This window comes from Salvelinus alpinus, chromosome 10 (assembly GCF_045679555.1).
Source record: "Salvelinus alpinus chromosome 10, SLU_Salpinus.1, whole genome shotgun sequence".
NCBI lineage: Eukaryota > Metazoa > Chordata > Actinopteri > Salmoniformes > Salmonidae > Salvelinus > Salvelinus alpinus.
In genome coordinates, this window is record NC_092095.1 from 52460692 (window position 1) to 52604870 (window position 144179).

The following is a 144179-nucleotide window of genomic DNA, read 5'->3' on the forward strand; positions in this document are numbered from 1 at the left end:
GTAATGACTGGATCAGAATGAGTATCAAAGACATCAAGCACATGGTTTCCAGGTGTTTGATGGCATTCCATTTGCTCAATTCCAGCCATTATTATGAGCCGTTCTCCCCTCAGCAGCCTCCTGTGGACTCTACAGCGTCGTCTTTGGATCAGATACTCAAGAGCTTAAGACTCTTCGGAAGGATCCCCTTTTATAATCCTGGTGTTTTGAGTTTTTGAGAACTGAATGCTTGCCATTGCCTCCTTCTTCTTCGTCCCTCCCTTGCCCTCCAATCACCCTTTGCTTACTCCGTAGGGTCCCTATTGGGGGCAATGGGCACTGACCTCATCAACGTCGGTGTTCTCTTGTTTATAGGAAGATCGAACGCTTCAGATCAATACTCCTGATGATTAGGAGTCAGACGTGATCATAGTCAGTGAGTACTCAGCAGCCGTTTAGCTGTGAGAATTGTGTTAACTCATTATGGATCTGAGTGTAGAGATGGCACTGACAGTTGAGGACATTGAGCAGTGAGTTGTAGGGATTTTGGAGATATACTTAGATGTCTGCATCATTTACTACTTGTACAAGTTCTTGTTACAGTAAGTACTAACTGCAGGATCTCATGTCTTATATCATTTGTAAGTACAGATGTGTGATCTTAATTTGACCAGTTTCTCACAGCAGGAACATATTCCTACAGCAACAAATCCTACAGAAATGTGAATTATTGTGGGTTATAATTAATGGACATTTTCATAGGGGTTGATCAATTTTTTGTTTGGGCAAACCAACATTTTAAAGTGGAAAATACAACTTTAGAAGCCTTTAAAAACCTTGAATACACTACAAGTTTGCTTTTCCTGCTGTGCAGAAAATTCCCTGCCAAAACAGGGTGATCAAATTAAGATCCTACATCTGTATATACACAATTAATTTCTTGGACTTCAAATATTGCTGAAAGACACAAGGGATTTGTTTATAAACGTTATATAAATTGACATACACTACTGTTCAAAAGTTTGGAGTCACTTAGACACTTAGAAATGCCCTTGTTTTTTAAAGAAAAGCAAATTTTTCGTCCATTAAAATAACATTAAATTGATCAGAAATACAGTGTAGACATTGTTAATGTTTAAATGACTATTGTAGCTGGAAACGGCAGATTTTTTACGGAATATCTACATAGGCGTGCAGAGGCCCAATATCAGCAACCATCACTCCTGTGTTCCAATGGCACATTGTGTTAGCTAATCCGAGTTTATCATTTTAAAAGGCTAATTGATCATTAGAAAACCTTTTTGCAATTATGTTAGCACAGCTGAAAACTGTTGTGCTGATTAAATAAGCAATTAAACTGGCCTTCTTTAGACTAGTTGAGTATCTGGAGCATCAGCATTTGTGGGTTCGATTACAGGCTTAAAATGGCCAGAAACAAAGACTTTTCTTCTTACATTTACATTTTACATTTTAGTCATTTAGCAGACGCTCTTATCCAGAGCGACTTACAGTAGAGTGCATACATTTTATTACATTTTTACATACTGAGACAAGGATATCCCTACCGGCCAAACCCTCCCTACCGGCCAAACCCTCCCTAACCCGGACGACGCTATGCCAATTGTGCGTCGCCCCACGGATCTCCCGGTTGCGGCCGGCTGCGACAGAGCCTGGGCGCGAACCCAGCCCAGCCTGGGCGCGAACCCAGAGACTCTGGTGGCGCAGCTAGCACTGCGATGCAGTGCCCTAGACCACTGCGCCACCCGGGAGTTAGTAAACTCGTCAGTCTACTTTTGATCTGAGAAATTAAGGCTATTCCATGCGAGAAATTGCCAAGAAACTGAAGATCTCGTACAACGCTGTGTACTACTCACAGAACAGAACAGAGCAAACTGGGTCTACCCGGAATAGAAAGAGGAGTGGGAGGCCCCGGTGTAAAACTGAGCAAGAGGACAAATACATTAGAGTGTCTAGTTTGAGAACACAAGTCCTCAACTGGCAGCTTTATAAAATAGTACCCGCAAAACACCAGTCTCAACGTCAACAGTGAAGAGGCGACTCCGGGATGCTGGCCTTCTAGGCAGAGTTGCAAAGAAAAAGCCATATCTCAGAATGGCCAGTAAAAAGAAAAGATTAAGATGGGCAAAAGAACACAGACACTGGACAGAGGAACTCTGCCTAGAAGGCCAGCATCCCAGAGCAGCTTTCATTTCTTAGAACAAGAATAGACTGACGAGTTTAAGAAGAAAGTTCTTTGTTTCTGCCCATTTTAAGCCTGTAATTGAACCCACAAATGCTGATGCTCCAGATACTCAGCTAGTCTAAAGAAGGCCAGTTTAATTGCTTCTTTAATCAGAACAACAGTTTTCAGCTGTGCTAACATAATTGCAAAAGAGTTTTCTAATGATCAATTAGCCTTTTAAAATGATAAACTCAGATTAGCTAACACAATGTGCCATTGGAACACAGGAGTGAAGGTTGCTGATAATGGGCCTCTGTACGCCTATGTAGATAATCCGTAGAAAAAATCTTCTGTTTCCAGCTACAATAGTCATTTACAACATTAACAATGTCTACACTGTATTTCTGATCAATTTGATGTATATTAATGGTTAAAAAATGTTTGGGGTCACACATTTCTAAGTGACCCCAAACTTTTGAACGGTAGTGTATTCAATAACCTATTATTAGCTGTAGTCATTTACAGGATGATAATAATAATCTGTATCAACATCCAGTTTCAACTTTAAAAACTTTTTTAGGTGTCATTCTTCAAGTATATTCAGCTTTTTAGTTGTAGATCTTATGCAGTTCCATTATTAGTAACTGATTCACAAGTTCACATTAAGGACATTTCAATGCAGGGATGCATATTATACAATTTTCTGTACAGACATGAGATATGTGGCTGTCATTGCGGGAAGGTCAGATATAAGTATTGGTTATTGTAGCTACCAGCAGAAACTGCTTAGAGGAGCTTTTTAGTGTAGTTGCTCATCTGGAACTATTGATGATGTTAGTATAATGCTCATTTAGCAGCATACGTCCTTTGCAACACATTGACTCACGGAATGCTCGCCGCGTACGGTGTGTTGTGGAATGGATCACGTAGCTATAAGTGGAGAGGCATAGTTGATGGATACATTTACTCAACAATGCATCATGTACAAATATTGCTCATACTTTTATGTCTTACTGAAATCCTATTCTCTCTCTTTCTATTGATGTTTCCCATCTGATGGATTGTCACTTGAAAGTACCAGAGAGCGGACAAACACAACGACAATATTTTGGATTGTATAAAATGATCCACATGAACCATTGGAGTGAGTGACTGGTCGAAATGTTTATATTGACCCCTAAAACTGACGTCACTCACGTATTTCAGAGTGTATATGACTACTGAATGTTGAAGTGACAATGTGGAGTTAATTTGACAAAAGAGTACAGACAACAGTGCAGTAGGAAATACATGACGGGGTGTATATTTATGTTGGCTAGTGTTTCTTTCTTGGTTCTTGTGCCATGGGCTTTTGCCAGTCATAGTCAGTATTAGCTTAACAGTAGCTTTACAGTCATCTACTTTGTCTTTCTTTTCAGCTGATTCTATAGTCAATTGATGAATTATTTATTCTGCTGAAAAGGCAGCACAGAGACTAAAGGGAAGACCATTCTTTTTGAAATACAACATTTATGAAATGTAAATAGATTTCAGAAACATATATAATAACTTACTCTCATTATTCCAGTACAATTGTATTTTATTTATTCATTGGCCATTATAATTATTGAAAGGCTTTGTAAAGAGGATAATGTAAGAAGTATGTCATAATTAATCCTTCAAATTAAAAGATAGTGGTTAAATTAAACGACAATGACACAGCTTTTTTTCTCCTTCTGATTTGATGTTTATCTTGAACGTGTAAGGCATTGAACTAACAGGTAGACATGTTTAACAGAATTGGGGTATTATGGGTAATTTTTTTGATGGTCTCCCTTAATTGGTCTTCTGTGAAGAGTGATTGTATATTCTGCCCATGTGAAATGCAAATAAAGAGTTGTGACCAAAACATTGATTCTGAAACAGCAGACTCGATATTCTGTTTTCAATATGTAATAGACAAATACAATATTTATAATAACATTTTTGATTTGATTCTTTTTTTTTTTTCAAAAGGCAGTTTAAGTTGAATGACCTCGGGAGTCTTAAAATGCCAACCTCCTTTGTTGGGGAGTTAAGGCTTGTCTGTAAATGAGACATGGGCCTAGTTAGGTCAGCCTCACACTGGGAGAGAGAGATGGAGGAAGAGAGAGAGGGAGAGAGGGATGCCCGACACAGCCGTGCACCACGTTTAAATGAGAGACACAGGGAGACGGAGGCTGTGAAATATCCTGTCTCGGAGCCTAGCTTGAAATTTCAGTGACCTCCAGCGGCTAGGGCTTTTCTTATTATTCACCACCAGATACAGTACGTACTATGTGGACCTTGCTCAATTTATTGCACCGTCTGGAAAACGGATAACACAGGGAGATGTCCCTGCATTTCATATTTCTGTAACTTCCACACAGCTAGATGTAGGCTAGGGCAGAATGGAAAACATTGAAGTGGTTTCATCGATTAACGTTGACATCTACAGTTGAAGTCGGACGTTTACATGCACCTTAGCCAAATACATTTAAACTCAGTTTTTCACAATGCCTGACATTTAATCCTAGTAAAAATTCCCTGTTTTAGGTCAGTTAGGATCACCACTTTATTTTAAGAATGTGAAATGACAGAATAATAGTAGAGAGAATGATTTATTTCAGCTTTTATTTCTTTCATCACATTCCCACTGGGTCAGAAGTTTACATACACTCCATTAGTATTTGGTAGCATTGCCTTTAAATTGTTTAACTTGGGTCAAACGTTTCGGATAGCCTTCGACAAGCTTCCCTCAATAAGTTGGGTGAATTTTGGCCCATTCCTCCTGACAGCTGGTGTAACTGAGTTAGGTTTCTAGGCCTCCTTGCTCGCACACGCTTTTTCAGTTCTGCCCACAAATTTTCTATAGGATTGAGGTCAGGGCTTTGTGATGGCCACTCCAATACCTTGACTTTGTTGTCCTTAAGCCATTTTGCCACAACTTTGTAAGTATGCTTGGGGTCATTGTCCATTTGGAAGACCAATTTACGACCAAGCGTTAACTTCCTGACTGATGTCTTGAGATGTTGCTTCATAATATCTACATAATTTCCCCATGATGTCAAGCAAAGAGGCACTGAGTTTGAAGGTAGGCCTTCATACATCCACAGGTACACCTCCAATTGACTCAAATGATGTCAATTAGCCTATCAGAAGCTTCTAAAGTCATGACATCATTTTCTGGAAGCTGTTTAAAGGCACAGTCAACTTAGTGTATGTAAACTTCTGACCCACTGGAATTGTGATACAGTGAATTATAAGTGAAATAATCTGTCTGTAAACAATTGTTGGAAAAATTACTTGTGTCATGCACAAAGTAGATGTCCTAACCGACATGCCAAAACTATAGTTTGTTAACAAGAAATGTGTGGAGTGGTTGAAAAATGAGTTTTAATGACTCCAACCTAAGTGTATGTAAACTTCCGACTTCAACTGTAAGTGGACAAAGCACCCACCCACGCACCTGTTTCATTATAATTCTGCCGCTCCCAATTTGCAATGACCACCAACTGTTGTAATTCCATTACTACAGACAATACTAATGCAATAGACCTTCATTTGAGATTTTTTCTCTCAAAGATTACATTATTAGGTTTCTCTAATGACAACTATAACTACAACTTGTTTTGGAATATGACGACCCATTCGTGACCACTACTAACCAGGTCTTCAGAACATTGTCACTGTTTCGCCTTGTACAAACTAGTATTACCATTATAATGTCTTTCCATTTAATAATAATAATGATTCATTTAATTTGTAATGCACATTTCTCACACCCAAGATGCTACATTCTCCTCCACAGTAGGCGAGGGACTAAATTAATTGTACCGTATAATGCTACTTTCTACCGTCCACTTTGCGTACCACACTATCATACACGTTACATTGTCACCACCTTCAATTATCATGCTACGAAAAGCAATAAGGAGTTGGTGCAGAGGCCAATTATAACCAAGCTGCTTCTTGCCATTCATTCATGCATACACGTGGAAGTACACGTTTCACTGCAGTCAGTCATGAACAAGCAGGTGCTAACAAGCACAGCGATCATTTGCTTCAGGCAGGAAAGAAAGTAGAGGAGGGTGCAGTATGTGGGTTTCTCTATGGTATAAGAAACTATCGATTCGACCTTTGACGGTGATACAGCTCAAATCCGTGTGTTAGAGAGATCAGCTGTGTCAGGGTCGTCCCCTGTCTTCTTGGTGTGTGCGGTGACAAACAACCCAGTGCTGTCACAATGTAGGCAGTGGGCAAGTCTTACGCAATAGTCTTTCCTTTACATAGCACTGTTTTGCCATTTAGAGGCAACACAGACGGATGTGGCTCTAAGCAATAGAGTGATATTCTATCAGATGAATTCAAATATACCTTGATGGTGCATTTCAACACATTGCAAGTGCAGCATTTGTTTAAAAAAAATGGAGCCTTTAGCTTACTCCCACTACGCATCTGTCTGGGGAGAGAGGGCCAGACTGGCTCCTCATACAAAAGAGGAGAATGAAGTATAGTTGACATAAATGTTATAACAAGGCTGGTGGAAAATGTCAGCGAAATAAGTATTTTTGGTCAACAGTCAGCAGATAGTCTGACGTGTCCTCTGCGAGCATGATTGGGCTTCTCCTGGAGTTAGCAATACCTCTGTGTGCGCGTTTCTAATATCATAGACAAAAGCCCAGACTGCCCACTTTAGAGATAGTCACCGCTGGTTTTCATTCTGACCTGATAAAGGCTGGCAAAGAAAATAAGAGATCACACTTTAAAACTCATTAATAAAAACACCTAGAGAGCGGTATGAATACAAAGCGGCCATGATTGAAAACCTCCTTTCTAATGCTACTCTACACTGTTTCTCACAATGAATCTTGCTGCTTATTTCAGGGGTCTTGGAGGGGAATTACACTAGAACACATTGAAGATGCGATTGTTATGGCTTCTCAACAAATAAACTTTTCGGAAAATAGTTTTAGGCGTTAAACAAGATAACATGCACTTCAGAAGGGGCCGATTCTACGTGTCTCTCTAAGGCTGAATTTAGATTTTTGTTGTTGTTGTAATTGGCATATTGTCCAATCAGTCAGCTCTGAAAAATTAGTTAAATGAATGGGCTAATGTGACTGATCAAAATACCGATTAGTGGGAAAAAATATACAAATTGGACTGCCTGTGTAAATGCAGCCAAAATGCTGATATCACCAGGCCTAAAAGCCCCTTCAGTGAGACATAAAGCCCCATGGTTCATTTACAAGCTCTGGCAAGGGCAATGGTGCCCCAACGTATAGTCATTCCCACAGAGATATACAATCAATGCATGGAAGGCTCCAGGTGTATCAGCAAACACCTGGCACGTGTTCCCAACAAAAACCTAGCAACATATAGTCTTCGCTTCCTGCGAGGTGTACTGGGCCTTGAGGTCTCTGTTTCTACCCGGTACGTTCGACTAGCATTAATGCCTCATTAAACTCATGAGCTTTTAGATGATGTGCTTGGGAGGGGGGGGGGGGTGGATGAGGAGATGTCTTTCGCCGCCACCATTTTGTTGTTGTTATCTACTCTCCTTTAGGAATACGATGGTAACGACGAGCGTCCACTCTCACTCACATCAACGGTCATCCATGTCTGAAGTGAGGCTTACATGCTTTCCATTTGATTGCGCAATGATGGACCAACAGTACATTTACAGTGTTAATAAGTCCCAGTTGTAATATTTCTAGTAAACACACACAAAAATCATAGGAGGAAGGACGTGTGAGTCGGAAAGCAAGAATGTACTCTTCGTACAGTACATGAAGATTAAGCCTCAGCCGGTGGGATAAAAGCATGCAGTTAGATGCACAAGATCACAGAGAAACCACAGTGCTGAACACAGGCAAAGCGGACGCTCCTGTACCTTCTCGACAGGATCATTAAAGCAACGGCAACTGCACCCTGCAGCAGAAAAAGTGTTGGCGACAGACAGCGCTATTAAGCAGAGAGGCTGTGTGGAAAAGGAGAGAGCCAAAGGATTGAGATAGTATGATAAGAGGGGGTACTAACTGCAGACTACAGACCTCCTGGGTTTAAGAAACAGCAAAAAGACAGCAAAGAGAAGATTATTAGAAATAATAGGGCTACCTCTGCTTCGGCCCTAATGATGTTTGTGCAAACATAGTCATATTAGGGGGTGCTGGTTGAAACACTCTAGTTGATGAGGGACTTAAACTCATGTTTGATTTGTTTACTTTGTGTTAGCCAGGATGGCAAAAGTATTCATATTTTGGGAAGGATCGTGTACAAGGTAGTTATTATGTTTTTGGGGTGGGGTAGAGGAGGTGGGTCCAAAACCACAGGGACATCATAATCACCCGACTTCTAATACTGACTTGATAGGATTATTTTGGAGCCAGAGTTTCAATGTGATTGATCCGAGTTATCATTTCACGTGTGTTAATTGGCATGTTTAAACCATTCATACAGTACATATCAATACATGTTTTATGGGGGGGGGGGGGGGGGGGGTTTGGTACCAGGCTTCAGCAGCAGACTTAGAAAATAAAATGGCATCACAAATACATGCTGTTGCATACATGCACAGTCAGGGCAATGCACAGAACTTTTGGGGGGCAGGTGCTCAAACAAAAAGGACAACTAAAAAGAAAAATTCGTAACCGCGGTCACCAACTCGTTGAGGAGTTATGTCTTTGATGATTTAGTTACATAAAAGCAAAACATGACCACATCTTAATGGCTAATAAAATAACACATATTTATTGAACATTTAACGACGGCTTGCGGGCAGTGTGTTCAGAGCCACAACGACTAAGCTGTATATATATATTTTTTTTTTGCCAAAACAAAAGGACACTTTAGAGACTGGAACGGCAAAGAAAATGAGCATGTGCTCTACGCAGGTAGAGACCTATAGGAGCATGGGCCTGCATGTGGTGTACATTTACCACGGAAAAACAGGCATGCATTATACACGATAGTGTCTTTGCCTCGATTGCTTTGTGTCTCAGACATCCTGAGTTATGTCTAAACGTTCCAAGTTATGAGTGTCAACTATACAGCCAGGCTGATCAAAACCAGCTAATTGACGAAAGTAAATGTTCGTTTCGCTCCCACTCTAAAGTGATCTGATGGGAAATAAAAAGTGTCTCAACTTTTCTTTTTCTCAAGGGAGCTAATAAAGAAAACGAAACTTAATAACAAATCTGTTTTGATTGATTCCTCTGTGTTGTTAGGGATGGGAGCAAGAGAGGATCTATATCATTAGGCAATGGGAAAACATTAACAAGCTTTGGGGCCTACACTAAATACATCAAGCCACCAGAAGAAGCCAGAAGATAAAAGAGACTGTATTAATCACAATAATGTCGGTCGAGAGAACCCTTGGTGCAATGTCCTGTCGTTTTACACTGATTAAAATAGAAGCCGGCACTTGGAATCCAATAGTAATGCTTTATAGATGGAGACATGCAGTGATGGAAATGGATGTCTTGTAAAGTTAATCTAGTGTTCGTCCCAAATGGCACTATATTACCAATCTAGTGCAAAACTTTACACAAGAGCCCATAGAGAATAGGGTGTAATTTGTGGCTCGCATTAATCTAGTCCAGTCATTTATCTCCTAAAGTAAGATGCGATGTCTCAAAAGTTTTTTACAACTTTGGGATAATCATAAACAGATTCCCACTTTTTCAGAGTAAAACATTTAACTGTCCCAGGATTCAGAATTGATAGACCCCTGACTATAGACCGAAATAACACATTTGATTAGATAACAATAATAAAAAAAGACATTTTACTGATGTAATTTCTTGTTTTTCATTAGTGTAACATGTACAGTACTAGTCAAAATATATTTGAGATTCTTCAGAGTAGCTACCCTTTGCCTTGATGACAGCTTTGCACACTCTTGGCATTATCTCAACCAGCTTCACCTGGAATGCTTTTCCAACAGTCTTGAAGGACTTCCCACATATGCGGAGCACTTGTTGGCTGCTTTTCCTTCACTCTGCAGTCCAACTCATCCCAAACCATCTCAATTAGGTTGAGGTTGTGTTGATTGTGATGCACCACTCCAACACTCTCCTACTTAGTCAAATAGCCCTTGCACAGCCTGGAGGTGTGTTGGGTCATTGGGTCCTGTTGAAAAACAAATGATAGTCCCACTAAGCCCCAACCAGATGAGATGGCATATCGCTGCAGAATGCTGTGGTAGCCATGCTCGTTAAGTGTGCCTTGAATTCTAAATAAATCACAGTGTCACCAGCAAAGCCCCCCACACCTCCTCCTCCATGCTTCACGATGGTTGGAACCACACATGCAGAGATCATCCGTTCATCTACTCTGCATCTCACAAAGACACGGTGGTTGGAACCAAAAATCCCAAATTGGGACTCTGCAGCAGAGGTAACTTTGGGTCTTCCTTTCCTGTGGCAGTCATCATGAGAGCAAGTTTCATCATAGCGCTTGATGGTTTTTGCGGCTGCACTTGAAAAAACTTTAAAAGTTCTTGACATCTTCCGTATTGATTGACCTACATGACTTAAAGTAATGATGGACTGTCGTTTCTCATTGCTTATTTGAGCTGTTCTTGCCATAACATGGACTTGGTCTTTTACCAAATAGGGATATCTTCTGTATACCACCCCTACCTTGTCACAACACAACTGATTGGCTCAAACGCATTAAGAAGGAAAGAAGGCACACCTGTTCATTGAAATGCATTCTAGGTAACAAACCTCATGAAGTTGGTTGAGAGAATGCCAAGAGTGTGCAAAGCTGCCATCAAGGCAAAAGAAGGCTTCTTTGAAGAATCTCAAATATAAAATATATTTTGATTTGTTTAACACTTTTTTGGTTACTACATGATTCCATATGTGTTATTTCATAGTTTTGATGTCCTCACTATTATTATGCAATGTAGAAAATAGTAAAAAATAAAGAAAAACCCTTGAATGAGTAGGTGCGTCCAAACTTTTGACTGGTATTATATGTATTGTATTTGTGATGCTGTGGATATGAGCACTTTCAGTACATACAAAACATGCAATATCACACATATTCCATGTGGTATGGTGAGTATACAGTATTCCCTCAATATTCCATTGTTTAGTTATAACAACCTGCAATATAACCTCTCTTCCCACAAATTTTTAGTTTCAGGTTTATGACTTCCGTGTGCCTCTGTTGACCCATTGGAAGGTGATTCATCTTGACCAGGAGTTTGCTCTACAGGTGCTTCGCTCTGTCACTAGTAAGCATTTTCATGAGCGCCTCCAGATTGACTGTCACAGGTTAGTTTGTCACCCACAAATAATGGATGCTGTTGCAATTGATGCAGACAAAACGAGCCACCTAGGTATTGAGTGGTATTGCTATTGTCTTATGTGAATGTTGCTGTTTGGTTTACTTTAGGTATCTCATCCAACTTCCCACACCTGAAGTCCCCTTTGGGTAAAGTAAGTAATGATATTTAAATGGAATAAATAACTTTGTTGCATCTGATTCACAACAGTCACTTCAGATTGCATTATGTTATCATCATGGAGTAGTCCATAGTCCCAAAACCTCAAATAAACATAAATATTATAAATCAGGAAAAGATGCCTACAGCATTTTGATATTGTTCCCCTCAAGGACCACATATATTAACATTATTCATATGCATGTGTTTGTCCTTTGGCCTTGCTATCTTTAAAACAAAAGTGAAAGCAACGTTTGACATCTGTTTTGCAAAAGTGTAACGTAGACGCAGGGAGTCAGAAAAGTGCAGCGTGAGTTTAATAACAACGAAGAAAAAACAAGAGCCGTGTCGAACAAGGAAAGATAAACAATACTACCTGATGACTGATGGAACAGAGTGCTAGACAAATGGTAAGTAATCAAGGTAATAATGAAGTCCGGGTGTGACAGATGATGGGGCGCATTTGTGCGTAATAATGGTTGCCAGGTGACCAAGGTAAAGTTGTTTTTATATTCACACATTCGGACATTCAACAGATATTCGCCAAAAGCCATTTAAAAATGTAAAAATCATTAACTAATTCACCGTTTGTCAAAGAAACATCAAACTAGGTATGATTTAGTCTATAAATGTCTAGCATACTTTTACAACCTTTGTTTTGAGGAAAAACTTCCAGTTTTGATTTGATAGAGGGCATGTAGTCCATCTAGAGGGCGTGTGGTCAAAGTTCTCACGAGTCTGTTATACCCTACTAGAAGGGGCCTATCAGAAAATTCTGCATCTTTAGTCATATTAAAATAGATAACAGAAAAAAACTACGGGATGAAGGGGTCAGGCCTGACTAACAAAGAAGACAGGTGGATGGATCAAGAGGACCAAGATAACCAAGAGGATCAACATGGACATTCCACACTGGAGATGAGGAAAACTAAGAGTGAACCATAACATACGTATTATACTGTATATATATATCAGCATGGGTATTGGATGGGGCCACAGTGTCTCCCGACCACTCCTGTCTCAGCCTCCGGTATTTATGCTGCAGTAGATTATGTGTTGCGGGGCTTGGGCCAGTCTGTTATATCTGGAGTATTTCTCCTGTCTTATCCGGTGTCCTGTGTGAATTTAAGTATGCTCTTTCTTTCTTTCTTTCTTTCTTTCTTTCTTTCTTTCTTTCTTTCTTTCTTTCTTTCTTCTTTCTTTCTTTCTTTCTTTCTTTCTCTCTCTCTCTCTCTCTCTCTCTCGGAGGACCTGAGCCCTAGGACCATGCCTCAGGACTATCTGGCCTGATGACTCCTTGCTGTCCCCAGTCCAGCTGGCCGTGCTGCTGCTCCAGGTTCAACTGTTCTGCCTGCGGCTATGGAATCCTGACCTGTTCACCGGACGTGCTACCTGTCCCAGACCTGCTGTTTTCAACTCTCTAGAGACAGCAGGAGCGGTAGAGATACTCTGAATGATCGGCTATGAAAAGCCAACTGACATTTACTCCTGAGGTGCTGACCTGTTGCACCCTCGACATCCACTGTGATTATTATTATTTGACCCTGCTGGTCACCTATGAACATTTGAACATCTTGGCCATGTTCTGTTATAATCTCCACCCGGCACAGCCAGAAGAGGACTGGCCACCCCTCATAGCCTGGTTCTTCTCTAGGTTTCTTCCTAGGTTCTGGCCTTTCTAGGGAGTTTTTCCTAGCCACCGTGCATCTACACCTGCATTGCTTGCTGTTTGGGGTTTTAGGCTGGGTTTCTGTACAGCACTGAGATATCATCTGATGTAAGAAGGGCTTTATAAATACATTTGATTTAGTATTGAAAGATACTAGAAGGTGGATAACAAAAAAAAGCACTAATATAAGAAGTAGATGGTACATGCTTGGTTTTTGGGCTAAATGTATACATTATTATTTGTCTCTGAACTGTATGTGAACCCCTCTGCAATCTACTGGCACTAACCATTAAAAACTAGGACTTCAATTCCCATTCCTTACAGAAAGAACTATTTGCAAACATTTTAAAACATACAGAAAGACTGGTCTTAGAAGGGTATTTATACTTTAAAATACATTTTATGTGAATGGATGTGGATGAAAGAACTCTGCCAGTGTTATAATGTCCTAGTTTCATATTGTTTTCTTTACCCCCAACTCTATATATCCAAGTGAGCCTATGATGACCTTGGGGATCAGATTGACCATTATACCCATTGATCAAACGTATAACAGACAGACACTGCTCAAACGGAGTTGTTTGTGATATCTAAAATGTATTCCTTTAATACTATATGATTCATATTGCCTGAATACTCAACGATGATTAACACCTCAGTTATGTGTGCTTCTGTCAGGGTTGTGAGCAAATGCATGTCATTTAAAGTCAATTTAGCAATTGAGCAAAAAATCCAATTAAATTGAAAATGTTCCTAATTGCAAAAGCATGTAACAGAATTTGGGTATTCCAGAACTGTAATTTACATGTAAATAAACATAACCCTGTTTTATGTTTTTAATACTGCAGATAGAATGCTCTGTGTGCCAGAGATGGTACCATTCAGCTTGTCTGGGGATGACAAAGAAGGACTTCAACAAAGCCAAAATAGAAAATGATTGGAAGGGGCCTCTTTGCTGTTAGATTAGAGACGTATAAATAAATGACTGTTGCGCCTTGTAACATCTTTAAAATGTGGAACTGTTGCACTAAAAATGCAAACATTGATTTGGCATATAATTTAAGATTGTAAACATTGTACAACTTTATGTAAACATGGTCTAACTTCATATAGAACAAATTGCACTTAAAATGAACATTTCTTTAAAGTTATTGCAAATAAATGCATATTTTCACTTTTTTTCTGCGACAATCACTGAATGGGTTATTGATTTCTTCATCTTTAAATGCAATATTTGAGATTTTATGTATTTCTATCAAGTCAAAACTGGAATTTCTACTCAAAGCAAAGGTTGTAAAAGTATACTAGACATTTATAGAATAAATCATACCTAGTTTGATGATTATGACATAATCAGTGAAAACATTATAGATTTATATAGCTTTAAATGGCATTTTATAGATTTTATGTATTTATATCAAATCAAAACTAGAATTTATACTCAAAACAAAGGTTGTAAAAGTATGCTAGACATTTATAGAATAAATCATACATAGTTTGATGTTTCTGTGACAAAAAGTGAATTAGTTATTGATTTATACCGCTTCAAATGGCATTTTGTAGATTTTATGTATTTCTTTAAAATCAAAACAGAAATCTTTCCTCAAAACAAAGGTTGTAAAAGTATGCTAGACATTTATAGAATAAATCATACACAGTTTGATGTTTGTGACAAACAGTGAATTAGTTATTGATTTATACTGCATTAAATGGCATTTTATAGATTTGATGTATTTCTATCAAGTCAAGACTGTAATTTCTACTCAAAACAAAGGTTGTAAATGTATGCTAGACATTTATAGAATAAATAATATCTATTTTCATGATTCTGTGACAAACAGTGAATTAGTTATAGATTTTTACATTTATAAATGGCTTTTGGCGAATGTCTGTTGAATGTCCGAATGTGTGAATATAAAACCAACTTTACCTCAGTTGCAGGTGTGAGTAATAATGTGTTGCCAGGACCGTAGGTTAGTAGACCGGTGACATCAGGCGGGAGTAAACATGACAAACAGAGCTTGAATCCATCACCTGAAGGGAGTAAAACTGAATAAATAGTTGCATTTATTTTCTCATGCACAGATTTTGACTCTAAATCAACAGCAACTAAACAAACAGGTTTAGTTGCATTGGGGCAGGTAGCATTCTCCTGGCATCCGCCAAACCCTTGTGTTGCTCCTAGACATTTCCACTTCACAATAACAGTACTTACAGTTGACCGGGCAGCTCTAGCAGAGCAGACATTTGACGAACTGACTTGTTGGAAAGGTTGCATCCTTTGATGGCGCCACGTTGAAAGTCACTGAGCTCTTCAGTAAGACCATTCTACTGCCAATATTTGTCTATGGAGATTGGATGGCTGTGTGCTCGATTTTATACAACTGCCAGCAACGGGTGTGGCTGAAATAGCCGAATCCACTAATTTGAAGGGGTGTCCACATACTTTTGTATATTTAGTGAATATTTCTGTCCAGTTCCTGTGCCATGATTGGATTGGCATTCATCCTCTCTTTCTATAACAGGGGTCTTCAACCTTTTTCTTGCCCAGGGAACCCCTCCCAAGCAAATCAGAGACCCAGGGACCCCTTTCATACATTAGCAAAAAAGCTTTTTTTTTCACGTCTTGTCTTATCAACAGGTGAATGATAATGTCCTGGAGAAGTATTTTAACTGTACCGCAATTGAGACTCGATTCACGTTTAGATGGAGTAAATCGTAGATAGGAAGGTCAAAATAATGAACAACTATCACGACTCAGGATATGACCCAGATGCAGACACAGGAGGCGGATAGTTTGGTTCTCAGAATATGTAGTATAACAAAGCGGACGGCAAAGGGCAGGTCAAGGGCAGGCAGAGGTTTGTAATCCAAGGCAGAGTCAATCAGGGACAGAACGGCAGGCATGCTCAGGGTCAGGACAGGCAGAAAGGTCAGAACCGGGAAGACTAGAAAACAAGAACTTGAGAAACGGGAAACACACTGAAAAGACCTGACAAAACAAGACGAACTGGCAAGAGACAAACAGAAAACGCAGGTATAAATACACAGGGGATAATGGGGAAGAATAGGAGACACTTGGTGGGGGGTGGAGACAAGCACAAGACAGGTGAAACAGATCAGGGTGTGACAGGACCCCCCACCCCCCCTACCCGTGCACATACCTGGTGAGTCAAGAAAACATATGTGATTTCTTAAGCCAAATGTACTTCTGAAATAATTTAGGCTTGCCTAAACAAATGGGGCAAATACTAATGCAACGACTATATTTTAGTTATTTAATTGTTATTCATTTGAAAAAAATAAAAATAGAAATATACAATATACATATATATTTCTACACACATATATATATATATACATATATACATATACATACATATTTTCACTTTCACATAGAGTATGTTGTGTAGATCAACGTAATTTTTTTTTTACAATTAAGTCTATTTCAATCCCACAAAAACGTATGTGAAAACAGGGGGTGTACTTTCTATAGGCACTGACCGTGCATTGTACTGTCAAATGCATATTGCCACCTACTGGTGAAATAGCAATATACCCCAAAGTATAATAACAATTTAATGTATGCATCCTCTTTCTTATAGCAGCCCTTCAAATACAGTAACTCTGGCACTGTACATTTAATATTAAATGAGGACTGGAATCAAATGTACATTTGAAAGTTTTCTCAGCTAAACTGCATTTATTTGTCAGCTTTTCCTAATCCCATCCTAATGTCGACACAGTAAAGGAATGGTTTCTCCCACTGACTGGAGACTGGAGAGGACCGTTTGAACAAGAAGAGAAAGCTGAGGCCTTTGGGAGGATACAGGGAGTGAGGGACCACCGACGTGAGCGATGGATGACTCTTCCTGGAGAGACATAAGGCAATGTTCTATAAAGCTCAAGGATTGGATCTAGAGTAGCCGCTAGATGGTCCTCCATGATGGATCCAGCTCTAAGCCCCAGAGCACTCTCGGCTAATATATCTTCTTTATCAGTGGCCTTCCATTCCATGTGGTCATGGTGGAAGGGAATACAATCCTCCTTGGCTGGTTGATGGGAGGTAAATCAATGATATCATCTTTAAACAGAGCAGATAGGTGGAGATGGTTTTTGTGGGGGCTGCAGTAGCCTATAGCTTCGAGGGACACATAGCTCTGAAAAACCGAAGTAAAGAAAGATTCAGGTTGGATATTCGACAGCTATTCACCTGTAGTTTTCCTTACGTCCACCAAGAGCAGTTAGGGACCGTAAACATAGTGACAAATCAAATGTTTTAAATTGCAATAACTCTTTAACCACTACTCCTAAAACTTTCAAAACTGATTCAAGCTAACCTGATGGCATAGACACACATTGCACACACTTTCTTTTTGTCGATTTAAATTTCACACAATTTAAAATTATTTATTAACATTTTTGAATTTCAATAGCTCCTTGTTCATGTGACCTACTGACTTCAAACAAGGTTCAGAATGTACAGTCATGGCCAAAAGTTTTGAGAATGACACAAATATTAATTTCCACAAAGTTTGCTGCTTCAGTGTCTTCAGATATTTTTGTCAGATGTTACTATGGAATACTGATGTATAATTACAAGCATTTCATAAGTGTCAAAGGCTTTTATTGACAATTACATGAAGTTGTTGCAAAGAGTCAATATTTGCAGTGTTGACCCTTCTTTTTCAAGACCACTGCAATCCGCCCTGGCATGCTGTCAATTAACTTCTGGGCCACATCCTGACTGATGGCAGCCCATTCTTGCATAATCAATGCTTGGAGTTTGTCAGAATTTGTGGGTTTTTGTTTGTCCACCCACCTCTTGAGGATTGACCGCAAGTTCTCAATGGGATTAAGGTCTGGGGAGTTTCCTGGCCATGGACCCAAAATATCGATGTTTTTCCCCCCTAGCCACTTAGGGGAAAATGGCAAGGTGCTCCATCATGCTGGAAAAGGCATTGTCCGTCACCAAACTGTTCCTGGGTGGTTGGGAGAAGTTGCTCTCGGAGGATGTGTTGGTACCATTCTTTATTCATGGCTGTGTTCTTAGGCAAAATTGTGAGTGAGCGGACTCCCTTGGCTGAGAAGCAACCCACACATGAATGGTCTCAGGATACTTTACTGTTGGCATGACACATGACTGATGGTAGCGCTCACCTCGTCTTCTCCGGACAAGCTTTTTTCCAGATGCCCCAATCAATCGGAAAGGGATTCATCAGAGAAAATGACTTTACCCCAGTCCAATCAGTCCAATCCCTGTACCTTTTGCAGAATATCAGTCTGTCCCTGATGTTTTTCCTGGAGAGAAGTTGCTTCTTTGCTGCCCTTCTTGACACCAGGCCATCCTCCAAAAGTCTTCGCCTCACTGTGCGTGCAGACGCACTCACACCTGCCTGCTGCCATTCCTGAGCAAGCTCTGTACTGGTGGTGCCCCGATCCCGCAGCTGAATCAACTTTAGGAGACTTCCTGGAGCTTGCTGGACTTTCTTGGGCGCCTTGAAGCCTTCTTCACAACAATTGAACCGGTCTCCTTGAAGTTCTTGATGACCCGATAAATGGTTGATTTAGGTGCAATCTTACTGGCAGCAATATCCTTGCCTGTGAAGCCCTTTTTGTGCAAAGCAATGATGACGGCACACGTTTCCTTGCAGGTAACCATGGTTGACAGAGGAAGAACAATGATTCCAAGCACCACCCTCCTATTGAAGCTTCCAGTCTGTTATTTGAACTCAATCAGCATGACAGAGTGATCTCCAGCCTTGTCCCCGTCAACACTCACACCTGTGTTAACGAGAGAATCACTGACGTGATGTCAGCTGGTCCTTTTGTGGCGGGGCTGAAATGCAGTGGAAATGTTTTTTTGGGGATTCAGTTAATTTGCATGGCAAAGAGGAACTTTGCAATTAATTGCAATTCATCTGATCACTCTTCATAACATTCTGGAGTATATGCAAATTGCCATCATACAAACTGAAGCAGCAGACTTTGTGAAAATTAATATTTGTGTCATTCTCAAAACTTTTGGCCACGACTGTGCACTCAGTGGCCCTACACATTGCACACCGTTTAGTTTGTCCATTTTCATCTCACACAATTTTACATGAATTTTTCAAAATGTAAAATTTCAATAGCTCCTTGGTCATGTGACCTACTGGACGCAAACAAGGTTGAGAATGTCCAATGACTACCCTACTATATTGCACACCCTTTTGTTTGTCAATTTTCATCTCACACGATTTTACATGAATTTTTCAAAATTTCAATAGCTCCTTGGTCATGTGACCTACTGACTTCAAACAAGGTTCAGAATGTCTACTGACTACCCTTCTATATTGCACACCCTTTAGTTTGTCCATTTTCATCTCACATGATTTTGCATACATTTTTCAAACTTTATCATTTCAATATCTCCTTGGTAATGTGACATGTGACCTCAAACTACTTTCAGAATATCCACGGACTGGCGGAGACGGGCGCCGTGAGGCATCCAGTGCAGTAACGCAACCGATTCCGGAGAAGCTGGCGGGAGCCCCAGGGAGAGTTCTCTTTTCTTTGTAAAGGGCAGTGCACCCTGGAATGGGTTCGCCCCAAGAGAGGGGCCCAAGCCCTGGAAAGCATTGCCGTTTCAGCGGCATCTGGTGAGCTCTCCCTGGCCCTTGAAAATCCGTGAGAGAAGGTGTAAATCTCACGCCGGGCGGTACCCATATCCGCAGCAGGTCTCCAAGGTGAACAGCCTCTGGCATGTTATAACAATGTAGGTAAGGAAAGTTGGCAAAAAAGATCTGTAACTTCGGGATAAGGATTGGCTCTAAGGGCTGGGTCGGTCTGGCTGGGGTGCGAAGCGGGGCTCGAGCCGCGGTTGGGGGAGCAGTCGCTCCGCCGCCCTCCTCTCGCCACCATTGGAAGGTCATTGTGCGGCCCATCTCGTAGTCTCTCGTGCGTGGTCTCGCAAGGGGCTGTGTGCGGGGGTTCGTCGGGGTGCTGTCCGTCAGCGGGCCGAAGGCGGACCGGTTGGGGGTTGGGTCCGGCAACTCTGGACGCGCGCCGGGCCCTCCTCGTAGATCTCCCCAGCTACGGTGCTTGCCGGCTCCACACATTGCAGGTGGGGAGGTCTCCTCTACGCTCACTAAACTTGAGGCAGAGACTAAACCCATTGGCATTGCATGGATCTGGCTCATGCCCTATGAAGTGGGGAGCAGTATCTCCAGCTTGTCTGGGGAGGGAGGCCTATATCTGATGTGGGTAGTACCATCCACGCCCATTGTTTTGCTGCGGAACCATAAAACAGACGGAAGAAGCCTAGGTTCCCACTGGGCACGGATCACTGAATGTCAACTTGATGACATTCAAAGGAACGGAACGTACCAACATGTCACGGTCACAATTTTTCCAACATCATGACACTTATTTGGAGTCTGTGGCTCAAGCGGTTTGAAAGCTATTGTCGATTATCCAACTTGAAACTGATTTTAACTCGGTCTCTGAAAATGATGGAAACTTTTGAGATGGTATTGGGTGAAACTGATCACTAATGCAGTTTACTTCTAGGATAGAGAGAAGAGAGCTTGGTTTTCATGTTCACCCAAAAGGTCAATCTAACGCATTGATACAATGCATTTTAATGTCATTGATGTCTATAGCGTCATGCAATGTTCAAAGAAGATATTATATTCAGATAGTCTACTGCCCTCATATCAGTCGTCACAGAATCCTGTCCGTGAATTGACTGAACACAGTTATTCTGCTGCTACTATACAAACTACCGGTACATTATAGAGAATAATTGTTTAATATGTTTACATTGCAATTAGAAAATGTACATTCCCTTACCCTTCTGATAAGGTGCGATATTAGAAATGCTTTAACAAACGTTATGATCAGCGTCGCGTCAGCCGCTTTCAACTTCCGCATCAGGTGATTGCGGAGGTAACTTCACTCTGCGGGTTCAGGGTTCCGCCTCTAAACTAGCTAGCTAAATAGATGGTTATCCCTCTACCCAAAACAAACGACTTTTCTTTTTATAAGACCCATTGGAATAAAGCAGCAATTCACTATTGCACTCTGCAGTAGATATTTAAGGAAACATGGCTGGACGTCTACCGGCTTGTGTAGTTGACTGTGGCACAGGGTAAGTAGCAAGTGTTAATGCTAATAGCTAGCTAACTGATTCATTGGCTTTAGCTAGATGCACCCAGACAGGGCAGAAATGTTGGGCGTGCAAAGTAAACCAATCAAGATAGCTAGCTAGTCAGCAACAACCTTAATTTTCTTAATTTCGTTTAATCCAGCCAGCAAGATGGCTAGTTAACCATTTTAGGCATTAGAAGATAGCTTGCTAGTAGCTAATTTCAATCAGGGTTCCCCACTCGTTAGACGTTACATTAGTAGTATGCATTGACTTTAATCTGTTACAAGAGTTTACGTGACTGTTTCAATTTATGGAAGCGTATAACTGGCCTAGTCCACAGACAGTCATGCCACCTTTTCGATTAGTGGTTTCCAACCTTTTTCGGTTACTGTACAACCAACTGACATTTCACTGCTCGGACTGAGTACCCCTCATGTGCATTTTACCATTATGCCTATGGTCTCATGACCATATACACCCCCTGTGGATGGCTAAGTACCCCCAGGTTGTGAACCACTGCTTTAGATCATGCATCATTAGGATCTATATAACCCACTGAACATTCTCATGCAATGCTTTTGTTGTAGGTACACAAAGATTGGATATGCTGGAAACACAGAGCCACAGTTTATTGTTCCTTCATGTAAGTATTTCGGTATCGTACAGCAGCTGGTTCCCCAAACTCGGTGCACATTGTTTTTTGCCCTAGCATTAAACAGCTGATTCAAATAATCAACTAATCATCAAGCTTTGATAATTTGAATCACCTGTGTAGTGTTAGGGCAAAAACCACCCCCTGTGGTCCCAAGGACCGAGTTTGGGAAACACTGTCAGACAGTCTTCTAATGATAATGTACCATGTTCATTCATATGTAGTCCTTGATCATGAGAATCAGTTCCTTTCCATTACACGTGAGTCATTGGACTGTACTGAGGAGTTTTGTTAAGAGCCGCGACGCTCGGTCTGAACAGTAACACGCATCGCTTGCAGTAAGATTTTGGAAGCATAAGGACCTTATCTTTCATATCAGCGAGAAATAATATTTAAAAAAATAGGGTTAGCGTTCCCACACGACCATATGTCCATGTTACAGTGCTTATTTATGGAAAACGGACAGAATAAGTTCTAAATAGCTATCTGCGTCTCCAAACACCTGCATCCTTACGTTCAGTATGACAGCCTGGTATGGGAATCTGAGAGTGAGGAGAAAAAGCAAACTAACCAGAATAGTCAACACAGCCAGCAAAGTAATTTGTCGACCACAGGCACGTTTGAGCATTCTGTTCTGTAAGGCAACCAAAAGGAAGGCACTGGCTTTTGTTGGCGACCCCCCCCCCCCCCCCCCCCCCCCTACACCCTCAGTTCGAGAGGCTTCCCTCTGTCCGGCGCTTCAGAATGCCCATGGCCAAGAATCAAATCAAATTTTATTTGTCACATACACATGGTTAGCTTCTAGTTCTGACAATGCAGTAATAACCAACGAGTAATCTAACTTAACAATTCCACAACTACTACCGTATACACACAATTGTAAAGGGATAAAGAATATGTACATAAAGATATATGAATAAGTGATGGTACAGAACGGGCTAGGCAAGATGCAGTAGATGGTATCGAGTACAGTATATACGAGATGAGTGATGTAGGGTATGTAAACATAAAAGTGGCATAGTTTAAAGTGGCTAGTGATACATGTATTACATAAAGATGGCATTCAAACATTCATTCGTTCCTTGTGCTGTTGGAATACTAAATGCAAAGTAAATTGTATCGGTTTATGTACTTATCTATCTAGTGCAGTTGAGAAAGTGGTCGTTTGTGAGTGAATCTATTAATGTCCTCTATGTTAGTGTATGCAGCATGATGGACTGACTCGTTTAAATGTGTATGATGTGAGAATGTACAGTTGAAGTCGGAAGTTTACATACACCTTAGCCAAATACATTTAAACTCAGTTTTTCACAATTCCTGACATTTAATCCTAGTAAAAAATCCCTGTCATAGGTCAGTTAGGATCACCACTTTATTTTAAGAATATGAAATGTCAGAATAATAGTAGAGTGATGTATTTCAGCTTTTATTTCTTTCATCACATTCCCAGTGTGTCAGAAGTTTACATTCACTCAATTAGTATTTGGTAGCATTGCCTTTAAATTGTTTAACTTGGGTCAAACGTTTCGGGTAGACTTCGACAAGCTTCCCACAATAAGTTGGGTGAATTTTGGCCCATTCCTCCTGACAGAGCTGGTGTAACTGAGCCGGGTTTGTAGGCCTCCTTGCTTTTTCAGTTCTGCCAACAAATTTTCTATAGGGTTGAGGTCAGGGCTTTGTGATGGCCACAACAATACCTTGACTTTGTTGTCCTTAAGCCATTTTGCCACAACTTTGTAAGTATGCTTGGGGTCATTGTCCATTTGGAAGACCCATTTGCTTCCTGACTGATGTCGTGATATGTTTCTTCAATATATCCATATAATTTTCCTCCCTCATGATGCCATCTATTTTGTGAAGTGCACCAGTCCCTCCTGCAGCAAAGCACCCCCACAACATGATGCTGCCACCCCCGTGCTTCACGGTTGGGATGGTGTTCTTCGGCTTGCAAGCCTCCCCCTTTTTGCTCCAAACATAATAATGGTCATTATGGCCAAACAGTTCTATTATTGTTTCATCAGACCAGAGGACATTTCTCCAAAAAGTATGATCTTTGTCCCCATGTGCTGTTGCAAACCGTAGTCTGGCTTTTTTTTAATGGCGGTTTTGGAGCAGTGGCTTCTTCCTTGCTGAGCGGCCTTTCAGGTTATGTCGATATAGGACTTATTTTACTGTGGATATAGATACCTTTGTACCTGGTTCCTCCAGCATCTTCACAACGTCCTTTGCTGTTGTTCTGGGATTGATTTGCACTTTTCGCACCAATGTACGTTCATCTCTAGGAGACAGAATGTGTCTCATTCCTGAGCGGTATGATGGCTACGTGGTCCCATGGTGTTGATACTGCGTACTATTGTTTGTACAGATGAACGTGGTACCTTCAGGCCTTTGGAAATTGCTCCCAATGATGAACCACACTTGTGGAGGTCTACAATTTTATATCTGAGGTCTTGGCTGATTTTCCCATGATGTCAAGCAAAGAGGCACTGAGTTTGAAGGTAGGCTTTGAAATACATCCACAGGTACACCTCCAATAGGCTAATTGACATCATTTGAGTCTATCAGAAGCTTCTAATGACATAATTTTCTCGAATATTTCAAGCTGTTTAATGGCACAGTCAACTTAGTGTATGTAAACGTCTAAACCACTGGAATTGTGATACAGTGAAATAATCTGTCTGTAAACAATTGTTGGAAAAATGACTTGTGTCATGCACAAAGTAGATGTCAAACAAGGGCACTGCGTTCATCCACCTCTGGCCTGCTCGCCTCCCTACCTCTGAGGAAGTACAGTTCCCGCTCAGCCCAGTCAAAACTGTTCGCTGCTCTGGCACCCCAATGGTGGAACAAACTCCCTCACGACGCCAGGTCAGCGGAGTCAATCACCACCTTCCGGAGACACCTGAAACCCCACCTCTTTAAGGAATACCTAGGATAGGATAAAGTAATCCTTCTAACCCCCCCCCCCCTTAAAAGAGTTAGATGCACTATTGTAAAGTGGTTGTTCCACTGGATATCATAAGGTGAATGCACCAATTTGTAAGTCGCTCTGGATAAGAGCGTCTGCTAAATGACTTAAATGTAATGTAAATGTATGTCCCAACCGACTTGCCAAAACTATATTTTGTTAACAAGAAATTTGTGGAGTGGTTGAAAAACTAGCTTTAATAACTACAACCTACGTGTATGTAAACTTCCGACTTCAACTGTATGTGTATGTGATTATTTTAATGGAAGGTGATCCCAAAGAAAAATGTCCATCCTGGATGGACAAAGTTTTATTCTGTTCTAAACGGAAAGATGGATGCCACAAATGTGTTGTCACTGAAAATTACTGTCTGCTGCAACTGTGTTAATACGCATCTTGCATTTGTGAAATTATTTTGACGTGATATGAAAGTAGAGGGATTTAAGTTTTTAGAACCATACCGCAATTGAGATTCGATTCACGTTTAGATGGAGTATTTGTTTGTTTTGGCTTCCAGAGCCAATTTACCCTTTAAATAGAAAATCCTTGGTCTATTAGGAGTAACGTTAGGCTCCTTTAGTCCATTATTTGGCTAACTCATAAGGCGGACATACTGTATGGTCATTAGTTAAATGAATCTGCTGAAAGCATTTTGGTATCGGTCCTTCCTGTTTTTCTTATCTGATTGGAGTGCTCAAAGGAAGTAGGCGAGCACGCCTAATTGATCAAATGTAAAACCACAAAGTTTGAAGTTGGCTGCCTTCCTCTAGCATTGAGTCATCCAGTGGACGCTAAATGGCAATGCTAGCTTGTTAGAGGACCGTAGACTAGTTATTCAGTGACAAATCCAAACCATTTTTGGCTATTTTCAATAATCTTAGCCTATTCCACTTGTTTTCAGTATTTGAAAGCTGTACAGACACAGCTTGAAAGGAAGCTAGTCCAGCCTATATTCAGTGATATGGCTCCATAGCAGAAGTCCCCTTGTGCCCTTGCTGACTAGAATAACGGACAAGCTTGCCAAGACCACCTGACTGTGGACTTGAAGTAGCCAGTAGATGGATGACATGCGCACTTTTAGAAGCCTGGATGGATGACGAGTAGGCCTAAACATTTAGAGGCTACGAGGAAGTAGTTGAAGGAGCAATGTTCATCGTCCGACATTATAATAATATATAATGTATGCCATTTAGCAGACACTTTTATCAAAATTGACTTAGTCATCCGTGCATACATTTTATGTACGTGTGGGCCCTGGAAACCAAAGTGCTCTTCGTAAATCTCTCAACTTTGTCAATGAAGTCACATTATTCAGTTAGTTTAAGGCCCAATGCAGCTGTTTTTATATCAACATCAAATCATTTCTGGGTACAATTTATGTAGCTTACTGTAATAGTTTTCCATTAAAATGGTTAAAAAGAAACAAAAATGGCTTTTAAGTAAAATATTATAATTCTCAAGCAATAATTTTGCTAGGACTGTTTGGGAGTAGTATGAGTGGGGATGGAAATAATAGCTGTTATTGGCAAAGCGGTTTGGAACTCTCTTTTGTTATTGGTATTACTTATTTACCGTCTTGTGATGTCACCAGGCAAGCCAAAACTCCACCCATGTAAAACCTGCTGATTAGAAGGTCCTGTATCGAATGTATTTTCAAATCAAAAGAGAATGATTGGCTCTCCCAGAAGCTTAGCTGGTGCGTAAAACACGTAAATTCAGACAAAACAAAGGGGTGTAATTGTTGAAAATGGCATATGTGACATTGATATTAGTCAAACATTTATTCCAGTGATAAAATTGACTAAAAAGCACAGTAGGTTAAATTTGGTCATTAAGTCAGTATCGTCCAAAACAGGTTTTGTGAGATTTGTGTTCAAGAGTTCGTAATGACTTACTTAAGGGTTTGGTTTTGATTTCAACAATGCCCATTACCACGGATGGATATCCAGTCGTATGGCAGAACACAGACAGCGAGACAGACTTGCCCAGCAGCACAGAGGATCGGACTTTGTTTACATAAAACAACTCGTCACAAAAATGTTTTAATTGAGAAATACTGCACCAAACACCTTAGCTAGATGTAAAACTGCGCGACTAAAAGCTCCTCGGCAGAAACGTCAACAAAATGACAGATTTCTTGAGTTATTTTACGGTGAATTCCAAACCACTCCCTCGCCCCTACCAATTCGCTCAGAAAGCATTCCGTTGTCATTTGTTGCTGACAACAAGGGAGACTTTCAGAGTTGTATTTATTTATTTCACCTTTATTTAACCAGGTAGGCAAGTTGAGAACAAGTTCTCATTTACAATTGCGATCAATTGGGATCAATGAACCCATCAACTTTAGGACACACTCGTGACTTAAATGATGCAATTCATGTTCCACATTCAAATAATAAAACGAACATGAAATTCCAAATAACAATCCCCCCCTGCCGATTTTACAAGATATAAACCTCATTTAATTTGGGAGGTATTCCATTTGTTACATGTCAAGTTTTAAATCAGATGAAAACAATGCATGTGGCATGTAATTAGGCACGCCTCTCCATTCTTTTGTATGAAATTGCGCAAACTCCAAGCATATCGCTGCGTGTGGGATACCACTTCGCTCTGGAGCATGCAGCCTTGCTGGCTTGGTCAAAATGGCTATCAGAGGGTCTAAGTAAGCCCCTACACCCTCTAATTTTCACTCACTCAGCTTTGAGACACTTGTGTATGTGGCGAGGGACTCGTGAAAGCGCCAATGTAGGGACTATGGAAGGGGGGGTTGGGATTCAGCATTGGATACCCCGCTAATTATCAAAATCCAGAAAAGAGCTGTTCTACAATTCTACAACCACCTAAAAGGAAGTGATTCCCAAACCTTCCATAACAAAACTGTCACTTACAGAGAGATTAACCTAGAGAAGAGTCCCCTAAGCAAGCTGGTCCTGGGGCTCTGTTCACAAACACAAACAGACCCTACAGAGCCCCAGGACAGCAACACAATTGGACTCAACCAAATCATGAAAAAAATAATTACTTTATACATTGGAAGGAAATTACAAAAAAAACTTAGCAAACTGGAATGCTATTTGGCCCTAAACAGAGAGTACACAGTGGCAGAATACCTGACCACTGTGACTCACCCAAAATATAAGGAAAGCTTTGACTATGTAGAGACTCAGTGAGCATAGCCTTGCTATTGAGTGAGGCCACTGTACGCAGACCTGGCTCTCAAGAGAAGCCAGGCTATGTGCACTCTGCCCACGAAATGAGATGGAAACTGAGCTGCACTTCCTAACCTCCTGCCAAATGTATGACCATATTAGAAAACAAATTCCATTTTGATAAACTCCCATATCTATTGGGTGAAATACCACAGTGTGCCATCACAGCAGCAACATGTGTGACCTGTTGCCACAAGAAAAGGGCAACCACTGAAGAACAAACACCGTTGTAAATACAACCCATATTTATGTTTATTTATTTTCCCTTCTGTACTTTAATTATTTGCACATCGATGTAACACTGTACATAGCCATATTATGACATTTGAAATGTCTATATTCCTTTGACTTTTGTGCGTGTAATGTTCACTGTTCAGTTTTAATTGTTTAACTATTTCACATGCTTTGGCAATGTAAACATGTTTCCCATGCCAATAAAGCCCTTTGAATTGATTTGAATTTAATTTAATTCATTCTGACTATTTTGAGAAAGTGGTACTGGCTTTATTCCTACGGTGTCTCATGAGGGACAAACATAAGTAACCGCCACATCGAACCACACCCCCATGACTGAAATCTTGTTTTTTCGTAATGAGCAACGGAAAAACCCATGCAGAGTCAGTGCGTTCAGTATCTCTTTAATAAAAATGTGTCTATTTGTGTACTGATTTTACAAGACGAATCGAAGTAATAGGCCTGCCGCTCATTGAGTTTCCTCTCTTGTGTTTAGCATCAGCAGTCTGCTTTCCCTATGCTTGATTTAATCAGCTCACCTGTGTAACGTTGCCTATCAGCACCCTCAAGTCATGTTTCAATCAACAATGTCCTAACCATATGTAGGCTGGTACTAAGGATTAATGGCGTTGAATCTTCCTAAACTTCAGGTATTGCCATCAAGGAGTCGGCCAAGGTTGGAGACCAAGCCCAGCGCAGGATGACGAAGGGGGTGGACGACCTGGACTTTTACATCGGCGACGAGGCAATAGACAAACCAAATTATGCAACAAAGGTACATTGCATTTTCCAGTGATGGAGGTTTACTTAAAGGGGAAGTCTGCAGTTGCTACATACGTTTTTGGACTTTAATGATATTAGTTCTTGAAGAATATAACTTCAAAATGCCTCATGAGCTTAGTTCAACTGGCATATCCCATCAGAACCGAAAATATAACTCTTGTTTTACTCCAATGTTTGTAAACAAAACATGGTGAAAACTACGTCGTTGGATGGTCGGTCTTTGCAACCATATCTCTATCTATTCATTTTAGAGCGGTTCAATTTCTTCAGCCCCATTAGTCAGCTTTTTTCCCCCGAAACAACAATGTCTGGGAGTTCGCTTTGTCATTGCCCCTTTTTAAAGTTGAAATGTAAAGTCATGCTGAATGCCTGTTAGAACTGAGTATCCTAATGGAAAAAATAATTTTGGGTGTGGTTGTTCCCCTTGTAACAGTGGCCCATTCGTCATGGGATCGTGGATGACTGGGATCTCATGGAGAGGTTCATGGAACAGGTCATCTTCAAGTATCTGCGGGCAGAGCCCGAAGACCACTACTTCCTCTTGGTACGTTCATAACATGCACGTTAGTGTGGAAAGTATGCTATTTAGTAGCAGGAACCTATGGGATTTGTACTTTTCTTTTCCACAGACAGAGCCTCCTCTGAATACCCCTGAAAACCGAGAGTACACAGCAGAGATTATGTTTGAGTCCTTCAACGTTCCAGGTCTTTACATCGCTGTACAGGTAAATCCTCTCTATGTTCTTGGTTGGTTCTATATCATCTCTTCCCTGCACCTCTTCATGTTCAAGGGTCAAGTCAAACTTGATTTTGAGTGCATTATCACAACTCTCAACACACTTCACAGAGGAAATTAGGGTGTCCGTGAAACCCCTGGGTGGATCTCAATTCTGGGTCCCTTTTCAAAACAGGAGTAGGAGTGCTGATCGAGGTTCACTCCCCTGACTATATATATAATTGTATTGATTGTGATCTAAAAGTCTAAACTGATCCTAGATTTAGCACTCCTGATCTAAGACGCTTTGCGAATACGGGTTGTCGTCATTAGTGGAAAGTGACAAGGTCTGTGTTTTCCTCCTCAGGCGGTCCTGGCGCTGGCAGCCTCATGGACCTCCAGACAATTGGGCGAGAGGACCCTGACGGGGACGGTGATTGACAGCGGTGATGGGGTCACCCACGTCATCCCAGTGGTGGGTACATTCGTTCGATCATCATTCCATATAGTTTTTACTAGAACTGGGTCATGTTTAGTAGGTAGCAAACGTTTTGAAACAAAGTGAAGCGGGAAGGTACTTCCTGAACTTGTCCAACAAGAATACATTTTCTTAATCTGCTGCAAAAGTTTGGAACAGTGTGCCCTACTGAACACTACTCGGATGTATTCTAACTATATACTATTGCTAACACATACATGGTAACATTACATTCCTGTACGAGCGATAATAGATTGTGTTGTCAATCGGTGTTGTGTTTTCTTCCAGGCGGAAGGCTACGTCATCGGTAGCTGTATAAAGCACATCCCCATCGCTGGTCGAGACATCACCTACTTCACCCAGCAGCTGCTGAGAGAGCGGGAGGTGGGCATCCCACCAGAGCAGTCATTGGAAACAGCCAAAGCCATCAAGGTACCTGCACATTTATAACTTTTTGTTCCCTACACAAACCAAAGGAAGTATTACCTGTATTATTTGTGAGCATTTCTCAGGTTCAACAGCAGAGGTCAGTATTGCTGCATCATTGAATAGAGATGTACAGTCACAGATCATGACTCCTTGTTAACTCTTTGGCATCTACCCAGTCTCTTATGTACACTCGGTTATGACTTACAATTGATAAGGATTCCATATTGTGTTCCAGGAAAGGTTCAGTTACGTCTGCCCTGACCTGGTGAAAGAGTTCAACAAGTACGATGTGGACGGCTCAAAGTGGATCAAGCAGTACACGGGCATCAACTCCATCAGCAAGAAGGAGTTCACCATCGACGTGGGCTACGAGCGCTTCCTTGGCCCTGAGATCTTCTTCCACCCAGAGGTATGATCCCATTTTCAATATACACTGCTCAAAAAAATAAAGGGAACACTAAAATAACACATCCTAGATCTGAATGAATGAAATATTCTTATTAAATACTTTTTTCTTTACATAGTTGAATGTGCTGACAACAAAATCACACAAAAATTATCAATGGAAATCAAATTTATCAACCTATGGAGGTCTGGATTTGGAGTCACACTCAAAATGAAAGTGGAAAACCACACTACAGGCTGATCCAACTTTGATGTAATGTCCTTAAAACAAGTCAAAATGAGGCTCAGTAGTGTGTGTGGCCTCCACGTGCCTGTATGACCTCCCTACAACACCTGGGCATGCTCCTGATGAGGTGGGGGATGGTCTCCTGAGGGATCTCCTCCCAGACCTGGACTAAAGCATCCGCCAACTCCTGGACAGTCTGTGGTGCAACGTGGCGTTGGTGGATGGAGCGAGACATGATGTCCCAGATGTGCTCAATTGGATTCAGGTCTGGGGAACGGGCGGGTCAGTCCATAGCATCAATGCCTTCCTCTTGCAGGAACTGCTGACACTCCAGCCACATGAGGTCTAGCATTGTCTTGCATTAGGAGGAACCCAGGGCCAACCGCACCAGCATATGGTCTCACAAGGGCTCTGAGGATCTCATCTCGGTACCTAATGGCAGTCTGGCTACCTCTGGCGAGCACTTGGAGGGCTGTGCGGCCCCCCAAAGAAATGCCACCCCACACCATGACTGACCCACCGCCAAACCGGTCATGCTGGAGGATGTTGCAGGCAGCAGAACGTTCTCCACGGCGTCTCCAGACTCTGTCACGTCTGTCACATGTGCTCAGTGTGAACCTGCTTTCATCTGTGAAGAGCACAGGGCACCAGTGGCGAATTTGCCAATCTTAGTGTTCTCTGGCAAATGCCAAACGTCCTGCACGGTGTTGGGCTGTAAGCACAACCCCCACCTGTGGACGTCGGGCCCTCATACCACCCTCATGGAGTCTGTTTCTGACCGTTTGAGCAGACACATGCACATTTGTGGCCTGCTGGAGGTCATTTTGCAGGCCTCTGGCAGTGCTCCTCCTGCTCCTCCTTGCACAAAGGCGGAGGTAGCAGTCCTGCTGCTGGATTGTTGCCCTCCTACGGCCTCCTCCACGTCTCCTGATGTACTGGCCTGTCTCCTGGTAGCGCCTCCATGCTCTGGACACTACGCTGACAGACACAGCAAACCTTCTTGCCACAGCTCGCATTGATGTGCCATCCTGGATGAGCTGCACTACCTGAGCCACTTGTGTGGGTTGTAGACTCCGTCTCATGCTACCACTAGAGTGAAAGCACCGCCAGCATTCAAAAGTGACCAAAACATCAGCCAGGAAGCATAGGAACTGAGAAGTGGTCTGTGGTCACCACCTGCAGAACCACTCCTTTATTGGGGGTGTCTTGCTAATTGCCTATAATTTCCACCTGTTGTCTATTCCATTTGCACAACAGCATGTGAAATTTATTGTCAATCAGTGTTGCTTCCTAAGTGGACAGTTTGATTTCACAGAAGTGTGATTGACTTGGAGTTACATTGTGTTGTTTAAGTGTTCCCTTTATTTTTTTGAGCAGTGTATATTGTTGTGCTTGTGTTATGTAATGTATTGTATCTAGTGCTGAGCGATTAGTGCTTTTTGGTTCGATTTATTAAAACATCACAGATTTCGGTTTTAATATAATTTTTTTGAAAACATGAAATGCGTTGTGCATTATGTGGGTCGAATACTGTAACAGCACAGAATAAAACAATTAACAATTAATAAAAGTCTCATGATGGTAGTGACTGCCCGTCACTGCTTATCACTTATAAACATTTATTTAGTGTCTTTACTTTAATAAAATATTTCAGTTGTTGTGTATATTACATTTGTTTTATTTGATGACTTTATTATTTCATTCCAAGTCATCTCATGTCTATAGAGCTGCTGTCTGACAAAATCACAATTTTGTAGTTCTTCAAATTGAATAAGGCATACTTTTATGACTGCTGAATACCGACTGTCAAACATTTAGATCATGTATATTCAGGTAGAGATACACTATATATACAAAGGTATGTGGACCCCTTCAAATTAGTGGGTTCGGCTATTTCAGCCACACCCGTTGCTGAGGTGTATAAAATTGAGCGCGCAGCCATGCAATCTCCATAGACAAACATTGGCAGTAGAATGGCCTTACTGCAGAGGTCAGGGACTTTCAACGTGGCACCCTCATAGGATGCCACCTTTTCAACAAGTCAGTTTGTCAAATTTCTGCCCTGCTAGATCTGTGCCGGTCAACTGTAAGTGCTGTTATTGAGAAGTGGAAACACCTAAGAGCAACAACGGCTCAGCCGCGAAGTGGTAGGCCACACAAGCTCACAGACTGGGACCGCCAAGTGCTGAAGCGTATAGCGCGTAAAAATCATCTGTCCTCGGTTGCAACACTCACTACCGAGTTCCAAACTGCCTCTGGAAGCAACGTCAGCACAAGAACTGTCGGGGGCTTCATGAAATGGTTTTTGATGGCCGAGCAGCCGCACACAAGCTTAAGATCACCATGCGCAATGCCAAGCATCGGCTGGAGTAGTGTCTAGCTCGCCGCCCTTGGACTCTGGAGCAGTGGAAATGTGGTCTCTGGAGTGATGAATCAGGCTTCACTATCTGGCAGTCCGACAGACGAATCTGTGTTTGGCAGATGCCAGGAGAACGCTACGTGCCCGAATGCAAAGGTCTGGGGCTGTTGTTCATGGTTCGGGCTAGGCCCCATAGGTCCAGTGAAGGGAAATCGTAACGCTACAGCATACAATGACATTCTAGACGATTCTGTGTTTCCAACTTTGTGGCAACAGTTTGGGGAAGGCCCTTTCCTGTTTCAGCATGACAATAGCCCTGTGCACAAAGCGAGGTGCATACATAAATGGTTTTTCGAAATCGGTGTGGAATAACTTGACTGGCCTGCACAGAGCCCTGACCACAACCCCATCGAACACCTTTGGGATTAATTGCAACGGCAACTACGAGCCAGGCCTAATCACCCAACATTAGTGCCCGACCTCACTAACGCTCTTGTGGTTGAATGGAAGCAAGACCCTGCAGCAATTTTCCAACATCTAGTGGAAAGCCTTACAGAGTGGAGACTGTTATAGCAGCAAAGGGGGGACCAATTCCATATTAATGCCTATGATTTTGGAATGAGATGTTCGACGGGCAGGTGTCATATGATGTACCTCGCAAAGTAACAGCTGCTCTCTGTCACATCATGACCACTCTTTCTTCTCTGTTCAGTAGCAGGCATAAAAGAAAGACTGGACAAGTAGATGCACAATGGATTATGGTCATTGTAGTTAATTACCACTTTTTTATGCACTAAACTATGTAGAATATTGGCCTGTTGGAAACTACAACTACATTGGACAGTTCAGGCTGGATCTGCATTATCTCTAGAGAAACTGTGAGTGGCATTGAGCTCACAGGGAAAAAACTGAACGAATTCAAATAATTGAGCTGACATTTCTGTTAATCACTCAGCTCTAACTGTATCATAATAACATTGGTTGTACTGTATGTGTTTTCTCCTCCCCCAGTTTGCCAACCCTGACTTCACCCAACCCATCTCCGAGGTTGTTGACGAGGTCATTCAGAACTGCCCTATTGACGTCAGACGTCCCCTCTACAAGGTACGTCTGGGGAGTTCAAGTTTTGTTTTATTTCATTCACATGACAGGCGACAAGAACATTGTGTTTGACAATAGAAAAGCAGTCCTCATGATGTACTGAAACGATAAACTTCTGCCAGATACTGAGACTTGTCTCCATCCAGAAGTTATGAGATTTAAGTAGGAGGATGAAATGTGTTTTACTTTCTAAATGATCTATTCAGGAGTATGTCGAGGTTCCAAGTGTCTATTTACCTTGTCTGTTGCTATGCAGAACATCGTGCTCTCTGGAGGCTCCACTATGTTCAGAGATTTTGGCCGACGTCTGCAGAGGGACCTGAAAAGGACAGTGGATGGCAGACTGAAACTCAGTGAGGAACTGAGCGGTGGCAAGCTGAAGGTGAGAACCGATTTACATTTGACCTAGTCAGCTGATGTACTCTATAGGAATGCTACAGCTTTATGGGTGTTGTGGCTCCTAAAATGTTCAAAATGATGTCATATTTTGCATTTCAAGCATAATCATAGGTGTTATTGGCTCAATAATAACATGTTTCATGTTTTCTTGCCAGCCCAAACCCATCGACGTGCAAGTTATCACTCACCACATGCAGAGATATGCTGTTTGGTTCGGCGGGTCTATGTTGGCATCAACTGTGAGTTCTAGAACTTAGTAACATGAGTTAACAGACAAAGATCCCTCTATCAGAGAGATCTATATATATTCTACTGATGTAAAAGCTGAAGACACACTTGGAGGCTTTGTTAGCCTTGGTTAGAATATATAATAGGAAACTTGAAAGGAAAAGTGTACACCAACAAATAATAACGGTCATTCTACTCTTTCCTCAGCCGGAGTTTTACCAAGTGTGCCACACCAAAAAAGACTATGAGGAGATCGGACCGAGCATCTGCCGCCATAACCCTGTCTTCGGGGTCATGTCTTAAAAAGGACTTCCCTCGGTTATCACTGGAGCTTGCAGTTGGAGCAGAATGGAGTGGACGGACAGAGGCACAGTTGCATTACTGCACTACGGTCGCTGCATAATCCAGCCTATTTCCAGGGCTACGGTTAAAGACAAAATACAGGAAGAGAATGACATAGAAATAGAATGACTAGATTCTATTCCTATGGAGAGTGACTCATTCATCAACTGCATCAACCAATCATCAACCAACTATCAGGCTGACAAACGGGGGGTGAATATCTATGTAAAAGAGAAGGAAATGGTGTCTTAAAGTCAAAAGAATTTTCAGAGCAATTGTGTGGACACAAAATAATGTGCAAGATAATAAAGTCAACTCATGTATGGTTAAGTATGTGCCCGACGTATGTTATTATTATGGTATCCACACGTACAGCAATTAAGTACAGTTGGATTATATTTAGTCAATAGCTCTTTTTTTCAGATGCACTTCTCTGAGTGTTCAAGGGTAGAGCTTGTTGATATTTCATATTATTGAGTTATATATATATATACAGTCGTGGCCAAAAGTTTTGAGAATGACACAAGTATTAATTTTCACAAAGTCTACTGCCTCAGTTTGTATGATGGCAATTTGCATATACTCCAGAATGTTATGAAGAGTGATCAGATGAATTGTAATTAATTGCAAAGTCCCTCTTTGCCATGCAAATGAACTGAATCCCCCAAAAACATTTCCACTGCATTTCAGCCCCGCCACAAAAGGACCAGCCGACATCATGTCAGTGATTCTCTCGTTAACACAGGTGTGAGTTGACGAGGACAAGGCTGGAGATCACTCTGTCATGCTGATTGAGTTCAAATAACAGACTGGAAGCTTCAAAAGGAGGGTGGTGCTTGGAATCATTGTTCTTCCTCTGTCAACCATGGTTACCTGCAAGGAAACACGTGCCGTCATCATTGCTTTGCACAAAAAGGGCTTCACAGGCAAGGATATTGCTGCCAGTAAGTGCACCTAAATCAACCATTTATCGGATCATCAAGAACTTCAAGGAGAGCGCTTCAATTGTAGTGAAGAAGGCTTCAGGGCACCCAAGAAAGTCCAGCAAGCCGCCAGGACCGTCTCCTAAAGTTGATTCAGCTGCGGGATCGGAGCACCACCAGTACAGAGCTTGCTCAGGAATGGCAGCAGTCATGTGTGAGTGCATCTGCACGCACAGTGAGGCGAAGACTTTTGGAGGATGGCCTGGTGTCAAGAAGGGCAGCAAAGAAGCCACTTCTCTCCAGGAAAAACATCAGGGACAGACTGATATTCTGCAAAAGGTACAGGGATTGGACTGCTGAGGACTGGGGTAAAGTCATTTTCTCTGAATCCCCTTTCCGATTGTTTGGGGCATCTGGAAAAAAGCTTGTCCGGAGAAGACAAGGTGAGCGCTACCATCAGTCCTGTGTCATGCCAACAGTAAAGCATCCTGAGACCATTCATGTGTGGGGTTGCTTCTCAGCCAAGGAAGTGGGCTCACTCACAATTTTGCCTAAGAACACAGCCATGAATAAAGAAGGGTACCAACACATCCACCGAGAGCAACTTCTCCCAACCATCCAGGAACAGTTTGGTGACGAACAATGCATTTTCCAGCATGATGGAGCACCTTGCCATAAGGCAAAAGTGATAACTAAGTGGCTCAGGGAACAAATCATCGATATTTTGGGTCCATGGCCAGGAAACTCCCCAGACCTTAATCCCATTGAGAACTTGTGGTCAAACCTCAAGAGGCGGGTGCACAAACAAAAACCCACAAATTCTGACAAACTCCAAGCATTGATTACGCAAGAATGGGCTGCCATCAGTCAGGATGTGGCCCATAAGCTAATTGACAGCATGCCAGGGCGGATTGCAGAGGTCTTGAAAAAGAAGGGGCAACACTGCAAATATTGACTCTTTGCATCAACTTCATGTAATTGTCAATAAAAGCCTTTGACACTTATGAAATGCTTGTAATTATACATCAGTATTCCATAGTAACATCTGACAAAAATATCTAAAGACACTGAGGCAGCAGACTTTGTGAAAATGTATATATGTGTCATTCTCAACTTTTTGCCACGACTGTGCATGTGTACACACTACCGTTCAAAAGTTTGGGGTCACTTAGAAATGTTCTTGTTTTGAAAGAAAAGCACGTTTTTTTTTGTGCATTAAAATAACATCAAATTGATCATAAATACAGTGTAGACATTGTTAATGTTGTAAATGGCTATTGTAGCTGGAAACAGCAGATTTTGAATGGAATATCTACATAGGCATACAGAGGCCCATTATCAGCATCCATCACTCCTGTGTTTCAATGGCACGTTGTGTTAGCTAATCCAAGTTTATCATAAAAGGCTAATTGATCATTTAGAAAACCCTTTTGTAATTATGTTAGCACAGCTGAAAACTGTTGTTCTGATTAAAGAAGCAATAAAACTGGCCTTAGACTAGTTGAGTATCTGGAGCATCAGCATTTGTGGGTTCGATTACAGGTTTAAAATGGCCAGAAACAAATAACTTTCTTCTGAAACTCGCCAGTCTATTCTTGTTCTGAGAAATTAAGGCTATTCCATGCAAGAATTGCTAAGAAACTGAAGATCTTGTACAACGCTGTGTACTACTCCCTTCACAGAACAGCGTAAACTGGCTCTAACCAGAATAGAAAGAGTGGGAGGCCCCGGTGCACAACTGAGCAAGAGGACAAGTACACTAGAGTGTCTAGTTTGAGAAACAGACGCCTCACTAGTCCTCAACTGGCAGCTTCATTAAATAGTACCCGCAAAACACCAGTCTCAACATCAACAGTGAAGAGGCGACTCCGGGATGCTAGCCTTCTAGGCAGAGTTCCTCTGTCCAGTGTCTGTGTTCTTTTGCCCATCTTAATCTTTTTATTGGCCAGTCTGAGATATGGCTTTTTTTTTTGCAACCCCCATCTCGGTGTCTCCTCTTCACTGTTGACATTGAGACTGGTGTTTGTTTCTCAAACTAGACGCTCTAATGTACTTGTCCTCTTGCTCAGCTGTGCACCGGGGCCTCCCACTCTTTCTATTCTGGTTAGAGCCAGTTTGCGCTGTTCTGTGAAGGGTGAAAGATGTTTCTTTAATCAGAACAACAATTTTCAGCTGTATTAACATAATTGCAAAAGGGTTTTCTAATGATCAATTAGCCTTTTTAAAATTATAAACTTGGATTAACTGACACAACGTGCCATTGGAACACAGGAGTGATGGTTGCTGATAATGGGCCTATGTAGATATTCCATTCAAAGTCAGCCGTTTCCAGCTACGATAGTCATTTACAACATTCACAATGTCTACACTCTATTTCTGATCAATTTGATGCTTTTTTAATGGACAAAAAAATTGCTTTTCTTTCAAAAACAAGGACATTTCTACGTGACCCCAAACTTGTGAACGTGTGTGTGTGTATATATATGAATCCTTTTTTGGGGGCCTGAACCCATAACTACCCATGTAATATTGACAGTAGTTTTATTCTCTCAAACTAATACATTGTCTTACCATCCACAGTTTTTTTGTTTTGTTGTGTGGTCGCTTCGTGGATTGGTTTGAAATAATCCATGAATCCCTGAATCATACAATATCTTTACAAAATAAGTTACATTTATTATCCGTTAAATTGAAATGACTGTTAGACCATCATTGCTGTCGAGGGTCTCGTGTATTTGACCATGTACCAAATCTGTGGATTTCAATGCCTACCCACATTCCAATAAAGGCAGACAGATATTTCTATAAATGTGTCTCGATGGTTATGACCTGAAAGGACTATTTTAATGGTACAGTAAGTGTATTAAGTCTAGAAAGTGCTTTCGCTACGTTACTTTCAAACCAAGGTGAATGAACAATGCAGTTAACATGAAGAGTAAATGATATTCAGCAATCTTAGTAGGACAATGGAATATTTCTTCAGAATCCCCCCCCCCCCCCCCCAACATATTTCAGGGAGTGTCTTCATCAGGAATTAACATAAAATAGACATGAGTTGTATATACCAAAGATGGTGGATAGAGATGTTTAATATGGCTGTTTACCATTTAAAACCAAGGTTCCTGTCTGTAGGTGGTTGTTTCCTCTCGTGTGAGCATGCTTTCCCGCATGAGCTCACGGTTCCTCCACATAGGTCGTGTTCCCCTGCTCAGACATTGCATGCATCAACCAATGGTTGTGTGCCGCTCATAGACTGTGTCATCGACTAACAGATTGGGATAACATATGTGTTTAGCTCTTAGCTGATACTTAAATTAACTATCCAGTTGTTTTTAGATCTAGTATGTGTCAGCAACGCCTGGGCAGAGGAATGCCCAATCTCTGGCTTGCTCATGCAAGAGCGGGAACTCCCACTTACACAGGCAGGACTTTTTTCAATGGAAAACTGCCCAATAACATTTAAATAACTGCAATGTTACTGTCTGATCACCGCATTTCAAAAAGAGGGCTCTCAATTTTAACCAATCGCCGCACTTTTACAGCCGAAAATGGTTCAATCAAGCCATACTTTTCCCTCACCAGTGCATTTTCGTGACACATTGGACAGGAATCACTGCAAAATGTCAGAATTGCCTGAGCAAATCAATCATTTTTGCCCGCAACTATCAAAAAAAGCACCAATAATGCTGCATTCATAACCAACTGGATATGGTAATTAGCCGTAAATACCGGTTGGATGCATTCACATGCTTGAACTAGTTGAGAAACGTTGATTGGCTAATGGCCAACCAGCTGTGTTAACCATAAACTAAAAGTACAGCTACACCCCTTATAAGATTTTTTTTTTTTTATAAATAAATAAAAAAGTACAGCTACAGTGTCGTGCTTGTAAAGAAATTGTAGTGTTCAAAAACCATAATAATAGATTCCTTTTTATAAATAATGTTTTGTTGTTACATTTAACTGCTGAAAATGCTGTTATCGAGGTCATTTTCTCAGTAGTTGACGTCTGAGTTCAGCATGTGGGAGAAGTTGGTGTTCAGGAATGATGGTGGTTTCAAGACAACTGGAAACTACCCCCCCAAAAATATGGTCAAATCATGACATCAGTGATCTTCCGGTTTTAGAGTCAGAGCTCTAGCAAGATGCCCGAGTGTCCGGCTTGGAATTTCCCGAGTTGACCACTCAAGATAAAGGAGCTGGAATTCCGTTGATGACTGCTCAAAACTATTTTTCCCAGTCGGAGCTAATTTTTTCCCCAAGTTCCCAGTTGTCTTGAACACACTGAAGTCGGTAGTCAGAGGTTTCCGAGTTCCAAGATCCGAGTAGCCAGTTGTTTTGAACGCGGCATCATAGATGTGTTTCCCACTTGTAATTACGAATTGGAGGGGTGTTCAAGTGGATTCTTCCCAGTCGTATGTGGTAATACCACCTTCACACTTGGTTTAGACCGCAGCATAAGTAAAAAAAAAAAAAAACTTTACCATTGAGTCAATTTTAAGCTTGTCTTAGAATGATGGTTGATTTGCCTAGGTGGGAGTCATGGGTAAATGCAATTCAACATGGCTCCCGGAACATGAGTATGTCAACATAAATGGACGGACGGACAGGTCTCTTCTTTTCTGAAACATGGTTCTCGGACAATGGCTATCCAACTCGATTGATTCTCCATTCACCAGATGGACTGGACAGTGGAGTCAGGGACATCTAGGGGGGGAGACATGAACACCAACTGGTATGCTAACTCCAGCGCGGTGGAAGTGTTGACCCACTGTTCACCTGTCTTGGAATACCTGATGGCCAAATGCCGACCCTTTTACCTCCCGAGGGAGATTTCAGCTGTCATCGTGACTGTTGTATACATTCCACCTCAGTACAAGACAAATAACAAGCTGGCACTTAACGAGCTGTACAAGGCTATAAACAAGCAAGAAACCCTACATCCAGAGGCTGCTTTTCTGGTTGCCGGCGATTTTAATTCTGCGTCACTAATACACGGGATGCCCAACTTCCCTCAATACGTCTCCAATGCCACTACGGGCGATAAAGTCCTACCTCTGTTATTCTACCCACAAGTCAGCATACAAGGCCTTCCCTCGTCCGCCTTTTGGCAAATGAGATCATGACTCTATACTTCTGTTTACAAGCAGAACTCAAACAGGAAGTACTGTGACTCGCTCTGTTGAAAATGGTCACCAGAATCAGAGATTATGCTACAGGACTGCTTTGCTAGCACTGATTTGAATATGTTTTGAGACTCCACTAACCGACTCTGTCACCGGCATCATTAGAAAATATATCGGCGATGTTGTCCCCATGGTGAGGGTTCGCCTCTTCCCCAATTAAAAGCCCTGGAGTAACACAGAGGTTGGCGCTAAACTAAAGGACAGTGATACTGCACACAGAGCTATCGTAGACAACTCTGAGGCCATGGCAGAGGACGGGAATAAGTACAAGAAGTCCCGCTATGACCTCCGCGGAGTCATCAAATGAGCAAAAGGGCAATATAGGAATAAGGTGTAATCATACTACCCAGGCTCCGACGCCCGCCACGTATGGCAGGGACTACAGTCCATTACGGATGACAAAGGAAGACCCAACCGTGATCTGCCCAACGATGCCTCTTTACCAGACAAACTCCATGTTTTTTATGCATGTTTTGACAGCAACAACATCGTGCCAGGTGTGAGGGCCCTCACCGACCGTGTGGATTGGGTGATCTTGCTATCTGAGGCCGACGTGAGAAAAGTCTTTAATCAGGTCAACACCCGCGGGGCCCGACAGTATTCCAGGGTGCATTCTCGGAGCATGCGCAGAATAGCTGGCAGGCATATTCACGGTCATTTTCAACCTCTCCTTGTCCCAGTCTGTAATCCCCACATGTTTTAAGATGAACACCATTATTCCTGTCCCCAAGAACTCTAAGGCTTCATGCCACAAGGACTACCACCCTGTAGCACTCACTTCTGTAATCATGAAGTGCTTTGAGAGGCTGGTTATGGCACAGATTAACTCCACCATCCCAGACACCCTAGACCCACTCCAATTTGCATACCGCCCCCAACAGATCCATAAATGATGCAATCTCAATTGCACTCCACACTGCCCTCACCCACCTAGATAAGAGGAATACCTACAGTGCATTCGGGAAGTATTCAGACCCCTTGACTTTTTCAATATTTTGTTATTTTACAGCCGTATTCTAAAATGGATTAAATTTATTTTTTCTCATCAAACTACACACAATTTTCTTGGATTGTCTTATTTACAAGAATATTGACCACAATAATGACCATTTTCCCATTCACTATAATGGGGATCCTTTTTTCTTTTAACAATGCCTGCAGTAGCTCGGTTGGCCTTGAACTTCTGTGGATTCAATGAGAACCGGCAGTCGTTCTCCCCTGCATTCACCTGATGATAAGACAAGACGTGATTAGATCTTTTTTTGCTAACAGACGATGGGGTCTCTGGGTTGCCGGTTTGCCTGGGTGGGGGTCCCTGGGCAAGACAAGTTTGAAAACCCCTGCTCTATGGCACAGTGGAGAGGCAGGCAGCAAGGTTTAGACAAACTTTTGCAAATCAAATGCTAGGCTAGTAGCATGGGGAAATAATATCTAGATGCTTTTTTCCAGGGGAGATTAAGTTCATGAATTGTCTAGCTGGGCTGTGGAACAGTAGACGCACATTGATAATTCAAATGGAACTGGTAACAGGCATTACCCGGGATTGTTAACAGGCATTACCCGGAGAAAGGGTGGCAGGTAGCCTAGAAGTTAATAGCATTTGGCCAGTAACAAAAATGTCACTGGTTCGAATCCCTGAGCTGTCTAGGTAAAAACATCTATCGATGTGCCCGTGAGCAAGGCAATTAACCTTAATTTATCCTGTAAATCGCTTTGGATAAGAGCATCTGCTAAATAATGTAATTGTTGTGAATAACTCCCTGCTATCAACCAATCAGGATCCAAACAACCTGTTTTATAAAAAAGCAATAAGACCCTCGAACCGGGTAATTATCGTGAATAACACCCTCCTAAGGGCTGTCACACGATAATCCCTGGGTTCTCATGCCTTATTGCTTAAATATGACACAATGAGTGCGTGTTATGTCAGTGTATCCAAATTACGCCAAGGACATTGGCCACATGAACTAATTGTAACTGATGCTTGTGTTTTATTACTGGTCCTGGGTTTAGCCGAGGACACCAGAATGGATGATGCCACTCCCCAAGCATGACTGACACATCTGACTACCATGATTTAACATACCTTTAGGTTTCAAAGTTTCTTTACTTTGTTAGCATGCACTGGTAAAGTTATCATTTTGGTATTAATGTGATTTATCAAAAAGTATCTTATTCCCTTTTGGAGGAATAGATTGTACTAATATTGCCAATGTCAAATGTTTAGGTCTTCAAGTAATGGTGAACTGAGGAGGACTCAAATCCACATAGGGCCTGGGTTATATTTATTTATGCTGGAATGAAGAAGTTTTGCGCTCGTTAGATGTTGGGTGAAGATGGTAGGCGGCACATGGCTCATTTAACAGTTCTTCATAACATTAGTATGGCTCAGGCAGGTGAACAATTGCTTTGTGTTTCGCTTGTTCCGAAGTGGCATCGTGAAATTTCGCACCTTGCAATTGCCAACTGAAGACTAAGTAAGTGGTAAGTGCGTTTTTAACTCATAAAAAAAAAACGATTTGAATTCTGTGCTGTCATTAAAGGTTCCACAAAGCTAAATTAGATGTGTATTTAACATTTTCCCCTTCAAAGGCCCATGACCAGACGTCTGACATAATTCCCGATGCCAGGTCACTGAAAGATCAGACCACCATCAGACTGTCCGGCATGTCCTGAAGTCATCAGGTGAGAAACACAACTTGACCTGTTGGTTAAATGTTTGGAGACATATTTTCTTTTGAACATTACTGAAGGGTTCATTGGTCTTTGTTTTAATACTGTATCGTGATCTGTGACAAAGTTAATCAATGTATTTAACATGACTGTCTTGAGTGAATTATATATACAGGTTTTATTTGAATAGTACACATTTGGAGCTAAAAGCTGAATTGCAGCATACAGTAAATACTGCAGGCCTTACATGCAACTGATTAAACAAAATAGAAGGTACATGATCCTATATTAATCTGAAAGCAGACTGAAATGTATTTATCAAACACCTACTGACATTCTGTGTACTTTGTAATTTCAACTGAAATGTATAATTCAAATCACAAAACCTGTGAAGAATTTATGCCACTAATTTGTCTTAGTTACCAGTCCTTTCCAATTGTATGGACGTGTGATTTCCCACCCACCCACACAGACACTCATATCTTCCTGAGCAGCCTTCTAAAGCAAAAAGGGTGTAGTGTGTATGCCTCTATACATCGAAAAAGCGTATTTTCCCTGTGATAGATGCATGCAAAATGTATTTCCTGAAACTTTTTCATGTAATGTAAACTCCCATAGTGTATTTGTCAAAAACTCTGCCTTCTCAAATATTACTATAACCGTACCATGTCTTCGAAGATTTAGGTGCTGGGATTTAGAGTGTTAGACTGCTATGAGTAGCCCTTTACTGAATTCAATGACCAAAAAGCGCACTCTTTGGCCTCATGGGTGGAATGCTATTCATATATTTCATAATTTCATAACTAATAAGGATTATAAATAAAAATAAAACAACAAAAATCCAGTGTTCCTATGTCAAACAGTTTTGTTATATTTCAGTCTTCTGTGATGTATATAAAGTGTAATATTCATAGCTGCAAGAAGTAGTTTGGGGGGAGGGGGGGGGGGGGGGGGGGTTTGAGACAGGTTATATCGGTCTGCTAATACAGGACTAGTAAAGGCCCAGTGCATGCTGACTACAGGAATGTCCACTAGAGCTGTTGCCAGACAATTTTATATAAATTTCTCTACCATAAGCCGCCTCCAACATTGTTTTAGAAAAGTTTGCAATACGTCCAACCAGCCTCACAACTGCAGACCAAGTGTATGGCATTGTGTGGGCAAGCGGTTTGATGATGTCAACGTTGTGAACAGAGTGCCCCATGGTGGCAGTGGGGTTATGGTATGGGCAGGCAGAACCTACGGACAATGAACGCAATTGCATTTTATCGATGGTAATTTGAATGCACAAAAAAAGCGTGATGAGGCCCATTGTGAGGCAATTTATTTTAAAGGTATTTGTGATCAACAGATGCATATCTGTATTGCCAGTCATGTGAAATCCATAGATTATGGCCTAATGAATTAATTTCAATTGACTGATTTCCTCATATGAACTGTAACTCAGTAAAATCACTGAAATGGTTGCAAGTTCAGTATATATTATTTATTCAGATTTTTCAGCACCCCTACTTCCCTTGGCTATGGTAATATTTGGATGCAAACTCAAAATTGAATACATTTCAACTCTATATATGACATGGTACATGTGTCTTTTTTTAAGCCCATAACCTTGTGTGTGAGTTGTATACTTTTGTTTCAAAGCAGATTTGTTTAAGACTACCAAGAATCACTGTGTGACCCTGATTTAGCTTACTGACCACTTTAAAAGGCATTTAGATGTACATTTAGCTGAGGTCAGCTGTGCACCTACTCTGTCTATTGTATGCTTGGTAAGAGCGAGGGTAGTACTGCTTCATGTGAGGTATTAGAGTTAAAAGATGTCAGCAAGGGTCAGTCATAATGGTCCCTTTGTGTCTTGGATGATGTTAGTAGTAGTTTGACATGAGCTATTACCATAGTTTGATTCTTAATACATTTTTGCCCTACACATAATACACGTTTATGAAAACAGTGTCAGGTGTGCTGTTTGGGGTTAGCAGATGAAGAACACAAATGCTAGCTAGCTACTCAGCTTGCAAATCAGAGTTGAAATGAGGTAACTGTATCTAGCTAATATTAGCTGGCAAGGATTTTAGCTAGTCAGTTTGTATGCATTATAGACCTTTATCTTTTTGGGGAAATGTCTGTGTCTCCATCATTCTGAGGTATGATGTCAAGGTATATTTGATGTTACAATCTTGCTTGCGTTGTGCTACATTATATATACACAAAGGTATGAGGACACCCCTTCAAATTAGTGGATTCGGCTATTTCAGCCACACTCGTTGCTGACAGGTGTATAAAATCGAGGACACAGCCATGCAATCTCCATCCGAAAACATTGGCAGTAGAATAGTCTTACTGAAAAGCACAGTGACTTACAATGTGGCATCGTCATAGGATGCCACCTTTCCAACAAGTCAGTTCGTCAAATGTCTGCCCTGCTAGAGCTGTGCCAGTCAACTGTAAGTGCTGTTATTGAGAAGTGGAAACATCTAAGAGCAACATCGGCTCAGCCGCGAAGTGGTAGGCCACACAAGCTCACAGAACGGGACCGCTCACGTAAAAATCGTCTGTCCTTGGTTGCAACACTTACTACCGAGTTCCAAACTGCCTCTGGAAGCAACTTCAGCACAAAAACTGTTCGGCGGTAGCTTCTTGAAATGGGTTTCCATGGCCGAGCAAGCCTAAGACCACCCTGCGCAATGCCAAGCGTTCTCTGGAGTAATGAATCACGTTTCACCATCTGGCAGTCCGACGGATGAATTTGGATTTGGCGGACGCCAGGAGAACGCTACCCGCCAGAATGCACTGTGCCAACTGTAAAGTTTTGGGGAGGAGGAATAATGGTCTGGGGCTGTTTTTTTTAACGGTTTGGGCTAGTTCCAGTGAAGGGAAATCGTAACGCTACAGCAAACAATGACATTCTAGACAATTCTGTGCTTCCAACTTTGTGCTAACAGTTTGGGAAAGGCCCTTTCCTGTTTCAGCAGCATGACAATGCCCCCGTGCACAAAGCGAGGTCCATACAGAAATGGTTTGTTGAGATCAGTGTGGAAGAACTTGACTGGCCTGCACAGAGCCCTGACCTCAACCCCATCGAACCCCTTTGGGATGAATTGGAACGCAGACTGCGAGCCAGGCCTAATCGCCCAACATCAGTGCCCAACCTCACCAATGCTCTTGTGGCTGAATGGAAGCAAGTCCCTGCAGCAATGTTTCAACATCTAGTGGAAAGCCTTCCAATAGGAGTTGAGGCTGTTATAAAAGCAAACGGGGACCAACTCCATATTAATGGCTATGGTTTTGAAAGGAGATGTTCGACGAGCAGGTGTCCACATACTTTTGGTCCTGTAATGTAAGTGTCGGTGTTGGTTTGAGGAGAGTGGTTTTTGCACTGCTGCTATTTGGAGACCAACATGTATTCTCTATAATTATGCCAGTATTCATCCTCTGAGTCCTCTCTCAGCTTCAGCCCACTCTGTTGACACACTGCCTCCTCTACATGTGTGTCTCTTCATAATAAAAAATCACCTCAGTGTGAAATGAAAAAAGGGAACTATTAGGATCAATGTGGCAATTATTAATGTTGCCGATGAATGAAAGCCTAAATGGAAGTGCTACAAAGTGAAAACCTACTTGTATACTTATAGTTTTTAAATAATTGTGCTGTCTGAACTGTGAATAATAGTCATATGAAAAGTATTTACGTGCATTAATATTACCTCTGCCAGCTTCATGACTTTCATGTATTGGTTATTTTTCATCATGACGATATGCATAATAGCTCATTGATAAAGCAGCAGTATTGTTAGTTATGTAAGAATGTGAAGAAGCTGGCAATGATTCATTTCCCACTGGGCAAAAACTGGTTGAATCAACGCTGTTTCCACGTCATTTCAACTATAAACCAAAAATTGTGATGAGTTCGAATATACATGGAAAACTGATTGCATTTGCAAAAAGCCATCAACGTAAGTGAATTTTTGATTTTTTTTCACCCAACTTTTAACCTAACTCACGTTGAATTCACATTAGTTGACAACTCAGCCAAATGTAAATCAAAACTAGACATTGAACTGATGCCCAATGGGTTGTCCTTAAAAATGTACTGTTCAACTAAGTGTACAAAGCATTAGGAACACCTGCTCTTCCTATGACATAGACATACCAGGTTAATCCAGGTGAAAGCCCTTATTTATGTCACCTGTTAAAACCACTTCAATCAGTGTGTGTCAAGAACTGCAACGCTGCTGGGGTTTTCACACTCAACAGTTTCCCGTGAGTATCAAGAATATGTCCCCCACCCAAAGGACATCCAGCCTTGTTACAACTGTGGGAGTCGTTGGAGACAACATGGGCCAGCGTCCCTGTGGAACGCTTTCGACACTTTGTAAGAGTCCATGCCCCAACAAATTGGCACTGTTCTGAGGGCAAAAGGGGCTGCAACTCAATATTAGGAAGGTGTTCTTAATGTTTTGTACAATTAGTGTATACTTAATGTACAGCAGTCATCTATCATCTCAGCAAGTGCAATGCACATCCCATGAATGTGATAACCTAACAGATAATGCACTCTGTTGATTTATTTTACAGTAACATCATTTCCACTTGTAGATGACACCCATTCAGTAAATGCAACATGTATTTGGAAAGAGAGGGCATAAGTGAGTGGGCTCAACATGCCTTTAGGAACAGCCTGAGGATCTTGAAGATAGCTCCCCGTGTACATATTCAGGCAGTGTGTAGGCACGCCAGAAATCCTTCAGTCCGCGTGTTTTACAATTTTCTCCAGTGGGACTTAATCTAAGGGTAGCTCTTCAAGGAATGTGAGTGAAATGTTGTGAGAAATGTATTAGGCTACTGCAGTGTTCAACAGATTGTGGTCCTCGAAGCAGATCAGTGAAGGCAACGGAACAATCTTTCAGAGGTGCATAACAGTATTTTAGTCTGAACCAAGAAATACATCATAGCAAAACATTTCATTTCAAGTCTTACTTCTAAAATTCAGAGGAACCAAAAAAGACAAACACTTGACAAAACAATTGAATAACCCTTTTCCTTAGCTTTAATATTTTTTTGAAGAATCAGCTGTAGCTATTTCTTTTTTACTATCCCTTCTCCACGTGAAGCAACCCCAGTAAAACAAGTAACATATTCAGAGTCTGCTTTGGAGGAGATGTGCCAGATACATTTTTCACAGAGGGAGAGCGAGAGGAGCAGCGACTGGAAAAACTCATCACCAGGAGGCAACAAAAATCGAATGCAGTAACTGCCAAGTATTCTAGACACCGAACACATTTGATAGCAACATGCACCCTGAGCTTGGAAAACTCTAGACCACATTTCATTTGTCTTTATCAATTTGTCTTTATCTTCGTCAAAGGAAACTGAGTCCAAGATGAATCAAACAGCCTGCGTCTCTCATCAAATACCATGCCAGTCATCCAAAGATATGGTAAGTGTGTTTATTTTATAATGCACGATGTGGACAACCTACTTACAAATTCCGATATATGTCATATTCTTCCTATACCTAAAGTCTACAGTAGCCTAATCACGACCTGTAGCTTACAATGTTGCCTGTATAAGAAAGGCATTGTGATCAATGGTTTGAACAGGTGTGTACAAACAATCGTCTTCATAGCTCCGTTTATCCATCACTGTCAATCACAATGGTGGGTTGCTCAGGCTAAAAGTTGTCTCTTCTGGACTTGAAAGATGAATGAGTATCTGCACAGCTTCTGCCTTTTATAGAAAATAGTTATTCAAACAATCTAATCACCCAGAACCCAATCTTATGTGTGTAATTTATAAATCTGTCACGAGACTCTATGCAAACAATTAAACCCTGTCATATGAAATGATTATAGTGGCTGCATATTAAATGGATATTATATTCATCAACATCCGAAATACCAAAAATAAAGTGACCACAACTGGTCTCTTAGCAACAACGGTGATTGCATGGTCTGCAACATAGAAATCCAATCCAATGGATTCTATTTCTATGTCTGCAAATGTAGTCTCTCTAGAGACGAGTGGCGGTCGGTGCTGTTTAAGATCAGGGAGGACGATGATTTTTTTTTAATGAGCATGGCCTTTTTTCTATGACAGCATATTGGATGACTGTCATTCATATTCCATTCACCCAGCTCAACGTAACATACGTGATAATCAAACTTTCCCTATACCCATCATGAGGTTGCTACCACCTACCCTGTGAAAGAAAGTTTACAATGTAGATGCACAGGTCGAGAGAAATTTGAGTAATCAAGATGACAGACATTGACACATTCAATGTCGCCTTGCACAATCTTGCCTGCATCTAGCTGATCTAGGATGTAATCATAGAGTACCACAGTCATGATACCCATAAAATCTAGTGGTAAAACAAATGGTTAAAATGGCGCCGGAAGAAATGGCAGCAGTTTTACGGGCTCCCAACCAATTGTGTGTATTATGTGGTTTGTTTTGCGTTATTTGTAACTTGTTTTGTACATAATGTTTCCGCAACGGCAAAAAAGAGCTTCTGGATATCAGGACAGCGATCACTCACCTTGGATTAGACAAAGATTTTTTCTACAACAAGGAGGACGCACAAGACATTCTCCAAACACCCCACAGGGCCGTCATCCCCGTTATTTGCAAGAGGAAGCGACGCAGGAACAGAGGACAAAGAGCCGGATGCCTGGTCAGGACCTGGAAAAGGCGAGTGGGAAAGCTGCCGTTACCGTCAATACTATTCGCCAGCGTGCAATCATTGGACAATAAATTAGACGAGGTACGATCACGAATATCCTACCAACAGGACATCAAAAGCTGTAATATCCTATGTTTCACGGAATCGTGGCTGAATGACGACATGGATATTCAGCTAGCGGGATATACGCTGCACCAGCAAGATAGAACAGCACACTCCAATAAGATGAGGGGGGGGGGGCGGTCTGTGCATATTTGTAAACAACAGCTGGTGCACGAAATCTAAGGAAGTCTCTAGATTTTGCTCACCTGAAGTAGAGTATATTGTGATAAATTGCAGGCCACACTACTTGCTAAGAGAGTTTTCAACTATACTTTTCGTGGCTGTTTATTTACCACCACAGACAGATTCTGGCACTAAAACCGCACTCAATCAGCTATATAAGGAAATAAGCAAACAGGAAACCACTCACCCAGAGGCAGCGCTCCTAGTGGCCGGAGACTTTAATGCAGGGAAACTTAAATCAGTTCTACCAAATTTCTATTAACATGTTAAATGTGCAACCAGAGGGAAAAAAATTCAAGATCACCTGTGCTCCACACACAGAGACACGTACAAAGCTCTCCCTCGCCCTCCATTTGGTAAATCCGACCACAACTCTATCCTCCTGATTCCTGCTTCCAAGCAAAAATTTAAGCAGGAAGCACCAGTGACTCAGTCTATAAAAAAAAGTGGTCAGATGAAGCAGATGCTAAACTACAGGACTGTTTTGCTTTCACAGACTGGAACATGTTCCGGGATTCTTCCTATGGCATTGAGGAGTAAACCACATCAGTCACTGGCTTTATCAAAAAGTGCATCGAGGACCGCGTCCCCACAGTGACTGTACGTACATACCCCAACCAGAAGCCATGGAATACAGGCAACATTGGCACTGAGCTAAAGGGTAGAGCTGCCGCTTTCAAGGTGCGGGACTCTAACCCGGAAGCTTACAAGAAATCCTGCTATGCCCTGCGACAAACCATCAAACAGGCAAAGCGTCAATACAGGGCTAAGATTGAATCATACTACGCTGACGCTTGTCTTATGTGGCAGGGCTTGAAAACTATTACAGACTACAAAGGGAAGTACAGCCGCGAGCTGCCCAGTGACACGAGCCTACCAGACGAGCTAAGTCACTTCTATGCTCGTTTCGAGGCAAGCAACACTGAGGCATGCATGAGAGCATCAGCTGTTCCAGATGACTGTGTGATCACGCTCTTCGTAGCCGACGTGAGTAAGACCTTTAAACAGGTCAACATTCCCAAGGCTGCGGGGCCAGACGGATTACCAGGACGTGTGCTCCGGGCATGTGCTGACCAGCTGGCAGGTGTCTTCACTGACATTTTCAACATTTCCCTGATTGAGTCTGTAATACCAACATGTTTCAAGCAGACCACCATAGTCCCTGTGCCCAAGAACACAAAGGCAACCTGCCTAAATGACTACAGACCCATAGCACTCACGTCCGTAGCCATGAAGTGCTTTGAAAGGTTGGTAATGGCTCACATCAACACCATTATCCCAGAAACCCTAGACCCACTCCAATTTGCATACAGCCCAAACAGATCCACAGATGATGCAATCTCTATTGCACTCCACACTACCCTTTCCCACCTGGACAAAAGGAACAATTAGGTGAGAATGCTATTCATTGACTAAAGCTCAGCGTTCAACACCTAAGTACCCTCAAAGCTCATCACTAAGCTAAGGATCCTGGGACTAAACACCTCCCTCTGCAACTGGATCCTGAACTTCCTGACGGGCTGACCCCAGGTGGTCAGGGTAGGTAGCAACACGTCTGCCACGCTGCTCCTCAACACTGGAGCTCCCCAGGGGTGCGTGCTCAGTCCCCTCCTTTACTCCCTGTTCACCCACGACTGCATGGCCAGGCACGACTCCAACACCATCATTAAGTTTGCATACGACACAACAGTGGAAGGCCTGATCACCGACAACGACGAGACAGCCTATAGGGAGGAGGTCAGAGACCTGGCCGGGTGGTGCCAGAATAACAACCTATCCCTCAACGTAACCAAGACTAAGGAGATGATTATGGACTACAGGAAAAGGAGGACCGAGCACGCCCCCATTCTCATCGACGGGGCTGTAGTGGAGTAGGTTGAGAGCTTCAAGTTCCTTGGTGTCCACATCAACAACATACTAGAATGGTCCAAACACACCAAGACAGTCGTAAAGAGGGCACGACAAAGCCTATTCCCCCTCAGGAAACTAAAAAGATTTGGCATGGGTCCTGAGATCCTCAAAAGGTTCTACAGCTGCAACATCGAGAGCATCCTGACTGGTTGCATCACTGCCTGGTACGGCAATTGCTCAGCCTCTGACCTCAAGGCACTACAGAGGGTATTGCGTACGGCCCAGTACATCACTGGGGTTAAGCTGCCTGCCATCCAGGACCTCTACACCAGGCAGTGTCAGAGGAAGGCCCTAAAAATTGTCAAAGGCCCCAGCCACCCCAGTCATAGACTGTTCTCTCTACTACCGCATGGCAATTGGTACCGGAGTCCCAAGTCTAGGACAAAAGGCTCCTCAACAGTTTTTACCCCCAAGCCATAAGACTCCCGAACAAATACCCAGAGTATTTGCATTGTGTGCCCCCCCAACCCCTCTTTTTACGGTGCTGCTACTCTCTGTTTATCATATATGCATATGCATAGTCACTTTAACTATACATTCATGTACATACTACCTTAATTGGCTAACCGGGCTATCACATTGGCTAACCGGGCTATCTGCATTGTGTCCCGCCACCAACCACCCGCCTACCCCTCTTTTACGCTACTGCTACTCTCTGTTCATCATATATGCATAGTCACTTTAACCATATCTACATGTACATACTACCTCAATCAGCCTGACTAACCGGTGTCTGTATGTATCCTCGCTACTTTTATAGCTTCGCTACTGTATATAGCCTTTCTTTTACTGTTGTTTTATTTCTTTACTTACCTATTGTTCACCTAATACCTTTTTTGCAGTATTCGGCGCATGTGACAAATACACTTTTATTTGATTTGATTTGAAATAGTTCAAATTATTTTCCCACCATTCATTTTTCTCATAGGGGATTTTAGAAACACTTAAAATAAGGGCTGTGTTTCGTGTAGGCTTACCTTGGTGTGATGTTTTGATAACTGTGTAAATATCTCTAGGACAAGGTGACTTTTATCAATATGTTTGCCTGTATTTACCCCCCCAAAATGAAATGCTAATTAGCTGCTAATGTGGCTATCATAAAGAACTACAGATGATGATCTTGACAAGACTGATCAAATGTTAGCTAAATGTAGTAATGAATAAATTGGCAAAATTACTTTAAATAGACAATTCTGTGAACTGTCTTGTGCAAGTTTTAGATTGACACAATACTTCTTACGTCAGCTAGAGATGACGTGCAGGAGCTTGCAGAGATTTGTAGTCTTGCATGATGTCTACTGATGCTAATTAGTATTTTCGAATCTGAGATTAAATAGAGCAGAATAAATTGATAAAAATCACCTATTAATCCAACAGTTGCAAACAAGACTTTCTATTAGACAAGTACAGGTTTGTTTATCCCCGTTTTGTTACGTTTGCTTCCATTTAAGAAACAATTGACGGAATGAATACACCCCTGATCACACGCAAACACAGTTCATGTTCATAGCAGCGACATACAAACAGCATGATCCCTTTAATCGTTGGATAATTCCTTCTCGCATCTACGCGCCTTCCTCCTCTCACCTTTTCCCTTCGCTTGTGGACTTCAGTGCACAACACATCAGCTGTTTGTGACCAGGCAAAAAAACCTTTCCAAGTCAAACCTTCATATCATAACCGCTAACCACTACACACAGCCAACATGGTTGTCACCATATTAGCTAACGTCAAGTCAACATAGTTACTTGAACTAACGCATTAGTAAAACCGCTACAATCATGCAGTACAGTTAGCTAGCAGTTTAGCAGTTACACCGGCGGGCAATTGGGTGGATAACATGTCACTTTGATTGGGTGGATAACATGTCAGTTCATGCTGCAAGAGATCTGATAGGTTGGAGGGCGTCCTCCGGAAGTTGTCATAATTACTGTGTAAGTTTATGGAAGGGGGTGAGAACCACGAACCTCCTAGGTTTTGTATTGAAGTCAATGTACCCAGAGGAGGACGGAAACTAGCTGTCCTCCAGCTACACAATTGTGCTACCCTACAGTGCTGTTGAGGCTATTGTAGACCTCCATTGTAAAACAGTGTGTTTTAATCAATTATTTGGTGACGTTGATATGTTTAGTATAGTTTTATCTGAAAGGGATAACTTTTTTAAATGTTTCACTATTTATATGTTTCTGAAATTCACTGAGGAGGATTCTCCTCCCCTTCCTCTGAGGAGGAGCCTCCACTGCTAGACATAGAAGGCTGCATCATGTATTCAAGGCAAGTGTTATGTTTTTAGCAAGTAATACACACATTGCATTGGCTTAACCAAAGATAATATATATTTTTTTGCATTGGTTTATCTTCACCTCTGAATGATATAGAGTATATTTGGCACAGATACATTTAAATCTGTGATATTGGAAGGGGGATAGGGACATAAGAGCTTTCTCTCCGAGGCTGACGTGAGTAAGGTTTTTAAACAGGTCAACACTCGTAAGGTCGCAGAGCCAGACGGTATTCCAGGGCGTGTCCTCAGGGCATGTGCAGACCAGCTGGCAGACGCCATCACGGACATTTCCAACCTCTCCTTTTCCAAGTCTGGAATCCCCACATGTTTCAAGCTGACGACCATCATTCCTGTTCCCAAAAACATTGAGGCATCCTGCCACACTGACCCTGAGGCACTCACATCTGTAAGTGCCTTGAACGGCTGATCATTACACATCGACCCCATCATCCCAGACATCCTGGGCCCACTCCAATTTGCGTACCGCCAGAATTTGCACTCCACTCTGTCCCCTCGCACCTGGAAAAGAGGGATACCTATGTGAGAATGCTGTTCATCGACTACACCATAGTGCCCTCCAAACAACAAATTAAAGAACATTTTGAAGATTGTTCCACAAATAATACATATTTACCTCAGTACTCCAGTATCTCTGCACATTGTAAATATGGTACTGGCACTGACCCCGCATATAGCTTCCTCTCTTATTTCTTATTTCTCTTGTGTTTTTCATTTTATATATATATATATATATATATATATATATATATATAGTATATAATATATATTATTTGTTATAGTGAATACTGCACTGTGGGGTAGAGCTTTCAAGTTAGGCATTTCACTGTACTTGTGCATGTGACAAATAAAACTAGAAGGAAAACTATGATCCTCAAAAGAGCTGTGGTTTAGGATTTGCCCAAGGAAATGTTTAACTCTATGCAGTGAAGCTGTCTCTGAGTGTGACAGGCAGGTTTTAATCCCCTCATTTAAATGCATGATTTATAGTGTGAATTCTTGTGAAGAATTCTGCTCTAGAAATGCTAATGTGGACTACAGCAGGTTTTGGAGGGTAGATGTGACCAAATAATTGTATTATTGCGGCTTGACTACTGCAAGATTGTCGGCAACTAATTTGTGTTTGTTTTAGTGTTGACACTTCGGTAACAAAGACATTTCTCGAAATGATGAGAAATGATGTAATTCGGTTATTTACTTGTAACATGATTTCAAGTTCACAGAATAACACCCTGCTCACAAGTTTGTTTCATCTACTCAGTATGTACTCTGAGTGTACAGAACATTGAGTTGCACCCCCTTTAGCCCTCAGAACAGCCTAAATTCATCGGGGCATGGACTCTACAAGGTGTTGAAGGCGTTCCACAGGGATGCTTGCCCATGTTGACTCCAATACTTCTTACAGTTGTGTCAAGTTGGCTGGATCTCCTTTGGGTGGTGGACCACTCATGATACACACAGGAAACTGTTGAGAGTGAAAAAAACAGCAGCGTTGCAGTTCTTGACACAAACCGGTGTGCCTGGCACCTACTACCATACCCTGTTCAAAGGTACTTCAATATTTTGTCTTGCCCATTCACCCTCTGAATGGCACACATACACAATCCATGTCTCAATTACCTCAAGGCTTAAAAATCCTTCTTTAACCTGTCTCCTCCCCTTCATCTACATTGATTGAAGTGGATTTAACAGGTGACATCAATAAGGGATCATAGCTGTCACCTGGATTCACCTGGTCAGTCTATATCATGGAAAGAGCAGGTGTTCCTAATGTTTTTTACACTCAGTGTATATGCATTGGGAATAAGCACAAAGCAGGATCAAAAGACTGTCAGAAGCTGTCAGTATCTCTTGTCTTTACGGAAAGATACTTTTTTATTTGTACTAGGCAAGTCCGTTAAGAACAAATTCTTATTTACTATGACGGCCTACCCCAAACAAACCCAGAAGATGCTGGGCTAATCACAGCCAGATGTGATACAGCCTGGAATCGAACCCGGAACTGTAGTGACATCTCTTGCATTGAGATGCAGTGCCTTAGACCGCTGCACCATTTGGGAGCCCATTAAGTATCTGAGTATCATAGCGTGCTTCACACCCCACCAGTCGACACACTGTAGATCCACAGACCATGTCATTTCGATCAGACAGAGTGAAAACGTAGAGAGAAAGAGAACTAAGGCAGGTAATACTGTCGCATAGTGGTAACGCATTATATTGAAGTCATCCTTGCTGTATGAATCACATACATGCACATCTCATGCTTGACCACTAGAGGGCAACGCTATCTTATTTATACTTCCATCAAAGTGAACTACATCTTTATGGCTGAAGTAAATTAATGTAACCCAACATTGAGGATTATAATTATGTCATTTCACAGTGTACAGGCCGGGGACAGGGGACCGATGGGTTAAGAGTACTCTTTTGGTTTAAGAGTACCCTTTAGGGTTAACAAAAACATGAAACGTCCTATGGCTACCCAACATCCCTGCTCATGAAATCACTGTGGAGAACATCAAAGGCTGAAATAAGAAATTGACAATTTCACAGCAATCTGTGAAAAAATGTAAAGCTCTCAGCTAGGTGCTCTTGTTGGATAAATGGACATCTTTGCGAGTTGTTATACAGTTTTTCCACTGAGTTATGACAGTAGGCTGTATCCATCAGTTCTACAAGATGTTCTGGAACAGGAAGGAATTCTATGTGGATAGTGTACGGATAGACTGGAGTACCAGACTGTTATATCAACCTTAAACTTCATTAACAGTACCAATTCTCTGGCAGGAATAAACCTAGAACTCTGTGTAAACATTGGCTGTAATAGACTATATGTAGGAGTATGTAAATCTTCACCTTAGATTGACCTGTACTTCCTGTTTGGTTGTGTTTTTGTCGTTGTCGGTAGATGTTGCCCTGACTCAGAATGTGCCTCATCACGTCTATTAAAATTCAACTGGATTTAATGAATGTACAAGGTTACCTACTGTAATCTTCGCAAAGGGTTTGCGGTGTTCAGGATGTCTCTGTTCCAAGAGAGACATTAAAGGGAGTTGAGATACTGTGGGCAAACAGAAGACAATTCCTTGAATTGTAAACTTGAAATCGAGTAAATCTTGAAATCGATTTGTTGGTGTTGTGTCAATTAATCAGTAATCCCTATTTTGTTCCATCCATAGCATTGCAGTTTACAGTATAGGAATACGTGTTATGTGAATATTGGGGACATTATATGTTTAGGAGTTGCCCATAGCTTCCCCCACTCTGTTCCCCCATTCTGTCAGGTCAGTATAAACAGGAAACAGGTGTAAGCCCGACTGGTGCAACCAGCCCCAGTGCATCACTATAGGACATACAATGTTGCCTGGCTGCCTTTGCTGTGTATTCCTTATTAGTAAAGATTTGCCCAAACAAGTAGAGCCCTCCATGATCCGTGATGTCACTCCAGGAGCAGACAGAGAAGGGAGGCTATTTTTGGAGCTTGAACAAGGGCGGAGTCAGTGAGGGCAAAGACCTTCCCAATCGGCCTCATCTTTTGAGATGCTGCTAGAAGGGAGATAGAAGGGAGATTTGATGGTTGGTTGTCTTGTCATAATGTATATTGAGGTACTGGATTATTTCTGTGCATGTAAATACAAATTAAGAGGCCAGGCCAGGGCTCCTCCCTGTGGCATCTGCAGGCTAGATTAGTGGCGCTGATGCAATGTTTGGAAACCCACTGAAACAAATTACACTGCATTACTGGCTATGTTTACCTCTGGACAAATTACTCAACCGTTATGGCGAAACAGCTCAGTGCTAGAAGTAAATCTACACCGGACAGGGGAGAGGAAATCAGCATATATCCTGTCCTGTCCTGAGTCACGGGATCTAAGAAAAATAATGCTCTGATAGGATGATTTGAATGGGGGAAATATTTCGACAACGCTTCCAAAGACGACTGAGGAGGACATTACAGAGGTGAAGTGTGTTTTGGCGGATCTCAACACCCCACTTACCCCCTCTCCCATCCCCTCTTCCCCAGTATGTCAGAAGGGAGTTTAGAGGGTGATTGCTTTTGAGAAACAGCCTCTGGATTTCTACCAGACAGGCTGAAGTCCCTGGAGGACTGCTGGATTAAGAGCAGGACAGAGGAAGAGGTGGACAGGGGAAAGGGATGTGAAGAGTAAGAATCCAGTGCCTGGCTGGTATGGATCCCTGGAAGAGAGAGGGCCATGAGAAACATAGACACAGGCCCTGTGGCTGGTATGGATCCCTGGGAGAGAGGGCCATGAGAAACATAGACACAGGCCCTGTGGCTGGTATGGATCCCTGGGAGAGAGGGCCATGAGAAACATAGACACAGGCCCTGTGGCTGGTATGGATCCCTGGGAGAGAGGGCCATGTGAAATATATACACAGACCCTGTGGCTGGTATGGATCCCTGGGAGAGAGGGCCATGTGAAATATGTACACAGACCCTGAGGGATCTGAAGTGTGTCAGTGCTGTACTTGTTCTATCCCAGAGATAATTGTCTCCCTGCACTGACATACATAGACAGCTGTTGAACGGCAATATATTTTTATATTCTATGTAGACGTCAATGTCCCATAGGGGACCAGTATGGAAATGTATGCACTCCCTACTGTAAGTCGCTCTGGATAAGAGTGTCTGCTAAATGACTGCAATGTAAATGTAATGTTTGAAGCGATTATCACTATGCTGTTGATAGTTGTGCTTTTACTTTTGCCAGTTGTGTACTTTAGCTGCTTTGGGCGTTCATTTTGATGTCAGATAGCCTTAATTCAGTTCCCTGTTATAATGCATCCTTATGTCAACTGGCTCTGGGCGAAGATGAATCATAGTGGCATGTTTATCTTCTTCCATTTTTTTCTCATTTGTTTCATTCGATTTCTCTAATCACAGCAGATCATCACCACATCAACGTTAACCTTTTTAATGGTATGCATTACTGATTTAAATGTTAGCTGTGCTTTACTCGTGTTTGGTGGAGGTGGGCTATTTGTTAAAATGGTCAGGGCAGCGCGGGTCAAAAAAACATTTGACCTGTGCATTATTAGTGCCAACAGGAGTGGGTTAGAGTTGTTGAAACCTCATATTTCTATCTGTCTGTGATTTTCAGTGTAACTATTACATTTACATTTACATTACATTTAAGTCATTTAGCAGACGCTCTTATCCAGAGCGACTTACAAATTGGTGCATTCACCTTATGATATCCAGTGGAACAACCACTTTACAATAGTGCATCTAACTCTTTTAAGGGGGGGGTTAGAAGGATTACTTTATCCTATCCTAGGTATTAACTATCTGTATACCACTACACCTTATCATTAACCGCACAAGGTAGATATAGTCAGGGATATAGTCGGTGTAGCTGGCGCTCCGACAATCTCCTTCTGAGCTGGTTCACTGACTATAGTGCTTATGTGAGGAAATGGGGCTATGTCCCAATTATCTCTCCTCCCTCCCGAAGTGTGCACTTCACTTCCCTTCACTGATTTGAATGGGAAATGGCTGGCATAAGAAATATGGTGGAAACTCCCACTAGCGCGTGCCTCCACCTCATTTTATGGTTTTCGATTTTTGGAAAGTAGTGAACGAGTGCACACTTCAGGAGAAAGGAGATATTATTGGGACGCACCCAGGGTAACTGAGGCACTGTGTGTTCAGTTTGTTGTCGAGCGCCAACTCTCTACACTGGTGTATTTGGGGTTGGTTTTCAAAGGCTTAGGCTAGCCCGTGGGCAGCACATCCCGACTCAGCCATGCTCATTGTCTTCCAGTACATGTCGACTGCCTGTTTAAGTATTCTGAGGAAATGCTCTTTGGCTAGGTCAGTCTATTGCCATAATAACAGACGACTTGATGAGGACTCTTGTCTTGTTCCTCCTCTCTAGTGTCTACCTCTGGATAGGAGGCAACGTAACCTGTTTCAGAGGTCATGTTGCTCTGCCGTCCTGTTGTCTGCGTGCGTTGCTGTTTCCATCCCTACTGTAGGCGTCTGTTTAATAAGTAAATGTCGTTGATGCAGAGTGGCGAAGTAGGCCAATGCGTAGGGCCTAGTCTGTTTAATGCATGATTAAGTTATGAGACAATAATCTGCAGCCGTAATTGAGATTGAGAGATCGACAGCCTCCTGCGGGATAATATTGTCTGTGCATTGTCTTCCGGAACACGGTCTTGCAGGCTCTCATTTGGGCCCTGGCGGTTAAGGAGCTCCTGGTCTGCATCCCAAATGGTACCCGATTCCTTATATAGTGCACTACTTTTGACCAGAACCCTATGCAGCCCTAGTCAAAAGTAGCGCACTACATAGGGAATAGGGTGAGATTTGGAACACGTCCCTGGAGGTCGGCCGTTTGAGAGTATTTCAGATGAGAATATTTGATTACTGACATCAGCGGAGCTCTGGGCCGTGAGTACCACATTGAGCATGTGTCTTCTCCTTCTACAAGAGAGGAATGAAAATGAAGATTATAGGCTGTTTGTCTCCCCACACCGATAATATGTCTTTGACATTGCCCAACCAAAGATCAGTGTGAAGATTCTTGGCAACAAAAAAAAAGTAGAGACTAAGTGACGACACCTCTTAGGAAAGAGAGTTGCATCTGCAAGCTCTCGTTTGAGTCGTTTCCAATGACCTACAATCCTAATAGACAGACGAGACTCCTGCCCTACCTCAGCCTCTCCCCCACTGGGAGAGCACACCAGACTAAAAATACCAGGATATCACAGTTAGAAAACCACCTGGAGCTGTAGACGAACCCTATTCATCAACTATCTATAAATGGTGTAGCCTACACATGAAGGTCAATTCTAATTGAGCTACGATGATTACGGTGTTTCAAATTGCCACAGCAAGATATTCACACGTGATTGTTTTGCGTTGTATTCTTCGGATGTTTGCCATGTAAATTGCCCCAATTAGTCAGGGCATGAGTAAGGAGAGAAGGGAGGAAGGCTCCCTATACATGTTCATTTAGAATAGAACACAACGTGGACTCTGTCCAGTCTAGAGGATATGACTGAACTTCAACACTCTAGTGGAGGTAACACCTCTCCTTGAGTCCGAGAGAAGAGCATTTAAACACGCACGCGTGCACACACGTGCACACACGCGCACGCACACACACACACACACACACACACACACACACACACACACACACACACACACACACACACACACACACACACACACACACACACACACACACACACACACACACACACACACACACACACACACACACACACACACACACACACAGTCTCTGATTTCTCTGTTTAAATATTTAATGGGAGAGTGGTTTTGATTTCTCTCTCTCTTCTCCTGCTCATTCCAAATGATGTTCTTAACGGGCACCAATCTGGTTATAGACCTGGACACAGCACCATTTCAGCAGCTACGTCCTAAATGATGTGTTACATTGCCCTATTCATAGACCTATCCAAGGCCTTTGATACTGTCGAACATCCCCTACTCATTCAGAGGTTGTCTGAAATGGGCCTCGACCAGGGAGCTATAAGTCAAGTTACCTCGATATCACTAAAGGTGTCCCGCTGGGGTCTATTTTGGGACATGTCCTCTTGACTATTTATTTAAACAATATTGGTCTGTCTGCAAAAAAACCTGTAACATTCATCTGTATGCAGATGAAACTGTTATGTACACGATTGCCCCTACTGCTGACTAGGCTTTGTTAGAGCTGCAATCTGATTGTTGTTGCCTTGCAGAAAGACCTTGTTGATTTGAAATGTATACTTAATGCAGGGGGAAAACCACATTTACGTTGTTTTCTAATTCTCATAGAAATATTTCAGATCATTTACACATTCATGCATTGGATGGTTCTCTCATTCCCGCCTATAAATAACTGGGCATTTGAAATGACAAAAAAATGGACATTTAAAAAACACACAGATGAACTAATTAGGAAGCTGAAGCTAAAGTAGGGTTCTTTTATATAAATAGATCATGCCTCTTCCTAAACAGCAGGCAGCAGATTGTACAGGAAACCTTCCTGCCTGCTCTTGATTATGGCGACACCATTTATCAGAATGCAGCAGCCTCTACTCTAAAACCCTTGGATACTGTGTACCACAGCGCGCTTCGCTTTATCACAGGCGACAGGTTTTAATACTCATCACCGCATTTTTTACCAGAAAGTCGGCTGGACTTCTATAAAATCCCGTCGATCAATTTATTTCTCCCTTTTTGTTTGCAAAGCTCTGCCGCACCAGCGTCCAACATATTTCACTTCTCTGTTCGAGCAGACAAATAGGAGGCACCAAATCCGCTCGCAGGGTTGGTTAACTCTTGAGGTTCCTGGTGTCTCTACCAACCAAGGAAAATCAGCCTTTAGCTTTAATGCCTCCCTTGTTTGGAAGAATTTACAAAACCTCATTACATTACGTCTTGGCACCAGGGAGGAATGGATTCACTGAGGTCTGCGAGTGTTTTGCTTGATCGTAATAATGTATTTGCGTTGTTGAAACGTAGTGTATCTGTAACTGCTGTATTTTGTAGTTCCTTTTCTGCTGTTTTATTGAATTATCATGTTGATTTGGGAATTGTTTGCTCTCAAGACACCATTGAGAATGAGACCCTGGTCTCAAATGGGCTTCCCTGAATAAATGAAAGTTAAATAATAAAACAAAAATGTCACTTATACAGTATCTCCCAACTCCAAAAAAAAAGCCAATTGAAAAAAAATATCCCTGGGCTGTTGATTACCTTTCCTTTCTCCTTTCATTTTTTAGAGAGGAGCTCGGGAGCTGGCTTGAATAATATGGAAAGGTCAATCTCAGTCACACCTGCTGCTTTTCTATCACTGATGCAACATGGCTGTTATTCTGATATTTGTAAGCTAGAGGACTTTAACGCAGATTTGGCGGGTTGGATCACTTTCCACATGGTGGTGTCTTGAGATGTCTTGTCATAGTAGTATTGGCTCGGTCTCTCTCTCTCTCTCTCTCTCTCTCTCTCTCTCTCTCTCACTCTCACACTCTCTCTCTCACACTCACTCACTCTCTCTCTCACACTCTCTCACACTCTCTCTCTCACACACACACACACACACACACACACACACACACACACACACACACACACACACACACACTTCTAAAGTGCCTACGAACAGTTTTCAGACCCTTTGACTTTTTGCACATTTTGTTATGTTTACAGCCCTATTGTAAAATTGTTTAAATGTTTTTTCCGCCACATCAATCTACACAGAATACCCAATAAAGACAAAGCAAAAACAGGGTTTTAGAATGTTTTGCTAAATTTCACATTTACATACAGTTGAAGTAGGAAGTTTACATACACTTAGGTTGGAGTCATTAAAACTCATTTTTCAACCATTCCACAAACTTCTTGTGAACAAATTATAGTTTTGGCAAGTCAGTTAGGACATCTACTTTGCGCATTACACAAGTAATTTTTCCTACAATTGTTTACAGACAGATTATTTCACTTATAATTAATTGTATCACAATTCCAATGGGTCAGAAGTTTACATACACTAAGTTGACAGTGCCTTTAAACAGCTTGGAAAATTCCAGAAAATTATTTCATGGCTTTAGAAGCTTCTGATAGGCTAATTGACATCATTTGAGTCTATTGGAGGTGTACTTGTGGATGTATTTCAAGGCCTACCTTCAAACTCAGTGCCTCTTTGCTTGACATCATGGGAAAATCAGAAGAAATCAGCCAAGACCTCAGAAAAAACATTGTAGACCTCCACAAGTCTGGTTCATCCTTGGGAGCAATTTCCAAAGGCCTGAAGGTACCACGTTCATCTGTACAAACAACAGTACGCAAGTATCAACACCATGGGACCACGCAGCCGTCATACCGCTCAGGAAGGAGACGCATTCTGTCTCCTAGAGATGAACGTACTTTGGTGCGAAAAGTGCAAATCAATCCCAGAACAACAGCAAAGGACCTTGTGAAGATGCTGGAGGAAACAGGTACAAAATAATCTATATCCACAGTTAAACGAGTCCTATATCAACATAACCTGAAAGGCTGCTCAGCAAGGAGGAAGCCACTGCTCCAAAACTTCCATAAAAAATCCAGACTACGGTTTGCAACTGCACATGGGGACAAAGAGCGTAGTTTTTGGAGAAATGTCAGATGAGACAAAAATGAGACAAAAATAGAACTGTTTGGCCATAATGACCATCGTTATGTTTGGAGGAAAAAGGGGGAGGCTTGCAAGCCGAAGAACACCATCCCAAACGTGAAGCACGGGGGTGGCAGCATCATGTTGAGGGTGTGCTTTGCTGCAGAAGGGACTGGTGCACTTCACAAAATAGATGGCATCATGAGGTAGGAAAATGATGTGGATATATTGAAGAAACATCTCAAGACATCAGTCAGGAAGTTAAAGCTTGGTCGCAAATGGGTCTTCCAAATGTACAATGATCCCAAGCATACTTCCAAAGTTATGGCAAAATGGCTTAAGGACAACAAAGTCAAGGTATTGGAGTGGCCATAACAGAGCTCTGACCTCATTCCTATAGAAAATTTGTGGGCAGAACTGAAAAAGCGTGTGTGAGCAAGGAGTTCTACAAACCTGACTCAGTTACACCAGCTCTGTCAGGAGTAATGGGCCAAAATTCACCCAACTTACTGTGGGAAGCTTGTGGAAGGCTACCCGAAATGTTTGACCCAAGTTAAACAATTTAAAGGCAATACTACCGAATACTAATATAGTTTTCATAAACTTCTGACCCACTGGGAATGTGATGAAATAAATAAAAGCTTAAATAAATCATTCTCTCTACTATTATTCTGTCATTTCACATTCTTAAAATAAAGTGGTGATCCTAACTGACCTAAGACAGGGAATTTTTACTTGTATTAAATGTCAGGAATTGTGAAAAACTGAGTTGAAATGTATTTGGTTAAGGTGTATGTAAACTTCTGACTTCAACTGTAAGTATTCAGACCCTTTACTCAGTACTTTGTTGAAGCACCTTTGGCAGCGACTACGTCCTCAAGTCTTCTTGGGTATGATGCTACAAGCTTAGCACACCTGTATTTGGGGAGTTTCTGCCATTCTTCTCTGCAGATCGTCTCAAGCTCTGTCAGGTTGGATGGGGAGCGTTGCGGCACAGCTATTTTAAGGTCTCTCCAGAGATGTTAGATCGGGTTCAAGTCCGGGCTCTGTCTGGGCCACTCAAGGACATTCAGAGACTTGTCTCGAAGCCACTCCTGCGTTGTCTTGGCTGTGTGCTTAGGGTCGTTGTCTTGTTGGAAGGTGAACCTTTGCCCCAGTCTGATGTCTTGAGAGCTCTGGAGCAGGTTTTCATCGAGGATCTCTCTGTACTTTGCTCCGTTCATCTTTCCCTCGATCCTGACTAGTCTCCCAGTTCCTGTCGCTGAAAAATATCCCCACAGCATGATGCTTCCACCACCACGCTTCACCGCATGGATGGTGCCAGGTTTCCTGTAGATGTGACACTTTGCATTCAGGCCAAAGAGTTATTTCTTGGTTTCATCAGACCAGAGAATCTTGTTCATAATGGTCTGAGAGATGTTAGGCACCTTTTGGCAAACACCATGTGGGCTGTCATGTGCCTTTTACTGAGGAGTGGCTTCCGTCTGGCCACTCTACCATAAAGGCCTTATTGGTGGAGTGCTGCAGAGATGGTTTTCCTTCTGGAAGATTCTCCCATCTCCACAGAGGAACTCTAGTGCTCTGTCAGATTGGCCATCGGGTTCTTGGTCACCTCCCTGACCAAGATCCCCAAACTCCCCACCTCGACACAATCCTGTCTCGGGGCTCTACGGACAATTTCTTCGACCTCATGGCTTGGTTTTTGCTCTGACATGCACTGTCAACTGTGGGACCTTATATAGACAGGTGTGTGCCTTTCCAAACAGGTTGCTAAATTGCTAAAAATCTTTTTTTGTGTTGTCATTACGGGATATTGTGTGGATTGCTGATTATTTAATCCATTTTAGAATAAGGCTGTAACGTAACAAAATGTGGAAAAAGTCAAGGGGTCTGAATACTTTCTGAAGGTACTGTATTTCTCTCTCTCTCTCTCTCTCTCTCTCTCTCTCTCTCTCTCTCTCTCTCGCTCTCTCTCTTTCTCTTTCTCTCTCTGGTACACGCCCACACCATTCCCCACACACACCCCACACACACCTTCAACACTAACTCAATAACAAATCAGCCCTGTGTTTGTGAGCAACAAGGAATTTGTACCAATTTGTAAATCACAAATAGAATCTTGCAGGACATGGCGCTCATTTGGAAGAGTAATGATGTTGTGAAGAATATGCAGGCCCGCGTATGACTCACAGAGTCATTCAACAGGACTGGGGATGGATGGCTATTCTGAGAGCCGCTATGTGGACCTTGATTGCTTGGCAGTGCAGCAGATAAAGGAACCCTGCAATCTGCATCATTAATTCAGGCTGGAGATTTTTCAAACACCTGAAACAGCTTCTTCCTGTAATCTAGAGCCATAATCATTATGCTTAATTATATGTCCAAAATATAATATCTGGGTAAAAAATTGACAGGAATGTGAGTCTTATTTAGTACATTTAGTAATTGCTTGTTTTCTAAAGTCTACCAACCTTGCTAGCAGGAATGCCGCCTAAGATAGTTAGTTAGACAAGCTAGCTACTCTAACTTGATTGATAGCCTGAAATGGCTTCTTGGTACTGTACCTAGTTATGAGGTTGGGAGATTGGGAGCCTACCTGGGCTAGCTAAAGCCAACTTCATAAAATTGCTAGGAACTAGTAGTACTACAGAGAAACAATAACAATGTAAAAAAATTAAAGGTACAATATTTTTCTATAATATATATATCTTTTTACAGAAATAATCTGAGGGGCCACGTGCCCCATATGGACATGACGACTCTGCGTGAAAGGCACTACAGGCCGCTAGTTTAAGGCTGGCAAGATTATTTACTCAATGTCCATGTAGGTAATTTTCCATGTAATATTTCTGGTTTGTTAGATATATTTTGTTTCAGTGAACGAGTGTCCATTCTTTCAAAGCACAATCCCGTAGTGTAGTTTGGAACTTCAGCACCATGGACAGCTCACATTGAGCGCTGTATCCTTCAAAGAGCGAGATTCATTTATTCAATCTAACACTCACACTAAACTGGATTATGACACAAAGAAAAGACACATCACACTATTGATAGAACCCCTTGCCAGTCTCATTTTATCCAGTACTCTGAAAACTCTTGTCATGAACACGAGAAGTGTATTATTTTCCCGCCCCCTTTGCCGAGTGTGTGTCTCTTTTATTGTAGTGAGAGGGGGGGGGATATTTCTACTCGTGGTCGTGGATGTTTACAGCGTCAGCAACACACATCACACACTTTCTTTCTCGGGATATTGCGTGCTTTCCTCTGCTTGAAAGAGATAGGGGATATTTGATACACTGGGGGTTTTACCTTTTCTCCATATATGCTTCTTTGAAATGCGAGCTGCGGTAGATTTCTTGAAATCGTGATGCCCCCTGCTTGACTAGGGTTAGAATTTCTGTATTGTGTTGTGCGTCAAGCCCCTCGCCATTCTCTGGGTTGATACGTAGATATATCAGCTACTCCGAAAGGTCTGTGCATACATTGCACACATTATCGAGTCCATCTGACCGAGGAGGTCGGGAAAATCAAGATCCCACAATGACTGCTTCAAAGGAAGGAGAGGAGGTAGGATGGTACACGCTAATACTGATTTTGATTGAGGCATTGCATTTGTGTAGAGATGGAGTGCTTATTTTCATTTGAGTCTGTGTCAACTGCGTGATGGACGCAACAGATCCGTTATCATGCGAAACTGAACGGATGTCATAATGCAAGGGATCCGTTTAGTCGGAAAAGACGTGAGATGTATTGATCTCTTCGGATAGGCACTCTCTTTTTAATCCACTCTTTTTTTAAATGAAGATTTAGCCTACCATTCATGTTAGTTTCATTCATTGACTCCCAATGATGCGTATTGTATTGACATCTTTCCGTCACGACCCTGGCTACTACACCATAACTCCTAAGATGAACTGTTTCGTAGGTTTCTGAAGTTGCCTTACGTTATCACAACTTACAGCAATAACAATATGTCCTGAACATTCGAGTTCAGCACATGCTCAAACCAATATGAACGCTGTTAAGCCAACTCCCAGAGAAGTATAGCATGCATGCATAGGAGCCACATATACTTAGTCTCATTACAGATGTGTCAACCTCAGTTAGTAAACCCCTATTCAGTTATGTATAGCTTCAATCGAACATAAGTGTAGTTGATATTCACATTAAATATCTACATCTCATGGATTCAAGACCAAGACACACTGATCATTCTCCTAGGCAATTCACTTATTTCAAGGTGAGATCTTATTACTTGAAAGTGATTCCTATTAATAACAATAATAATAGTAATAATTAGGTGGGTGCTTATATTTGTCCTATTTCACACATGTACAAGTGTGCATTATACGCATGTGTGAATAGAAAATCTATTTTTTTTGCATTCCCGCCCTGGCTAACTTCCTCTGAGACATCATTGGAGAGCTGGGTCGCGGCCAGGGTCTACCGTTATCAACGATGACCCTGGAGCAATTAGGGTTAAGTGCCTTGTTCAAGGGCACATCGGCATATCTTTCACCTTGTCTTCTCTGGGATTTGAACCCAGCGACCTTTTGGTTACTGGCTGAACTAGAGCTGGGATGATCAACCCGAAAATGATCGACACGGACCATACTGATATCATTCATTATGATTAGTGGCCTATACCAGAGGAATATGAAGTTTGAAGTGAAATGCGTTTGCTAATATATGGGATGTTAATGGGACAATGAATGGCTACAACCATCAAACTAGTAGTATTAGTTTAAAGGATGCTGCTAAATAATGTTATAAATGTAACCTATTTATCATTATCACACAAATGAATAATAATTATTTATTGCAATACGGATTTTTGTCCATATCGCCCAGCTCTAGGCCCAAAGCGCTAACCGCTATTGCAGTTGTCTGAGTAGGAAGTGCTATTGAGTAGAGAGAGATTTCTTAATCTGTGTTTGTGTGTGTGTGTGTGTGCGTGTGTGTCCGACCAACCCTGCCATGTGGTAACTCCAGCTCTCTGGGATCCATGAAGATGGTAAACTTCATATACAGGGACAAAGGAAATGATTTGACCCATTCCACATTTTGGAAGTAACTATAGTCAGGTTTGTATACAAATGTAGGCATGCTGTTTAAAATGCTTAGCAGCAAGCTGAAAAACGCTCCCCAAATGATCATTCGATGTCAGGGAATCTCTGAGATCTCTTACACAACTGACAATCATTGTATGTTTGTTGTACAAATCCTTTCATTAGCCGAACACATTGCGACGAGTACAGTTCCTTAGCCAACCCTTGCTGTTTTCATTTAGATTGTTTAATGTTATGTAACACCACTGGACTGCAGTTCTTACCGGCCTTATTCTCTGGTTTTCATTAATGATTCCAGTTTTCAAACACAGTTTTAGGCGGTTTCAGGAGAATCTGGCCAGATCTCTACTTGGGCTTTATCTGGCTTTGTTAAGTAGAAGGATAGCTCCGATACGTGTTTAACAAATACTCTGGGACTTTTAAAGCCCAGTGCTCTGCAGTGACTGCTCAGGCAGCTGGTGAGTACAGCGGAAATCCTATTGACAGACATGTAGTCTCAGTAGGAAAGAACATGATTTATTATAAATCTTCTCTGGATTAGGAGTAGAATACAAATCTGGCCCTCTGTGTGTCTGTGTGTGTGACGTGTGTGTGTGTATGCGTGTGTGTGTGTGTGTGTGACATGCTCAGCCTTTCCCTTACACTACACCAACCTTGTTTGTGTGAATACTCTGACATTGATAGAACCGTCCTCATACGTGTGTGGCCTATATGCATATTTGAACTCTGAAGGTTGTCCCGACATAACCAAAGGAGAATGCCCCTAATGACTGGAGGTCATAGTGTAGTAGCCTATTTTCAAATCAAATAAACGTGTTATTTGTCACATGTTTCTACAGGTGTAGTCTAACAGTGAAATGCTTGCTTACGGGTCCTTTTCCAACAATGTATAGTTAAGATAATGATACAAAATGTAATGAAAAATGTACATGGTGACATGAGGAATAAATACACTGTGAATAATGAATAACGGTAACAGGTACAAGTAACGTGGGAGTACCAGTACCGGGTCGATGTGCAGGGGTACGAGGTACTTTAGGTAGCTATTAGGGCTGGGAATTGCCAGGGACCTCACCATACGATATTATCACGATACTTAGGTGCCGATATGATATGTGATATGTATGATATATGATACGTTTCTATATATTACAAATCGATACTGTGATTTTATTGTGATTCGATGTTCCAAACATATTGCTCACCGTATGTAAAATAAGACTTAGATTTTGTTTTAAAAAACACACTAGTTTCTATGTACAGTTAGGTAGGGGTAAAGTGACTAGGCAACAGGATAATAGACAGTAGCAGCAACGTATGGTGAGTGTGAATGTGTGTGTGATTGTGGGTGTGTGGTGTCTCTATGCGTGCGTGCGTGTGCTATGTGTGTGTATGTGTGTGTTGGGATGTCAGTGTAAGTATGTGTGAGTGTGTGGGTAAAGTCCAGGGTGTGTGCATAGAGTCAGTGCAAGAGAGCAAAAAAAGGGTCAATGCAGGTAGTCTGGGTAGCCATTTGTTTTATCAGTCTTATGGCTTGGGAAGTAGAAGCTGTTCAGGCTCCTGTTGGTTACAGATTTGGTGCACTGGTACCGCTTGCTATGCGGTAACAGAGAGAACAGTCTACGGCTTGATGGCTGGAGTCTTTTGAAATGTGTCTTGGATGACAGGGAGCTCGGTCCTAGTGATGTACTGGGCTGTACTCACTACCCTCTGTAGCGCCTTGCGGTCGGGTGCCTTGCCGTTGCCGTACCAATCGGTGAGGCAGCCAGTCAAGATGCTCTCAATGGTGAAGCTGTAGAACATTTGAAAGATCTGAGGACCCATGGCAAATATTTTCAGCATCCTGAGGGGAAAGAGGCGCTGACGTGCCCTCTTCCCAACTGTATTGGTGTGTGTGGACCATGTTAATTCCTTAGTGATGTGGACACTGAGGAACTTGAAGCTGCCGACCTGCTCCATTACAGCCCCGTCAATGTAAATAGGGGCATGCTCGCCCCTCCGTTTCTTGTAGTTCACGATCAGCTCCTTTGTCTTGCTGACATTGAGGGAGAGGTTGTTGTCCTTGCACCACACTGCCAGGTCTCTGACTTCCCTATAGGCTGCCTATTTTGCACTCACATCATGGTTCTCTTTTCAATGGGTTGAATACAGTGAACTACAGGGAGAGAGTGAGACATTACTAGTCTATACCTGTCTACAGCTCCGCTCTGATGTATGACGAGGCTGGCTAGCTGAATGTACTGCCAACAGATCTCATAATGAAACCACTACAACAGTACAGCTCACCTCTAAATAATTAAAAATTCACTGAAAGCTGCCCAGTAGGGAGTTATGGGTATGTTCTGTATACGGCCCAGGGGTAACTCCACATACCGGTTTGATTCAATACATTCATGACAGGTTAGACTGAGTTAAGGCTGAGTTGGGGGCCTTGGGAGATCAAATCCATCTATTTTCTTGGCACGTATCTGTAAATATTAGATTCATATTAGCTCTAGTCCTGGGTGTGAGTGTGTTTTCCTTCATAGGCTCAGCATTAGCAAGTCCCACTAACACCCTGGACCAGAGCTAGCTTTACATGAATATCTGTTATGAATTGGGACTCATAAAAGGGGTCCTTAGGGGCCAGACAGTGACAGGTGGCCCTGTGGTCACAAACAAGAAGAGTCTGACAGCAAAGTGGAGGGGAGATGTGTTCTGTAAGGACTTGGCAAGGCCCCACTCGCCCTAATTGCACTTGTTTGTAGTGGCTGGCACATAGTCAGGAAGTTAATGAGACTCAGTGACTGCATGGGGAATCCTCGCTGCTCTCCTAAATCCCAGTGCCTTGAGAAGATGGTCTGTCAAAAAAATCACTATTCTACTGGATGATGTGTACAAACTAGTTTTTTTTTTGTACACTAGATTTCTCACGTCAAGCACAGAATTATATAGGACTGTATATCTACAGCTGTACGTTCTAGCCTGGATCCAAACTGAATTGTTCTATTTACATTTTGTGAATTCACTTTAAATCCAGGCTAGTAAGGTTCTGCTTCCGGGGAACACAATGTTCACCTTAACTGGTTTCTTGGGAAAGCACAGTAGGTTCTCCATAGTAGGCTAGACGAACAGGCTCCGACTCAGAGAGCCATGACTCATGCTTCTCAGGTGCTAATCAATAGATTAATGGAACGCCACAATTGCCTGCAACATGACCTCGTTAGTTTGTTTGTCTGCCCAGCAGTGTCTCACATTACAGGTGATTCTTACGATGTTGATTACCTTGCGCTGGACTGCCTGTCTGTTTTGCATCCTTGCTTGTCTATTTGCATTGTTCTGATGGATGGTTCTGTTTCCTAAATGTAACAAGCAGGAAACACGATTGTCCGGATGTTGCCGCCCCAAATGTTTTCTTTATTGAATTGTTATAACCACCTCATGACAAACTAGCAAAGGATGAAAAAACACCTAGAATCTGTTTGGTTTTATAGTTGTGATACATATTACGTTAACTGGTCATAGGTTACAGGCTGTGAACCAATCACGTAAATCCGGTATGCTTTTGCAGTAATTCTGCATTCTTACCCAAATCAATTCAACTAACCATGTGCAGCTGTAATTCTATATGCTTACCAACATTAGATTAAATGGACATCATTTATTTATGTATAGAATATAGACATACCCAAAAATCGATGCAACAAGCCAGGTTAAAACTCTCCCTCTATGACTCAGTGGCTATGACTCAGTGTGTTTAGAGGAGAAATGAAAGGGACATTTGAAGGTCTCAGGGAGTGTTCTCTCTGGAGAGAGCTTCTTGAGAGCAATCAATAGTTTGTGTTTCCACCACTCACTGCCCTCCCTACGTCCCTTATGTACTGCGAAAGGAAGGCTAGGTGGTGTACTGTAACACCCATCTATACACCTCTCAGCTCTAATCATTTCAGCTCTGGTCAGTCAAAACATTTGCGAGACACACACCTATTCCCTTTGACATATTCAGAATGTTCATCATGAAAAGGTGGACACCTACTGCTTTGAGACCAAGTCATGTCCATTGATCGCATGTAATTTAACCATAAGCTTGCAGTGACTGACTGGTACTGTAATTATAATAGGGATTATATTGTAGGAAGTGGTGGGGTTGGATCCCAATTTAGAATTAGAATCTTACAACATTGTTTTATTAACAATCCACAAGTGCATAAGGAACACAGTATTTCCCCGTTCCATAAGAGCCTCTATGTTTCATAGGAACCTCTAATACCAAACATGTTTATGTCTGATAGTAATCATTACATTTTTTAGTTGAAGAGTGTTCTCAGTTTGCTTCGTGTGTTTTTTCCAGGACTTTGTGCAAGTGAGCCCTGAATCGAGGAACTACAAAGGAATAGCCATCTCCCTGCTGGTCATAGTGGCAGTTTGCTCCCTCATCACCATGTCTGTCTTTGTTCTCACGCCAGGTACTGTACCCACCAGGGGACCAAGAGACCTCATGGGGTTTATTTTTAGGGTCATAGTTACTGTAGGCCTGTATTCTAACTAACAGAATATAAGAATCAGAATTTTTCCTGGTCAGGTTATGTAGTCAGAGCCCTGAGTTTTTCTAAACAGTTTCATGATCAGGGTAATATTGACTGTTGTTATGTGTGTATGAATATCAATTATTTTCCTGTGTGATTTTTATCCTCATCAGGCTGTAATATCTGTATTTTGATAACTGCCCTGACACTGTTATCCTATTTTCAGTGGAACTTCCTGGTGCGGCTAACTCCAGACTTACTGTGCTGGACCTGTTTAAACCAGAGTTCTCGGTGCACGATCCTGAGGCCAGGTGGATAAGTGGTAAGTACTTTCAGGATAACCGTCTAACATTCCTGTTGTAACGAAGCCTTTAGACTGATCCCTATCCTCTCAATCTGATTGAGTCTCACGTGAAAAGGTTGGATTTCATTCAAATGCACCCCCAAAAGCAACAGTTTATAAGCCCTCAGCAGTGCCACAAAGGGTCTGTCCAGGAGGCTACTATTATAAGAGAAAGGGTCTGTCCAGGAGGCTACTATTATAAGAGAAAGGGTCTGTCCAGGAGGCTACTATTATAAGAGAAAGGGCCTGCCCAGGAGACTACTATTATAAGAGAAAGGGCCTGCCCAGGAGGCTACTATTATAAGAGAAATGGTCTGTCCAGGAGGCTACTATTATAAGAGAAAGGGTCTGTCCAGGAGGCTACTATTATAAGAGAAAGAGTCTGTCCAAGAGGCTACTATTATAAGAGAAAGGGTCTTCCCAGGAGGCTACTATTATAAGAGAAAGGGTCTGTCCAGGAGGCTACTATTATAAGAGAAAGGGCCTGCCCAGGAGGCTACTATTATAAGAGAAAGGGTCTGTCCAAGAGGCTACTATTATAAGAGAAAGGGTCTTCCCAGGAGGCTACTATTATAAGAGAAAGGGTCTGTCCAGGAGGCTACTATTATGAGAGAAAGGGTCTGTCCAGGAGGCTACTATTATAAGAGAAAGGGTCTGTCCAGGAGGCTACTATTATAAGAGAAAGGGTCTTCCCAGGAGGCTACTATTATAAGAGAAAGGGTCTGTCCAGGAGGCTACTATTATGAGAGAAAGGGTCTGTCCAAGAGGCTACTATTATAAGAGAAAGGGTCTGTCCAGGAGGCTACTATTATAAGAGAAAGAGTCTTTCCAAGAGGCTACTATTATAAGAGAAAGGGTCTTCCCAGGAGGCTACTATTATAAGAGAAAGGGTCTGTCCAGGAGGCTACTATTATGAGAGAAAGGGTCTGTCCAGGAGGCTACTATTATAAGAGAAAGGGTCTGTCCAGGAGGCTACTATTATAAGAGAAAGGGTCTTCCCAGGAGGCTACTATTATAAGAGAAAGGGTCTGTCCAGGAGGCTACTATTATGAGAGAAAGGGTGTGGCCAGGTTGGCTAGTTTTTGGAAGATATTAGGCTACAGTCTATCTGATAGTTGGATGAGGGTGACAGAGATTCTATTCTCTTGACATGATCCTACAATCATAAAGAAACGATTAAATCATAGATTTTAGTTTGTTGTTGTTTTACATTTTAAACGTTGTTTCACTCGGAAGCAGAGCATTCTGAACCTCTCAAGTCAAGCATGGGAGTATTCCTGCAAGCTCTCATCTCATCTTGAGCTATAATGACAGCTGAGAGTTTAGCATGGCATGGGAGCAACACCTCCTGACCTGTCTCAGTAAAACAGATGGCCTCCCAGTCATGCCTCAACTCTGGCCGGTTTGCCAAAACAGGGTGGACTCTATCTCAAGCCATCACTGGGAGCCCCTCTGGGATATACTCTCAGGTCAAATCTCCCTGCCCCATATCCAGAACAACACCCCTTTCTCCAAAACCTAGCAGGTTTCATAATAGTGTGAGAGAATAATTTGGGGTGGCAGCGCTGGTGTCTGTTCTGTTGCCTGAGCTAGTGTGGTTCCTTTTCGATCTTCTTGGCCACAGCGAGCGGGCTGTCTTCCAGCCTGTGTATGAAATGGAGGCCTGGAAGCCTGCGGAGAGCTTTTCCATCCAAGGGTAGCAAATACAAATGACTTTTTCAGTCGCCTGTTGATTCTCATTATGGGGATTGGAGTGTGATGCCTTCTCGCACACTGTGTTGACCTGATGGACTGCATTAACTCTTATGGGCTTCCTGTCGTTTTTCACAACGCCTTCCATGATGGATCAAGCCATATCGTCCGCCCCCTCGTCCGCTCATGCTGACGTTTCTCCTTCTGTAGGACACATCGATAAAACTTTGCTACCCCCCCATAAAACACTGTGAGAAATATAATGACTGGTGATTTCATCACCACCTCTCTCATGTTAGCTGACATTACGTTATAGTGGTAAATATTGGTGAGATTAGAGCCAAGCTAACAGGTGGTATGAAGACAGACATAAAGACAGAAAGACAGACAGACAGACAGTGATGTCAGGGTGAAAGGCGGTGGTCTGCCATGGCACAGCTGCAGAGACTGTTCCTGCTAGGACCTCATTACATTTGGGGGGATTATCTTGGTGAGTGCTCCCTATCTGCCTGCTGCTAGCGTGCTATGCTACAGCACGATCAGACTGTTTCTAAGTAGACAGAACCCCTTAGAAAAGCTGCTCAGGTTTAGGCTATTACCATTATAAAACTAGTGTTCACAATCGCATACATTTTAACTGAATTTGATTTTTTTAACACCTTGTTTGAAATGATCAGCACTGACTGTGTATCACATGTAGTGTTCATTTCACATGTTGTAAGTAGTGTTGTAATAGTAAACGTACTCTTGCTGATCATGATATTTAGTATGGCCCTTGTTATTTTCTCGTGCGTACACTACATGAAATTCCAAACAACCTGCATCCCAACAATTTATTTAAATCTCATAGAAGTAATTTGTGTAACAACGCAAACTATATACCCTATTTATCGATTTCCTGGATATATTGTACATGGTGTATATTATTCTCAACAGTCTGGGGAAGGATAAAGAACTGTTTGTTCTGGCCAGTGGGATGTACTGTATATGTGACTTATGTAAATGAGAACTAACCCAAAATGTTCACACAGCATAGTAGTCAGAACACGTCTTCATGTATTTTAATCAGCGAAGAGGACACAATGTTCATGCCAATTATAGCCTCGGAAATGTGAACACCATACACACTCTGTTTGCCCCGGTAAAATGTGGTTGTCCAAACATATAGAATATGAAGTGGTTGTCCATAAATATAGAATATGAAGTGTAAATTATACTATAATTTGAGACATTAGATTGGAAGCGGTGGTAGGTATACCCAGGGGGATATGATGAGTGATTCAATATAGCATCAACTTCATCACCACACTCTTACCCTATTAGCTTGTCCACACACGTGCCCAGCATGATCATTACTACCAACATATGTGATTCCATAACCTCTGACATGTCTCTGTAATAATTCATTATTCATGTTCACCTCTGTATTCATATATATTTTCATGTCCATGTTTTAGTGACTGAAACAATATTTCTGTTAATCACTAATACCGTAGTAGGTTCTCAAACTGGAAGACATATTTTTAGCAGAAGCTTTTATCCAAAGTGCATACATTTTCGCATGGGTGGCCCCAGCAGGAATCTAACTCGTAATTCTGACCTTGCTAGTGCCATACTCCATCATTTGAGCCCCACAGGAACACACACCTTTTACCTGATTATGGTCTACATAGATAGTGGTTGAATGTCATGTGAGGAAGGCTATTTAAATATTATAATTGCCTAGCCTTGTGGACATAGGAGGAATTTTCATTAACTGAATAAAAATATATTTCTAGCGACGTCACCGAGGCAGAGACAGCAGTGGCTAAGCGAACGTGCTGTTTAAAGATTATAGTGCCACATGAGCTCCAGCTAGATAGTGTGACTCACCACATAGGCTACAGGCTTCGAACCTGGCTTGTTGGTTGTCTTATTCCTAGTTTTCCTGATATGAAAGTATTGCTAAATGGTCTATAGTAGATCAGGGTTTCTCAAACTCGGTCCTGGGGCCCTCCCTGGGCGCACGTTTTGGTTTTTTGCCCTATGACAACACAGCTTATTCAAATAGCCAACTTATCATCAAACTTTGATTATTTGAATCAGCTGTGTGGTGCTAGGGCAAAAACCAAAACGTGCACTCACGGAGGGCCCCAGGACCGAGTTTGAGAAACGCTGTAGAAGGCTACCCTTTTCACAGTCTGAGCTTAGCTGTACTGCACTGGCCTGGTTACACATCCACCATAGTTGCTGGAATATCATCATAGTTTACCTGTATTGTCATGTCAAAAGTACAAGTTGAGGTGTCATTGAAATATTACAATTGTGTTGGACCAGTGAAGCATGTAGCTTCCTACTCCTCTCCGTTAACCTCCCAATGGATCAGTTAGACATCCTCCACGTTTTAGGAACCACCTGAGGATCCGCCCCTCCAAAATAATTCATGCTTTGGCATGTTTTTGTAAGATGTTTTGAGTGAAAACACAAAGGTGTATTTACAAGCAGTAAGCTAACGTTCCAGACCCCGCAATGTCCTTGCCATTTAACACATTTGAGCATTGCTAGGTGGCTTTGTCGATTTTTATTAAATGTTCTATTGTTATTTTGTATTGATTTGAGGAATTCAGTTCTATAATATATAATATAATGCTGACCAAGTATTTTACACTCGTTCTGCATGATTTATCATACCAGTTACGTAGCTGCATTTAAGACCACATTTTTACTCAGAGCAACTGACCGAGCCAACAACAGTGAATTGGGAGCCATATTCCTAAAGATAGATAGTGCGATTTGTAATGCCAAATAAAAGGAAGCCATTGCAGTAATGTGGCTGGCTGGCTGGCTGACTGCAGGTCAAAAAGGTTTTGCTCAGTAGAAATGAGGAGAGGCACTCTTGAAATGAACTGCTGGAAAATGAAGTGCCAGTCAGTCTAGCGATGGGGGACTAAGAGAACCCTCTCCCCCCTCTCTCCATCTCCTTCTCCCTCTCTCTCTTTGGGGTCTGACATGGATATTGATAAGTATATACAGTGTCAGAATGTGTAGGCCTATTTTCTTCTTATCTAAAATATGGTTATCAATGAGCATTTGACAACATTTTTCTTGTAACATTTTACAGATTCAGAGGTTTTGTACAGGAACCGAGACGGCCACGTCATCAAGTTCAACTTTGCTTTAAATGAAACAGAAATGATCCTGAGAAATAGCACATTTGTAAGTAGCTTGCCACCTATGGGTCCCCCTCTCTAACCTCAATTGACCGATCAGCATTCATAACACAGTACCATATTTAATGATCAGCATTCATAACACAGTACCATATTGACCCATCAGCATTCATAACAAAGTACCATATTTAATGATCAGCATTCATAACACAATACCATATTTAATGATCAGCATTCATAACACAATATCATATTTAATGAGCATCATTCATAACACAATACCATATTTAATGATCATCATTCATAACACAGTACCATATTTAATGATCAGCATTCATAACACAGTACCATATTGAACCATCAGCATTCATAACACAGTACCATATTTAATGATCATCATTCATAACACAATACCATATTTAATGATCATCATTCATAACACAATACCATATTTAATGATCATCATTCATAACACAGTACCATATTTAATGATCAGCATTCATAACACAGTACCATATTGAACCATCAGCATTCATAACACAGTACCATATTAAATGATCAGCATTCATAACACAGTACCATATTGACCCATCAGCATTCATAACAAAGTACCATATTTAATGATCAGCATTCATAACACAATACCATATTTAATGATCAGCATTCATAACACAATACCATATTTAATGATCATCATTCATAACACAATACCATATTTAATGATCATCATTCATAACACAGTACCATATTTAATGATCAGCATTCATAACACAGTACCATATTGAACCATCAGCATTCATAACACAGTACCATATTTAATGATCAGCATTCATAACACAGTACCATATTGAACCATCAGCATTCATAACAAAGTACCATATTTAATGATCAGCATTCATAACACAATACCATATTTAATGATCATCATTCATAACACAGTACCATATTGATCCATCAGCATTCATAACACAATACCATATTTAATGATTATCATTCATAACACAATACCATATTTAATGATCATCATTCATAACACAGTACCATATTTAATGATCAGCATTCATAACACAGTACCATATTGACCCATCAGCATTCATAACACAGTACCATATTGACCCATCAGCATTCATAACAAAGTACCATACTGACCCATCAGCATTCATAACACAATACCATATTGACCCATCAGCATTCATAACACAGTACCATATTGACCCATCAGCATTCATAACAAAGTACCATACTTACCCATCAGCATTCATAACACAGTACCATATTGACCGATCAGCATTCATAACAAAGTACCATACTGACCCATCAGCATTCATAACACAGTACCATATTGACCCATCAGCATTCATAACACAGTACCGTATTGACCCATCAGCATTCATAACAAAGTACCATATTTAATGATCAGCATTCATAACACAATACCATATTTAATGATCAGCATTTATAACACAATACCATATTTAATGATCATCATTCATAACACAATACCATATTTAATGATCATCATTCATAACACAGTACCATATTTAATGATCAGCATTCATAACACAGTACCATATTTAATGATCAGCATTCATAACACAGTACCATATTGAACCATCAGCATTCATAACACAGTACCATATTTAATGATCAGCATTCATAACACAATACCATATTTAATGATCATCATTCATAACACAGTACCATATTTAATGATCATCATTCATAACACAGTACCATATTGATCCATCAGCATTCATAACACAATACCATATTTAATGATCATCATTCATAACACAATACCATATTTAATGATCATCATTCATAACACAGTACCATATTTAATGATCAGCATTCATAACACAGTACCATATTGACCCATCAGCATTCATAACAAAGTACCATACTGACCCATCAGCATTCATAACACAGTACCATATTGACCCATCAGCATTCATAACAAAGTACCATACTGACCCATCAGCATTCATAACACAATACCATATTGACCCATCAGCATTCATAACACAGTACCATATTGACCCATCAGCACTCATAACAAAGTACCATACTGACCCATCAGCATTCATAACACAGTACCATATTGACCCATCAGCATTCATAACAAAGTACCATACTGACCCATCAGCATTCATAACACAGTACCATATTGACCCATCAGCATTCATAACACAGTACCATATTGACCCATCAGCATTCATAACAAAGTACCATACTGACCCATCAGCATTCATAACACAGTACCATATTGACCCATCAGCATTCATAACAAAGTACCATACTGACCCATCAGCATTCATAACACAGTACCATATTGACCCATCAGCATTCATAACAAAGTACCATACTGACCCATCAGCATTCATAACACAATACCATATTGATCCATCAGTATTTACAACACAGTACCTTGTTGACCCATCACCATTCATAACACAGTACCATATTGACCCATCAGCATTAATTACCCAGTAGCATATTGACCCATCAGCATTCATAACACAGTACCATATTTAATGATCAGCATTCATAACACAATACTATATTGACCCATCAGCATTAATTACCCAGTACCATATTGACCCATCAGCATTAATTACCCAGTACCATATTGACCCATTATCCTTCATAACACAGTACCATATTGACCCATCAGCATTAATTACCCAGTACCATATTGGCCCATCAGCATTCATAACACAGTACCATATTGCATACAAATATCAAAGCTGAGCACATTGTCATTATTTGCCTCCTGTAGCATTGTGATAAATCAATTTAAATATTGAAAAGGTGTGGGCTACGGGATGAAGGATGAGGGGGTGTGTGGTTGTGAGACATTGCGGTGGGAACGTGCGTCTGAGCAGGTGTGATGTCATTGATGTTTTTTGAAATTTGTGTCTGTCTGTTTATTGTATTTTGTTTATGTATGGTTAATATTAGTTAACCATACATACAAAATAGTCAAAAAAATATATATAATAATCGTAAAAACAACATCTGACAGGTCATGTTTTATGTGTTGCATAAGGCTAAGTGGCTTTGGACTGTCATTGGCAGGCTTGCTTTTTGACATTTAATAATCTAACTGGGCGGAAGGCAGGGCACCATTAATCCCTGTTTAAAGTTTAGATATGCTAGCTACAATTTTGGGTGGAATGGTCATATGCCTGTGATTGTAATAGTACGGTGGCCCTAAGGGGCAAAGTACAGTATACAGGCTGTGTATTGGTTTACCATCATCTGAATTAATTCTTCGATCTACAGTGCATTTGGAAAGTATTCAGACCCCTTCCCTTTTTCCAGATTTTGTTACGTTACAGCCTTATTCTAAAATGGATTATTAACCAAAAATAAAAACAGAAATACCTTATTTACATAATTTTATTTAAGTATTAAGACCCTTTTCTTTGTGACTCGAAATTGAGCTCAGGTGCATCCTGTTTCCATTGAACACCCTTAAGATGTTTCTACAACTTGATTGGAGTCCACCTGTGGTCAATTTAATTGATTGGACATGATTTGGAAAGGCACACACCTGTCTATATAAGGACCCACAGTTGACAGTGCATGTCAGAGAAAAAAAACAAGCCATGAGGTCGAAGAAATTGTCCGTAGAGCTCCGAGACAGGACTGTGTCGAGGCACAGATCTGGGGAAGGGTACCAAAAAATGTCTGCAGCATTGCAGGTCCCCAATAACACAGTGGCCTTCATCATTCTTAAATGGAAGAAGTTTGGAACCAGCAAGACTCTTCCTAGAGCTGGCCACCCGGTCAAACTGAGCAATCGGGGGAGAATGGCCTTGGTCAGGGAGGTGACCAATAACCCAATGGTCACTCAGACAGAGCTCCAGAGTTCCTCTATGGAGAAGGGAGAACCATCCCGAAGGAAAACCATCTCTTCTGCACTCCACCAATTAGGTCTTTATGGTAGAGTGGCCAGACGGAAAACACTCCTCAGTAGAAGTAACATGACAGCCCACTTAGAGTTTGCCAAAAGGCACCTAAATACTCTCAGACCATGAGAAACAAGATTCTCTGATCTGATGAAACCAAGATTGAACTATTTGGCCTGAATGCCAAGCCTGGAGGAAAACTGGCACCATCCCTGCGGTGAATCATGGTGGTGGCAGCATCATGCTGTGGGGATATTTTTCAGTGGCAGGGACGGGGAGACTAGTCAGGATCGAGGGAAAGATGAACGAAGCAAAGTGCAGAGAGTTCCTTGATGAAAACCTGCTCCATAGCACTCAGAACCTCCGACTGGGGCAAAGGTTCCCCTTCCAAGAGGACAACGACCTTAAGCACACAGCCCAAGGCAACACAGGAGTGGCTTCGGGACAAGTCTCTGAATGTCTTTGAGTGGCCCAGCCAGAGCCCGGACTTGAACCCGATCGAACGTGTCTGAGACCTGAAAATAGCTTTACAGCAACGCTCCCGATCCAACCTTACAGAGCTTGAGAGGATCTGCAGAGAAAAATGGAGAAAATTGTACAAGCTGTGTCAAGCTTGTACAACGACCTTAAGAAAACAAGCTTGACACACACTGTTTTTGCTTATGGGGTATTGTGTGTAGATTAAGAATAAGGGTGTAACGTAACAAAACATGGGAAAAGTCAAGGGGTCTGAATACTTTCCGAATGTACTGTGTGCACAAGATACTTCCTAGATCTATGTACAAGATGTATTAACCTTCAGATGTTTTATTTGTGACTTCTGTCTTTCCCTTGTCCTAGGTGTCTTTCAAAGTAGCCAAATATTCTCTCTCTCCAGACATGAAATACGTGCTATTTGCTTACGAAGTGAAACAGGTAGGATATGAATAGTCGTTAATAAATGACTGTTGTTTGTGGATTACCCTTACACTTTTAAATAACAGTTACGAGAGATAAGCATGTAAACACATACAGTACAACGTCACAGGGCGTTGTTAGTACACCAAATGTCAACTGAGTACAATTGTCTTCCACCAGAGCAGTATGAAATTTGGATCACCTTTCAGCCAAACAAATGATTATATAAATAACCAAACAGCTACAGAATGAATCAGTGTTTCCCATGACCCTAAGCATAGTTTCAATTGTAATTCCTTGATTCCTCGCCTCCTCTCCCCTCGCCTCCTTCTCAGAATGCATAGGAGGAGATGGTCCGAAAGAAATCTCCGATCTTCTGTTTCAATGCGTTTTGAGAAGGAGTTGAGGAGAGAGGACTCAAGGATTGAAGGAAATTACAATTGAGATTCACCCATAGTCTGACCGGGAAGGAGACCAAACAGCAAATAGGCTCTGATCAGAAATCAGATTGCACCACCGGGGTTAATGGCAGGTGTACTAACCTCATTGAGTTTTATCTTCTTTCTCTTTCTTTATTCTTTATTCATCCTTCATGTGGTTTTCCGTTGTAATATTTAGGCCCTAACCAAGGATCTCTCATTGATTTCCTCTTTGTTTAATGGCTGGATCGCTGGCAACCAAGGTTTGGAAACATTGCACCAGAATGGGATTCCATGGACTGATGCAAATGTTGTTTAGTTGTGTTATGCATTATTATTATGCAGTATCAAAGGTGGTGTGCAACCAAGTTTGCGTGATGATTAACCTTGCCTGGCAACTGAAGACTTGCGTTGGCTCCCTGAGCTGTGCGGGCTAACACAGTCTTGAATTCCTTTTGGAAACAATTACATTGTGGAATCCCAACATGTGATTTCTAACATGATTCATTCGCATCATATATGCTTTAGTGTTGTCTATTATTTATTATAACATTAATTGTCAGTACTTTTAATCTCAGGTGTACAGACATTCCTATACGGCATCGTACATTGTTTACAACATCCACACAAGGTAAGAGACTGAATGGACTGGTTGATGCTTTATGTCTTGTATTGACATGCATACTGAAGAACATACTGTATTATGTATGATACACCCAATCTTTGACACCTCTAGTTCAACAACAGATGGGGTTTGTTCATGCCTGTCTGCCTGTCTTTGTGTACTTTAGTGTGTGTGCTTGCGTTTCAGGGAGGTGTGGGAATTGAATCCTCCGGAGGTCCAGAATGCAGTGCTCCAGCATGCAGCGTGGGGTGTGAGGGGACAGCAGCTGGTGAGTCTCTCCTCTCCTCTTCTATGATGCCATAGACTTCCTCTTTTCACTCTCTCTCTCTCACCCAATCGGAAATCAACCTATGGGCACAGCTCCTAGACTGTCATAGATGCCTCGTCACAAATATGAAAGAAATTGATAGGTGTGAGCATTATCGACGGCTTTTGTACAGGGTTCCATCTAGATGTGTTGAATGTGCTTTTCTGGCATGCAGGAGACCCGGTTTCAAACCCAGTCGTCACACTAGGGATTGGTATCAAATTTGCCGTATTTATATTTCTTATGATGGCCAGTTGTGGTACAGTTTCTCATGTGAAGATGTAGAAAGCACCATTTGTTGTGTATCAGGCGGCCATTTTGACAGAAGGGGGTCCTGTTACAGATGGGGATGCAGACTACACTTATCCGGACCAGACATCTTTGAGCTTCTGTTACTCTGTTCAGAGTTTGTTTGGTCACAAACAAAACCCAGCATGTGATTTTTGTCTGGCCGAACTACTGCCGGCCTAACGAAGTGCACTTGATTGTTAAAAGGGTACAAAAGTGAACGTGTTAAAGGAACTGATTGAAAAAGAGAATACTGAAGTTTAGCAATATATAATAATTAATCAATATCAAATCAAATTGTATTAGCCACATGCCCCGAATACAACAGGTGTGGTGTAGACCTTACAGTGAAATGCTTACGTACGAGCCCCTAACCAACAGTGCAGTTTCAAAAAAGTACAGATTAGAATAAGAGATAAAAGTAACAAGAGCAGCAGCAAAAAATAACAATATATACAGGGGGGTGCCGGTACAGAGTCAATGTGCGGGGCCAGATGAGGTAGTATGTACATGTAGGTAGAGTTATCAAAGTGACCATGCACAGATGACAACAGAGAGTGGCAGTGGTGTGGGGAGGGGAGGGGGGGGGGGGCAATGCAAATAGTCTGGGTAACCATTTGACTAGACGTTCAGGAGTTTTATGGCTTGGGGGTAGAAGCTGTTTAGAAGACTCTTGGACCTAGACTTGGCGCTCTGGTGCCGCTTGCCGTGTGGTAGCAGAGAGAACAGTCAATAACTAGGGTGGCTGGAGTCTTTGACAATTTTTAGGGCCTTCCTCTGACACCGCCTGGTATAGAGGTCCTGGATGGCAGGAAGCTTGGCCCCAGTGATGTACTGGGCCGTTCGCACTACCCTCTGTAGTGCCTTGCGGTCGGACGCAGGGAGTACAGGGAGGACAGGAAGGGGCTGAGCACGCACCCTGAGGGGCCCCTGTGTTGAGGATCAGTGTGGCGGATGTGTTGTTACCTACCCTTACTGTACCACCTGGGGGGTGGCCCATCAGGAAGTCCAGGATCCAGTTGCAGAGGGAGGTGTTCAGTCCCAGGGTCCTTAGCTTATTGATGAGCTTTGAGGGCACTATGGTGTTGAATGCTGAGCTGTAGCCAGTGAATAGCATTCTCACATAGGTGTTCCTTTTGTCCAGGTGGGAAAGGGCAGTGTGGAGTGCAATAGAGATTGCATCCTCTGTGGATCTGTTGGGGCGGTATGCAAATTGGAGTGGGTCTATTGTTTCTGGGATGATGGTGTTGATGTGAGCCATGACCAGCCTTTCAAAGCACTTCATGGCTACAGACATTTAGGTAGTCATTTAGACAGGTTAACTTAGTGTTCTTGGGCACAGGCACTATGGTGGTCTGTAAAACATGTTGGTATTACAGACTCGAACAGGGATGTTGAAAAATGTCAGTGAAGACACTTGCTAGTTGGTCAGCGCATGCTCGCAGTACACGTCCTGGTAATCCGTCTGCGGCCTTGTGAATGTTGACCTGTCTATAGGTTGACCTGTCTAAAGGTTTTACTCACAGAGAGCGTGGTACTACCAATTATGGTGCACTTTAATTCCTGATATGGATCATAGATAGAAATAATAAGTCATAATTTAAAAAATAGGTCATAATTTAAAATAAAATCACTACCATATTTCCCTGGCAGTGAACTAGTGCTGTATTGTAGCAGGATACTGATGGGAATCAGAGTCTGACTTTTGCTGTGCTATAGTTTCTTAGCCATCGTGCAAAGCACAATTGCAATTCTCCTTACTCTCATTTCAGATCTACATCTTTGAAAACAACATCTATTACCAATCAGATGTGCAGAGCAATTCTCTTAGGATTACTTCGTCGGGAGGGGAAGGAGTCATATTTAATGGAATCGCTGACTGGCTGTATGAAGGTTTGTCTGAATGCCAATTTACAGGTTCAGGGCGTACCCAAGGACACAATGTCAGGAAAGGTATTCCATGCATTGGAAATAAATAATGTGCAGCCACAAAGGAATTCATCACTTTCACAGTTGAACGGTTCTCAGTCGCATTCAGGGACGGATGGAATAAGAATTCAAAATTAACACTACTAACGATATTAGTCCCATTTCCGAAGAATAATTGAATAAATGAGAACTAACTCTGAATTTTTATCAAAGTTAATTAAATATAGATGAAGGAATGTCATTATTTCACTACAGCAGTGTTAAGTCTCCTCATGAATGGGCTATAATCTACACATTGTTCCATGCTCAGGGATAGCAGGTACAGTTTCATTCATAATTTGCACTTATTAATTACACCTTAATGATGGATTGTAGCCCTGACTTAATTAAGACCAATTTTATGTTTTATCTACATCGACCCAAAACTGTAAAATTCTTAATTTGTCATCCTTTTGACATATTTTCAGCAAGGTTGTGTAAAACACAGATTTCCAATTGATGCAGATACAAATTTGAACGTTCTCTTAAACTTCATTTACAATAACAAATTGATCTTATACAGTATATAGCAACTTCAAGTATGGTGTACAGAAGAAGCCTATATTCATGTGGATAGGAATAGATCCGAAAAAAAATGACAGTGTAGTTTCAACCTTGTGTTTTTAGAGGAGATTCTGCAGTCACACATCGTCCACTGGTGGTCACCTGACGGAGAGAGACTGGCCTTCCTCATGATCAACGATACCCTGGTACCCAACATGTTCCTGCCCCGGTTCACTGGCAGCCCCTACCCCAGATCACAGGAGTACCCATACCCCAAGGTAATGGAAAGACGCAATATAATGGGATAGCATGCTGCTGTAGAAAGTGAGTGTATTTGTCTGTGTCATTATTTTGCCCCCATTGGTGAAATTGTGCTTGCTTGTTGGAAAAACAACGCTATTGGTTTTAGCAACAGCAACAAAAACTGTTGGCTCAAGAAACAGTCATTTCAGTTCGGATGATATAACTATTGTATGTCTTTGTTGATACACACAGTGTACTAGATTTGAGCTTCGGAAGTCATGTTTCTGTGCTATCGATTGATGTGCTGTATTATATGTACTGCATGTCGATACAACAACTATGGCTATCCAGTTACGATTATCCCGTGCATAGAGTTGGTTACAACTACTGCACACATAAAGGTCTTATATTCTGATAGATCAAGTATTTATGGAGTCTCATCAAAAGGGAAATTGGAAACTGAATAAATGATTAGACAAAATGATCAGAACCCTGCTCAGATTTTATAGGAGGAGGTAATAGCGCTTCTAACAAAGGCTGTGATGGTTATGGAATTTTGGATTACGGTTATTTGTCAGCCAAATGGTCACGGTTATAGTTACAAGTATAACTGTTCGAATAACAAACAAAAAAAAGAAGCACATATTCTCCTCTGGCTCCTGACTGCACGTCTGGTCTTTTTGAATGCCCGGCTGTCTACAGTCAGCTGTTCGTTCCAGAACACCAAACGGACTACTTTTATCTTCCCTCGTCGCTCCTTACATCGGCTGTTAGATGTGAATCGGGCTTACTCTTACTTACTGCTTTTAGGTGAAGTTTGTCGACTTAGACATGACGTTCTTCATCCATACTCGTTGTTTACCGTGCCAGCCCTACTTCTAACACATCTAAATCTGCCTGAAAAAAGAAGCCTGCTTGTATGAAGTATTCACAATGATATTCTGCCAGTTCATTCCTTACCTCCAGGGATAAAAAATATATATATATATTTGCTCTGTCATCTCTGAGATTATCGCTGGTTGGATGTTAAGCTAGGACAGACATCCAAATTGTCCAGGCAAAACAAAGACGTTAAGCTAGGACAGACATCCAAATGGTCCAGGCAAAACAAAGACGTTAAGCTAGGACAGACATCCAAATGGTCCAGGCAAAACAAAGATGTTAAGCTAGGACAGACATCCAAATGGTCCAGGCAAAACAAAGATGTTAAGCTAGGACAGACATCCAAATGGTCCAGGCAAAACAAAGATGTTAAGCTAGGACAGACATCCAAATGGTCCAGGCATAACAAAGATGTTAAGAAGATAATAACCTGTGAGGTCATTTGAAACATTGATTGTTAGCATAGTTTATAATGAATTGCTGAATATCCACTGTTCATGCACCTTGGTTTGAAAGCGGTGTAGCGACAGTATTGGTTTTTCTCAGTATACTTAATAATTGACTTTATGAGGATCTGTTTGCTGACAGGCTGGCCAGCCCAACCCTACAGTCAGGCTGTTGGTGGTGAACCTGTATGGCCCCACACACACTCAGGAGCTGGTACCACCTGATGGCTTGAAAGGAAGGTGAGGAAGACACATCATTCTGGCATTCCGGTTCTTTTAATCTGCATTTGTAATTGTTGTGGTGCCACCAGGCATGCCAGGTTATTCTTTGCATGTTATTTCTTTACTAACCGTTATAGCCAGTATATCGACAATTGAATCTGTATGTATGCATGTTTAAATGTTTCCAGGGGCAGACTGGGACCAGAAATCCGTATTGTAATTTCTAACACACTGGCCCATTTTTTCCTTGAGACCCCCACACCTGTCCATATTATTCCTCAATTATATTCCACCATTATTAGCCAGAAAGTGATCATTTTGCATGAAAAATTCTAGTTAAAGAGGCCCATAGACTAAAAATGAACCAGCCAGTCTGCCCCTGATTGTTACAGTGCATGTTTGATCAAGTGCTATTCACAAGTACACAACACCCATCATTCAGAAATATGATTAAAATGTCCCAGAGAAGTAGTTGCTCTACGTCTGAATGTTTGTCTGACGTTGACCCAGAGAACACTATGTGAGTATGGTGAAGTGGATCAGCAACACCCATGCAGCGGTACGATGGCTCAACCGGCCCCAGAACGTATCCTTCCTCACTGTGTGTGACGCCACCATCGGATCCTGTGTACAGGTCGGTTTTTCCTTCACCTACGCTAAGATGGTCCTCACTAGAAATGGGTTTTATTGGTGTCGTCTGTGTCGTACTCCATGTTGGATCTAAGACGTGTTCCTTCACTTGAATTTCAGAAACATGAGGAAGCTTCAGATCTCTGGCTCACCAGACAGGTAAGCTGACATGTAAATGTTCTATAATATTAGCAATTCATATTTCCATCTAGTAACATTTTATTTGAATGCTATTGTGGGCTTGATTTGCTCCAAATTGTGCTGCAATTTTAAAACAGTGAGTATTGTATCTATATGCTAATAGTAAAGAGGAAATTGATGCACGTTGACTGTCCCTTAAATCCAATGTCCTCAGAACCAGGAGCCAGTGTTTTCAAAGGACGGGAGCAGGTTTTTCCTGACCATACCGGTGAAGCAGGGGGGACAAGGAGACTTCCATCATATTGCCATGTTCACCAAATCGGTGGGTGCTGTCATACTCCAATTCTGAAATAGACATTGGTTGTCTTGTCATTCTCCGGCTTTTTCAGTGCTCACTATGTGTCTTTATTATTTTTTTTAAACATGTTTTTATCGAAAAAAATCACAATTTGTCTTTTCTCAGTTCAGAAGTGATCAAAATGATGCCCGTCACTTGACGTCAGGCAACTGGGAGGTGACCAAGATATTAGCCTATGATGAGGGGGAGCAAACCATGTAAGTCTGTCCGATCCTTTCAGATCAGTTATGAGAATAATCGAATATCATATTTCGTGTTACAGATATGAGCTTCAACAAGTGTTGACCTTTTTTTCTCTTTTCAAACATCTCTTCTGTTGAAACTATTCTATTTGTAACTATAGTTTCCTGTACTTGCCCGAGTTAAAGTCATTCTGCTTTCACCTATATACTGTAGATATTTTATCGGTACTCAAGACTCCCCACAAAAGAGACACGTGTACAGGTGAGAAATGATTCTAAAACATTTTCCCCGGGAAGAAATGCGCATGCTGAAAGTATTCTGCTCAATAACACCAGACATTTCAGCCGCATTCTAGTAGCCGTTAGCCCTATTCAGCTCCAGTTTGTTTTATCCTTCCGTATTGCATAGATGTAATACATTGTTGAAATGCAATTATGCAATCCCTCTTTCAGTGCATCTACTATTGGTCTGTTCTCTCAACGATGTTTGACCTGTGAGATGAACCAGGAAGCATGCACATTCTTCGATGCAGACATCAGCCCGAACAAACAGCATGTTATTCTACAGTGTAAAGGTACGAGTCTGGTCTGTGTTTTTCGTTCTGGAAACCATTCAGACAAATACAGCTTTATGTGGATATGTTATAGCCACTGTAGTAAAACCCAACTTATTCTGTGTAATGTACGAGATCTTGTTAAGGAGTAATTATGTCAATTATGCCATTATGTATTTTATGATATAGTAGCAGATGGCGCCTGGGTCTCCTAACCACTGCTCTAATAACTATATCCCACGGGTGACGTCGTTGGGCTTACATAGGCTAGGGTAGCTACAATACTACTATAAAACCATGTTAGAATATCATACTGAGCGTTTGTTCAGTCTCAAAGCGATGCTATGCAGTATTGCCAGTGTATCTTCTGTTCCACAGGTCCCTGTGCTCCATCTGTGATGCTACAGAGTTTTAATGATGTAAACAGTGAGTAATACTAAGTATTGATGTGAACTCTCGTCTCCTGTACTGTACTGTTTCCAGTCTGTTTTAATGGTTCCTATTTCATATTTGGCCACGAGATTGTTGGCTGTGTTTCACGTCGTGTGAAATAGATTTTCATCAGCTGTCCAAATGACATTTTCTGGCAAGGTTTAAATGATAATCTGGAAAGTATTTTTTAATGCAAATGATATTGATTTGAATTTTTTATGCATGGCTGCTTTTCAATGATACTGAATATGAGGCATAATTGTACTGAAATTATGTAATTGGTGACAGTCTAAAACAAAGGATCACAGGGCATCTGGTTTAGATGCAGTGGCCTATGTGAAGTCAGCCAACTGTATTAGAAAAATGTCAAACTCAAATGAATCTGCTTCTTGAAACAATCTGTTGATTGATTTTCCCATCACAGTTTAATACCTATTATTATCAGTATCCTTGTGTCTCTTTACACACAGTATGTTAATGGTTACTTTCACACTTTATCCTCACAGCTTACTTTATATTGGACAACAACATGCCTCTGAGAGCTGCCTTGGAAATCAAAAAGATCTCTAAGTCAGATGTCAGGGTTATTCCAAGTGAAGACTTTGGTAACTAACCATTTCTCTCTGTGTATATTTCTTTATTTTTCTATTTGTATCTCTCTCTCTCTCTCTCTCTGCTATATAGTCTGCCAGTCACTTTTTTTTCCTCGTTCTCTCGCTCGCTCTCTCGCTACAGTATATTGTTTATTTGAATAACTATTGTAATTCAATATTTTCTTCTCACAGAGCTGCCTTTGAAACTCACCTATCCCCTTGACTTTTCTGAATCTCTTCTCTATGGCCTTCTTTTGATTGTGTAAGCATCGCTCCTCTTTCCTAGCATTCCAACATATTTACACAGTCTTAAGTACATTTTCATTCAGCAATACATTTAGAACTGAATACTTTACCTTGAGAACAAACACAGTGATTTTCTAACTCCAAGTCCATGATGTCAGATTACGCTTTCTTTCATTGAGGGAAGATGTTTTCACATAATATGGAACTTTAAATTAGTTAACGTGTTTGAGAAGCTTGAATCAACCACCCTCTCTCTCTCCCTCTCTTTCTCTCTCACTCCCCCTTCCGCCCCTCTTAGTGATGGTGGGCCTGGCAGTCAGTCGGTGAGTGATGAGTATGAGCTGGGTTGGGACTCGGTGCTGGTCAGTTGTGATGAGGTGATTGTGGCCAGGCTGGATGGCAGGGGGACAGGCTTCCGGGGCCTGAGAGTCCTGCAGCAGGTCCACCAGCGCCTGGGTACCGTGGATGTTCAGGACCAGATAGCTGCATTGGAGTATGTAACCTCCGACCAGCATGTGACGTGATGAGATATGACATAATTTTCTGGTTGCATACACATATTTAGCAGATGTATTACGGGTGTAGCAATATCTAACAATACACACAAATATAAAAGTAAAAGAATGCAATTAGAAAATAGAGAAATATTAGGATGAGCTATGTTGGAGCACAGAGTATGTATATATATATATATATATGGTTGAAGTTGTAAGTTTACATACACCTTAGCCAAATACATTTAAACTCAGTTTTTCACAACACATCAGTCAGGAAGTTGGTCTTGTCGCAAATGGGTCTTCCAAATGGACAATGATCCCAAGCATACTTCCAAAGTTGTGGCAAAATGGCTTAAGGACAACAAAGTTAAGGTATTGGAGTGGCCATCACAATCCTATAGAAATGTTGTGGGCAGAACTTAAAAAGCGTGTGTGAGCAAGGAGGCCAACAAACCTGACTTAGTTGAGGAATGGGCCAGAATTCACCCAACTTATTGTGAGAAGCTTGTGGAAGGCTACACGAAACGTTTGACCCAAGTTAAACAATTAAAAGGCAACGCTACCGAATACCAATTGAGTGTATGTAAACTTCTGACCTATTGGGAATGTGATGAAAGAAATAAAAGCTGAAATAAATAATTCTCTCTACTATTATTCTGACATTTCACATTCTTAAAATAAAGTGGTGATCCTAACTGACCTAAGACAAGGAATTTTTACTAGGATTAAATGTCAGGAATTGTGAAAAACTGAGTTTAAATGTATTTGGCTAAGGTGTATGTAAACTTCCGACTTCAACTGTATGTATATATATGTATATTTATTTACATATGATGGGATGTATAGACATTATGGACAGTATATGGAAAGAATATATATATGGACTATATATAATATACAATATGATATATGATGCGATATACACTATTAGATGATATGATACTATATACAATGCACTACATGAGATGTAATGTGATATACAGTGCGATACGATGCCATACAATATGATATAATACAATACCATAAGATAAGACAGGATGTGATATGATACAATATGGTGTAATATGATACAATATTTTCCCCTTTCCATTGAAATCCATAAAAAATTTATGGCATGGTTGTACACTCTTTAACTTCCCTGTCAGTCATCTGTGTTAAAGCCCTCATGAAATGTCTGGAAAAAGAATTAGTCATTCGGTTTTGGGTTGTTTTTATTTACTTATTACAGATACTTGATGACACTCCCATACATTGACCGCGCGCGGATCGGAATCTACGGAAAGGCAAGTTTAACTGCTGTCTTTCAGTTGATCACCATGCTTCACACTCACGGGTGTGTTCAACAAGTGAAGGTGTTCTTTTCTTTCCAGGGATACGGTGCTTACCTCACCTTGATGCTCCTGAGGTCCACGGCGCTGATTAAGTGTGCAGCTGCTAATTCCCCAGTGATTGACTGGAAACTTTACGGTGAGTAATGTTTCCATGATCTTACCCTTTAGGTCAGTTTCCTTGACAGAGATTAAACCTAGTCCTGGATTGAAAAGCAAGCTGAATGCACAATCTCCATTGAAATAGCTTTACAGTCTAGGTTTAGGCTCAATCTAGGATTGGGAAACCGGTGCTATGTGTTTTGTGTGAGTACATTTTCCACAACAAATGACATGAAATACTGTACAAATTTGATTATCAATGAAATTGAAGTTGAAAGAACTGAATACTTTTTTGAAACGTTGTGTACTTTCTCTACACGAAGCTTCAGCATTTTCAGAGCGATACTTTGGCCTGACGTCACAGAACGACAACAGATATCAAGTAAGTTGTTTATCACAGTCAATTTGTTGGTGTTATTGATGGTTTTCTATTTGTGGGTTCTACAGTTTATCACAGCAGATTGGAGAACAGTGGGAACTGTCACACTGAAGGGTGTGTGTGCGTGTGCGTGTGCGTGTGCGTGTGCGTGTGTGTGTGTGTGTGTTGGGTGTTCATGGGCCAGGTATTGTTCATCAGTCAGAATAATAACTCGTGAAGCCGTACAACTTCCTGTGTGAGATTACAGTGTAATCAGTGAAAGTGTTCCCCCGAAAGTGGGTTGTTAATATGTGGGCCACACAGTTCGAGCCATTTAAAATGTAAATGATGCTAGTTCAGAGAAGCAGGTCAAAATGATCGTAAACAAACAGCAGGGCATCACTCATACAGTCCTGAGAGGTAGATGGAAAAAGACATGAACACGTTCTGTTAATGAAGCAACACACTGGTTCCCCTGGGGGTGCTAGACAGGTTTGATCCAGTCCTGTATTGTAGCCTGGCTCAACCAGACTGGACACTGTGCTCAGCATTGATTGTGAAGTGAAGGAATAAGTGAGCAATCTGATTTAACAAGGCTAGTTGTATATCGTAATCTTTTCACAAACTCTTTATTCACTGCTGTGGTTGGTTTTCCCTCAGATATTGTTTTTTGTTCAAACCTGAGGTTTTGTTCAGCTTTTTGTGTATTTATGTGTATATTGATGTGAATATTGCTGTGTGAATATTGATGTGTATAGTGTATATTGATGTGACTATTGATGTGTATATTGATGCGTATATTGATGTGTATACTGTATATTGATGTGTATATTGATGTGAATATCGATGGGAACATTGATGTGTGTATTGATGTGTATTGATGTGTATACAGGGCTCATCTGTGAAAGAGACTTTGGTCTCAGCATGACTCCCGGTCAAAATCAAGGTTCAATAAAATAGAAAACCTGAGGTTACACTGTCTCCCATGTCTATTCTCTCAGGTTTCTAGAGTGCTTCCAAATATGAAAGGACTGCAAGGAAACATGATGAAAGGACCCCAAGGACCGGATTTTCTGTTGATTCACGGAACAGCTGATGGTAATTACCCTTTCGTCCAACAGAAATGGAAAATAGACGATCCTAAGTACGGCGTAATCAGCGATTGGCCTTGTGTTGTTTTCAAAGACAATTTGCGAAACCAATTGGTGTTATTTTGTTCTTTTCTCAGCAAATGTTCATTTCCAACATTCAGCGGAGTTGATTAAGCACTTGATCAAAATTGGAGCGAACTATACAATGCAGGTATGAGCCGTGATCCACAAATTTGAATGAAAATGTTGAATGAGTGATTACATAATGTGATTATTGAAGTGATTTTGATTGCTAGCCAATATATTTGCAACACACACACACACACAAACACCACTCAGGAAAAACATTAAGTGACTTTCTTTTTCCTTCTAACTGATAAACGAGTAACCACACTTCACTACAGGAATGACAGTCCCAATGACCTTGTGTTTGACCTTTGACCTTTGTTTGAGACAGCTTTACCCAGACGAGGGCCACTTCCTGTCCCTGCAGAGCCAACAGCACCTGTCTGAGTCCCTGGTTGGCTACTTCAGAACATGTTTTCAAGACTTCAGCACACCGCTACCTGAAGAGATAGGCAAAGAGGATGATGACTGACAGGATTGAGGTTAGATGGTGACTGACAGGTTTAGGGTTAGATGATGACTGACAGGGTTAGGTTTAGATGGTGACTGACAGGAGGACGTGCAGACGGGCCGTGTGTGGATCTGGGATCGCTATGTTGAAGCAGTACAGTGACTGCTCAGCCCTCGCGAGGGCTGTTGGCTGTTGATTAGGTGTCCAATGTAGGCAAGACATAGCTGATGTGGGGTAATGTGGTGTGTGTGTGTGTGTGTGTTTGGTGTGTGCGTGCGTGCGTGCAAAATGCAGGACTACAGATCATGGAGGCTTTCTATTGGTAGAACAGCACAATGGTTGATGGACAAAATCTGAGAGTTAAAAGTTATTTTTGACATTTTTTTAAATTCCACTCAGTGATACACTGGTTTCTCCCTTCACAGCTTTTACCATCAGCTGTATCGTTATACTGTGAAAGCATGCTTTTGTTGAAGCCCACGTTTATCCACATTATTCCAATTGTACTAAGCATCATCAACACAATTCTACCGCTTTCAGTCTGTCTTATCCCATTCCTATCTGTGCACTAATAATGCCTCAATTGTACTTTCAGTTACTGACATGCACACATATTAGGTGACGTTACATACGATATAGCACCATATTATCTGATGAAGTGCTATTTTTCATGTCTTATGATATGCTGTTTTCAGCTGTACGTTTACAGTATACAGTGTGTATATTTTTGAGATATGTGTTACAGGGGGTGATCTATTCGAATATTGTGTGAATGAAGGGTCTTTGTTTTTGCTGCGGTTTGTTACACTTCAGATTAATAGCCATTGTCTTTGGATTAATTGAACAATAAAGAATTTAAGAAAACAACTATGTTCTGCCAATGAAATATCCATGACAGGTCTCTCTGGGTCTCATATTGAGAGACTTTCTGTTGACTTTTCCATCTGAGAGCCAAGTAAATATGGGGCTCAAAATGATATATTCTGCACCGAATTCTGATGTCTGGAACGACCGTGAATCTGAGGTCTTTAATCCTGCTTGAGTAACCATTGTCTACTCAGTGTCTCAGTGGTTCAAATGGTAAGTTATGAGAGCATACAGGTTGAAGGTTATTGCTGTTCTCTTCATTTATTGCATATAACACAAACAAATGCACACATTGGGTATGATATCCCTGTTATAGTAGTTGTTTCCCATTCATCTTTACTTGATTTTATTAGGTGTACTTGACAGGGGCAATGCACATTAATCGACATGTGTGAAAATGTCTGTGCCAGATTTGCCAGCCGGCTAATTTTCTACTGTAGTCCCATGGATCTAGCCAGTGGCCTGTGTGATTATTTTACAGACAGACTGTTTGCGTCCTGAATGGCACCCTTCTCAGTGCACTACCTGCAGAACCATAGGGCTCTGGTCAAAAGTAATGCACTACATAGGGAATAGGGTGGCATTTGGGACGCATAAACTGAGAGAAATGTAATTACTTTACAGGAAAAATTCAACACTGCCCTGTGAGTAAGCTTCATACCGCGTCTCCTCTGACTGAATGAACCTATTTGAGAGAAGGAACGTGCAAAATAGGTAGCCTCAGAGCCATGTATATTAATACACTGAGTTTTCTATGCTTCCCCATTGTGTGAGACAATGGTGAGCGAGGCATTCAGTCTGGTTTAACCAGGCTACAAAATAGGCCTTGAGCTTGAGCGATGTGGAGGGATACAGAGCCAAATTACAATAGCACACTTCTCCCATCTCCACATGAGGAGATCCCATTGTAGCACAACGGATTCACTTGCGATGGGCATTGCACTTCGTTACTATTCATGCGTTTTAGGGTTTCTGTCCGTTGCCTCTTTTTAAAGTCGTTGCTGTGAGGTCATTCATCATTGTGACGTAGGGGGTCGCTCTCACCACCCTAGATAGGAATACAATTCCAACCTGGCTGATACTATGTCAAATGGACATTGACCATAGCACTGCATGGTTTGTTAGCCTGTTAGGCTATTGTAAGCAATCCTAGCCACTCAGCCAGAGGACGCTTTTACACATGGATCACTGAAGAGCCTAAACTGTGCTAGCTGAATTGGTTTATTGTACTGTTCAGAACAGCTGCTTATCTCCAGAATACATCTTATCGTACAGTACATAATGGAGCGTCTGTAAGATCTTTTTCTCATACTCTGGTCCCAGATCTGTCTGTTCTCTTGCCAACTCCGTTGCTTTCATTGTCAAGCCAAATATTGTTTGGCATGACAATGAGTGACGAGGAGTTGGTACGATAGGACAAATAAACGGGTCCTGAGGCGATCCTTCCCATGCCTTGATAATATTCTTATGTCCACTGTCAGTTCTGGTGAAGGTCTGTGAGAGAGATGTTGAGCAGAAAGCAAAAGCCAGATCATTTTTCTTTGTCAACAGCTATGCTTTTTATCCTCCTCTAACCCCATATTCCTCATGTTTTTACAGTTGCAGCCCCTATACAAGCGTAGGATCTTAATTTGAACCAGTTTGCTGCAACAGGAAAATAATCCTGCAACAACAGGAAATTTGAATTATTACGTGGATTATAATTAATGGCTTTTTTTGTAGGGGTTGATACATTTTTCGTAAGGGAAAATCAAGTCTGAATTTTCAAAGTGGAAATGACAAACTTCAGAAGCCTTTTTAAACCTCAAATACACTGCACGTTGAAAATGTCTTGCATGCAGGAAAGTTATCTTGCAACAGGGTGATCCAATTAAGATCCTACACCTGTATCAAAGCTGTAAATAATAATGGGTTGTTGTGGCCATGTTAGCCTCTGCAGGCCCCGAGGGTCTGTTTCCCCACTCTGCGTCCTACTCACTTGCCACTTGCACTGTGTATTCAATGTGAAGTCTAAACTAAAAGTCACACATCTCCATGCTGTTAAAGCTCTCCTTAGGAATAGATGTTGCCTCAACCATAAATGATTAGCTGTATATATTTATTCATGTTACTTAACACCTCCTCCCGTTCCTATCATCTTGGTATGTAATTGAATTAATACAACAATGCACAACCTATACCGACAGTGTGTGCATGCATGCGTACAAATTGATTATTCAGTCTATATTGGCTGGATTATCTTGAGGGGAAAACATTTGAAAATATCTCCAAGCCCTTTGCACTATCTAAATCTGAGTAGACACACAGTATTGTTGTTTACATGTACTTAACACTATGTACTGTACATTCCATTGACCTATTTCTTAATTTTTCTAAGTAGGCTAATGTTATGGTTAAGTGGCTCAAAGAAGGATGTTAGCATTACAGCTGTCCCCATAGGAGAACCCTTTGTGTACCCCTTTCGGGTTCAAGGTAGAACCCGTTTGGGTTCCATGTAGAACCCTTTCCACAGAGCGTTCTACATGGAACCCAAAAATAGTTCTACCTTGAATCAAAAAGCGTTCTACCTGAAACCAAAAAAGGTTATCCTATGGGGACAGCCACAGAACCCCTTTAGGAACCCTTTTGTCTAAGATTGTATTGAAGGCCTTTCACTGCAGAATTTTAACTGGAACACTGATGAACACTATGGAAGCCACACATTATACTGAAGAGGATTTGACATAGACCTATGCTATGTTCCTATGTTGAATAAATGGCTGAAATAGAGTTCATAAGCCTGCCATCTAAAATAAATGGGATCAATTGGCTTGCAGGTAGTTCTCAAATGCCCTTCCAAGGTTCAGACTCCATGTCAGTATACGGGGCCCCGGTCTTCCCTAATGTTTCTATCTGTCAGGCTATGATCCTACCTGGTTGGATGTCTCACTCTGTGGTGGTGAGTGGGAGAGGGAATGTGGCTCAGTTGGCTGCATGTTTATTCCTCCCTCAGCCTCAGACAAACCACAGTCAATAATCACTCAAAAAAGAGTATTTCATTCAATTATTTTGGATATTATCGAATGGAAGTCAGATATGAGCTGTTTAAAAATCACAGAGTACACCACTAAGATTATGTTACCTCTCACTATTGTCATTGGTTGCACTTATTGCACTGCATACAAATAACCTGTTTTAACCAAGTCATAGCCCTGAGGCAGTCACTATGGCTGCGTTTAGACAGGCAGCCCAATTCAGATATTTTCTCCAATAATTGGCAAAAGAGCTGATCTGATTGGTCAAAAGACAAATTAGAATTGTGCTGCCTGTGTAAACGCAGGCTTCGTGCCAAAATGCTGGTTCAGTATTACATACTTGTGAGAAATATGAACTTTATTGATTTGTTTCGTAGTCCATTTGACTTCAGAGTAAAGTGCCCTGATCTCATCTACTGAAATAGTCCTACCAACGTTAACCCTTACACACAACCCTTTACAGCAGACGGCTAACAGATGTATTATTGTGGTGGAGGTTTTTATTACTATTAAACATTACGTTATTCTTGTGATAAGACCGGTGACCAGAAATATGTTTCCTTTAAGGAAGAAGCTTCCGATCCCATCCTCAGGTAAAGATGGGGATAGCGAAGCCGAAAGCAAAACGTAAGCAGTACAGACATAAAGCCAAGCCATATACATGTATGCATTGCTCAATATATCTTCCTTTCTGATAAAAGTGAAAGCACTGCTCAACTTGCTGCACCATCAGTCTCCCCTACAGAATAACAATTTGTCCTATTGCTGTGGCTCTCCAGACAAGACCAGACAGGGGTAGAGAATGAAAGCCCCGTGGGCCTGATGGTGTGTTTCTCTGCAAACCCTCTTACCTCAGAGAAGACAAATCGAGAGGATGACAAGATGAGGATTTATGACTCAACAATTTGCATCCTTTCACCATGACCAGGGCTCAGTTCTTGTCATTAGCTAATGCTCCTCAAACCAGGTTGGCGTCCCAAATAGCGCTCTATTTCCTGTGTAGTGGACTGGTTTTGACCACAACACATAGGGCTCTGGTCAAAAGTATTGCACTATATAGGGAATAGGGCGCCATTTTGGACACAATCATGTTCCTGGTGTAGGCCTATATTTTTCAGCTGTTCAACCAACCTGCCAATTTTCTTCAGTAAACATGTGGTGTAGTAGCATACAATGTCATACATTCCATAATGGAGACCCGCCTCTAAACAGCATGTTGGTATAGGTTTTCTCACGGAATATCCATACAGACAGTTATGAGAGAGGAAGTAGGCCTATCACTTTTGATTGTCAGGGTTGTATTCATTCGGCAGCAAACGGAAGGAAACTGACTGAAACAGGGAGGGACTATTTGAACACCTCCAATAAGACATTCATCTTTGTTTCTTGCGAAACGTTTTGCTACGATGTGCCCTAAGGAATAACCTCCAGTTGTGTCTGGAGTTTCAGTTCCTGCCTAATTCGTTCACTCCAATGAAACCGTTCGGCGATGGGGGAACCACATGTGAAGACATCTGCGCCATATTAGTGGCATGCCATCCATTAACAATCGCTGTCACAGCGCTCGCCGCACCTGGCGGTGGAAATAGTGCCCGTCAGTGCCGAGTAATAGATTGCCCGTTCTCTCGGCCTCTGACCTTTAAGTGGCCATCGCCATGACCACCTGGCTTTAAAAAGCAAACAGAGTTGAGCTTTAACAAGGTTTTTATTTCACTGGATGGGGAAAATGGATCTCAACTTTGTCACCTCACCTGTCACACATGTGGGAGCCACTACAGTCAGTAAACCACTATTAATTCATGCTTTCCCTTAAAACTCACCATACCTCATACACATATAGCCTAGGCCTAATGCTAGGGTCTACAAAAATCCAGTAGGTGTCGCACTGAAATGCTTCCCCCTAACTCGTCTCAGGGCCAAACTCCAGGGGGGTCTGCGCATTCTGGTGGCAGTGAAGGATGGGGAAGATTTGCAGTAAATTCCAGAGCATGACCCTCCACTAATACCTCCCAGCAGAGACATCTGGAGCCGTGGCTACTGCAGATCAGCTCTACTGTATGCTGGAGCAGCTGCTCTCAGCTACTGAGGGTGGGTGGGAAGGAAGGGGGAGGGACCAGGGTGGGACCTCCATGAGTCCTGAATAGCTGCAGCGTTTAGCGGGGCACCTGTTATGCCCAAGTTGCATCAAGTCATCTCGTTCTAGTCAACCAATCGGGTCTCTTGCTGCAGTTTTGCCATTCCAGAAACAGAGAACCAGACAGTCCACTTGGACAGTGCTTCAGCCGCTGAATGCACAAACCATCTGACACAAACTGTGTGACACATGAGTGCATTTCGACCTGCGCAGTCCTCGGGCCTGTAGACGAACACACGTATACAATAGCCACTGAACATGAACTAGATTGACAATAGATTGTCTGTTGATTCAATACAAATGAATTTCATCTACATTCTTACAACGAGGGACAGACGACATTATCAGCCAGTTCCTGCAATACAGGTGTATCCTTCTTGTCATTCCAGTTGATAGATGACAGCTTACTATGCATATGATATTAGTACAGTGAGTGGATTGTAACCACGGATTCCTGGCCCTCTAATTAGCCAAGACAGCCCCTCCAGGCTCCCCTCAAAGCGAGATAGAAAGAGGCTGCTTATCTGGCACTCTGCAGGACATTGAGGTCTGCTCAGCTCTAAACACCTTCACACCCCATTGGTGACAACTAGCCAGGCCTACTGAAGAGCTAGCACGGCTCCAGTGGCTCTAGGTCAATGCCATCTGTGTCTCAGTCGCCTTAACCTCACTGCTAGATGAATGAGCAACGGAGGCACCAGGGATTTATAGAGCCAGAGCCATAATGGTGGATACATCTGCCAGTGCCACCTCAACTCTGGTGTGACAAATGGCCAGGGTGGAAACTGGGCACAGTGATGGGGACTGATGCTTAGATAGACAGCTCAGCAGTCAGCATTCGTCAACCACTGCTGTTATTTGCAAACAATTGAACTAAGTACTTGACATTTAGAAATATGGAACAACCTATGAATGAAATAGCGATATGAGTGCAGTGTTACAATACATGCATGTTGTCTTGCATGACACTGAGTAGAATAGAGATAAAGGCTGTAGGATGAAATTACAGTATTGAACATATTATATGGTCACGGTGCCTTTTCACCTGCAGGTGGTGCTCTAATCTAACTATTTCGTTTTGGACAGGTGCGTTTGAGTATTTTTGCTCACCACAGGAGCGCGCTGTTGTCCACATGCTGTCCAAGCCTAGGCTAAATGCTGGATGACCTGATCTATCGAAGTCAAATTGTATTTGTAATGTAATCCTTATACATTCACCAGAAGGGAACAACATGCATGTATTTTTATGCAGTTATTAACTTATTATAAATGTAATTCAATCCTAATACAACACCGCTGTGAGAACAATAGCAGCACATTCACTGTGAAGACGTTCATTTAATAGAAGTGGGACTATCTACAGGTGCTTATATACTGCCCTCCCAAAAAACATTGGATTATAGGGATTTTTTTAAATGTATTTCATTAATCAAGTGCCCACATAGGATTTTAAGACACTGTACTGGTGATACGTAGTTTGGTGTTCCTGCTATCCTACAGAGCCTGAAATCCTTGGATACTTGAGCAAGACTAGGATCTTCGGTCCTCTTTCCCTTCTGTCTTCTTATTACTGAGGCAGCTCCATAATGATGTTCTCTCCAGCTCTTAGAGGTCATCGCCTGGCCAATGAAGCAGAACTCGAGAGAGGAGATGTTCTCCAGTAGTCTGTTTCTAATCAGGGAGCCTCCTTCATCTGGCTTCAACCTGACTTCACCTGGTCTAAAGAGCAGCTCAGAGACTCCCTATGGCATTATATGCTGACACGGTGTCTTGAGGCTGCGGTCTGAGGTAAAATGTGTGAAAAACTTCAAATCAATAATATTACTTGTGATACTCAGCATCCTCTTCGTCATCATCTTCCTCCCCCTCGCCATCATCCTCAGCAGCATCTTCAAGCATCAATATCTGATCTAATATCAAGACAGTGATGTAACCTAGAACCTACCAATCCCCCTTTATTTTCTTGAGTGTCTCTTTCGGAATCAGTCGATCATTAGCTCGTCCTCCTCCGTGCTAGGGTAAGTGACGTGTGAGGAGCTGAGAGCTGCTCTGTGCCAGGGTAAGTGACGTGTGAGGAGCTGAGAGCTGCTCCGTGCTAGGGTAAGTGACGTGTGAGGAGCCGAGAGCTGCTCCGTGCCAGGGTAAGTGATGTGTGAGGAGCCGAGAGCTGCTCCGTGCCAGGGTAAGTGACGTGTGAGGAGCCGAGAGCTGCTCCGTGCCAGGGTAAGTGACGTGTGAGGAGCCGAGAGCTGCTCCGTGCCAGGGTAAGTGACGTGTGAGGAGCTGAGAGCTGCTCTGTGCCAGGGTAAGTGTTTGAGGAGCTGAGAGCTGCTCCGTGCCAGAGTAAGTGTTTGAGGAGCCGAGAGGAGCTGAGAGCTGCTCCGTGCCAGAGTAAGTGTTTGAGGAGCCGAGAGCTGCTCCGTGCCAGAGTAAGTGTTTGAGGAGCTGAGAGCTGCTCCGTGCCAGAGTAAGTGTTTGAGGAGCCGAGAGGAGCTGAGAGCTGCTCCGTGCCAGAGTAAGTGTTTGAGGAGCCGAGAGCTGCTCCGTGGGGTAAAACATAGTTTCCAGGTGAAATCACAGGCTTGACAAATGGCTCGAAGCCTGAGGTGTCTGTATTACAGCGGGATAGACGTTCTATTAGAATGGCGGAGGCCATAATGGACTGTGAATTATACAGCCAGGTAATAGAGTTGCCAGTTTTAATGACTGAGGAGCAGGTGAATTCGATTAAGGCCCCTTTGTTTTTAAATCAGTCATTTTCGGGGCTTTCCCGTTCGGTTAACCTTCAGTGTCACGGGATTGGTCGTGTAATTATCATGGCTTAATGTCGAACGTGATAATAATATTAATAGTTATTCATTTTGTGGATGCTTATATTTGTCCTATTTGTCCTATTTCACACAATTATGTAGTATAGCATGTGTGAATTAGAAATATGTGTATTTTGCATATCCCAACTCCCTCAGAGAGTGGGATGTCTGATGCTCCCTTCAGGTTCACCCTTCTCTTCTAATCGGTAGTAAGGTTTTGAGTTGATTAAATTCAGTTATTTCCTGTAGTACTATTGTGCTTGTTATTATGGCACTAATAGACTACTAGCACTACTTCAAAAAAAGACATCCTGACCAAAGGACATCCACTTGAAAACTATGATTTGATTTGAGGTCTTATTATTTTGTTATCTTGTTTTCTGTGTTGCCCATTTCGATATTATGTTCACAAAAACTGTTGCAATATTGCTACTAAATTATCTGATTCTTACACGGAACCCAAACCGGCTGCGCGCATGCGCCATCGTGCGCCATCGTGCATAAATTGATTTTGTCCCCCCACACCAAATGCGATCACGACATTCAGGTTAAAATATTAAAACAAACACTGAACCAATTATATTAATTTGGGGACAGATCGAAAAGCATTAAACATTTATGGCAATTTAGCTAGTTAGCTTGCACTTGCTAGCTAATTTGTCCTATTTAGTTAGCTTGCTGTTGCTAGCTAATTTGTCCTGGGATATAAACATTGAGTTGTTATTTTACCTGAAATGCACAAGGTTCTCTACTCAGCCAATTAATCCACACATAAAACGGTCAACCGAATCGTTTCTAGTCATCTCTCCTCATTCCAGGCTTTTTCTTCTCTTGACTTTATAATGCGATTGGCATAAATTAGATGCATTACCACCACCGACCTCGTTCGTCTTTCAGTCACCCATGTGGGTATAACCAATGAGGAGATGGCACGTTGGTACCTGCTTCTATAAACCAATGAGGAGATGGAAGAGGCAGGACTTGCAGCACGATCTGCGTCAGAAATAGAACTGACTTCTATTTTAGCCCTTGGCAACGCAGACGCTCGTTGGTGCGCGCGAGCAGTGTGGGTGCAATAATTGAATAATATAGATTTCTAAATTTATTTTGCAATCCTCACGCACACGACACGAGCGGTGTAGTCAGCCTGTTAGGTACCGAGAAAAATTAGGCATCTGATTGAATAATTCCAGGGTTATTGTCCTATTCCTACTTTTTAATCAAGTATGCTAATTATATGAAGCAGCTATCCATGACAAGGGCCTTGTGGCGGCCTCCTCTCCCTGATGAGAGCCAATGAACAGCCTTGACACTGTCTGGTGACACCAGACATAATAATACACTCAATGTACTGTCACACTCTGTGACTTCCATAAAACGGAGCTCATTTAACCCTCCATTGCAAAATGTCTGATTCGATACGTCAGTTCTACAAATCAAGGTTATAATTTTCCAACAACATGATGCCCTAGTTGTAAACTAAGAGAATTGGTGATTTGGGGGAAATTCTAGAACAGATGGGCAGAGGCTGAGGTGCTCCTGTTTGGCTTTTCTATGGCCACATACACATACTTGCACATATGCACGCACTCACGCACGAGCACATACAAACAGACACACACACTCACGCACGAGCACATACAAACAGACACACGCACCCACACACACACACACACAAACAGACACATACAAACAGACACACACACACACACACACACACACACACACACACACACACACACACACACACACACACACACACACACACACACACACACACACACACACACACACACAGACACACACAAACAGACACACACACACAGACACACACACACAGACACACACACACAGACACACACACACACACACACACACACACACACACACACCACTTAAAAGAGCCAGCAATATGAAGAACCTATTCCCTTCTTCCTCCCAAACCCACATAGTCCTTTCCTCTCCTGCTGCCAATGACAGGTGTAAGATTAACTTTGTTAGGTGTCGGACTCATTCGAGCAAGCCAAATTAAATTAATGGAACAAATTTCCCACGTAATTAAGATAAAAATTCATGTCAGCTGTAACCTTGCCGTGTGCACTAATTACGCACAAATGATTTATCATCTGTTTCGCCCCGAATATTAATCTCAACCTCATTGATAACTACCAGCCCAGTGTTAAGAGATGAGACTTGATTAACACTGACAGTTTGGAGCAACCGAAAGGCTCGCAATCCACCAGCCAATCAGAATCCACCATTCTCAAGAGCGCAGACTTCCTCTTTCTTCATTCAATTAGCGATCATTATAGGTGCAGGCGGGCAGAACGCAGCTTTAAGACTAGAATGTATTGCCTTCATGGGCTCTAAGTAGCATGGTTAGTATGGTGCGTAATACGCGTATGGCTGCCGGCCTGCTGCCCAGTATTCTTAATGGATGGGTCTGGGCTAATTAGATAACTGAGGTGGGGGGAGTGGCTGGGGGATGTACTGGCTAGTGGTTGTGCTTGCGTGGACTCTAGTACCTAAATGTGCCAGCCAGCAGACAGAACAAAAAAGTATTTCCTTTCCTCAGTCTATATAACTGTATCTCAGGCAGTAGTCGGTGCTACTGTTTAACAGATAATACCTTTAAACGGCTAGCAAGGCGTTTCAAGCTGGCAGAGCAGCAAACAGTAGAGGCAGAACCTGAGATGATGCCTCTGAAAACCTGCTGCACAAAGAAGGGGAAAACACAGCTGCAACCACTGCAGTGGCGGCCTTCTGCTATTGTTCCTGGGACTTTTATTACTTGAGATGATTTGTGTTGTTTTTCCCCTCTCAATCGAGATGTGTGCACGTGTGTGTGCTCAAACACTAGCACTAGGGGGCACAAGGTGGCCAGCGCTCCAATAGTGACGATCCACAGAGGTTTCAACATGTTAAACAAACAGCATGTTTTTTTTTTATACATTTATGGCTTGACTGCTTTATTAATTTGGCTTCATTTCTTTAGAGTCAAGCAGAATGAGCAGAAATCACTACCGTTATTACCTCTCTCTAATGCTTTGTGGGTTGCTGTCTCAGAAACCATAGCCTATAATGGTCCCACAGAATCGATCACAAAGGATGATGCATAGTACCTTATTGTTGTCTTTAAAGTGGCTAAAAAGCCTGCATTGTTTAGTCTTTGACGTTTTGCCAAACCCATTTTGCTGTGAATCTATTTCAGCCATTCATACCGTCAAATAAGTGGTATGTTGGAATGTATTTGTGAGGACATTTGTACTTTATTCTGGGGTGAAATTAATGTCCCGCACAGCAGCGAATACATTGATTACTTAAAGACAGACATTTCGGGAAGTACAATGAGAGGACAAAAAGTGTTTATTTTTGTCAAGTAAACGCTTCGACTAAAGACGGTCTCATCTGTAGTTTCTGAACCAAACACCTTGACTAGAGAGTGAATACCATTCTTTATGTGCCTTCACGATGTTAACAGGATAGATATGGGTAAGGAGACGCTAGATCAGATTAGGTCTATGCATATATGTAGCTTCCCCTGGAGACTCCTGGGAAGATATAGTCCTATTAGTCATATTTCTCTATTCATTTGGACCTGTCTTTTCTCCTCCACTGCTTCTTCCCTGGCTCAGACGCTGCCCAGCAGATGTTTAGCTGGTCTCCACAACTTGTCATAAGTAGTTAGAACGATTTCTTGATCTGTCCTTACTCTGTAGGAGATTGGGGGCTCTCGCATATATCTCCCACTTTCCATTGCGTAAAAAAGGGTGGGAAATGTTATTGAACAACAAAATACTTGAGGATGTGAGGCAACCAGAACAATTGGCCATATGGTGCTTGTGCCTTGTGCCTCACTTCCAAACCGAAGCAGATGTGTGTGAGGACAGTCACTTCAAGTAGTTCTGACATTGTTTTCTTTAAATGGATTTTGATAAAGACTTCGTAATGCTCTATCTATTTTCATATTATCTTCTTCCTGTAAATTGATTTGTGAAAGAAAAAAACCCACATCAGCTAATGGTAATTACTCACATTCACATCTGCATTTTCTGCACTATTCTGTATCATCATTATCCCATATAATCCAATTCCCAATGGCTCCTCCACCGTGCTAAATGTAATCCCTGCAGTGAGTGTTTTCCCAACAATTTGTCACTGTCTGTCCCAATTTGTCACCGGAGCTTCGGCGTCAATGGGATCTGGGCTAAGGTTTAAAAAAAATAATAATCTTCGTCAGGGAATTGAACCTACATGCAGAGGGTGAAGGGTTAATAAGAAACAACTGAGGGGTCGGTGGGGGGGGGGGGCTGGAGGAGGCTGATCATGTGGGGGCAACTGCACTCATAATGGGGGGGATCAGTTTAACGAGAGGGGCCTCCGGTGGAAGATTTATACCAGGGTTGTGACACTGGGACAAATAGTGCTGATAACTGAAGGACCCTCAATATTGGGCCAGCCGGGATGATGAATCGGGTGCCAGGTCGGATTCACTTATCATCCGGAGGAGGCTACTGCTACTATCGGCCCATCTGACACCCTAATAGGGATCCCTCCACCCATCTTCTCTCTCTCTTTCTCTCTCTCTCTCTCTATCCCTCTATCTCTTTCTCTTCCCTCTCTATTCCTCCTCCCTTCCTCTCGCTCTCCCTCTTTCTACCTTCTCATCCTTCCCCTTATCCCCCTTTTTCCTCCCTCTATCCTCTAGAGATATAACCCCCCCCCCCCCACAGCCTATTCGTTCACATTAACTGATAAGTGCGGTGAGCTGCTGACAGCCCTGAATTAATTTACAAGCAATGATGCCATTAAGCAGTGATAACCCCTTCACATATATGGACAGGAACAACACCTCTGAGCCTCCCGCTGAAGAGCAGGAGCCGCGGTATCACTGTAATTATATGGGAGAAGGACCGGGGCTCTGCTTTATTGCAAATGCTGCATTATCATTTGATTGCACTTGCCTCTCAAGCTAGGTCATGATGTGTGCTGTTGAGAAGATGAGAAAGCTTTGAACATGGATCCTCCATTAGAATACAACCGTGACTATTTTTCAGCCTTGACAGAATTCTGTGTCTTGCTGTCTTCTTCCTAGGGTTCCAGGAAATGCGAATTATATGCCACTTAGCAGGCGCTCTTATCCGACTCGAGGCAACTTACAATACAGTGAGTGGGAACATTTTCAGTATTTGGATTGACCAAAAAGAGAGGCATAGGGACAGTTTTATTGAATGTCGGTCTGGCTCCACTTAATCGGAATGTCCCCAACTTATTTACAGCAGAGCACACTGAATCCCTGAAAAGCGTGTGCGTGTGTGATAATTGTTGTTCCCCTCTAGTCTCTCATAACTACTCACTTAACACCTATGATTTACCAAAGCATGAGGTCTAAACGATTTAAGGCTAAGCTGCTAAGTAAAAAAAAAACATCAAGGTGGATTAAGGAAATCTGTGCAGTTAGCACTTTATTCCTGGTTTTATTAGTCACTCCAAGAGTTTGCCATTTATACTTTAGAGGGTATTACACAGTGTGTATTGTGCATGGTTAAAGGTTTAGAATCCTTATAGAAACCCATACAAGTAAAGAGGTTTGCAGGAGGATCAGTGCATTTGGAGTTGCTCATAGCAGACGATTTTGGTCTAATCTAATTTCCATGTCACGTGACACATTTTGAGTTGTGCACTCATAATATTTCATCCTATGACTTTATGGGTCAGGCATACAGTACACTGTAAAACTTTGCATTACCAAGTGTAGGGGTATCCATTTGCCAAATGCATGAAATGATGCCGCCAAGGGAATGGCCACTTTTGTGTAGGCTACCTCGATTCTAAACTTTACTGGGAGCCTGAGACTAATATGAGTTTGGATTTGCTGCGGTGTCGGTTGGATTATGCATTTTGAAGGGGCTGGGGCTAAGGGGGGCGCTGGGGGGGGGGGGGGGCGCTGGGGGGGCAGACTTGATCCACATTTTTGGAGGAAAAATGCTTTACGAGGTGTGAAATGATCGATTTCTCAAAGGCGGCATTTGGCGGGCAGCTGCAGCGGGCGGGAGTCGCACGGCGGTGAAGGAAGTTCAACTGGTCGACACAGGCATCGTGTCATAAATTACCCAGACAACATACAATAGGGCCTGGTAGACATGTAGCAACCCCTCGTGCTCTTCCTGATTGCCACATTGAGCAGACTAGTACATTAGATGGACTCATGCAAAGTAGCACCACACGGTTAAAAATTCAACTCTGTTCCGTGTGATGTAGGTCTAACCGCTGGTTAGAGTATTCAGAACTCACCTTGGACAAGGTGCCATCCCATCTATCTGAAATGTTACGGTTATTTTGCCCAGTACGTGTCTTTTTGTAACCCCTGTACTCTCATATTACAGGGACTGCAGTGCCAATATCATATTGCTGAACTCTTGCGAGACCAACTTGTTTTCATCCTCTTGAGTATTTGGCTCAGCCCAAGATGTGAAATCCAAAAGCTGAAAACTCCATTAGGGCCAGAGCCATGCAGTTAGACAACGCCAGACAGCTTGGTAAATCATGAGCTGTTTGCAATTCATCTGATGGGGGCAACAATAGCAGCAGTGTGTTGGCCATGGGGTGTTGTAGGGAGCCCCTGGAGAGACCCTGGAGGCCGGTGTGGGGTGATGCGGAGAAGGACCAAACGCCTTGATCCGCTGTGAACAGGCCTAGAAAATGTGCACCTGTCTGTCAGACATTGACTACTGGAGCCCCATCTACTTACCATACCGCCAGTGTACAGGTGTAGGATCTTAATTTGATCGCCCCGTATGTAGGAAATGATTACACTTTGAAATTTCAGACTGATTTGCCCTAACGAAAAATGTGACGACCCCAACAAAAATGTCCATTCATTATAATTCACGTATTAATTCACGTTTCCTGTTTCTGCAGGATTATTTTCCTGCTGTAGCAAACTGGCTCAAATGAAGATTCTACATCTGTAGCATCCAAAAGCACAACTGTCTCACTTGTGTCCTGCCTCTGTGTATTTGACTCATTCTTCATAGACTGCCCCTTGGCAGCTTGTGCCATGCCTTGTTATGATATTGTTACAGTTAAAATGATGGGCAGTTGGGCACTCACATTCATACGCTCTCACACTGGAAGGCTAACACACACGCTAACACACACACATCTGATGGTTCTGTGTATTGTTTGGTGTGAACCAGGGCTCTCCAGCATGTTTTTTTCCCCCCAACCCTGTAATCAATTTGGCTATGTTTGTGGTCAGACTGACCGCTTGGCGCCTCGATTTCTTGCTGCAATGATTCAAGTCATATCATTTATCAGAAACATAATCCGTAAAAAACTCTTACTGTGAAAAGGAATCCCACTATAATAAAGATAGAATATTTTAGCATATTGGGATTATTTTCTTGTATTAAATTTTGAAATGTAATACAAAATTAAATAGAATAAAACGAACAAATAAAATGAGAGCAGAATCTTGTGAGGACAACCCGGAATATTTCTAATGAACAACGTCACACAAGATGTGCTTTTAAAAAGGATGTTGAGACCCTCCTCCATGATCCATAGCCCAGTCTTTGAGCAAGCCTCAGCAGGTGCCAAACACGTGTCTGTGGAATACCGGTAGAGCAGTGCAGCAGACAGACCTCCCACGACTAACGTCCTCCAGCTCTACTCTAGCTGTCTGATGCTCTTTCCAGACCCATGCTGTCACTCCACTTCACCTCCAGTCTGACCCTCACCTCCAGTCTGGCCCTCTCCTAGAAGTTAATGCAGTGTCCCTTAGGAGCAAAGTAGGGTAACCTTGAATGATGCAAACGCTGAACATTTCCAATAGAAAACAACAGTATGGATAGTGTTGTGTGTTTTTTGCCTATGATTTAGCATTTGTGTCCCTGTCATTACGTCTTATTTAGTACATTTTCAACTGTTATTAAGTAGTTCATATTTTCCTGTATAATGTCAATCATCCATAAATTCAAAAGTTGATTAGCAATACAATAATACAAAATATGGGCATTATGACAATAATCGTCCCCAACTTCCCTCAACCCCCCTTCTCCCTCTCTCTTTCTTCTCCCTCTCTCGTTCTCTCTGACTGTGACATTGTCCCTTTCCCCCCAATCCCTTTTGTTGATCCGGGCCACATTTCAGCGTAGTGCTGGAGTTTGCTCTTTGACATTGGGGCTCAGTAAATTATGTAAATCCTAGATTGAGCGGGAGCCTGCGAGCAGATAAAACCTGAGCTAAGTGGATTACCTTTAATTACATTAATATTGTGTCTCTGTGTGACCTTATCGGCCCATCCCTCATCGTGTGTGGCAGACAGGCTCCAGTTCACCCAGAGATACCACCTTGGATGATACCGGTGCACACACAGGTTCGCACACACACACACACACACACACAGATTGGCCTTTGTGACACACACACACACTCAGTCCTCTATGTTCAAACACAGCAACAGAAAAATATGAAAAATCGCACCAAACTGCAAATAGCGTGACATCACCTCTCCAATGCTTATGATAAACACTCATTCACAGTTTCTAACACTAGCGTGTATTGGAATAATATTACTCCCCTGACTGGAAGGTGGATTAATAAATCCCCTGATCTTTTATTCAAGGTCCAGTGTTATCACTTTAGTAACATGCAGCCTAAATGACCATGAATCAGCACTGAGGCTACGTCCCAAATGGTACCCTATTCCATATGCAGTGCACTACTTCTGACCAGAGCCCTATGGGCCCTTGGTGAAAAGTAACACACTACATAGGGAATAGGGTGTCATTTGGGACTCAAGCCAGAGTGTCCTGTCCTCTGTCTGCCTGTCCTAATGCAAATTAATGCTACCTGCCTCCTTTTGGCTGCCACCACAAGCAACTAAGATCAATATTCTCCATTTAGGGCTGTTCTGTGTGTGGGATAATCCCCAATTTCCCCTATCTCCTCTCCCCTTTTGAAAAGCAGATCATGTGGAAAGTTTCAAGGCTAGTTGTTTTGTGGAGTCATTTTCATCAGGAGTGTGAAATAGAGTAAGTGGTATGACACTGGTGCTCACTGTTTGAAAAGCTTAAACAGTCTATTATTGCAGGTTATTAGTTAATATGAGTCATGTTTCACTCTTGACATTCGGCAAAATCATTTTCAGTAGATGAGGGTCAACGCCAAGGAGAAAGTGCTTGCACTAAAACCTTTGGTGTACTTGAAAAATGTGTAACTTTCCCTTGTCTTCTTTTCCATTAAAAACATTTTGTGCATCCCATTTCAACCCTGGTGATGCAGCTGTATTGTACGCTACCGATTTGACTGCAAATATTGTATCTTTTTTTCTCTCTTTTGAATCAGAGTCTCTGCCATTTAGACCAAATCAGAAAAGCCATTAGCCCTCCTGCTGGTTGTGAATGGGGTTGGTTTACATTTGCATCTACTTAGAGAATTAAACTGGCAGTCCATCTGGTATCATCTCTTTCACAATACAATTGTGAATTGTTTTGGAAATACAAATTAAAAGTGTGTGTTTAATAAGAAACAATTCAATTGAAAGCAATCTTTGTAAGTAGCTATTTAGCTGCCAACGATGATAGTCAGAATCATTACTGCGCCAGTACAGTATCTAGTACTAAAATTGAATGGGTCAAGATCATTTGTACATACTGAGCTCACAACAACATCACACAGATCTCTTCTTCTAGGGCTCAGCTCAGGCATCATATTCAGGCATCATATTAAGGCATCGTATTCAGACATAATATTCAGGCATAATTTTCAGGCATCGTATTCAGGCATCATATTAAGGCATCCTATTAAGGCATCCTATTCAGGCATCCTATTCAGGCATCCTATTCAGGCATCCTATTCAGGCATCAGATTCAGGCATCATATTAAGGCATCATATTAAGGCATCGTATTCAGACATAATATTCAGGCATCATTCTCAGGCATCGTATTCAAGCGTCGTATTCAGGCATCATACTGTATTCGTCCAGTGGATGATTGACATAACCATCTAAACATGTTGTGTTTCCACAATGAGAAAAGATGCTTCTGCTATGCCATCATTACATGATGGGATACTGGTACGTGATTGGTTCGAGAGGAACATTCAGCTGACAAAGGGGAATTACAGTTACTAAAAGAGGTTGTAAATTGAGGCTATTTGTACAGTATGTATGTGTGCTATCGTGTCTACGTGTGAGTATGTGAACATGCACAGGGCTGAGTGTACATGTGCTCGGAATTGGGTAGGTGATTTTGTAAAGGGCGTGGGCTTAGAACGAGTCATGTGGGTTAAAGCGTGTACACACGCACACACACACAGCCCCCCCAGTTAGGGTGAAACAAATCCATTTTTAATAAGGGTTGTACCTAATAATCCTCTCAGCATCGGCAGCAGGTGAGGACCAACATATGGGGTGAGCTGAAGGAGGACTACTACTCCAGCAGCTGTTTGTTGTAGCTGAGTCAGTGAGCTACGGAGCACGCTCAGTGTGTTTTTGGGCTGCGGTCCAACACAGGGAGGCAGACAGGGAAGGACATACACACACACACACACACACACACACGGTCTGTCCTTGAAGCAAATGAGCGGTGAAAAGGGAAAGAGAGAAATAAGAGAGAAACCAATGTCCTTCTCTGCATCAACAACACACTTGTTTTTCTGTCATTTCCTCATTCGTTGTTAATAGGCGGTCATTTTTTATTTACAAGATGGTGCTTTCCGCAAATGAGGCTATGTGGTCTTACATTGAGCATGTTTGTTTTAAAAGAAGGACAGCGTTTGCGGTAGTGTAGCATACTTCTCCGTGTGAAAATTGTACTCAGCAACCTTTAAATATACAATAATATAGCTCTTAGAACCCATTTACCCCCTTATACTTTTACACAGAGTAAAAATACATCTTTTGAGCAGAGTGAATGGGTTAGGCACGCGGCGAGTACATAGGTAAATGTGTTTACATAGGTAACTTCGCACTCAGCATAAGTCATGCAGTGAGTGGCTCCGAAAGCATGTTCGTTCGACCCTCCATGGGATTTTCACACTCGGTGAGCTTTAAAATCTCTATAACCTGACATATTGGAATAGGGAAATTGAAAAAACTGAAAGCATTGCTCTCTATTCTCTCCTTTCCCTTCTGCCTCTCTTCTAAAGTGAAATCAGGGGAAGAACTCGGCAGAATCCAGTTTAATGGGGTGACAAAATGAATCACAACTACTCAAGGCATCCGTCACTGGCTACGAGGTGACCACAGATGATCTGTGGACCACTATATTGATTACTCATGTACTACAAGTGTCGGATTTCATGTCGGAGTGCCGCAAAAAAGCGGCCAAAACAGCTGGAGCCTTAACTCTTCTTTGATAGATTTTAATGGTGAATTATTGATTTCTGTCCAGCCAAGGTCTGCCGGTACGGGCCAAAGTCATTTGTTGGATGATGCCGGACACCCAGTTTGCTCGTCACAATCAATCATTTTGGCAACTGTGCACCGAAAAACTGGGGGAAAAAAGAAGGAAAAAAGGGAAGAAAAAAAATCTGAGTGAAGCAACTTGGACCCTAACACAATTCCTGTTGGCTGTGCCTGTTTTACAGAAACCTCTGAAGAAATAGGCTAGCCGTTACCTGAAGGAAAGGAATGGAAAATATGAATCCCGTGTCAGTTTATTGAGTGGCTACGGAAAATTGCACCCGACGTGAAATAGTTTGAGTGCCCGAGAGAGTGAAAATGAGCGTCTCTGTAAAAAAAAAAAGGGTGCTCTGTTTTATTTAAGCATCCTTGAGGGAGAAACGGGAGCGACTGGAGGTTCAGGTAATCTGTTGTGTTACAACTCAGTGCCCGTTCTCCCCCCATCTCGCCCCACCCTCATAGTGATAACACACAGCCTCTAATAGGAACCCATCAATCACAATAAGCTTCCAATTTTGCCTGTGTCTCCCCACTCCCAGCCACTGTTTAAAGCTCCCTAATAGCGGTGATAACATAGTTCTATGGCTCCGATAGCACTCGCCGCTCCTCCTCAGCCACTATCAGGGTCATAGTCATACCCAGATTGCGCAGGCTGCAAAGTCAGCATCTCTTTTACACGTTCGGAAATTAATATGGGGGAATGTGACAAGTAGTCTGAGAAGACAAGGGGAGGATGAGCGGTGGATGGTGGGTTGAGGCGCGAAGGAGGGGAGAGGAAAATGTTGAGTGGGAGACTTGAGAGACCGGTAGCTTGTCAGAGCACAGGATACACAGATGCACTGGGGATAATGGCTGATTTGGTTTTGATTATCTTGCTTACCTAATGATTTTTGCTCCAGCGCCCAGCTCAATTGTTCTCGTAGGGGGAGAGGCATTCTATTAGGGTGTCAAGGAGGCTGGAATCGTTATCTGAGGGAGGGAGGGTCCAATGCACAGCAACCTCTTTGGCGCTAACTGTTAAATGGCCTTGGTCTGTGTGTGTGTGTGTGTGTGTGTGTGTGTGTGTGTGTGTGTGTGTGTGTGTGTGTGTGTGTGTGTGTGTGTGTGTGTGTGTGTGTGTGTGTGTGTGTGTGTGTGTGTGTGTGTGTGCCAGGCTTTGCAGTGCCTTAATTAAAAAGCCACATTAAAATAGGTTTTGGACAGAATCTGCCTCATTGACCTTTGCAGTGTATACGTTGCAGTGTGTAAACAAACACATTTGAGTTCAATTCAAAACCAGAAGACAGCAAAACTAGAAGACTGCACACTGCTCTTGATAGTATCACTGCCATTTAATAAGCTTGGCGTGATACCTGAAGCTTATTAAAGAGAAGTGATACTATCAAGAGCGGTGTCGACGTTCCTTCTTTTTTCTCATCTTATTCAACTGTTTCCATGCACCTGCAACAAAGATCAGCTCAGAGGTGCCTTTAGAGTTTTTAAACTCGAAGACTAAAACACATAGGATGGGTATAAGAATAATACATACTTACACTTAAGACAATGCAAGGTCACAGTAAAGTCTGTGATACACAATCATTTGTGCATGCGATGATGTCCAAATCTATATTCCGCATAATGTTGATCATATTTATATACTTTTGTCTCAATGGATTTCTACCTCTCAAATTATTGTTAAAAAGGTGTATTCTGAACAGCCAGAAGGGGGCACAAAACCACTGTACCCAATATATAACGGTACATTGAGGCCCATGTCGAACAGTAATCAACTCCCACTGTCAGAGGACTGCCGGCTTCTTCAATAGACTACAGGGAAACTACTCCAATTTGTATGACCAATTATCACTTTTTAAAATGAATTTGAAACCTTGAAAATGGAAAAAACACAGAAAGTGTTAACAATAGGTTAAGATTGTTGTATGCTTGAAATATTTATATTGTAGTGTCTTCAGATACATGTCAATAATGTAATGCCATACATCCCATATTATTGTTATTTCTCAGTGTACTATCAACATTATAAATAGCATGTGTTGTATTCAATTGTATTTCAGGATAAGGAAAATATTATTTTATGCATTTCCATTTTAGGGATTAGTATTTCAGAATAAGTTAGGTTATTTTTATGTATTGTTTGATACTATAATTGAGACCCTCCTAACTATCCGAATCGAAACCTAGATACTGTGTATAAAAAAAAATACCTTCCAGACAATGATAACATTACTGTCTAAGTTAATTGAATTGCATTTCCTATATGGGTTGAGAAAAAAATGACTCCAATCATGGACAGTAATATCTTGTTATCATGGATAATGTAATGTGTAAAATATCTTACTCTTGGATTTGTAGAATAAACTATTTTGGTTTGATAAAACGAATAAATACATATATTTATTAATAGAAAACAGCATTTTGTATAAAACATGTAAGCGTATGTGCATATGCACAGCTCTTTCTCTCTCTGTGTGTGTGTTTTCATACGGCATGTGTGTGTGTATACCTGCTTGCTTGCGTGTGTGATTGCGTGCATACAAACATGTATGTGTGTGTTTTCTTGCATGTGCTCCTGTTTGTGTAGTAAACAATTTAGCCTGTGAATAAGAATCAGTGTGCAGGTTAAGTAGCTCAGAAGACTGGATAAAGGCTTACTTTCTCGATGGTGTTGTCACCTTTAGTGCCCAGCGCATTGGCGGGCTGAACCTGTCAATCAAGACTTTGAACAGGAGTCAAAACACCATGTTGTCCCAGCAACAGGACAACAACAAAGTAGTACCCAGGGCTTAACCCTTTAACTTCTGGGCGTCTGGGACGTATTAGTGCGACAGAAACTCCGCGATTGTTCCCAGTAAATTCACCATGCAACATACGATGTGCTACAAAACTGCTCAGAGACTGGTGCAAAGATGAGAAGGCAGGAACAATATCCTGAATGTGGATGTTGTCTCTGTCAGACTTCATTTACAGCTTAAAATATACATGTTATCTTCTGAGTGGGTGCAGTGTTTAGGACCTTACGAACATTCTCTAAACTTACGGTGTAGAGGTTTTGTTGATTTAAAAAAATAAAACACACATTTTGTAGATTTTGACCAGTAAAGACATCTGTCTATTTCTGTGTTTTTATCAGTTGGTCTTTCATTCTAATAAGCAGTCTGACTGAACACACTCTCTTTAGGCGTTATTGATTTTTGTCGCATGGAGGGTGGATAACGTTTGTGGTATTTTGGGGTTGTGTTAGCTCCTCAAACAGACCAGGGACTGAAAAGAGGAAAACAGGGGGCGGATAGCGCAGATTGAAAAAAAAGTTCCTCCAGTTAGCCAAGCACAGACACATCAAAGTGAAGACTTTGTTTGGGAGGAACAATGGTTGTGGTCACACACGAGGGGTCTGAGTGTTGTTGCATGTTTGCTCCCCTGAATCTCTGCAGACAGCGAAATCACTGGCTTATTAAACCAGCAGATGCTACAGATCTAGAAGAGAGGACAATATTATTCAGACCATGCTGAATTCCAGCTAGGTGGTGTGTAACGGAACAGAGACAAAGAAGATTGAGGAGGAAAATACATGGAAGAGGATATCATTATTATCACCGCCAAATAAAGAATCCTGTTTCACTTGGATTTGTTGCAAATCTTCCTTATTAAAACTGTTGATTCAATCGTATTTCCTACAATGCAATTTGATAGTGTGAATGTTTACTACTCCCTAGGTGACATGGACACATCCAGTTGCAGCATTGCTCTTATTAAACGCGTACAGGAGATATCCCATGACCGAAGATATCCAGAATGAAAATTCATGGATGAGCAATGAGATCGAACTTACTGAGGACATCGAATGTATTCTGCTTTTGACAGAGAAATATCTGTTTGGGAGCATATGGGAATGTCATTACTAAGTGATTTGCAGTGTTGACATTCTCATAACCCCTATGATGCTCCAGGCATTGAGGTCTAGGAGACCAACCCTGTAATGGCTGTCAAAGTCGTTCTCCTCCTCAGACGAGGAGGAGCATGGATCGGACCAAGATGCGGATTGATAATTGTACATGTTTAATGTAAATAACAAGAAAACACTACAAACTACAAAACAACAAACGTGACATACCTCAAAACAGTCCTGTGTGGTCCAAACACTGACACAGGAAACAAACACCCACAAAAGCCTACTGCCTATGGCTACCTTAAATATGGCTCCCAATCAGAGACAAATGAATGACAGCTGTCTCTGATTGAGACCCAATCTAGGCAGCCATAGACATAACTAGACAACCTAACAAACACTATCCCATACACATACAACACCCATAGACTAACCAAACACACACAACATACAATGCCCACCCCAACTCACGCCCTGACCAACTAAACATAATCAAAATAACATAAAAATAGGTCAGGAACGTGACATAACCCCCCCCTCAAGGTGCGTACTCCGAACGCACCACCAAAAGTCTAGGGGAGGGTCTGGGTGGGCATCTGTCCACGGTGGTGGCTCCGGCTCTGGACGCTGTCCCCACACCACCATAGTCACTCCCCGCCTCCGTATCCCCCACCCAATGACCACCCTCCAACTAAACCCACCTAACTGAAGGGGCAGCATCGGGATAAGGGGCAGCACCGGGATAAGGGGCAGCACCGGGATGAGGGACGGCAGCTCCGGGCTGAGGGACGGCAGCTCCGGGCTGAGGGACGGCAGCTCCGGGCTGAGGGACGGCAGCTCCGGGCTGAGGGACGGCAGCTCCGGACTGGCTGGCGGATCCTGGCTGGCTGGCGGATCCTGGCTGGCTGACGGCTCTGGCCGGTCATGGCTGGCTGACGGCTCTGGCTGGTCATGGCTGGCTGACGGCTCTGGCTGGTCATGGCTGGCTGACGGCTCTGGCTGGTCAGATCTGGCGGAAGGCTCTGGCTGATCCGGTCTGGCGGAAGGCTCTGGCTGATCCGGTCTGGCGGAAGGCTCTGGCTGATCCGGTCTGGCGGAAGGCTCTGGCTGATCCGGTCTGGCGGAAGGCTCTGGCTGATCCGGTCTGGCGGAAGGCTCTAGCGGCTCCTGTCTGGCGGACGGCTCTAGCGGCTCCTGTCTGGCGGACGGCTCTGTAGGCTCATGGCAGACGGGCGGCTTTGCAGGCTCATGGCAGACGGGCGGCTTTGCAGGCTCATGGCAGACGGACAGTTCAGACGGCGTTGGGCAGACGGGCAGTTCAGGCGCCGCTGGGCAGACGGGCAGTTCAGGCGCCGCTGGGCAGACGGGCAGTTCAGGCGCCGCTGGGCGCACTGGAAGCCTGGTGCGTGGTGTAGGCACTGATGGTACTGAGCTGGGGTGGGAAGGTAGCGCCGGATATACCGGACCGTGAAGGAGGACACGTGCTCTTGAGCACCGAGCCTCCCCAACCTTACCAGGTTGAATGGTCCCCGTAGCCCTGCCAGTGCGGCGAGGTGGAATAGCCCGCACTGGGCTATGCAGGCGAACCGGGGACACCACCTGTAAGGCTGGTGCCATGTACGCCGGCCCGAGGAGACGTACTGGAGGCCAGATACGTTGGGCCGGCTTCATGGCATCCGGCTCGATGCCCAACCTAGCCCTCCCAGTGCGGCAAGGTGGAATAGCCCGCACTGGGCTAAGCACGCGTACTGGGGACACCGTGCGCTTTACCGCATAACACGGTGTCTGACCAGTACGACGCCCTCTCACTCCACGGCAAGCCCGGGGAGTTGGCTCAGGTATCCTAACCGGCTTCGCCACACTCCCCTTTAGCCCCCTCCCAATAAATTTTTGGGTGAGCCTCTCGGGCTTCCAGCCTCTCATACGTGCTGCCTCCTCATACCAGCGCTCCTGGGCTGTGGCTGCCTCCTTCTCCTCCCGAGAGCGGCGATTCTCTCCCACCTTAGCCCAGGGTCCTTCTCCATTGAAAATTTGCTCCCAACTCCATTCCTCCTCTCTCCATTGCTTTAGTTCTTGCCCTCCTTCCTCAATCCGCTTGGTCCTGTTGTGGTGGGTGTTTCTGTACCAGATAGGTCTGTATCGGTTTTGCACGTTTGTTATTTTGTAAGTTGTTTGTAGTGTTCACTTGTTCTTATAATTAAACATGTTGAGCACTGGCTACGCTGCATTTTGGTCCTCTCCTTCACCCCAGGAAGAAAACCTTTACAAACCCTCTCAGAGATCAACCCTCTCAGAAACCCCAACCAAGACCTGGGAGGATAATGTGAAACATAGAATGAGGGAAAGATATATATATATAATATATACTGTATATATATATATATATATGAGAGAGAGAGAGAGAGGGAGATAACAAGAGAGAGAGAGAGAGAGAGAGAGAGAGAGAGAGAGAGAGAGAGAGAGAGAGAGAGAGAGAGAGAGAGAGAGAGAGAGAGAGATAACAAGAGCGAGCGAGAGCAAGAGAGAGGGAGACAACAAGAGAGAGAGTGAGAGAGGGAGAGAGCAAGAGAGAGAGATAACAAGAGAGAGAGAAACAGAGAGAGACGGAGCGAGCGAGCTTAGCTCCACACCATTCAACATCTTTCTCCTTTTGCTTTCCACATCAGTAGATAGTCCTAAAAGCGAGAGAAAGTACACTCCACACCATCACTGAATATCTCTTATTTTCAACTTTTCTGGAAGTAACCCCCCATGTAATATAGATTACTGATGTCAATGCATTATGGATATAAGACTAACACTAAATGTTATCCTTGTCAACATATTGTGTGATCCAGTGGTGGCTCCTCAGTGGAGGAAGGGGAGGACCATCCTCCTCAGTGAATCTCATAAAAATAAAATGGTGAAACATTTAATAAGTTACAATACCAGACATATTCACAACACCAAATAATTATGAAAACACACTGTTTTGCAGTGAAGGTCTACAGTAGCCTCAGCAGCACTCTGTGGGGTAGCAACATGCTGTAGCCGGGGGACAGTTGACTTTCGTCCTCCTCTGGGTATATTGACTGCAACACAAAACCTAGGAGGCTCATGGTTTTCACCCCCTTCCATAGACTTACAAAGTAATTATGACAACTTCCGGAGGACATCCTCCAACCTATCAGAGCTCTTGCAGCATGAACTGACATGATGTCCACCCAATCAAGGGATCAGAGAATGAATCTAGTAATGAAAGCATAAGCTACAGCTAGCCCGTACTGCAGTGCATACAATGTGGTGAGTAGTTGACTCAAAAAGAGAGAAAGAGCAGTTTTTAACAAATTTATATCTTTATTCTTTTTTTTCTTTTTTTATCACAATTACTTACTTATCTAGCAAATGGATCTAGCTAGTTTAGCCTACTCAAATACCTGGCTCAAAAAGAGGGATGATATGTTACCTAGCTGGCTATGACTATCCAACACTGGAACTCTTCCAAGTCAAGGTAAGCTTTTGGTTTTACAAATGTATTGCCACCGGGGCCCGCCGGTGTAACTGCTAAACTGCTTACTGGCTGTACACTGTACTGCATGATTGTAGCGGGTTTACTAACGCGTTAGTTCTATTAGCTACAGTATGTTGACTATGACTTTAGCTAATATGCTGACAACGATGTAGGCTGTGTGTAGCAGTTATGATATGAAGGTTTGACTGGGAAAAGTTTTTTCGCCTCGTCACAGACAGCTGATGTGTTGTGCACTAAGGTCCACAAGTGAAGGGAATAGGTGAGAGGAGGAGAGCGCATAGATGTGAGAAGGAAACAACACGCTGTTTATATGTGGTTATGAAAGTGAATTCTTTGCGTGTGATCAGGGGTGTATTCATTCCGCCGATTCTTTTAAAACTTTTCTTAACTCTTAAGGATCGAACCCTTTTTTTCAATTTTTGCCTAAAATGTCTTACCCAAATCTAACTGCCTGTAGCTCAGGACCTGAAGCAAGGATATGCATATTTTTGATACCATTTGAAAGGAAACACTTTGAAGTTTGTGGAAATGTGAAATTAATGTAGGAGAATATAACACATAAGATCTGGTAAAAGATAATACAAAGAAAACCATCATCTTTGAAATGCAAGAGAAAGGCCATAATGTATTATTCCAGCCCAGGCGCAATTTAGATTTTTGCCACTAAAAGGCAGCAGTGTATGTGCAAAGTTTTAGCCTGATCCAATGAACCATTGTATATTTTTTCAAAATGTTGTATTAAGACTGCACAAATGTGCCTAATTGGTTTATTAATACAATTTCAAGTTCATAATTGTGCGCTCTACTCAAAAAATAGCATGGTATTCTTTCACTGTAAAAGCTACTGTAAATTGGACAGTGCAGTTAGAATAAAAAGAATGTAAGCTTTCTGCCCTTTTCAGATCTATGTCCTGGGATTTTTTTTAAAGTTACTTACAACCTCATGCTAATCACATTAGCCTACGTTAGCCCGCGAGGGGGACACCGATCCCGTAGAGGTTTTAAACGGATCCGACCACCACCGGTGTGATCGTGTAACAGTACATACAGTACCTAACAATGTCCCTGCTATTTAATTTGAAACTAATCCACCATTTCAATCCATTGAATTCTGGGTAGGGTGTTCGTGTACCGTAGCGTTAAAATATTGGCTCCACCGGTTCTTCATTCGATAACCACTGACACTAAATAAACCATGTCAATGCTTTAATTACTGAAATCCACTGTGGAAAACAAATAACGCCATTCCCCCACAACTAGCTCCTTGTCACTCCTCCCTGAAGAAATAGTTCCTTTGGAAGACAGACAGAAATCACTGGAGACGTCTGTCCACCTGAGTGTCCAGTCCACTCACTGAGGAGGAACTCAATAAGAGGACTGAGTGGATTGACAGAATGGTATCATCAGTGACTTGATCAGCTAAACCTAGCACTATAGACCCCTAATCATTGAAGTCTTGGTCCCGGTTAACAGGAGCTACTATTGAATGGAAATGCCATTGATCTGGAAGGTCTGCTAATGTGAGCTCATTATTGAATTAATTAAGCCTTGGTTAGTTGAGAGAGAGAGCGAGAGAGCGAGAGCGAGAGAGCGAGAGAGAGAGAGAGAGAGAGAGAGAGAGAGAGAGAGAGAGAGAGAGAGAGAGAGAGAGAGAGAGAGAAAGAGAGAGAGAGAGAGAGAGAGAGAGAGAGAGAGAGAGAGAGAGAGAGAGAGAGAGGGGCGCTATGGTCATTAAAACAACATCTTCAGAGGATGGTGGGATCACATGGCATGACCTTTGGTTATTCTTACAGGAGAGAAAGATGATGGTCCACAACTGTTTCCAGTGACTTGTGGTTAATTAATGGTTATGAATGGGTGTTAGTCTCATAGCATAACGTCCCTGTCTAAATGGATATCCCAGCATTGGCTTTAAGATCGGATAGTAGGACCAAAATATTACTCCTCAGTAATGGCTCTCTTCTTTATATTTGCAAATCAGTAAGGAAAAGAGGATAATACTTGTATATATAGTCAATGGCATGTACTAAGCATTTCAATTAATTTGTTCAACATTGATAGGTTCAACATGAAGTATTATTTTGTCATGTGATACATTTTGTTTGTACTGTTTGGAAATACTGCCATTGTATCATTTCCATTCCGTTTGAAAACCCCAGACAAACGCTCTCACCAGAACAGAAAACCAAATGTAGAAGAGAGAGGGGAGGGAGACCAGACATCTCATATATCATCGTATCGCTTTAGGTGTGTGGCTCGTGCTGCACTTTGTTGCTGCTGTGAAGGGTTAACCGGCTGTAAATGGCGTTGAAATGGCGTTGACTACCCCCACAGGGGGCGGGGTTAAAGCGATAACCCCGGGTTCTAACCCGAACAGCGGTAGGGGCCGTCAACGCCGCCGCCCTGCGCTGATGTCATGATTGGATATCCGTGACACAGCTCGCGCCTCGGCCACCCCCGACACAATATGCCGCTTTAATTAACCTAATCTCCACAATCACCGCGTCTCCAAGACCAAGGCTGAAAATTAATGAGTCAAATGACCCTCTTTCATTGGAGCAAAATTGGTTTTTCTAAAAGATTACGGGATTAAACTCCATGTTTAAATCCTTAAAGTGCTCCAAACACCCCAAATATTCATTACGCATGACACAAAAGGAAGACAGGAGCCCCTCATAATGACTTACCTTCTAATCGTTTCTAACCAGGAGCTCACCATCTTACAAGCCACTGGTCATCATACAAGGGCCTTTCTCTCTCATTATCATAGGGGACATTTACATGACATAAGACCCCGGAGACACAACAGGCTGGAAATGTATGCATGAATGAATAGGGATTGTTTTTGATCAACAGTGTAGCGTTCTGAAATCTCATCCCTGAGAGTTGAAAGGCAGCACTGTTGTCAATTGGCTTCAGCTACAATGAGGCTCCCTATCTTACTGATGCTAGGCTTAATCATTTCCTGATGTTAGTGGGTCTGATGCGCGTGAGGTCTGGCTCCCATAGATATTTTTGGACTGAATAATAAATCAATAGCTGAAGAGCCATCCCACCGAGCAGACAGCTTGGGCTTTCCACCAGGGTCCTCTCATGGAAGAAATGTCCTTTAAAAGGTTCCCAGAGAAGATTTTAATTGAAGGTGATTGAGCGCACTTCTCACCATGTTCTTTTTCCACCCAGCAGGTGGTAGCTTGTTCTCTGACAGCAAGAGAGAAAGATTGTCTTACAGTGTGTGTGTGTGTGTGTGTGTGTGTGTGTGTGTGTGTGTGTGTGTGTGTGTGTGTGTGTGTGTGTGTGTGTGTGTGTGTGTGTGTGTGTGTGTGTGTGTGTGTGTGTGTGTGTGTGTGTGTGTGTGTGTGTGTGTGTGTGTGTGTGTGTGTGTGTGTGTGTGTGTGTGTGTGTGTGTGTGTATAAGGGAGGGGACGCTGACTTAACAAGAGCAGAATTGATGTTGTTTTGGGTGGAACGTCATCTTGATGGTTGCCAAGCGTTGCTGACATTCAAATCCACTAAATGTTGTGGTGGGTTTTAAAGGTCAGGACCAAGGACAACAACCCACAACGAGATCTATGTGAATCCCAGGGAATTCTTAGTATAGTTAGTATACAGAATAGAATTCAAATGTGATTGTAGGATTAAATGTATCAACTTCATATTAGTACGACTGGAAATGCAATTCTAACCAACGTGTGTTCTAATACTCATAATATTCCAGCCAAACACCCACAGGAACAAACCCATTTCAAAATGATACAAAACAAATGATGTTCATTAATAGTATACGCCATTTAGCAGACTCTTTTTTCCAAAGCGACTCCCAGTCATTGCGGGCATACGTTTAACGTGTGGGTGGTCCCAGGAATCGAACCCACTACCCTGGCATTACAAGCACCATGCGCTACCAACTCAGCTACAAAGGACCGACGAATAACATAAGCAATAGAAGAGGTACTGTCAAATCTACACACCCCATCTTGGGAATAGGTGTCGTGTGGTAGCAACGATAGCAACTGGCAGCGTGATTATGTGGCGATCGACTGTTCAGGCTTGAAGATAGCAATTATGACGTTCCCGTACTCACACAGTCAGATAGGACTGATGTATAGCTAACACGTTAGAGGCCGACTAGGGGGTCTAGTGAACCCTCTAGTTCAGGGGTGTCAAACATACGGCCCGCGGGCCGGAACCGGCCCCCAAGGAGGTTCGATCAGGCCCGCAGGATAATTTGAAAGTGGACAAAATGCATAAAAGACATGGAATTAATATTTTTAATTCGCTGCAATTCATGGATTATCCGCTAAGGGGCGCACTCTTTCCATCAGAGTAGAAGACAAGCCGCATCACTGAGACAGACTGAAAACAGCAGACGGTATCAATGCGCCATCTGCTGCTTGTTACGACGTTGTTAATACCTTGGTCTCTACCTCTCCGCTACACCCTCATTAGCCAAAATGTCGTTATCCAAACGGAGAAAAGTAGATAAGGAGTGTAGAATTTTCAAAGAAAAATGGACCACGTCCTATTTATTTACAGAGATGCACGGAAAACCTTCGTGCTTGGTGTGTTTGCAACAAGTAAAAGTCTCATTTAATCTTAAAGTGCATTACTATATTTTTCAGTACCAATTAAAGTTTTGTGCCTTTGTACAATCAGTGGGATCAGTTGCAATGCATATTTGTGAATGATAAAAGTAAATTGCACATTTGTCTAAGGAAATATGAGGTGTTTCATGAAATGTTTTGTAAAAGGATAGTTCATTAAATTTCAATATTTTCCTAATGTTCTTGTGCTTCTTTACACCAAAACAAAGGAAAGACATGATATTTTGGTTATTTATAGCAGAGTATGGTATAATTTTAATGGTCCGGCCCACTTGACATCTCCCTAGGCCGTATGTGGCCCACGATGCGAAATGAGTTTGACACCCCTGCTCTAGTTGGTCCTCACACCGAAGGGTTAGGTGTTCTTTCCCTGTGTTAGGAACTGTGGCTCGTTCTACCATCATGTTTAAATAGCTCCTGATGATCCCAATAACTCCTTGTGTGTGTTTATGTGTGGGAGGCTGTACAAACTCAGACAGTGAATCACCCCCTTAAACCGGTTAAACGTAACTAAATGTAATCGAAAATGTAATATACGTCAAGTTGTGGAAACATCTCAAGGATGACCAATGGAAACAGGATGCACCTGAGCTCAAGTTCGAGTCTCATAGCAAAGGGTCTGTAATACCTTATGGAAATAAGGTATTTCTGTTCATAATTTTTAATGCATTTGTAAAAATGTCTAAAAACCTGTTCTCGCTTTGTCATTATGGGGTATTGTGTGTAGATTGATGAGGACATTTTTCATGTCATTTTTCAATTTTAGAATAAGGCTGTGACGTAAAACAAAATGTGGAAAAAGTCAAGAGGTCAGAATACTTTCCGAATATGTCACACCTCAGTCTTTCTGGTGAGTGCTATGTCTTTACATAATCTATACTCTAGGGATTCGGTCCAATATGCAAAACAAAATAGATAGGCTGTCTCTCAGAGGTCAAGCCACGTCATGCTTTCCCACATATGCCAGCCAATAAAATGTGTTCATCACAGCCCCTCATTGTGTGAATGTATGAATACATCTAGGTCCCACTGGGGTCAACGTGGATCTGAGAGAAAAACTGGGCAACATTGGGTATGGAGCCGATATGATAAGACAGAGTGGCTGGGGGTTTGAGGTGGTGACTGTGTGTGTTTGGGGAGGTAGAGAAGGTCCTGGGAGGTCCCAGGGGGCCTCTTCCTCTCTCAATGCCCAGAAATGAAGAGGAAGCCTGGGGAGTTTTATCTCCCAACCCCTGGCGGTGTGCTGGAGATGCCAGGTGCACCGTTCGGCATTCAAAGGGACCCAGTAGATACAAAGGTGACATTTTAGCATTGAAAAGGCGGAGGGGGGCAGAAGAGGTGGGAGGAGGTGGAGGTGAACAAGGCTGAATGGAGGGGCCCAATGCCCATACTCACAGGGGAACTGGGGATACGAACCCTCCCCTTTACAAACGGCGGCTCAGCCCCGGCTTCCTTAAAAGGTGAGTAGCAATATAATTAGAAAGATAAACCCGATGAACGCGGGGATCCTGAGATAAGCGCTAATGAGAAGGAGATGGAGGAGGCAGGATAGAGAGAGGGGGAGGGAAGGAGGGAGAGTGGGCGAGAAAGAAAGGGATAGACAGAGAGAGAGATGAAGGGAGGGAGAGAGAGAGAGGGAGGAGATCTAGAGAGAGAGAGAGATAGAGAGGGATGGATAGAGGGAAAGAGCGAGAGAGAAAGAGAGATAGTGAGAGATAGAGATAAAGAGAGAGAGAAAGAGAGAAAAAGAGGGAGGGAGGGAGGGAGGCAGACAGCCCAAAGGGTTATTAGTGCGAGATGACACTCTGGAGGAGGCCAGGGCCGCCAATCTGATCTCTCTTCCCTCCCGCTGGTAGAGACTCCTTTATTTCCATCTGGGTACAACATCCACACACTATGAGGTGTCACTGATTATCTATATCACCCCTTAGAAAGGCCATCAGACGCCCCCTCACTGCTCCCATGGAAGGCCGTCACCTGCCTCACACTGGCCCCCCTTTCCCTTACTGCCCATAGTGACGTCATCAAAGAGGGACAAAAGGTCATCGGTTCATCAGAGGAACAATATTTAATACCGAACCAGTAATTGTATCGATAAGAATGGCCAAACTGGTTGAGCTACTAGAAATAAGATGATCAATCAATGTTGGAGTCTCCGGTCACCTGTTTTAGCTTCTGCATTAATCCAATCACATTATAAGAGAGTATAATGGATTTGTGCACTCTAACAGAAAATGGCTTTGAAACCACATACAATTAGCAAAATAGTTGGGGAATCTTAGCCATATCAACATAATGGGAAATAGCCCAAGGATTTTAAATGAATTAAAGAAGGAAGGGGTAAATATGTATGGAAAGTTTTTCGACTTTAATTTATTATATTAGGATAGACCATTCATCAAAAAAATGGAAGTGAACATTTTTGTATTGATTTTAATCTGTTGTTTATGCCTTTGCTTAATTTCCCTCAAACTACTGTATTTTCTCTCTCAGGTCTCTTCTTGTAGAAAGCATTGGAGTCAATAATGACCAGGTTAACCACTAATCTGGGATATTTTATGCCATTACGGAATATATCATAACACATTTTGTTTGAATTCAAAGTTACGAGTCTATAGTAAAATATGAGTATTTGACATAAAAAATTGTGCTGGTAGATTTTAAATATGGCCTCAATCATTTCACCTAGTAGACACAAAAACAGAGTTGATTCAGTTGCAGTACAGTAGTCTCAGTAGTCTCTCTCTCTCTCTCTCTCTCTCTCTCTCTCTCTCTCTCTCTCAAAAACCCATTCAAATCCCATAATTTCATAGCACAACAGAGAAAGGGGTCAAATATGGAAATCCAAATCCCGTTATTAAACATGATGCCTCTTATAATTACAAGAAAGCTTCTCCCACCCTCCATAGCCCCATATCCTAATACTCCAAAAGTGTCGACACAGCCCCTACTAATTCCTAATTCCTAATGCCGCCATAACGATGAATCTTTGGGGCCCTGTATACAGACAGATCTACTTCTTTCCCCAGGTATGATCTCACAATGCATAATCTCTTCATATTCCTGCGCCCGTCAGCGTGTGACCTCCACAGGCCAGCGCTCACCGAATGACAGCGTGCTCATCTCCGCCTTGCCATGCTGTGTTAAATTCATGAACACGCCACACACACACACACTCACACACACATCTCCGGTGTAATGCTTGCGCTTTGACACCCCCAATTACAAGCCGCCACAAAAATACATCTCAAACAGAGATTGTCTGGTGAACGGTGTAGTTTTCTCTAGGGGTGAAGGAGAAAGAAAGGCAGACACCCACATCTTTCGGGTTGAGGTGCTTCGAGTGTGTCGTAGGCTTTGATGATTTACTTTTGAATTGTTGTTCCTGCGAGCGGGGGATGATTTGTAAGGAGTTGGAAAGAGACCCAAATACATCAAGAGTTGTTTGATTTTGTATAGCAAAAAAAACAAGTCAATGTTTTTTTGTTTTTTTTTGCGTTTCTCTCAAACTAGGGTCACGCGTGCTATGTTCACTAGAGTATCCAGTAAGGCACGTTTGCCCTTTAAAAAAATAGTGAGAGCGAGGTCTACTTCAATTCGCTTTAAAACAGAAAGGGCTCCCACCTGAAAACGCTACAGGACTCACTTAAGGGAAGAAAGGAGGGATAAAGGGAAAGAGAAAGAAAAACAGTTGAGAAGCCCTCTGTCACGAGCAGGAGAGAATTTAGCTTGCAAATCATCACCCTGATGCTCTCTCCCCCTCTCCCTTTGTTTCTCTCTCTCTCTCTCTCTCTCTCTCTCTCTCTCTCTCTCTCTCTCTCTCTCTCTCTCTCTCTCTCTCTCTCTCTCTCTCTCTCTCTCTCTCTCTCTCTCTCCCTCTCTCTCTCTCACTCCCCTTCTCTCTCTCTTTTTCTCCCTATCTCTCTTCCTCAACCTCCCTCTTCCTTTCTCTCCTTCTCGCTCTCTCTCTTTCTTTTTCCTGCTCTCGCTCACTCTCTCTTTCTTTTTCTTTCTCTAAGCCAGCTGGAAAGGCTGTTTCAGTCCTGTTTCTGTTATGGAGGTTATCTGACCTCACCGTCGCCACTAATCCGGCTTAGTTCACTTAATGATGCCACTTGTGGTGCCCCGAATGCCGCCGAGAAGTCTATAAACTGCTTCCATTAAAATGCAAATCCAATGGGCGGGGAGAAAAGCCAAGTGACACAAAAGTGGGAGAATTCGGCCATAGAGCCCCGCCGCGTCAGGCGCGCACGCTGCAAATACTCCTATAATAACTGATGCACTGATTATCATTCCGCCGGCACATTGCTGATGAAATAGACTCAGTCTGCCAGCTCGAGAACACAACGAGAAGGAGACAAATAAGAGAAAGAAAATCCCAACCTATTTCATTTTGGAGGGGACTCATACATTTTTTGTTGTTGTCAGGAAATGAACAAATGGTTATCAATGTAACGAGGGAAATCTCCTATCTATAGGGTCCCAGGTTTTTCTTGCTGATATTATTTGCTCCGTATAACACAGGAAATGAATTTTCTGTACGGTGGATGGCTCCTCACTTCCCCTTACACCTTTCTACTTCCCCGTTTTATCTGGATGTCCCTTACAGAGAGGATTCCTTTTCTCTCTCTCTCTTTGATTCAGAGTAGTTGTCCCGAACAATAACATGCCTTCCACATAAAGACAGCCCTGCGGTGCAATGCACTGGTTTCAATTGACAGAATTATGTGTTGGAGGGTTACAGGAAGAATTCCTCTAGTTTTTGAGCTGGGATTAGGTATAATACAATCTTCCTACCTCTAGTGTTTGTTTGTGAATGTATGCGTGTGTGTGTGTGTGTGTGTGTGTGTGTGTGTGTGTGTGTGTGTGTGTGTGTGTGTGTGTGTGTGTGTGTGTGTGTGTGTGTGTGTGTGTGTGTGTGTGTGTGTGTGTGTGTGTGTGTGTGTGTGTGTGTGTGTGTGTGTGTGTGTGTGTGTGTGTGTGTGTGTGTGTGAGTGAGAGAGGTGGTCGTTTTTACAGGTTCCATATTTATTGCAGACAACACATACTCTTAAATCAGCTTCAGCATTTGCATGTAACAACAGGATATTACAATGTAACTGTATGGCCAAAGAAAGTATTCACTGGTAAAAAGCCCCTGTCGTTGACACCAGAGATATACACCTTTGTGATGATTACCTACTATAGCCTACACTTGTTTCTTGAGCACAAACATTGAAAGGGCCTCACAGCCATATCATGTTTTATAACAGAATAATGAAACATCCAACACTTCTGTTGGTTCGATCCGTTTATAATATTTTAGACCATTTGTTCCATTATTCAATGAAAAAAGTGTTTTCAAATGTGAGAATAAAATGTCATGTGCTTCGGTTTTTTTAAGAGATAAAAAACAAGGCAGCTTTACACCAGAGGTTAATTTTGTCATGCTTCATAATTATTGAAGTCTTGAATTAATTAATTCATGGCTCATTCTCAATGTGCTTTTGTTTCACTGCTATACAGATATATCTGTCACAGCAACGCTAAAAGTAATGGAATGAATGTTAACACTTAGATTTTGACTGATTTCTCACTTTTTAAACTAACTGTAAAAAGTAGAAATGTACTTTCTAGCCTTACAATGGAATTCCCTAACTTCTCTGTCCAATGTTTTCAATCTATGAAATTGAAATCCCTGTGCATGACTATGTTTCAAAGGAAACATGCAACACATAAATATATACTTTCTGTCCACTGTTTCAGACAAAATAATTGAAATAATTGAAAATAATTGAAATACATTTCTGACCTGATTCTAGTGCTTGTTTTAGCGCGTGGGAAGTTAAAGCCTCTCTGGGCTCGCTATCTATCTATCACATTAGGTCAGAGAGCAGGGTGAGAGTCGTTGTGGGCCCATGTGGGCCCCTGGCTGCTGGGTCACTGGCCGAAAGACCCAGACACAGGCTCTCACCACGGGGGAACGTTCTGCTTTACGCCCGGCGGCCACACTTAGCACACGGCGCCTCTTAGAGGAAAACTGTGGAGAGCTTCGTCGATAATCGACAATACACGGACGCTGTTTGGTAAAAACGGATTGACGTTGTTCATGCTATGCATTACCATAAACAATTGTAGTGAAATGGCAGTGTTTTGGAAGGTGAAGTCGTCGACAATGTTTTGGATGGATAGCCTGCCATCTCGAGAAGATGAGAGGTTTTATTGAGTTTTGTGTAATTTAAAGGTATGTAAAGTTTGTTATATTCATAAGTATTCTACATTGTTTGAAATAAATACATTTTGAGGGTATTGATGGTAAAAGCAGTACACTGTGCCGGCATATAGGTTAAATTATGCAAGTGTAAAATAGGCTACATTATAAATGTAATTCCCAATGTGAACATTCTTGGCACGAGATTTGCACCAATTCCTAATGTTACAGACAAATGAAGACATATTCCCAAAGATGTGCCAGAATATATAATCACTCATTCTGGTGGCCCGATAAATGCCACATTTTAATTAACAATAAACAACATTCTCCAAATGAAACTTCTCTTTCTATTAGAAAATGGCTGACAAAACCGTACACTACTCCCTGTCAACAGCAACAACAAAAAATCGTGAAGAACACAAAATAATTAGTTATCCACCATATGCGTGTTGTTTTGTGTGATTTCAGAAAGTAACTTTGCTGAAAACGGTACTTGCCATTGGTGTACACATGTACGTGCAGGTTACCACTGAACAAAAGACGAGTACTGGACCTGGAACAGCTGTAGATCAGAATCGGAGTCCGAGTGTCTTATGACAGTGATACTAAATACTGAAGTGTATAAACTCCTGAGCTAGGCCCTGTAAATCACTCATGTCAGCGGGGGTCGTCAGCAAACACTGAGACCACTCACGTTGACAAAAGGTACCAAAGGTCAAATGGCAAATCCTCGCTCTTTCAAACCCACATCAAGAGTCTGGAACGCTGTAATCCAGGTAAATTACTGGTGTGTTGTTGTCCTGATTTCAATACCTCTGATTGGACTTACTAATAAAGTATTAATCCTTTGAATCATTCAACCCTCTCTTTGAAACACAGTCAATTTCATTTGACCATATTCATTAAACCTTTATTTGTCCAATTGCCATGTAATTGGCCCTTATACCTATGTAATAATACTATATCTCAGTATTTACTTTAGTAACAACATTGCATTTGTATGTTGGTACTTAGACATTTAGTACCTCTCTGTACAAATACATTAGTGGGTTACGGCACAAGTATAAACGCGAGTAAACATTTCCATCTGCGGTCCTCATGACGTTAAAATGAGGACCGAACCCGGAGCGAGTCAGGATATAAATGGCATTGGGTCAAATATGTAGACGCAAATAGAGTCCACTCAAATAGAGATCACTTTTCAAATAGAGTCCACTCAAATAGAGATCATTGTTCAAATAGAGTCCACTCAAATAGAGATCATTGTTCAAATAGAGTCCACTCAAATAGAGATAACTTTTCAAATAGAGTCCACTCAAATAGAGATCATTGTTCAAATAGAGTCCACTCAAATAGAGATAACTTTTCAAATATAGTCCACTCAAATAGAGATAACTTTTCAAATAGAGTCCACTCAAATAGAGATAACTTTTCAAATAGAGTCCACTCAAATAGAGATCATTGTTCAAATAGAGTCCACTCAAATAGAGATAACTTTTCAAATAGAGTCCACTCAAATAGAGATCATTTTCCAAATATAGTCCACTCAAATAGAGATCATTGTTCAAATAGAGTCCACTCAAATAGAGATCCCTTTTCAAATATAGTCCACTCAAACAGAGATCCCTTTTCAAATAGAGTCCACTCAAACAGAGATCCCTTTTCAAATATAGTCCACTCAAACATAGATCCCTTTTCAAATAGAGATACTTTATGTTGTTGATCAGATAGATGAAACCTCACAACTTTGTCCTGAACTGAGTCCAGTCAAAATCATTAACCTTACAAGATAAAATATGAAATAGGCGTTGCATGATCTTTGCAGATATAGAGACTGGCCTATACGTCCCTCTGGTTCAAGACATTGTATGTGAGAGCTGAGGCGTCTAGTGTAGAGGAAAGAAGACGAGATGACTAGAAGAGAAGACTAGACTAAAGAGAGGGAGAGCATCTGCTGGTGGTCATGGTGAATTCTAGCCTTCCTCAGGCCCCCCTGCTCTTTGAAAACGCACCGGGGTGAAAGAGACTTGGCAACGCGCCATCATTCCCTGTCTCATTTTCATCTGCTACATTCATCATATCTTTGTGTCATCCCTCTCTCTCCCCTTTTTCACCGGCCTTGTTGCCAACCCCGAGGTCTCAAAGGGGTCTGCCTCGACTCAGGAAGTATATAAAAGGGAATCAGCCGGACCACACTGGATAAAGGGTGTTTGATCCCAGGGTCTAAACATCCCCGTTGGATGGCGCTCACTCTCTATTGGTTGGTTGACATCACATCTTTCCCATCTGCCCCGGTGGCAGGGGGAGTCTGTGCCTCTGTGTGGTCCAGACAGGAGAGGAAGACCCCCACCCCCCTTTAACCTCTGTTTCCAACCTCTCGATGGTCTAAACTCTTAGATCCCATGACCCTCCCCCCCACGAGACGATCTTCTCTTGCACATGCTCGAACAGTGTGTGTGAACGGTTGTCTTTGAATGCTCTCAGGAACTAAGGGAGCTAAAACAGGGAGCAAAGCAGATTAACTTGAAGACAACTTTGTGCCAAAAGTTCATGGTTATTATGGCTAGCTAATGGCTTTCCAGCACTGCTGACCATCAGTTTTTGTCTATATTAACACATGCAATTAAAAATAAATCAACATAAAAGGTAGAATATTTATGGATGAATGATGAATGATCTTACAAAGTATTTCAAGAGAATTTCAGGAAACCCAACCAAGAGTTTTGATAGAAGTGAAGCACATTGAACCAGTTCTATCCTATATCCTTATGTTGATTCAACCCACTGTTATAAGTGGTTTTGCTAAGAATTCTGGGTAAAGAGGAATCGTCGGTTGGTTTCTAAATCAAACAGGGCTCCATCATCTCCCTGTCGCGGCCCCGCTCTGTTTCCAGGCTGGTGCTGGGGACGGGGCCTACAAAAGGGCACCAGGAGCCAGAGAAGACAAAGGCAGGGTGTTTGCATGTTAAAGGAGACGTTAGAGGGGATGAAGGTGACTCGCCTAAAGGAGCGGGTCAATGTCTCTGAGGCACCCTGGGTCGGGGCGATAAGGCGAACACAAGCCAAGGCGTCCGACAGTGGAAGATGTATCTGGGATTAATTCGGCATTGTGCCCCGCCCAGCCCCGCCCAACACCACCCTGAGTCTATGGCGTGGGGAAGCAGCCTGCCAGTCTCCCCAGTCACTGTTTAGGAAATTCGGTAACCCTTACCTTTCAACTGTCACCCCACTGAGACACACCGCTGGTCCAAACTGTCACCAACGTTTTAGAGTCCCAAAGACAAACATGTCCACGCAACTCGCCCACAAAGACGTCAACAGTTACATCTTACACACAGTATTCTGTTTGTCTTTGTGCTGTTGGTTAGAGGGACTTTGTTGACTCCAGGGTCAATGTCTGTGGGTATGATATGTCAGTACAACACAGTAGTAGCATTGTCAAAGCTGATAATACCGTGGTTAGAAGGCATGTCCATGTGGTAGACTAGAAATAGGCAAAACAAGATGGGAAAGGTCAAAGAGCAATAAGACATGTCATTGGGTACACAAAATAGTGGGACTTTCTTGATACCAGGGTCAGTGTCTATAGTGATAATAGCTGTTGCAAACTGCTGGCATCATAGTTTATTGTGAAGGCTTACTATCACAATGAAACGACCAGGCCATGGGGTAGAATATAAATAGGCAAAACAAGGTGAGAAAGGTCAAAGAACATGAGACATCCATGTCATTGGATGCAGAACATACCAATATAATTGTAGCCCTTTCCCGCTGTCAAATTATCTACTGGACTAATGGTTGGAATGTTATTCATATTTTTCCTAATGAATAAATATTGTGTCAAAAAAAAGACCCTGAAATGCCGGTGTTTCTATGTGAAACGGTTTTGTTATATTTCAGTGTTCTGTGATGTAAATAAAGTGAAATATTGGGATGCAAACTCAATGTAATACATTTCAACTCTATATCTGACATGGTACAGGTGTCCTCTGTTTTTAAGCCCATAACCATGTCTGTGAGGTGTAAACTTTTATTTCACAGTAGATTTGTTTAAGACTACCAAGAATCACTCTGATTTAGCCCACTGCAGTAACCAACCTTCTGAAACATCATTTGTGGTCTAAAGCCAAAATGAATAGTACATAGGGTTATTACAATTAAATGATATGACATCCCATATTCAATAAAACAATGAATAACAATATCAGGGAAAGAAGATGATATAGTTTGACTGGCATGTTACAATTTCTTAATATCTTTGCAAGAAAAATGCAAATGTTATGCAGTTGTCTAATAAAGTGAATTGTGACTTTCCCTCATTACCCAAGGCTATGGTTTCATGTGTTGTAGGAGAAGCCAACATATTATTATGATATTCGACTGAATTACTGCTTCTCAGGAAGAAAATATGCCGTATGTGTTTTCATCATTGTCAAGTGTCATCTGAGCCTCACTTTTCCTCAGTAACATGTTATCCAAGATGAGGAGTAGCTCTGAGCGTCACAGACGAGATGAGATCGTGTGAGAGAAAACTCATCCTCTAAATCTTCTCTACAACTTCTCCTAAATGCACTGCCTAAGTATGGTTTCACATCCCCTTTTCTCCCCCTCTCTCTCTCTCTCTCTCTCTCACTCTCTCGCTCTCTTTTTCTCTCTCTGTCTGCTTAACATTTTCTTCAGAGGCCTCATTCCTTCTTCTTTTGTGTGTGTTGTAGTCCTCTATTGGCCCGGTTTTTGTCCCAGTGAGTCTTCAGTTAGTCTTCTAATGTGTCGGGGCATGCCCGTCCTAAGCCCGGGCCGTGGTGGCAGAACAGGGCAGATGGTTGCCAGGGAGGCTCAGCGCCTCGCGGCCACGCTTCGCCCGCGGACAATGGCAGAGCTGGGGCCACGCCGTGGCACCAAGCCGCGCCGCAATAATGCCGGCGCCGCTGAGGGTTGCGACCTGGAAACGGGGACGACTGTGATAACAGCTTTGTGGAGCGGCGGTAGGCCGCGGCGGGGGCGGATATCTCGCCGTCCGTGTCAATGTCGCCATGTCGAATCCCGTGAATGTCACTGTCCTTCCGGCACCTCTCACCCTGCAATCTAAGACTCCCATCTGACGAAAGCAGCTTTCCATTGCAATATAGATCGTTTGTACTTTGATCTGTGCTGAAATCTGAAATCACAGAGGATTTTCCTGATTTATTGCACAGTTCTAATTTTAGTTGTTTCGAATGTCTAAGCGTTCTGGATTTTATAAAGACTGTCATTTTTCATATATAAAAATCAAGGACATATGATGAGTAGTCTTAACCATACTTTGGCTTAAAATCTGCCTGTTCTCGACATCAATTTATATTTGGATTTGGCCTAAGGAGGTTCTCATGTCATAACCTCAGCGCCATGTCAACTTATGGAATTAAGTAGCATCAATGTCACTCTATGCAGTGTTTGAGAAAATATTAAAATCAAATGTCATTGCGACGTTTACCATTCACTACATTCGAACACCACACACACACACACACACACACACACACACACACACACACACACACACACACACACACACACACACACACACACACACACACACACACACACACACACACACACACACACACACACACACACACACACACACACACACACACACACACACACACACACACACCCTCTCCACAGCACAGTAACAGTGGGTAACATGAACAGACTGCACCCACTCTTACAGAAATAATACAACTAATGGACCACTTTCAGAACTCCTGGGAAGAATATCAAATGATGTCAACCATGTCATAATCCTGCTCCTGGTTTTGAAGCAATAAATCCCTTGTCTTCTTATTTTGGAGGGGAAACAATGTTAAAGTTATCTGAGGGTATTAGACGTCCTCAGCGTAAGGAAATTATTTTTGGAGAGACTGTAAAGCAGAGAAAGGTTCTGATGTGGTCATGGACATGGTATTTTAACATCCTAATGAAATGATCCTGAAGCTCTACATTAAACGCACCTTGTGTCTATTTCATGCAGGAATCCTCTGGGCCAACTTCCTGGTTTCTGAGTCCAATAGCTCGCCTTGAAATAAATACCGCATGCAGCTAAAACTGATTTGTTGACTTTTTTTGACGTACGTCTTGAAGTAACTGTCTGGCTTTTCAGGCCTACTATTAATACTTGTTTAATTCTCTCAAATTAAGAGGCGGTTTTGAGGAAGACTGAGTTCAGGTCTCAGATAAGTAGAACATTCATATATCTAATCGGGCTCATTCAAATATCTAAACGGTGTCAAGCGGCTCTCACTTCACATCTGTAAGTCCAGGCTGTATATCCCCTTAAAGGCCACCCTCCATCACGTGTTGAGGACTTTAATAACATTAGGCTACAGCAGTCCTTATGTGAAGCACTCAGGAGAGCTGACCGTTGAGACTGACCGTTGATGCTCCACAGTTGCTCAGCAGGGAAGCGGTCAGAGAGCTCTGTCATTAAATGAGGAACTTCCATGTCAGCTCAGAGAGGGGGTCACTTTAACCCTCTTTCCCCTCTTACCCCCCTGGCCATTCAGCCCTGTGACTGATGATGTCCCCCTCCTGTGGCAGCCGACAACAGAGCACAAGAGACCCCACAAAAGGCACTTCGGATAAAACAAAACCTCTCTAATTGTGCCTTTGAACCGGTCGCTGGACCAGCGGGCCGGTTGGCTGGTGGTCGGTCCCAGGGGTCAGTATGTCGAAAGGCTCCGGTTTGGGGTGCTGTTGTGTGGGGAGCGAAGGCAGGACGCGGCCCTATCCAAGGCCATGATAGATGGGGGATGCTTATGGCCTGGTGTGGACACAGACACTCAGGCGATTTGTTCCCATTGTTGGGGTGGTATTGTGGGGCAGACCTGATGATGTGTGGGGTTAAATGGTGACAGCTGATGGTGCCATATAGGGGGAAACACAACCAGTCATTGAAGATTATATTAATAAATACATCACACATCTGAACAGCAGTGGCTTATTTTTATTTCCAGAAGTATTATAGTAGGGTGTTTCCATGAAGAGGTATTATTATAGTAGGGCGTCTCCATGAAGAGGTATTATTATAGTAGGGCGTTTCCATGAAGAGGTATTATTATAGTAGGGCGTTTCCATGAAGAGGTATTATTATAGTAGGGT

The 144179-nt window shown here is 42.2% G+C and overlaps 3 protein-coding genes across 6 annotated transcripts in view; all 3 read left to right on the top strand.

The window, feature by feature from the left end:
• The window catches only part of LOC139532231 (ly6/PLAUR domain-containing protein 1-like), a 9342-nt gene extending 8108 nt beyond the window's left edge, over positions 1-1234 (top strand). The window contains exon 3 of the mRNA XM_071329600.1: positions 1-1234. This exon is cut by the window's left edge and continues 438 nt beyond it. The gene's annotated coding sequence lies outside the window, so the exon portion shown is untranslated.
• Positions 1235-21157: 19923 nt separating this feature from the next.
• Positions 21158-36276, top strand: LOC139532232 (actin-related protein 3-like). The gene is made up of 12 exons (XM_071329601.1): positions 21158-21415; positions 22003-22058; positions 29132-29256; positions 29698-29808; positions 29894-29989; positions 30347-30454; positions 30746-30889; positions 31122-31295; positions 34888-34980; positions 35234-35359; positions 35532-35615; positions 35812-36276. Exons 1-12 carry the CDS (start codon positions 21372-21374, stop codon positions 35905-35907), a joined length of 1257 nt encoding a protein of 418 aa, XP_071185702.1. The 5' UTR covers positions 21158-21371; the 3' UTR covers positions 35908-36276.
• Positions 36277-49432: 13156 nt separating this feature from the next.
• LOC139532233 (inactive dipeptidyl peptidase 10-like) lies at positions 49433-99476 on the top strand. 4 transcript variants are annotated; one of them, XM_071329604.1, is made up of 27 exons: positions 49433-49978; positions 50097-50168; positions 75447-75561; positions 75848-75943; positions 80757-80851; positions 85560-85634; positions 86614-86666; positions 86847-86928; positions 89028-89148; positions 89851-90005; positions 91441-91538; positions 92031-92154; positions 92271-92309; positions 92506-92613; positions 92755-92846; positions 93046-93093; positions 93285-93406; positions 93764-93811; positions 94324-94422; positions 94603-94672; positions 94955-95149; positions 96382-96436; positions 96524-96620; positions 96907-96965; positions 97943-98039; positions 98170-98243; positions 98490-99476. In XM_071329604.1, the coding sequence occupies exons 2-27, from the start codon at positions 50112-50114 to the stop codon at positions 98628-98630; spliced, it is 2415 nt and encodes an 804-aa protein (XP_071185705.1). In that variant the 5' UTR covers positions 49433-49978; positions 50097-50111; the 3' UTR covers positions 98631-99476. The 4 variants fall into 4 exon arrangements, with proteins under 4 accessions (XP_071185705.1, XP_071185704.1, XP_071185703.1 ...); XM_071329603.1 differs by having other exon boundaries at positions 49434-49989; XM_071329602.1 differs by having other exon boundaries at positions 49434-50168.
• Positions 99477-144179: the final 44703 nt, after the last annotated feature.

Bases quoted from the DNA above. Each gene is read 5' to 3' on its own strand.
- LOC139532233 (XM_071329604.1), top strand. From the start codon at position 50,112: ATGAATCAAACAGCCTGCGTCTCTCATCAAATACCATGCCAGTCATCC. The intron at 50,169-75,446 runs GTAAGTGTGTTT...TGTTTTTTCCAG, and splicing joins GCCAGTCATCCAAAGATATG to GACTTTGTGCAAGTGAGCCC. The intron at 92,847-93,045 runs GTAAGTCTGTCC...TATATACTGTAG, and splicing joins GATGAGGGGGAGCAAACCAT to ATATTTTATCGGTACTCAAG.
- LOC139532232 (XM_071329601.1), top strand. From the start codon at position 21,372: ATGGCTGGACGTCTACCGGCTTGTGTAGTTGACTGTGGCACAGG. The intron at 30,890-31,121 runs GTACCTGCACAT...ATTGTGTTCCAG, and splicing joins AAACAGCCAAAGCCATCAAG to GAAAGGTTCAGTTACGTCTG. The intron at 34,981-35,233 runs GTACGTCTGGGG...GTTGCTATGCAG, and splicing joins TCAGACGTCCCCTCTACAAG to AACATCGTGCTCTCTGGAGG.